The sequence below is a fragment of the Nematostella vectensis genome, chromosome 3, assembly GCF_932526225.1.
Source record: "Nematostella vectensis chromosome 3, jaNemVect1.1, whole genome shotgun sequence".
NCBI lineage: Eukaryota > Metazoa > Cnidaria > Anthozoa > Actiniaria > Edwardsiidae > Nematostella > Nematostella vectensis.
In genome coordinates, this window is record NC_064036.1 from 14654533 (window position 1) to 14756115 (window position 101583).

At 42.5% G+C, this 101583-nt stretch overlaps 7 protein-coding genes and 2 long non-coding RNA genes across 12 annotated transcripts; 3 read left to right on the forward strand and 6 right to left on the reverse strand.

Annotated features, from left to right (window-relative positions):
* Positions 1 to 1941: 1941 nt before the first annotated feature.
* LOC5522188 (protein SCO1 homolog, mitochondrial) lies at positions 1942 to 6603 on the reverse strand. 2 transcript variants are annotated; one of them, XM_032367453.2, is made up of 6 exons: positions 6386 to 6603; positions 5651 to 5888; positions 4607 to 4804; positions 4210 to 4311; positions 3750 to 3865; positions 1942 to 3224 (listed from the first exon to the last, which is right to left on the reverse strand). In XM_032367453.2, the coding sequence occupies exons 1-6, from the start codon at positions 6479 to 6481 to the stop codon at positions 3090 to 3092; spliced, it is 885 nt and encodes a 294-aa protein (XP_032223344.2). In that variant the 5' UTR covers positions 6482 to 6603; the 3' UTR covers positions 1942 to 3089. The 2 variants fall into 2 exon arrangements, with proteins under 2 accessions (XP_032223344.2, XP_032223345.2); XM_032367454.2 differs by having other exon boundaries at positions 5651 to 5867; positions 6386 to 6566.
* A 138-nt stretch (positions 6604 to 6741) lies between these two features.
* On the forward strand, positions 6742 to 61651 carry LOC5522186 (cilia- and flagella-associated protein 74). Of its 2 annotated transcripts, none has more exons than XM_048725609.1 (46): positions 6742 to 7460; positions 9118 to 9193; positions 11025 to 11091; positions 11434 to 11522; positions 21709 to 21807; positions 21933 to 22037; positions 22743 to 22916; positions 23826 to 23936; positions 24045 to 24147; positions 25153 to 25310; positions 25641 to 25671; positions 25734 to 25829; positions 26511 to 26603; positions 27172 to 27269; positions 27821 to 27896; positions 28468 to 28530; positions 28856 to 28933; positions 29431 to 29472; positions 38250 to 38368; positions 38892 to 38958; positions 39724 to 39813; positions 40766 to 40889; positions 41230 to 41279; positions 41352 to 41451; positions 41927 to 42129; positions 45351 to 45473; positions 45816 to 45937; positions 46696 to 46824; positions 47275 to 47362; positions 47802 to 47975; positions 48672 to 48764; positions 49083 to 49400; positions 49642 to 49797; positions 52282 to 52424; positions 53235 to 53360; positions 55266 to 55431; positions 56162 to 56281; positions 56941 to 57096; positions 57269 to 57410; positions 57605 to 57759; positions 58174 to 58300; positions 58856 to 58980; positions 59462 to 59530; positions 60681 to 60746; positions 61026 to 61055; positions 61350 to 61651. In XM_048725609.1, exons 1-46 carry the CDS (start codon positions 7283 to 7285, stop codon positions 61482 to 61484), a joined length of 5253 nt encoding a protein of 1750 aa, XP_048581566.1. In that variant the 5' UTR covers positions 6742 to 7282; the 3' UTR covers positions 61485 to 61651. The 2 variants fall into 2 exon arrangements, with proteins under 2 accessions (XP_048581566.1, XP_048581567.1); XM_048725610.1 differs by having other exon boundaries at positions 11028 to 11091.
* On the reverse strand, positions 12279 to 15017 carry LOC5522305 (sulfotransferase 1B1). The gene is made up of 4 exons (XM_001641888.3): positions 14828 to 15017; positions 13649 to 14020; positions 13329 to 13423; positions 12279 to 12809 (listed from the first exon to the last, which is right to left on the reverse strand). The coding sequence occupies exons 1-4, from the start codon at positions 14979 to 14981 to the stop codon at positions 12531 to 12533; spliced, it is 900 nt and encodes a 299-aa protein (XP_001641938.3). The 5' UTR covers positions 14982 to 15017; the 3' UTR covers positions 12279 to 12530.
* LOC5522187 (sulfotransferase 1C2A) lies at positions 16835 to 20746 on the reverse strand. Its single transcript, XM_001641887.3, has 4 exons — positions 20295 to 20746; positions 18089 to 18460; positions 17774 to 17868; positions 16835 to 17397 (listed from the first exon to the last, which is right to left on the reverse strand). Exons 1-4 carry the CDS (start codon positions 20446 to 20448, stop codon positions 17095 to 17097), a joined length of 924 nt encoding a protein of 307 aa, XP_001641937.3. The 5' UTR covers positions 20449 to 20746; the 3' UTR covers positions 16835 to 17094.
* Positions 29427 to 32135, reverse strand: LOC116604714 (neuropeptide SIFamide receptor). Its single transcript, XM_032367452.2, has one exon. It carries the CDS (start codon positions 31634 to 31636, stop codon positions 30596 to 30598), a length of 1041 nt encoding a protein of 346 aa, XP_032223343.2. The 5' UTR covers positions 31637 to 32135; the 3' UTR covers positions 29427 to 30595.
* A 17812-nt stretch (positions 61652 to 79463) lies between the features above and the next one.
* LOC125561127 (transcription initiation factor IIB-like) lies at positions 79464 to 80387 on the reverse strand. The gene has a single exon (XM_048724465.1). It carries the CDS (start codon positions 80385 to 80387, stop codon positions 79464 to 79466), a length of 924 nt encoding a protein of 307 aa, XP_048580422.1.
* A 4130-nt stretch (positions 80388 to 84517) lies between these two features.
* LOC5522303 lies at positions 84518 to 99493 on the forward strand. Of its 2 annotated transcripts, none has more exons than XM_032367573.2 (4): positions 84518 to 85327; positions 88962 to 89334; positions 96855 to 97064; positions 98277 to 99493. In XM_032367573.2, the coding sequence occupies exons 1-4, from the start codon at positions 84701 to 84703 to the stop codon at positions 99236 to 99238; spliced, it is 2172 nt and encodes a 723-aa protein (XP_032223464.2). In that variant the 5' UTR covers positions 84518 to 84700; the 3' UTR covers positions 99239 to 99493. The 2 variants fall into 2 exon arrangements, with proteins under 2 accessions (XP_032223464.2, XP_032223466.1); XM_032367575.2 differs by lacking the exon at positions 84518 to 85327 and adding an exon at positions 88162 to 88728.
* On the reverse strand, positions 89895 to 93271 carry LOC116604757. The gene is made up of 2 exons (XR_004291227.2): positions 90855 to 93271; positions 89895 to 90449 (listed from the first exon to the last, which is right to left on the reverse strand). It is a non-coding gene; the product is annotated as an uncharacterized LOC116604757 (long non-coding RNA).
* LOC125561369 lies at positions 94944 to 95204 on the forward strand. Its single transcript, XR_007307397.1, has 2 exons — positions 94944 to 95045; positions 95121 to 95204. It is a non-coding gene; the product is annotated as an uncharacterized LOC125561369 (long non-coding RNA).
* Positions 99494 to 101583: the final 2090 nt, after the last annotated feature.

Consider the following 101583-nt stretch of genomic DNA (forward strand, 5'->3'; position numbering starts at 1 on the left):
AACCGTGGATGGTCATAGGAATCTACGGAAGGACACACGTTGTCAGTATCTCGCAGTGCATTGTGGGTAATCAAGGTGGCGGTCACCATTCGTTTTTTTTTACGCAATTTACTTGGCGTTTTAACAATAAGACATGTCTAAACGCAAAAAATTGCGAAATATGTGTTTTAGGTATAATTTATTACAAAATGCTATTCCTGGACTAGTTCTTAGTGAGGTCCGTAAATATTGATAGTCTTTCTAGATATCTTTTACCTTTCTTTCTTTGAAATGTAGTCTCGTTAACTTGGAAACCGAATTCAAGTAAACGGTTAAACAGCATAGACATAAAAACAATAGGTTGCAAGATAGATAACGACTAGCAAACATCCGCAAACATTATGAAATTTGAGCCAAGAATGAAACGCTCTGTCTGAGTGACGTCATTTGATCATGGATTGCTACATGACTACTTATCTTTATTTTGAGAAGTATAACACGTATCATGATCCATTTTTCGGTTAGAATTGTTTTTAAAGAGAAAAAAAAATATAAATTATAAAAAATCCAAGATGGCGGATCCAGAGATGGCGGAAATTCTTACAAAATAAAGAGATATAAAAATGTTTATATAGCCTTTTTGCTTTGAAGAGTCTTCAGAGTGTTGATTCTGATGTATTAGAGTGGTACAAGATGTGATTTCAACCTGATATCAGATATTTTAAGCAAAATTTGATGTCCTTGTGACGTCAATAAATCATTCCATCACACTTTAAATGGGGTGTGACGATTGTTTGCAAGCTGGTGATCATTGCCTGTAAGTCTCCCCCTACACATTAGAAACACCGACTGTCTCAGCAAATTTAAATCGTCTTTAAAGACGTACTTATTTTGTAAGCACTACAACAATTGATTAGTTTTTAACCATTAGAAATATAAGTAGAATAGAGTAGGATGTTTGTAAAGCATTGAGATTTTTATAATGCTATATTAAATTATTATTATTATTATTATAGTCCAAGCTATTGAAGATATAAGGAGGGGGGACTGTGACGTTAATTGTAATACTACTCCCATTGATTGCGTTTTAAGTTGTGTGATTAAGCTGGCGTTTGTTGGTGTTTCCGCGACTAAATCCCCACTTGGGGGGAAAGGGGGGGGGAGGCTTATCACCCAGCTTGTGTCTTTTGCTCTCGCATCCAGCTCGCGCGCAGTCAAAAATCCAAGATGGCGCCCAAAACACGGGAAAGCGGGGTTTTCGTCGCGGAAACACCAAGAAACGCCTATTAGTAGGCTAGGGGTGACCCAAATGAGACTCAACTTCCAATTGGGCCACAAATTAAAATACCGCGCTCGGAGCTGCATTACAATTTGATTATTGTATAAGTCATTTTTCCCACGCGCGAATAAAATATTAATACACGCATTCCATTCACGCATTCCAGGCGCGTAGGATTGGCCGAGGGGGGGGGGGGGGGGGGGGGGGGATGTGGCGCAGTCATAGGTATCATATTAAAAAATAATAGTATTCGAAGATTCCTTAATAACAAACTTTTTGACAGCCAAGGGGGGATGCGCGCGTACCCCCCCCCCCCCCTCCCCCCTCCGTATACGCGCCAGCGTTCTCTAACTGGCCAAAGACCGCTGGCACACATATTCACGTCGTTCTCTTAGAGAGTATACGTCTTTCAAAACACTGTACTATAGCCTGCGTAGCAGCGCTAAGTGCGAGAAGAAAATCGGAGCGAGCGGCCAGGGAAGACTGGCACCTCGAAACTGGGGGAGGGGGGCGGAAGGAAGCTCGTCCACGGACCCCTTACCCCTCCCTTTTAGCGCCGCTACGCAGGCTACTGTAGTATAGCTTCAAATTTTGTAAAGAATGGATAAAAAATAATAATAAAACTAGAAGTTTCTAACAGAAAGTGAAGTGCTCGCTGGAAAAGACTATGGAGGAGTCAGAACAAAGGCACTTGTTGTTTATGTCAAGGGGTGGAGATGATATGTATTTAACACAAGGAATTATTTCAAACTCAACCTTTAATAAACTTCTACATAAACTGTTAACTTTTACAAGTACGAGGTAATTGTTATAATACTATAACACTGAAACAATAGTTTAAACAATGTAAACAATAATTGAATATATGCATCATCTATTTTGTTAATGAATAACAGTATTACTAATGACGTTTCCTTGATTACAGAGGTTTCGTTCTTATATAAAAAAAAATATAATAACAATAGAACTCTTGATATTTTGTCACTTAAAACTGTCCGCTTTGGGACTTCATTGACACTTTGTTCTTCGAAAAGAACTTTCGAATAGATCGGGCTATCACAGTAGAAATTCTTTCATTTATCCACGAAATTTGCTGGGCAAACTTTCTTGCACCAGTAGACAAAAGGAATAAAATCAAATAGAATCATTGCTCTACTTACTGAAAAAAATCGCAGTTCCACTCATATTCTGGGAACAGCGACATATCCCAAGGAGCGATTATTATTTGGCTTGTCCGAGATGGGCTTGGGAACTAATCATCGACAGCGACATACCCCAAATCGTGATTAGGTATGTTCGCTACGCTCGCAATAAAAATATAAACTGCCCACCCGCATACTCTAGAGAAATCGCGAGCAGGAACGAAATATTTTACGAGAAACGGAAAGGAAGACTGCGATGCTTATCGCGCAGGTGGCGTGCAAATAGCGGTCTTTTCTAATCAAAATATTGCAATGCTTTGTATTGTTTTAAATGTCATACTCCCTTTTGGAGGTCCTGAGGGGGACGCTAGATATGATATATATTATCACCACCTTCAGAAAATTATCCTGGCTACACGCCTAGTTACAAAATAAAGTACATCACATGTATAGCAATAACTTCATTGATATTTTTAACCCCTTTTTTGTCTGAGTGAATTAGATGGGTTGCAGCTTAAAGATAAAACCATTGTTACTGTACCTACTATTTCAGACAATGGCAGGTTCTCTACTCCTATTATTGTCCACTTTTCCTGATAAATAAGCAAATAACAGGACGTTTTATTGATTATCCTATATGCACCAACACATGACCCTAGCCATTTAATGATTTTCTGAGAACAGCCTCATCATCTGGACAGCTTATACTTAAGCATGTGGTTTGTTATGCTAGCGGCTATCTCCTCAGCATTCTTGTTCTGCCCGAAGTACTCCATGAACTCCCCATCAGGACTGACTAAATACTGGATAATAGTATGGTCCACCTGATGAAAGGGGAAACACGATCATTGAAGATTGCACAAGAAGAATCACAAAATGCTTATGTAACAAGGTAGGTTATTCTATTTTATCTCATTGTTTGTTACAACGAAAGCCTCTAAGGAAACAGGTAAGATAACAAATAAATAGTTGATGAGAAAAATTGCATAACTCCTTATAAGACGCTGACAATTTAAATGATATACTATTTGTAGATAGGAACCCACAAATTCCTTCTATTGCATATCAGCTAAAAGTATTCCATTAACACCTTGCACAGGCAGTTGTTTTGGTTTCTCTTGCTTGAGAAACCACAAGAAATAAGTGGTGTTGGGAAGTATGTTACTAATCTTGAAAGTTTTGAGGTTAAAACATAAATGGTATTCTCACATCTGAGATGGAGTGATTTTCAAAAACCAGTGACTGTCTTAACTATCACACTTTGTAACAATTACATTCTGTTAAATGGGATTTTGAAATGCACTCTACCAGTGTTTCATTACATGGTACAATATAACTACAGTACTTACTATATAGTCATTATCCTCATCTGCTGGCCCAGCACTGAAGTAAACCCTGTAGGCCTTGCATACTTCCTGTACCTTCTCAACTGGTCCGGTCAAGCCTAGCAGTTTTGGATGGAACTCTATTGATAGATAGGAAAAAAAAGTTTTCATTATTATTGAGTTGCTTTCAAACTTTTTTCAATACATTAAATAAAAAAGTGGTTTCCCAAGTTCTGTAGTAGAAGATAAAGTATACACATTCAGGTCAGTTATCAAGGTGACGAGAAAACAAGTTTGTACTTTAAAGTGGATCCTGAGACCTAAGACATGTAGCATCTTAGGTAGAGCTAGCACTTAATTCTTTGTTATCATGTTTGTCAAGGCTTAAATGCTCACCAACCTTAGTAAATGCTCACAGACTTTTATCACAGAAAAATAGATAAAGAATGATACACCTGATATGCTGCTCTTTCATTGAAATTACCTTTTACATACTCAGCAACAGCCTCCACTGTATCTCTCTTAGGATCAACAGAAATAAAGAGTGGCTGAAGTTCCTCAGATACTTTGCCTTTTGTTGTCTTGTCTGTAAGAAACACAGTATAGGAGCCGGCTAAGTTAGACAATGAAAGTCACTAATCTTTAGATGTACAAAATGCACCAAAGGTGTTTGTTTATAGCCAGTAAAAGCACAAGCAAGATGAAGAGCACAAGCTACAAGCCTCTGGAATCACTGAATCTGTGGTACATAGTTCTGTATATCTTTGCAGTTTAAGAAAAAAAGTTATTCTTTTCTTATATGAGTTCAGGGTATAGACTTTCACTTTGCAGTCTTGCATCTAATAAAATAATGATAAGTATTGGTCAGAGCTCAAACTTACCAACCAAGTCGATAGCCTCTGCCATCTTCTCCAATTCATCAGGGCAAATATCAGGGCAGTGGGTGAACCCAAAGTACAGTAGTAGCCATTTTCCTTGGAAATCTTTATCAGTTTTTGGTTTCCCATGGTGATCAATCAAGTCAAATGGTCCTCCAAGGGCTACTTTTCCTATTGACCTCTTTTTCTCTTTTTCTTTTTCTATTTAGCAAAAGAAACAAACATTACAAATTATTTTTGGCCTTTTCCTTCATATTCTACACTCTAAACTAAGAGTTTTTGAAGATCCTGAAGATCCTGAGACTTTCACCACACTTTACATAGAAAAACTGAATGTAAATGAAGACAACTATATCACGTGATGAGGGGTTGCTTATTGGTTAGAGGTATCAGATAACACCCTGTCAGGGAAGCAAGCTTAGTCATTTCTTTAAAAATTTTGGCTATACTTGGACACGACTACCCTTTCTCCCTGTTAGCCTGTTGAGGGAGCATGAACTTCTATTGTGCCTTCAATTATTAAATGCAAAACTAGAAACTAATGCACCAAGGATATTATTTTTATCTTCAATCAAAACAAATCTGTGTTCATGTGTCTTAACTAGTGGTTCAGTAATTTGTGTCTTTTTGGTGAGAAAATTTAGCATTTGTTTACAATTGGTAAGAAATCAAGGTTGATATTTTGACAAGAGATTCAATTTCTATTCATTGTTTGGATGTGCTTTTTAAGATCATTTATCTCTTAAGATCAAGCAGATCTTGTAATGTATAGTTTGATGTTTGTGCCTATATTTTAGGGGTAATGAATGTAATGAAGGTATTTGGTAGTCTCCTTCGCAGCCCCCAGCGATCGGAGTCACAAAGCGCTCCCCGCCCATAGGGGTTCGAATCTGAGCAGTCCCTATGGGCGGGGAGCGCTTTGTGACTCCGGCCGCTTAGGGCTGCGAAGGAGACTAGGTGTTTGGGTAGTAATAAATGTGTTACAGTAAATATCACATTGCAAGAAGGATTTGTAAAAATTCTGAGATGGCTATCTAATATACTAACTTTTTTCTTTCTCCTCCTTCAAAGTTCTGACATAGTACACAATAGCTCCTCCAGCAAGTAGAAAAACTGCAAACGAGGTCCATGTGATAGGCCCAACTTTTGATGTATCAGCATAAACTTTTCTAGAACCTGGTTCATTCTCACTGCGCAAGGCAGACTGACATTTCCTTGAAGTGTGTCTTGGGAATAATAATGCACCTCTTCTTTGACACAAGCTCTGCAGATTGTAAACTGCAGACTTAATAAAACAAAATTTAGAGTTTCAAAGCTTTTTTTCACTGTTCTCTAGGCAATTCTAACTTTTAAAACCACCTTTCTCATATTAGAATCTCTGTAGGCTTTGTTTTTTTCCGGCAAGATATCCCCCAAAACTTGCTAAAAATTTCTTATCAAACAGGAAATCCCTCCCCCATCCCCCCCCCCCCCCCCCCCCCCCCCCCCCCCCCCTCCATCTTCCTCAACAATAACCATCCCCGGTTATACAATTTTGGTGCAAAATTAAGCTCGTTGCACTAATATTAATTTCATAGGCCCGAATATCACTAAAACAATTTTACAGAATTCTGATCACTTTTCTTAGCATTGTTTGCTCCCACCTAAAAAATAATGCGATAGGCTTGCATGACTCAGCACCCTGGGATGTTAATTTCATGTTGAAGCGCACGAACTTTTCTTGCCATTAGTTACATTTAGCTATATATTACGCTAAAACTCAGCGATTTACAAAATACCTACCTTAGGACGAGCTGCAAATAAATACAGCTGATTTGGCTTTTGGAATAGACGCAAGACGGCTTGAAAAGTCCGGGGAACAAGTGTTATTCTCTTCATTTTGATGTGTGTTACATCACTTTTGAATCTGTTCTGAAATGTGCGAGGCTACAAAGCATAAGAAACCCACAGGAAACCCAAAGACATAAGATCAAATGCAAAAAAAAGCAGCTCACTCTAGCCTACTATGCAGCAAGTGGTGCTCACTTGTTCACAGACATAGACAAACTGTATTCCTAATGATGCTGCATTTTTATCATTAGAGATGGCTTCAAAATGACCAATATCATGAATATCATTGTGTGGATACCTGTGGTGGTCAAGGTTGGGCGGTCGCTTAGCGCTGTCATGGCCGCACTAGTTTGTTTTGAAGAGAGTCAAGAAAGTTCCCTCTTGAACATTTAGCTCCTGCATAGACGACGTTTTCCAACGCATATAGCGACTATTCTTCATAACCAAGGATTAAGGAATCATAGACGCATCTTTGTCAAAACTGGAAGCCTGATTGCGTATTGTAAAAGCGAAGAGAACCGTTTTGATCAAAAACCACAGCTGACTCGAAGAGGCTGACAACGTAATATTTTCGCTAATTTTTCTTGATTGAAACATACCCTTCTATAGGGGAAGATACTGGGAAATGTGATGAGATGGGTCGTAGAATACTCGATACAATGTGGATTGGAGGGACATTATGGTTCTGTTTGTCCATATAGAACCACGTAAATATTTGATAAGTAAATTGCCTCTGTCAAACAGTTGTGGAGTATCGACCAGCGACCTTTAGGAATTGAGCTTTGTTTTGGCCCTTGGATCGTTCCTCGTGCTTTAAACAACCAAGAACCTTCTAGATTGGTTTTCACTATGGAAGAAGCAAGTTTAGAGGAGGCACCGACCATGTCAGAAACCGAGAAAGCAGAGCTCTCCGATTTAGAGTATCAGCCAAGTGCAGAAGACGAGGATGAGGAGGAAGGAATGGCTCCAAAGACGAATCAGGCGAAGTCGGTTAGCTATCGAGATGTTCTGTGGAGCTCAGATGGTGGTAAGAAGCATACTACAATTGTTTTGTTGAATATTTTGCTATAATTCTTACATGATATAAGGTTTTTCACAGATTGCAGGAAATCCCAATAATAACCCATATTACCCCAAGATCAATGTTCTGCATGTCCAGCTTTAGTTGAAGCCCCCTGCCGATTAGGTGCTCTGAGATAGAGTAGAGTCAAATATCATACTCAGGTGAAGGCGCTAGAGTCTAAGAGATCAGTGGAGTACTGTAGCTGTCAATGTTAGCGAGTGCTAATTAAATCTTATCAAACAGCACTTCAAAGGACTGAAAAATATACTTATCGAAGTCTTGAGATGCAAAATTATCCAAGGTTTATTTTGATGCCTATATTTCCCTATCTTTTTTGTTGTTATGACTAAATTACAGAGGGTTCATACAGGCAAGCAAATGCCCCAGTATTTTCCTCCGATCTATTTATTTATTTATCTAAATTACAATGGGGTCCTACAGGCAAGCAAATGCCACAGTATTTTCCTGCGATCTATTTATTTGTATGTCTAAATTTCAGGGGGTCCTACAGGCAAGCAAATCACCCAGTATTTCCCCTGATCTATTTAATCTAAAGACTAAATAACAGAAGAATCCTAGAGGCTAGCAAATGCAAATGCAGTATTTTCACTCACATTCCAAACAATATTACCTGCGTCTTGAGCGCGGTCCTGTTGCAGATTTAGTGAAATAATATTCAAACCGGTCTATTAAAAAGATGCCCTAATTTCAAAACATCTAAAGCTTCTTTACTTGTGGATTCTCAATCACTTTTGAACAGTTATAAAAAGCTTGTTAACGTTAAATCCGCTACAAAAGATTAATACTTAGCAAAGGAGTACTTCCCAAAAAGGAGAATTGCATGAACTGGCTTGGAAAATCGCCTAGAATTTACCACTTTGACTCACAAGTCTTGCTTAGATCCGGTGGAAAAACAGCATGAAAATAGCTAAAGCCAATTGATAGAATATTATACTTATCAACATGCTGAAGCGAAACACCCCTGGACACATTACAGGGGGTAAACGTCAACAGCATTGAGTGTTGACAAGACATGCTGATGGATCCCAACCCTTTAATTCAATTAACCGTGACGTCATCATTGCTCCCCAAAGCTTGTCATGTAAAGTTAACATTCATTGTCAAAAAAAGACCAATAATGAAATTTAAGGGGTAGGTATATATGTGATATTTTGACCATTTCATTGTAGCTAAAATAAGCTAGAATCTAGCAACTTCTTTAAATAATGGGACCAAGGATTACTCTAATTTTTGTTTAGAAATTTGGGAGCCATTTATATCCATAGCATTTCTGAAAAAAAAGGTATCCCATTTTTTAATACTTTATTAAAAGTTATTGCTATCCATTCAAGTAAAAAGCAGCTGAAATTTTTATATAGTAACTACAAAATAAGATAGGCCTTCATTGAAACACAATTTAGATAAAAAGAGTTATCTTGCATGACAATAACCTAATCTTAGTATGTGGTGATTGTGGGTACTCCATAATTCCAAATACATTCTCTGAGTACCTTAAAACACAAATTATGATTTTGGCTCTACATAGACTCAAAATTCCTGTATCACATAAGAAAAAGGTGCACTAAATATATTACATGTTTTTATATTGTTTGGACCTTAGGCCAGGTTGACTATGAGAGTGATCCATCATCAGATGTTGACAGAGATTATTTCAGTGATGAAGGTTCTCTTACTGGGTATGTACTATAAACAAACCAGTACTTATTATCAAACAAACAAAAATCAAACAAACAGACAAACAAAGATTTGATGATGGAAATGGGAATTCATTTTATGTCTCTGGATTTGATGGCCTGTGGTGTTTGCCACTGCATTGTGTTGACTGATGGGTTGGAAGTGAGTGTGATTGTCCTTGGGAATCCCCCAATTAAGCTTCACATTTGGTAGCATAGTGGACATGAATGGAAAGCTTCAAAAGTAAATTCTTGTCATCTATTTATTCAGTTTATAATTAGTTTGTATTTTTGATTAATCTGTGTATGTGTTGGGTTTTTGTGTGAAAGAAGTTGTTACAGTGTGACATTAATTATATAGATGGTACCTATGACTTGTATCTCAATCAGCTCTTTCGCATCCTCCAAATGTAATGCCTGGTTGGGTACCTATGACTAGCATAGATGGTACCTATGACTTGTATCTCAATCAGCTCTTTCGCATCCTCCAAATGTAATGCCTGGTTGGGTACCTATGACTAGCATAGATGGTACCTATGACTTGTATCTCAATCAGCTCTTTCTCATCCTCCAAATGTAATGACTGGTTGGGTACCTATGACTAGCATAGATGATACCTATGACTAGCATCTCGATCAGCTCTTTCTCATCCTCCAAATGTAATGCCTGGTTGGGTACCTATGACTAGCATAGATGATACCTATGACTAGCATCTCGATCAGCTCTTTCGCATCCTCCAAATGTAATGCCTGGTTGGGTACCTATGACTAGCATAGATGGTACCTATGACTAGCATCTCAATCAGCTCTTTTGCATCCTCCAAATGTAATGCCTGGTTGGGTACCTATGACTAGCATAGATGGTACCTATGACTAGCATCTCAATCAGCTCTTTCGCATCCTCCAAATGTAATGCCTGGTTGGGTACCTATGACTAGCATAGATGATACCTATGACTTGCATCTCAATCACTTCTTTCACACCCTCCAAATGAAATGTCCAACCTGACCTGGTTTGAACCCTGGTCCTCTTGCCTAGGTTGTGCCAATGAATTACCATGCCTGTGTGACATATAATGTTAGCGTAATCAATGTAGGATATGTGTTTTTGACAGTGTGACATGTTCATGTACTTGTGTGTGATATATTTGTTTCAGGAATATGTGACATGTCTTTGTGACATAGTTGTGTACCTGTGTGACATATTTGTGACTTCAGTGTGTGCCTGTGTAATATTTTAGTATTATGAATATGTGTTTGCCTAAGTGAAATATTAGTCAAGAGTAATGAGTGAGTGTGATTTTAGAGTGTTCACGTGTGAAACAGTATCATGTCTAATACATGGTGGTTGGCCTAAGTGACATAATAGAGTAATAAATTAGTGACACTTCAGAGTGTTCCTGTGTGCAAGGCCCTAGAGGGGGTGGGGCACTGGGGGTGCATGCCCCCCCCAATATTAAAAAAAAATTAAAAGGAAATGACAGTGCCCCCCAATATTTTCTTAATGTTTCTGTATTATGCCCCCCTCCCAATATTTCGAGGCCTGCTATGGCATGTTTTAGTATGGTTATGACATGGGATTTGGCCTATGTGACATATTAGAGTAATGAGTTAGTGTAACTTTAAAGTGCTCCCCTGTGACACATTGGTATCATGTCTGTGACATGATTGTGTGCTTTTAAAAGTGACATGTTAGAGTAATGAGTAAGGGTAACTTGTTTTCCTGTGTGACATGTTAGTGTCATAAATGTGTGACGTGAGTAGTGACATGACCACTGCATTACACTGCCCACCATGACCAGCATCAAAGATGATTGTGTGTTTTGCAAATTCCAGAAGTATTGAGGGAGGGGAGCTGGAAGATGAATATGCTTCAGACCCTATTGTACAACAGACAAGACAGGTGCAGTATATCCTTTTATTTATTAATTGGGTGATCCACAGCAGCCGATAGTAGCTTTTGTAGAAAAAAAGCAATGCAAAAAAACTTGTCTTTTGCACTGTTCAGTTTATCCACTATATTTTATGAGCGTGAAGTGTCCACAGTGGCCACAGTCCAGAAAATTTTGAGTATTTTGGATTGTTTTATGTTTGCATATGTTATTCTATTCACTTCAATATTCTAATGGGCATCCAAGGAAATTTTTGTTACCTTAACATGAATAAAAAATAGGATGAATTGGAATTGTACAGCAGAATTACAGTATGCATTTGTTTATATTTTGTACCTGTACTTCATTATTAGGAGAAACTCCGTCTCTTGGCTTTACGTCGTCATCTGGATCAACTGAGTGAACAGGTGTTGGAAAAGGACTACATGGTCAAACAGTTCAGGTGAGACTATGGCATATGAATATAACACATTTTTGAAACAATATGGAGATGCCAAAAGCAATATGGAGATAAGTGGGTTACCGCGATTACCATCTCTTTAACCAATCAGATTGTAAGGGATAAGTCCCTTGAGTCTAGCAGTAAAATTTACTCAACATAAGCCAATCACAATTGACCCTTTGGTAAGTAACCCAAACTTAAAACCATATGTTTTCCAAAATGGGCCAATTGCCTCCTTTTTATCTCGATACAAATAATTTATCTGTTTTAAATACATATAAGAAGAGTTTCCATGGTAAAAGTTTAATAAATTCTTTGAAACACCTGAGTCCTGTATCAAATTATGCTTGTTATGCATAATCTTTGCGCCAAAATGCATTCCAGAGTTTAGGCTCGTTTTAACAACGAAACAGCTACCTGTGGTATCATGACTATACACTGAACAGACTCAAGGGACTTATCCCTTACAATCTGATTGGTTAAAGAGATGGTAATCGCGGTAACCCACTTATCTCCATATTACTTTTGGCATCTCCATATTGTTTCAAAAATGTGTTACATTATGGACCTCGTTACTCAGGCCAGGGGAAGGGTTCACGGCAAGTCCAAGATACTTTTGGTACGCTCATTTGAGTTATTAATACCACCACTTTGAAGAAAGAAAGGGTATCATAAACAGATAAATGAACCTCCCCGCTATATATGATGTCTTGGCTACCAGCCTGTCACTGTTAGCACAGTTAATCCAAGTCAATCTAGGCCGCCTCAGGCGGTTTATTTTTTATTTATTTTATGATATTTGCTTTCTTGTTTTTATGCTTAGAAGAATGCGAGTTTCTGTTCTTATATTTTTTTACATAATAGGCTGTGCAGTGAGTGCATCGCTGCTAAACTATATTGCTCATATGTAGTGTAGCGCCGAATAATATTTCGCCATTCAACTGGTAAACAGACTTGGTATCTAGTTCTTTAAGGGCGAACAGAGTTTTTTTTTGTAACGATTATACCTCAAAACTCTATATCGAACATCTTCCCAGCCATCCTTGTTTCGTATAACTCGTCAAACATCTTGTTCTGTTCAGCGGTGAAATGGTTTCTCCAGTCACCAACCACCCCTTTGCGGATAAAGTTCGGTTCATTAGGATTTTTGAATGGCTCTTTAACCTTGAATGGCTCCTGACTTTTCATAAACTCAAAGCTTGTTTGACTGACGATGCGGTCCAACTGTTCCTCTGTTAGTGCTCTGCCAAGGAACTTGGCAATAGCTGCTACCGCACCTCTGTGGTCCTGAAATGAGTAAACAGCGGCGCAGCCAGGATTTTTAACAGGAGGGGGCCCAAAAGAGACTTCCAAGCTATTTTCTCCTGTATTTTAGATAATGTCTCATACATTTAATGTATTTTTGGCTGCTAAAGGGGGGGGGCTAGACCACCCCCTGGCTACTCCCCTGGTAAAGGCAACATAATCACTATAAAAAATTTTTTTGTACGTCATTTTGAGATACAAAAAGGGTTGATCGCACAATAATTTTGATCGTACAAATAAGGGACTGAAAAGAATGTTTAGAAAGATGACTTTTTTTTGGTCTCATAAAACCGTAGACAGCGGAAATATCACCATCCTCGGGGACCCAGGGCGTCGCGGAGATCGGGCACACAGGGAGCGCGCTAGAAAGAAAGATAACTTTCTTTCTCGCGTGCTCTATGTGCCCGAATTCCGCGACGCCCTGGGTCCCCGAGGATGAAATATCACGCATATCTTTTCTTTTTTACATGAGAAAGAGAACGTGGATATAGAGTGAATTACCTTCTTCATATCCTCGTACTTGAGAAGGAGAATATTAGGGTCGTCACGGTGCTCCCACCAGTCGAGAACGTGATCAAACCACGAACCGTACTGCACTGAAGTGAATAGAACGACGATTCTTTGAAAACAGGGACGTAGCAGGTATCGGTATATTGGGGGGGGGGGGGAGGCTGGGGGAATAATACAGAAACATTACGAAAATATTGGGGGCACAGCCACGCTCTTACTGGTGATTTCCTTAGAAGATTCCTGCTATGGGCCCCACCCCTGCTATGGGCCTGGAACTATCGCAATATTTTGTAAGTAATCCTTTGACGTACCTTGACCGCTCATCATCATTTCGAAGAAATCATTCCACTTTTCTTGGAAACAGTACTCTTTGAACGTGCGATGGTGATAATAGTACGATACCGCCACGTCTTTTGGGTTACGGATGTTGTAGATGTACTTGGCCGTGCAACCGTCGCTCCTGGGCACTAGATGGTACTGTAGATGGGTTTTAAGGATCCTCGGGGAAGGTAATGACTTCGCAAAGTCTGTCACTGTCTCGTAGTTTCGCATTGGGGTCATTCCTGCTCTTTTCTCGCAGGAAAATGCGTCTAAGTAAACCGCACGGCATATTAATGGTGACTCCTGATCAAATTCGCCGCCATTAAGGACTTGCTTGACGATTTCTATTGTCCATGTTTGACCTGAAGTAATCATGGATTAAAAGTAAATGATGCATTTCAAGGGTTGTTTGTTTCAAATGGTTATTCATTGCACGTGATCATAAATTGGACGATCATGTTGTTATTCATAGTGTGATTTCTGATTTAAAAGATATTACGTCCTCCTTCCCCCCTCTCTCCGAGACTCCTTCGCCCCGGAGCTTTCACCTTCTGCAAGTGACCAGAAAACAAATTATGTTTTGTTTGTTGTTTTAACCCCCTCCACCTCCCCCGAAGTCAGCACTGCTGGCTCCCCTTCTCCTTCCCATTTGCCTGCGGTTATGTGCTATCGGACGCGATCATGTGGAAACCAGCATTTGTTTATTCCAAGCCATCATTCATTTCAAGTGAATATCATTACAAGTGATCATTCCTTCTGTTTCTTGTTGTGTTCCGCTGTCTCTTTGTGAGCTGTATGTTTTGAACTATGGGTTTTAAGTAGAGACATTACCGAATGGTTCTCAGGCAAGCACTTTAGAGCATGAGCATTTTTAGTATTTTTGGGAAAAAACAAGCAGCGAGCACTTCGAGAATCAATACGTGCACGAATGAAAAATTTGCGCGAGCATGCGAGAATTGTCCAAAAACTGCGACAACTTCGAAATTTCGGGCGCCCAAATATCGTACATCAGCAACAAAACACAGATCAGTATGTAATGCATCGTTAGTAACATTCGAAAATTGCGATCGTGACACTATATTTATCTTCCAACTCTCATTAGTCATTCCAAGTGTCTGTATGTATTTTTAATCTGTCTTGGCCGCGTATCCGATAAGTTTAACACTCACCACTTTTAGGGTATGCCGTCAGAAAGACGTCATCGTCCCTTAGCTCCAGGTTTGCGATTCGCTGCACTTCAACTCTCGTAGTATATTCGTATAGGACTATTCCGTCTATAACTGGCATCGAGTCCGGATATTTAAACTTCTCATTGGATGACATTTTAAGTTTTAAAGTGAGCTTGGTATCGAGCGATTTTGCTTTAATTATAAAGGCTTTTTGATGGCCGGTGTTCCCTTGTTCCAGAGCCTCGAACGGCGAGGTTGAGACGAGGCTCTGGCCTCTTCAGAATCTGAACTTGGTCGCTGATTGGCCAATTGACACGTGGTCATGGAAACCAAGAAATTCTGACAGTTTTCTATTGTATTTTCGCTAAGTTCAAAAGGTCAAAACATCTAAACGAACGGAGTAGAGGAGCGATAGATTATTTTGATCGCAATTTTCATAGTACTTTGCAGTCCGAATTAGTTACAAGATTTACCAGTATTAAAAATGTAAAGTCTGTTCAAGAGAAGTGTCTTCACGATTCATCAAGCGGCGAGATGTCTTCTCTGTGCTGCCGACCCAGCTACGAGAAATCTCTAGCTTATTCCCGGCGTTTGCTCTCGATAGTGGATTCAACTATCCCAAGCAAGCGATTCTTTGATAGACTCGTTCCGAGGATAACTGCGAGCTTATCCGCGATTTTCTCCTCCTTGAAGCGCTTTCATCCCGAGAAAATGTTGTATTCCCCACCTCCTATGCGCAGATTTTTGTCACTAACTCTACAGTAATGAACCCACGGGTTTCAAGATGAATGTTGTTGTTTTTTAATCGGGTTTTCATGCGCTTTTCATCGTCGTAAATTCAATTCCCGAGCGAAGAGATGTTTACATCCAAAGTAAGCACCACGTGAAACTGACACATGCTAATCACAAAACGTTAACATGTAAGTGAGGCAGAAATCGAAATAGCGCTTCGAAAGGCCAGAGCCTCGTCTCAACCTCGCTGGCCACTAAATAGAGAGACGTTTAAGGCTCTGGAACCAGGGTATGGCCGGTGAAGAGTGAAATGAAAATGATTGCGTTTATCCATTAAGTCACGTGGAGCCACTTACATTAGATACCCACAAACTTGAACGCGAGGGATAAAAAAACCAGTTCTAAAGCATCGACAGAGTAAAACAGTTGCTAATGATGATGGCTAGTCTATTTTAAAGACACCCATTCATCATCTTTTTGTTTATGCTTGATAGAGATGACCGAACTCACTGATATGCTTCAATGTGGACTTTAAAAGCACACTAGCATACACACATTGGCACCAGTCGGGCCAAGACGGGACGCAGCACAGTCTATTACCCGTGCAGTTCGGCAACCATGGACAGCTGTTTCGTCCTTATTATGATATGCTTCATTAGATATCGGAATCATGCATGACTTGATTGCTTAAATCTATTACCGATTGAAAGAAAATTGTCGCGAAAATTACTCCGATTTATCCGGGATGGGATGTTGCCTAGATAAGAGATACTCCAGGCGCGTACCCAGGATTGGCTAAGGGGGGTGGGGTGGGTGCGAAGTCATATGTGTCATATGAAAATAGCAAAATAGCATTGTAATTGATAATTCCTTAATAAGAAATGACCCACTTTTGGCCGCCAAGGGTGCGCACCCTGTGTACTCGTCTGATACTAGTTCGAAGTCGATTGTCTTCGAGAAGTTATGAATCAAGTCTAGTGAGATAAGGAAAATGTATTTAATTGTTATCAAATTCGTATTTATATGTTCTCATTAGCAAATTTTTTTGTTCATTGCTTTGTTTTGATTTTTGTTAAATTGCGCCCTGAATCTCATAGAACACTCACGGTTATTATGTAGCCCTTACTAAAGGGTCGACGTTATAAACACCTCCTTCAAACACTGGATCTGGACAATACTTTAGTATGACTAAAAGAAGAGTATCTATACTATTAAAAGAGTTATTGGGTGGACTTAATCGAAAGAGGGGGGGCTTAATGAAGAGTCACTTCACAATAAGTTTTCCTGTTTTTGAAACGCTGTTTTTAGCCTCTATACAAGTCTCGGTGCTATAACTAAAGTACATGATGCTGGTTGTTATACTGACAACATAACTGGTAACATAATTAATGTCAATTTTACATTATATAAGCACCACAAACACTTTTGGAAACCCCTTCCTGTTTTCAATTTGTCGAGTTTTGAAGCTATATTTCTTAACTGAGACTACAAAATCAAATCCACAATTTAAATGCTGACGTGCTCAAAATCGTTATTTATTTTCCAAGTGCACTAATGCCTGAAAACTCAATATCAAACCCCTTTCCAGACATCCTTGTTTTGTATAACTCGTCAAACATCTGGTTTTGTTCAGCGGTGAAATGGTATCTCCAGTCACCAACTACCCCTTTGCGGATAAGCTCCGGTTCATTAGGATTTTTGAATGGCTCTTTAAGCTTGAACAGCTCCTGACTTTTCATAAACTCAAAGCTTGTTTGACTGACGATGCGGCCCAACTGTTCCTCTGTTAGTGCTCTGCCAAGGAACTTGGCAATAGCTGCCACCGCACCTCTGTGGTCCTGAAATGAGTGAACAGCGGCGTAGCCAGGATTTTTAACATGAGGGGGGCCAAAAAAAACTTTCAAGCCATTTTCTCCTGTATTTTAGATAATGTTTCATACATTTAATGTATTTTTGGCTGCTAAAGGGGGGGGGGGGCTAAGCCACCCCCTGGCTACTCCCCTGGTAAAGGCAACATAATCACTATAAAAATTTTTTTGTATGTCATTTTGAGATACAAAAAGGGTTGGTCGCACAAATAAGGGACTGAAAAGAATGTTTAGAAAGATGACTTTTTCTTGGCCTCAAAAAACCGTAGACTGCGGAAGACAGCAAATATCACGCATATATTTTCTTTTTACTTGAGAAAGAGAACGTGGATATAGAAAGAATTACCTTCTTCATATCCTCGTACTTGAGAAGGAGAATATTAGGGTCGTCACGGTGCTCCCACCAGTCGAGAACGTGATCAAACCACGAACCGTACTGCACTGAAGTGAATAGAACGACGATTCTTTGAAAACAGGGCTGTAGCAGGTATCGGTATATTGGGGGGGGGGGGGGGGGGAGAAATACAGAAACATTACGAAAATATTGGGGGCACAGCCACGCTCTTACTGGTGATTTCCTTAGAAGTTTCCTGCTATGGGCCCCACCCCTGCTATGGGCCTGGAACTATCGCAATATTTTGTAAGTAATCCTTTGACGTACCTTGACCGCTCATCATCATTTCAAAGAAGTCATTCCACTTTTCTTGGAAACAGTACGGTTTCAACGTGCGATGGTGATAATAGAATGATACCGCCACGTCTTTTGGGTTACGGATGTTGTAGATATACTTGGCCGTGCAACCGTCGCTCCTGGGCACTAGATGGTACTGTAGATGGGTTTTAAGGATCCTCGGGGAAGGTAATGACTTCGCAAAGTCTGTCACTGTCTCGTAGTTTCGCATTGGGGGCATTCCTGCTCTTTTCTCCAAAGAAAAAGCGTCTAAGTAAACCGCACGGCATAACATTGGTGACTGCTGATCAAATTCGCCGCCATTAAGGACTTGCTTGACGATTTCTATTGTCCATGTTTGACCTGAAGTTATCATGGATTAAAAGTGAATGGTGCATTTCAAGGGAATGCTGGTAGCCTTCTTCGCAGGCAACTCGAACGTTTTTGTTATTTTTTAGGTTTTCTTATGATTTGTGCTTCCTGTGGCGAGTTGAACCGGTGATCACGCCACAGAAAACCCGAATTGATAAAAGCACTTTTTTCCCCAAAAAAGGCCCAAAACACTCGAGACGTCTGCGGAGGAGGCTAGGAGCGCTTTCAACTCTGAAAAAAAAATACCGGTTCGAATTTCCGGAAATTTTCGTGGTAACACGGTTCGTACCGAAAAGATCACGTGTTTACTCCCATAGGCAACCCACTTTGGATTTTAGCTGTTCCAGAATGGCGGGGATCTGTGAGCGCGAGGGACTGGGACAGAAAAAGATCAAACGGAAAGCTAACTTTTCGAAATTTCCAGGATTGTGGACAACCTCGAAAGGTTGTCCATAATTTCCGAAAGCATTTCGCGTTCCATTTGATCTCGGATCAGAATTTCCGGCGGGTTTCTTTTACAAATGGAAAGCGCCCTAGGATTGCTGGTTTCAAATGGTCACGCATTGCGCGTGATTACATATTCCAAGTGATCATGCATGGTCATGTCATTCATTGTTAAGCATTTTAAAGCATTTTAAAAGGCTGAACATGTTCTTAAAGATGTTAAAGTAAAACTCCCTATGAGGGAAAGAGAACTACACAAATGATTTATAATAGCAGAAATATTTGAGGTTTATTAAAAACATAATTTGATTATGCATTTTAGAAAGCATCACACTAGCAAAACAGTATTTTGCTGTTGTCTGAGCCTCGACATGCTTTTTTAGCACGTCCTTGGCAATATCCGACTGGACGTTATTATAAAAAAGGTTCTTATAAAAAGAGTGTACCACCATCAAATAGTAGGACCATCACGGAATGGTACAGGCGAGACTTGAGTGCATAAGCTTTTTTAGTTTTTTAACACGAACGCGCGCTATAAAAGGGATCGCTCCGCCCCCTTTTTCACGAGCTCATGCACAAGTGGTCGTCATTCAAAACTAGATATCATTGAGTGCGGACCTCTAAAACTGCCAGAAGAAAACATAGCAAAAAGTAATGCCGTACGACAAACTACGACAACTGTAAAGTTGTTGAAGGACTATCAGGCATATTCGGGAAAGTGTTTGGAGCCAATTCTCAAGAAGAACAAAAGTTGTCATTGAGAAATCAAACCAACGCGAGCTTGTTTGAGTTGAAAAACAACTTCCAAAAATAGAGCGCGCGCGCTCATCTGAAATGCCGTCATTCAGGTGTGCGCGCGGACAAACAACAAATTTGAATAACTCCACCTCAAAACCTATCTAATCCTCCCTTATTTTTCGTTTTGTTACAACAAAAGGCTAGTAAATAGACTGTTATTATTTTAATAGTGTGTTTTTAGCCAATTTTGAGTTCTATTATAGCTTTCTGGCTTCTCTACGGAGCTCTGCACTCAGTGATGTGAAATGACGAATGACAGCTTGCACGTCCCTTTTATAGTGCGCGTTCGTGTTTAAATATATCGAGCAGCCAGCTCTTTCAAAATCAATACGTGCACGACAAAAATTTGCGAAAGCATGCGAGCATTATCTGAAAACTGCGAGCACATTGAAATTTCCAGGGCCCAAATAGTTATCGTACACCAGCAACAAAACACGGATCTGCATGTAATGCACCGATAATCAAATTCGAAAATAATGGCGGTCGTGACACCGTTTATCTTACAACTCTCATCAGGCATTCCAAGTGTCTGTATGTATTTTTAATCTGTCTTGGCCGCGTATCCGATAAGTTTAACACTCACCACTTTTAGGGTATGCCGTCAGAAAGACGTCATCGTCCCTTAGCTCCAGGTTTGCGATTCGTTGCAGATCATCTCTCGTAGTGTAGTCGAAGTGAACCACTCCGTCTATTACTGGCATCGAGTCCGGATATTTAAACTTCTCATTGGATGACATTTTAAGTCTTAAAGTGAGCTGGGTGTGGAACGGTTTTGTTTTGATTTTAAGAGGCTTATGGCGGGAATAGCTTGCTTCGATTGTCGATACTCGGTATGGCCATTGAAGTGAAACGAATCGTTTAACCTTTAGACCTCTAAAAGGCCTCTAAAAGCCATTTACATTAGAGACCCACAAAATCTAACTTTTAAGGGAATACAAAACAATGTTCGAAAGCAGCGACTCAGTAAAACAGTTGCTAATGATGATTGTTAGTCCATTTTATAGACACCCTTTCATCATCTATTTGTTTAAGTGGGAAAACGAACTGATATGCTTTAGATATTATTATGTCTACGATAGTACGCGCGCTCTGATTGGCTGTTGAGCGGGCTGGAATCCTACGATATTGCCCGTGGACAGTTTTGGATATTTATTTTTTTTTCGCAGCGGGCTTTGTTTATATAGCCGAGTGAGTTTGCGAATTTTAAAGGAGGAGCGTCACGCCTTCTCAAGTATTCCGAAACGGATAGCCCAGATCGATCTCTGAGAAGGGAGAAAAGTGCCGTTGATAAATCTTCAAAATTATCTCTGTTTTACTGCCCATCCGAAGGCTAAATCCAAGTTTCTGTTACAAACAATGTTTTTTCTTATTAGCTAGCGTTATATTTTTAAGGATAATCGTTTTCTGATTAAAAAATGAGTGAGATGAAATTTGGAGTCGTTCGTGAGGTTTAGCAAGAGAGCGGAGGTCCAGCGATCACTATTGGAAGTCTAATCATGCACGAATTTGGATCGAAGCGAGTACTCAATATCTTTATTAGAAGGGTAATCGAATATTCAATGTTGACAAGAATAATATCATTGGTAAGACTTTTAGTGCAAGGTCTATTTATTGCATATGTAAACACAACTTGACGTATATTATATGTCATTCTCTTTATAGTATTGCTTTTTCTATCTTTCTCTTATCTTCTCTTTATCTCGGATATTTTTGCTACTGGTGGTCTCTGCTTATTCCTAACTGTAAATATTTGTAAATTTTTATTCTAGTGTCTTTTGATTCATTGTGATATTTATACTGGTATATCCAGACTTACCTATTTCGTTGTTGAAAACTTGTTCAACTTGTTCGTCTTTGAAAATTTGTTTTGTACGTTCCCGCGCAAGGTTTAGTTCCAGGTGTCCCTCACCACCTACCCCCCCCCCCCCCCCCCCCCCCCCACTCCATTCACCCGCCTGCTTTCGCTTTGTACATCTTAACACGTTGTTTGTTTCCAGACAAGAGCTGGTCAAGTGCAGGGATCATACACTGGGCCTTGAAAAAGAAATAGATGATGTCCGTAAAAAAATTGAGGACGCAGAAAACCGGCAATATATGTAAGAATCACTTTGTGAAAGAGGGGAATTGAAGGATGGGGGGCGTGGCAGATAAAAGAATGGAAAATAAAAAACAAAACTAAAAAAAAATTAGAATTGCTAAATTCATGTTACAAATTTCGTAGGGCATCACTTGGTCGGCTGAACTCGCAGTACTCCAAGCTGTGCTCTGAGCTTGCAGCGGAAAAAGACGTGGAAAAACAGATCCTAAAACAGCTAGACGATGCCGAGTAAGTACTTATAGAGAAGGGAGGGGAGTGGGAAAAGAGGTCCTAAAACGACTAGACGATGCCGATTAAGTACTTAAAGGGAAGAAAATGAAAAAGAGACGATGCCGCCTTTAAGGAGAGGGGGTGAGAAATCCGAAAATGTGGACCTAATGTTTACGGGGGGGGGGGGGGGGGGAGTAGGGAGTTCTTTGATAAAACAAACTACCTCCGAAAGAACAAAAAAGGATTCTTTTATGCCTTTTCACTATTTCCACGTGAAGTTTATTGTCGGATTTGGCTACATACCAGAGTTCTCTAGCTTTTGATTTATAGTTTTGTATACAAATAGCACGTCTATTGAGAACAAAAAGTGGACTTTCGGCCGTTGTGGGGGGGGGGGGTGAATTCGCACCCCCTGCACCCCCCTGGGTACGGGCCTGGGAAAGGAGAGAGAATAGAGAGATTCTCAATAAGCTAGACAGTACTCTCAGTTAATACACATAAAGTGAGGGTAGTGGAGAAACAATATACCAAGACAGCTTGATGACTATAAAGTGCGTGTATGACGAAATGTGCGGGAAGTGAAGGAAAGAAAAAGAAAAAAAGAAATATAAAGAAAGAAAGAATTCTTTTGAACGAATATATATATATATATATTTATTTATTTATTTATTTTTTGAAATAATGTATGCGCTATCCCATGTATTGATATATTGCCCTTTTAAGGTATGCGCTGGCCCAGGCCACGGTGGAGCAAGGCAAGTTTCTGGTTGCTGGCGAGGAAGTTGAACGGAATGAGAAGATGGCAGAGAGGCACAAGACCGAGGCTTCCGCCACGCGCATCCGGAAGGAGAATGCAAACGCTGCGCTGGCTGACAGAAGGAGGAAGACCCGGGAGAAGTATGTGTTCTTTGTAATAATTATAAAATAATAATAAAAGAAAGGTTTAAGAACATTTGGAAAAAAATGGCTCTTCTATGTTACAATGAAGATACTATAATATATAATTTATATAATAAAAATCTACACTATGCTATGACTACTATAGATATATAAACAAAAAAATATAAAAAAATTGTAAGCAAAGTATAGCTAATATAGCTAAAACAATACGGCACTGAGCGATGACACAATTCTTACAGCACGGCTTAGAAAAGTCAGGCATGGGCGGGGCACGGTGTAGCCTTATGAAGTAGCTCGTTATGCGTTACAAGTTAAAACAACAGCTGCAACAACAATCACAACAACAACAACAACAACATCAGTAGCGACTGCAACATCAGTAACCACGACAACAACAACAAAAACGATGCAGCAATAGCAATACCAACGATGAAGATACCAACAAGTACAGCCTTAGCAATAACAACAGCAACAATCCCATAAGCAACAATAACAACCACAGTACTCACGAGAACAACAGCAACGGTAACGTCAGCAGCAGCGACAGCAATAACGACAATAGCGACCACAACAACGATGTATATCAACATCGGCATTAACAATAGCAACAATCACATCAGCAAAATCGGAAACGAAAGCAACGGTAGTACCTTCGACGTTAACGATAAAGGATGCAAATGCGATAAGAGAGACACCAACAACAGGGTTAATATAACAGTAACAGCAACAATAACGGAACCATCAACGACGACGACGACGACGACGATAACAGCATATATAGTCCAAGATCTACTGAAATGAAAGCACACAATATTAAGCCATTGTTCAGACTACACTCACGAACAACGAACAGCCTTAGACAGCGAGCCAATACTTTTCATATTTCTGTATTTATTCCCTTGTCAGAGAGCATGTGGCAGCACTAAGAGAGAGGGAGAGAAAACACAGACATGCCCTAGCAGCCGCCAAACGAAACAGAGAGCAAGCTTCTAAATTCCTCAAAGAAACTATGTCACGGTTAGTCCATATAGCAATCTCAATTATTAAAAAGTTCTCTGTCTTCTTTGTTTTTAATTTGTGGCGATGCACTACTTAAAATTTTCCATTGCATGGTTGCTCCCTCAGGGTCCGACAACAAGAAGCCGAGGATGAAGATAGGTCACGTGATGACCTCGAGAATCGAATCGGTGCGGTGCTGTCACTCAAGCGAAACATCGAGACCAACAGGGTAAGGCTACTTACAAATGGTACACTAAAAGCTCCTCGCGCGATTTTTAAGGCCCGCGCTAAAGTCAGCAACCGTTACCCACAGCTGACCAAAAGACAAAGGGAATGTTGGCGAAATGTTTTAACAGCACCTCCTAGTTTAGGAAGACCTGCGAGCGCTTCAGGCACGTGATGCTAAGCCCGCGCGTGAACTTGATTGGTTTTGCTAGCTCACCCTTCGCCCTTGTCTAGGAAAACCTACGAGCGCATTTGGCACGTGATGCTAAGCCTGCGCGTGAACTTAATTGGTTTGCTGCTAGTTAGTTAACCCTTCGCCCTTGTCTAGGAAATCCTACGAACGCCTCAGGTACGTGACTTAAGATTGGTTGTCTAGCTAAACCTGCGAGCGTCTCGGGCACGTAATGTTAAGCTTGCGCGTGAACTTGATTGGTTTGCTGCTAGTTAGTTAACCCTTCGCCCTTGTCTAGGAAATCCTATGAACGCCTCAGGTACGTGACTTAAGATTGGTTGTCTAGCTAAACCTGCGAGCGTCTCGGGCACGTAATGTTAAGCTTGCGCGTGAACTTGATTGGTTTGCTGCTAGTTAGTTTAACCTTCGCCCTTGTCTAGGAAACGGACGCCCCAGGCACGCGATGCAAGCTCGCGCGTAAACTTTATTGGTTGTCGAGCAAAACCTGCGAGTGTCTCGGGCGCGTGATGTTAAGCTCGCGTGAGAACTTGATTGGTTTGCTGCTAGTTAGTTAACCCTTCGCCCTTGTCTAGGAAATCCTACGAACGCCTCAGGTACGTGATTTAAAGCTCGCACGTGAACTTGATTGGTTGTCTAGCTAAACCTGCGAGCGTCTCGGGCGCGTGCTGTTAAGCTTGCGTGAGAACTTCATTCGTTTGCTAGTTAGGTATTACTTCGTTCATGTCTAGGAAAACCTACGAGCGCTTCAGGCACGTGATGCGAAGCTCGCGCGTGAACTTGATTGGTTTTGGTAGCTCACACTTCGTTCATGTCTAGGAAAACCTACGAGCGCTACAGGCACGTGATGCGAAGCTCGCGCTTGAACTCGAAGAGGAGGAGGAGCGCGAGAGGCTGGAGATTCTTGAGGAAGGTTTAAACCCGGACGAGATCATGACCAGACGAAAACGTATCCGTCAGTTTGAGAAAGATAAAGAGTAAGTTACCTCTGGACATAGTCCTCGCGGGCAACTACTTTCAGGTCACTTCGACTTGACTCTTCACATTCGACCTGTTCCATCTGCTCCCAATCTTCGCCCCAATCACCACCCTCTTCATCCGCTTTCTCTTATGTGATTTGGTGCAGAGATGTTGGCCATTTCAATACTTATGTAAGTCTGGTCCTCTTTCCTATCACGTCCATACATACAAGCAACACAAAATAGAAATATAAGTGAATAAAACTGTTAAATGATTCCTTCTATATCAGAGTTACTTTTGTCGACGTCGATTACTTAGGGTTACTTACCTCTCTTCTCCGTTTTCAGAGCTTTCGAGAAAAGGCAAAGAGAACGTCAGGTAAGCTAGTATGGGTTTGCCTGTAGGCTTGAGCCTGTGCTAATCGGACCTCTCCCATTTAGGTCGAGATCGCTGATAACATTCTCAAGGAAGAGAAGCAAATGAAAAAGCGCTACCAGCAGCAGCCTCAACTTTGGCCCGAAAAGCAGCGATCGAAGGTCAGTATCTAGGCGACCCATAACCTGCTAGAAGAAGTTTGATTCTCTTACACGCGCTACCGTGCTCATCACCTAGTATCGATAGAAAGAGAGGATGCAATCACAGCATGGATGGAACCCCCTAGTGTACTCAAGGAGAATGATTTTTCTCTACCAAAGATTTTTTATCATCTTTGATAGAAGATCACGCACTACTGAACTCATTACTTGGTATTGAGCAAGAGGGGTTTAAGTCATTGCTAGCATCTGTGGAGCCCTAGAGTACTCAATGAAATGATATTCTTCTTTCAAAGATTGCATCCTCATACACGCACTACTGAACTCATTACTCGGAATTGATCATAAAAGGCTTAACTTATTTAAAGCATGTGCGGAGACCAGGTTATCCAATAGAGCAAAATCCCGCCATCTTTGATTCCATCCTTTTACGTAATCTACCGATTTCCGCACTAGTGCAGAAAAGGAAATTTTCACTGCTACAGGTCAGGGGCCAAGGGGGCCCGGCCCTCCCCCCCCCCCCCCCCCTTTTAGCAGCCAAAAATACAGTAAATGTATGAGACATTATCTAAATTACCGGAGAAATGCATTGAAAGGGCCTTTTATGGGCCCCCTTCTGATAACAATCCTGGCTACGCCGCTGCAGGGGGTCTATTCTTGACGTCAATTTTTTTTTTCATTTAGCGAATAACCCGTCGTCGTCCGAAGCCAAAGTTCTTCAAGTCCACGAGCGGTTCGTCTTCCATGGAGTATAGTGCTGATGTCGAGGATATTGGCGTAAGTAAACTACATTTAGCCTCGCAAACTCATACTACGGCTTATCTGCCTAGTGGTTGACCACTTCTTTATGTCCTCAGGAGCACCAGTACTCGGGCAGGCTTATCTGCCCAGTGGTTGACCACTTCTTTATGTCCTCAGGAGCACCAGTACTCGGGCAGGCTTATCTGCGTAGTGGTTGACCACTTCTTTATGTCCTCAGGAGCACCAGTACTCGGGCAGGCTTATCTGCGTAGTGGTTGACCACTTCTTTATGTCCTCAGGAGCACCAGTACTCGGGCAGGCTTATCTGCCTAGTGGTTGACCACTTCTTTATGTCCTCAGGAGCACCAGTACTCGGGCAGGCTTATCTGCCCAGTGGTTGACCACTTCTTTATGTCCTCAGGAGCACCAGTACTCGGGCAGGCTTATCTGCCTAGTGGTTGACCACTTCTTTATGTCCTCAGGAACACCAGTACTCGGGCAGGCTTATCTGCCTAGTGGTTGACCACTTCTTTATGTCCTCAGGAGCACCAGTACTCGGGCGGGCTTATCTGCCCAGTGGTTGACCACTTCTTTATGTCCTCAGGAGCACCTGTACTCGGGCAGGCTTGTAGCTGTGTCTTCAGATGATGATGATGACTTCTCACCGTACGGGGAGACCAGTCGAGATGAGGCTAAGGAGGGGTGAGGGGTCATCATTGATTAACATTGTGAATACCTGTGCATTGCTTGTAGCTCATCCTAAACAAACTACCTCGAGCGCTGGTAGCAACATTTCTTCCGCTTGATGTTCCACAAACTTTAACTCATCGGAAAGTCCATTTACTGTCGAATCCGTTGAATCGTTTTTTACAACACGATTTGTTTTGGTTTCTGTTCCGTCAGTAAAACCATTCTGCGCCAACCAGAGTCTCGCTTTGTACACTTCCCTGGCTATCCTGTGCACGAAAACCAGACAGTGTCGCGACAGAAAGCCAGGCAACTACACTAGGAGAGAGATGGCAAGAATCTGATTGGCTTAGAATAATTTGACTGGCGGAACAGAAAATCCCAAAAGACAAAAACAAATCGATGTTTTGAAAACGCGGCGTCGCGATACAACGGATTCGACAGTAACGGCCCTGAATGGTTATTTTGAGTAAATCGCGCAAGTCAATTGCTTGCTATTCCTACAGTATGTATTGCGCTAAACCGTGATGTTCAAGTTTCAAGCTTTTTGTGTTGGTTGTTATTAGAGATTCCGAGGGAGAGGATGGCGAGGAGCTTGCGATGCCGGAGTTCAGAGGTCTGTGGGAGGAGCAAGGAGAACAGGTAGCGACATCAAGATGATCTTTTAGCAGCATCTGAGATTCACAAGTATACGTCTTTTTTGAATAACGTTGAGACAGTGAATCGTCTTGTGTTGCAATGTACCTGTTGTTAATTGAATTTTCGAGGCAAAGTTGACAGTCGATGACATTAATGTTGTCCAACACAAAAGACATTTACTTGCACGAGACGTGTCACCGAGCGTACAGAACACATGGATGTTTACATCTGCAATTGAAAGTTACCTCTCCATTTTCGCTATTGTAAAAGTTCTCGGTTGATATTTCTCTATTGTAGAAGTTCTCGGTTGATACTTGTCTATTGTAGAAGTTGTCCGTTGATATTTCTCTATATGAAGGTAAGATTAATTTCGTATTCAGCGATATGGGATAGCTCGAAATATTTTCATGGTCACGCCGTCCTAGCCGTCGCCGTCATCATGTTACAGGTTACCCTTAGCACTTGAGCCTTCCGGGCCATCAAATCTAACACATTGGACACACTTTGACGGTCCAAATGAAAACAGGTGGCGGGTATTTATGTCTAACTCCTCATGCTTGTCTGTTTTCTCTAGGGAGGTGAAAAGAGAGTCCGAAAATTACAGTTTGCCACACACGCGCCGACGAAAATGGAACAGGTATTTTTCTCCCCCTTCCACCTTATAAAAACCTGGGAAAATAGCTTCATTCTTAGACATACCTCTGGCTTTGAAAACTTAGCACCCCTCCCCTTCCCACTTAAAACAAACTGTATATACAGCTGTATCGCGCCTCGTATATCTTTGAGACCTAAACTCAAGCGACATCCATTCCGGTGGAAATTTATTTGGGTAGACATATATTGGAACTTGTTTTTCTTACAAGAGTTCAAATAACTTCTTTGAGCAGTTAAATCTCCTTCTTCGTCTCCTAGATAACCCCCCCCCCCCCCATTAAATGTGTTCTTGTTGTTTTCTTGGTTAGGAAATCATGGAGCAGTCGCTAATGAAGCAAAGAGCAGGCATCGTTCAGAAGCAAGTCGCAGCAGGCCGAGAGTTCAAGGTACGGGACGTCAATGGCTTTGATCGATAGAATGGGCCTTTTTTTTAAATAATGGTGGTCCTGTGGAATTTTAGCGTTATCCAACGAAGGGCGAGTTGCCCATCCAGGCCCGTAACCAGGGGGGGGGGGGTTACGTACCCCCCACACAACGGCCAAATGTCCACTTACGGTTCTAAATAGACGTGCTATTTGTAGACAAAACTATAAAGCATCCGCTACAAGTAGATCACTCTGGTATGACATCAATTCATAATCCGACAATAAACGTCTCGTAGAGATACTGCAAAGGCATAAAAAATCCCTTTTGTTGTTTCTCACTCCCCCCCCCCCCCCCCCCGAAAAATTAGGTCCACTTTCGATCTCTCAGCCCCCGCCCCCCAAATCCTGGGTACGGACCTGCCATCAAGTTGATTCTGTCTCACTCATCTCTTTTTTTTTTTCGCCCCCTCTTATTTTATTCTTTCTTTTCTTTTCTTTTTTTTTTTTTTTTTTGATAGGGTTGCGCCTTCTATAGCAAGCCAGAAGTTATCGTCTTCAAGGTGAGATGTCTTCGTTTTGATCTTACATTGAGCAGCTCATGGTAAATATGATATAGCATGGTGCTAGGTATGTGTGACTTTGAACTGAATTTGTTTTCTGATCTGTGTTGTGCTTACGCTAAACTAGAAACAAAGCAAAAACATATTACAGTACATAATAATTATAAAATAATTATAAATATACAAATGTACAGTTTATTCCTTCTTGGTATACAGGTATTTCAAAAAATTTTGTCCGCGAAAAAGGTGAATGACAGTTCTACATAGCAACCGAAAGGTGCTTTTGTGTATAAGCACATTATGTGCTTAATGCAACTCCAGCAAAATGCGTTGTTGGCCTTGAATGGATAAGCGTATGATTTAAATATGAGAAAAAAACAATTCCAATGTTGAAATGCCACGTGACCCCGGCATATGTGTGGGAAGGGTTAGGTCCTGGTTCATTATTTAATTACAAGTTAATTGGATAGCCTTGTCCAGCATGGTTTTCTAGACAGATTGTCCAATAGTTGTTTATCTCGTTATTTACCTTGCATTGTGAAGTAATGTTGAACCGCGTCTGACCATTTTTTTTTATAAAGAAAAAAGTCAACGCACTGTAAATATTTGTATTTGGTGGTGCGTCTTTTTACAGCTTGTCTGTAGTTTTTGTAGTAGTTTTACTATTTATCTGCCACATATTCGCTTATCAGTCGTTTTGACGCTCTTGCTATAGTAATGAACATAAAATAAGGTAAAATATTAGGACCATTATTTACAAAGAATTCATCATCTATTTAAATAAGGTAAAAGATGCTATAAGGATCATTATTTACAGAGAATTAATCATCTATTACATTAATCAAGAGAGAATGACTGTTTTATATTTTGATATCACTTGCAAAATATACTTGATAAACTTGCCAAAAGTATTTTACAGAAGAATTTTCTAGCAATTTCTAGTTTTTTTTTTGCCAAACGATTTTTTTACCGAATTTTCTGCTAGTACTTTGAGAAGAATGTCAATCAGCCAGTCAGCCATTTTTTACATCTATTTGAATGATCTTGGTTTATTACTTGAAAAGGATGCTTTGTGTGCCTCGGTTTATTTATGCGCTTAGAATGGTGGACTGATTTCCATGCTTTAGGCATGTGCTTGAGTCGTACTGTTGCAAGAAGGGTTCGCATGTCTTGCAGGCGCGGCCATTTCCTCCTCCTGATGCTTCATGCAACAGGGATATAGCTTGGCAAAGCCTCGTCGGTAGCTGGAGCTCTGCAGGGCGTAGAGGATAGGGTTAATACACGAGTTCACCATGCACAGGCTTGAGGTCACATAGAAAGACACAAAAAGGGCATCATTTGAATACGCCGTGTTTCCTCGAGGCTTTTCCGCCGCTGCCATGTAAATCGTGAATATCGCATAAGGGATGAGAAGGATATAAAAGGATGCCGTTACTGTTGCCACAAGCTTGGCGAGCTTCTTCTTCGAGTCACGCCCGTCGTTTGTCGGGACCGTTTCAGAGCAGATGGTGTTGGTGATGTAGAGGCCTTTCAGTATAGACACGTAGCAGAAGGCGATCAAAATGCCGGAAACACAGTTTAGTATCGCCATATAGCATCCCACATATGTTGCCATTCCCTCTCCAGTGGTAAAATGCCATGCCACGAAACAATGTTTGGACTTGGCATCAAAGTAGATATCTCGAAAAATCGGGATATTGGTGAGAATAGCGATGATCCAAACACCAACGGCGACCTTCCAGACCTGTTCCTTCTCCAGCCTTAAGCGTGCACTCATGGGCTTTACCATGGCATGATACCTTTCTACCGCCACAACCAAGAGGAACCCGATAGAAACGCCGATAAAAACGCCGACCACTCCGCCTGACACGATTAACCTGCAGATCCAGTCCTTGGTAACTGGACTCCAGGATCTGTCTTGAAACCTCACAACTTGCACGAACATCTGGCCAACCAGATATGGGTTCGTAAGGAGAGTCAGGATGTCAGCTAATGCGAGATTCGCAAGGAGATAGTTTGTTGCGGTGTGCATTGAGCGCGTAGATCGCACAACTCGGATGACGGAAATGTTCCCAATCAAACCGAGGAAGAACACTATGGTGTGAAGAATTAATAGTATCAGCAGAAAGAGCAGCTGCCAGCGCTCAAGTTGTAGCCCCTCCATCTTCTACCATAGAGAGCGTAAAACTCCTGTATGCCTTGGCAACCAGTCTCCTTGTCGCAGTCAAAGCAGATTTTCGATCAGTGATAGCGTCTCGCCCAAACTTGCGGTACAACCTTACGATTTGTAGGGGCAAGCCTTGAATTCGTTATTGAGCGCTAGAGCCCTAATTAGTTTTAGTCGCTGAACACAAAACACTTTCTTTGCTTTTGTTTAGTTTTCCTTTTCATGATGCTTTTAGGGTATCATCAATGTACACCTTACATGTTGAGACTGCAACCAGCGTGGTACAAGCAGTGTGCTCAAACGAATATTCAAAGCCGAAGATGTTTGACCAAGAAAACGTGAGAAAAGTTCTATCTGGGGGGATATCGGCTGCTGTTCTCTGGTCTGAACTGAATGTTCTTTCTATAGTTGTCATGGATGCGGGTCGTCGCTTTGACAGAGCAGATGGAACAAGGATATTTTTTTTTATGACTTTCAATACCTAGGTTTTTTTAATCGGAAATCTTATAACACAATGTAATGTGATTGCGAACAAACTCTTTTGAAAACCTCCTTGGTGGTTTAATGAAAAAAGAGCCTGGTGTCGCAAGAAACTGTAATTATCAACAGCGACAGACTAATCAACGCTATGGTAATATGATCACCAAAGTCAATTGCATTTCTAAGGTTTTATTTGATAAGCGCTCAAGCAATTACTAAGTCAAATAGAAAAGGCAGTGTGAAAATTAGTTTAGATACATGCCAGCCTTATGATTTATATTGCTTTTACTATTCACTTTAGGTTTTTTTTTGTATTGTCTTCTATCTCTATTGTTTAGTTTCCTAGTATCACCATATATATGTGTTTATCCGTCTCTCTTAATGGCTATTGACGTCTTTCTTTTATTCTTTTAACAACCTCAAGTATTATTGCTATTGATCATTTGTGTTATTCTCTTCCTAATAATTTATTGGGTACTATATTTTTAGCTAAATTGTAAGAAAATCGTTAGAAAACTTTCAGCCTAAAAATGCTCCAAAAATAAGAACGGCCCAGCCTCAACTGAAAATTAGACGTTCTTATAAAAAAAGAGTGTATTTGGCCTTGTTTTTTCTGCATTCTCAAGATATTCTGATATTTCTCCGTACAGAACTCGCGCTAGGTAAATAAGTAGTTTTCCCTCTATAAAGCCGAATAAAGCCTCTTTTGTGTAGATTGACTTCCGAATTTCAACCGTTGAATATGTGTTTTATACAAAAAATATTAATTTGTATTTCACGTTTGAATTGTACCTGGTTTGTGTTGTTGTTTCGTCTGTTATTTTATCATTTGAATACATAATCGATAGGGGCGATTTATGTCTTCTTTGTGTTTTCCTTCTCTTTAATTAGTATTCTATTTTTAACCATGAGTTTTGATAAACGTTTTCTTGAGTTTATCCGTTGTGTCTATCGTCTTCTGTTTCTTTATCCATCTCTTTTAGTACTGATTGACGTCTTCTATGTGTTTATCCGTTATTGCGTTTAATTGTTTAATGTCTTCTTTTTCTTTACCCGTCTCTTTTACAGTGAGGACACAGAAAGCGGACCATGCTGAACAACTTCCAATCAGATTCGGCTTGAACACCATGAACATTTTGCAAAATAAGTTCCAGCCAAGGGTAAAGGTGTTCCCACGCTCAATCGACAGACAAAAATGGTCGACTACACGTACGAGGTCAAAGAAACAACGTCCGGCGTTTCCCATTGGCTGAACTTTATTTTTTCAAAATTTTTACGGTGTTCAAGCCGATTCCGATTGGTCAAAGTTCTTTCTGTGTCGTCACTGTAAACTGATTGACGTTTTCTATGAGTTTATCCGTTATTGCGTCTTCTGTTTCTTTATCCGTCTCTCTTAGTACTGATTGACGTTTTCTAAGGAGTTTATCCGTTATTGCGTCTTCTGTTTCTTTATCCGTCTCTCTTAGTACTGCTTGACGTCTTCTATGAGTTTATCCGTTATTGCGTCTTCTGTTTCTTTATCCGTCTCTCTTAGTACTGCTTGACGCCTTCTAAGGAGTTTATCCGTTATTGCGTTTCATGTATTCTGTTTCTTTATCCGTCTCTCTTAGTACTGATTGACGTCTTCTATGAGTTTATCCGTTATTGCGTCTTCTGTTTCTTTATCCGTCTCTCTTAGTACTGATTGACGCCTTCTATGAGTTTATCCGTTATTGTGTCTTCTGTTTCTTTATCCGTCTCTCTTAGTACTGATTGACGCCTTCTATGAGTTTATCCGTTATTGTGTCTTCTGTTTCTTTATCCGTCTCTCTTAGTACTGATTGACGTCTTCTATGAGTTTATCCGTTATTGCGTCTTCTGTTTCTTTATCCGTCTCTCTTAGTACTGATTGACGCCTTCTATGAGTTTATCCGTTATTGCGTTTAATGTAGTCTGTTTCTTTATCCGTCTCTCTTAGTACTGATTGACGCCTTCTATGAGTTTATCCGTTATTGCGTTTAATGTAGTCTGTTTCTTTATCCGTCTCTCTTAGTACTGCTTGACGTCTTCTATGAGTTTATCCGTTATTGCGTCTTCTGTTTCTTTATCCGTCTCTCTTAGTACTGCTTGACGTCTTCTATGAGTTTATCCGTTATTGCGTCTTCTGTTTCTTTATCCGTCTCTCTTAGTACTGATTGACGTCTTCTATGAGTTTATCCGTTATTGCGTCTTCTGTTTCTTTATCCGTCTCTCTTAGTACTGATTGACGCCTTCTATTAGTTTATCCGTTATTGTGTCTTCTGTTTCTTTATCCGTCTCTCTTAGTACTGATTGACGCCTTCTATGAGTTTATCCGTTATTGTGTCTTCTGTTTCTTTATCCGTCTCTCTTAGTACTGATTGACGTCTTCTATGAGTTTATCCGTTATTGCGTCTTCTGTTTCTTTATCCGTCTCTCTTAGTACTGATTGACGCCTTCTATGAGTTTATCCGTTATTGCGTTTAATGTAGTCTGTTTCTTTATCCGTCTCTCTTAGTACTGATTGACGCCTTCTATGAGTTTATCCGTTATTGCGTTTAATGTAGTCTGTTTCTTTATCCGTCTCTCTTAGTACTGCTTGACGTCTTCTATGAGTTTATCCGTTATTGCGTCTTCTGTTTCTTTATCCGTCTCTCTTAGTACTGCTTGACGTCTTCTATGAGTTTATCCGTTATTGCGTCTTCTGTTTCTTTATCCGTCTCTCTTAGTACTGATTGACGTCTTCTATGAGTTTATCCGTTATTGCGTATTCTGTTTCTTTATCCGTCTCTCTTAGTACTGATTGACGCCTTCTATGAGTTTATCCGTTCTTGTGTCTTCTGTTTCTTTATCCGTCTCTCTTAGTACTGATTGACGCCTTCTATGAGTTTATCCGTTATTGTGTCTTCTGTTTCTTTATCCGTCTCTCTTAGTACTGATTGACGTCTTCTATGAGTTTATCCGTTATTGCGTCTTCTGTTTCTTTATCCGTCTCTCTTAGTACTGATTGACGCCTTCTATAAGTTTATCCGTTATTGCGTTTAATGTAGTCTGTTTCTTTATCCGTCTCTCTTAGTACGGATTGACGCCTTCTATGAGTTTATCCGTTATTGCGTCTTCTATTTCTTTATCCGTCTCTCTTAGTACTGCTTGACGCCTTCTAAGGAGTTTATCCGTTATTGCGTATCCGTCTCTCTTAGTACTGCTTGACGCCTTCTATGAGTTTATCCGTTATTGCGTCTTCTGTTTCTTTATCCGTCTCTCTTAGTACTGCTTGACGTCTTCTATGAGTTTATCCGTTATTGCGTCTTCTGTTTCTTTATCCGTCTCTCTTAGTACTGATTGACGCCTTCTATGAGTTTATCCGTTCTTGTGTCTTCTGTTTCTTTATCCGTCTCTCTTAGTACTGATTGACGCCTTCTATGAGTTTATCCGTTATTGTGTCTTCTGTTTCTTTATCCGTCTCTCTTAGTACTGATTGACGTCTTCTATGAGTTTATCCGTTATTGCGTCTTCTGTTTCTTTATCCGTCTCTCTTAGTACTGATTGACGCCTTCTATAAGTTTATCCGTTATTGCGTTTAATGTAGTCTGTTTCTTTATCCGTCTCTCTTAGTACGGATTGACGCCTTCTATGAGTTTATCCGTTATTGCGTCTTCTATTTCTTTATCCGTCTCTCTTAGTACTGCTTGACGCCTTCTAAGGAGTTTATCCGTTATTGCGTATCCGTCTCTCTTAGTACTGATTGACGTCTTCTATGAGTTTATCCGTTATTGCGTCTTCTGTTTCTTTATCCGTCTCTCTTAGTACTGCTTGACGTCTTCTATGAGTTTATCCGTTATTGCGTCTTCTGTTTCTTTATCCGTCTCTCTTAGTACTGATTGACGTCTTCTATGAGTTTATCCGTTATTGCGTATTCTGTTTCTTTATCCGTCTCTCTTAGTACTGATTGACGCCTTCTATGAGTTTATCCGTTCTTGTGTCTTCTGTTTCTTTATCCGTCTCTCTTAGTACTGATTGACGCCTTCTATGAGTTTATCCGTTATTGTGTCTTCTGTTTCTTTATCCGTCTCTCTTAGTACTGATTGACGTCTTCTATGAGTTTATCCGTTATTGCGTCTTCTGTTTCTTTATCCGTCTCTCTTAGTACTGATTGACGCCTTCTATAAGTTTATCCGTTATTGCGTTTAATGTAGTCTGTTTCTTTATCCGTCTCTCTTAGTACGGATTGACGCCTTCTATGAGTTTATCCGTTATTGCGTCTTCTATTTCTTTATCCGTCTCTCTTAGTACTGCTTGACGCCTTCTAAGGAGTTTATCCGTTATTGCGTATCCGTCTCTCTTAGTACTGCTTGACGCCTTCTATGAGTTTATCCGTTATTGTGTCTTCTGTTTCTTTATCCGTCTCTCTTAGTACTGAATGACGCCTTCTATGAGTTTATCCGTTATTGTGTCTTCTGTTTCTTTATCCGTCTCTCTTAGTACTGATTGACGTCTTCTATGAGTTTATCCGTTATTGCGTCTTCTGTTTCTTTATCCGTCTCTCTTAGTACTGAATGACGCCTTCTATGAGTTTATCCGTTATTGTGTCTTCTGTTTCTTTATCCGTCTCTCTTAGTACTGATTGACGTCTTCTATGAGTTTATCCGTTATTGCGTCTTCTTTTTTTTATCCGTCTCTCTTAGTACTGATTGACGCCTTCTATGAGTTTATCCGTTATTGCGTTTAATGTAGTCTGTTTCTTTATCCGTCTCTCTTAGTACTGATTGACGCCTTCTATGAGTTTATCCGTTATTGTGTCTTCTGTTACTTTATCCGTCTCTCTTAGTACTGATTGACGCCTTCTATGAGTTTATCCGTTATTGTGTCTTCTGTTTCTTAATCTGTCTCTCTTAGTACTGATTGACGTCTTCTATGAGTTTATCCGTTATTGCGTCTTCTGTTTCTTTATCCGTCTCTCTTAGTACTGATTGACGCCTTCTATGAGTTTATCCGTTATTGTGTCTTCTGTTTCTTTATCCGTCTCTCTTAGTACTGCTTGACGCCTTCTAAGGAGTTTATCCGTTATTGCGTCTTCTGTTTCTTTATCCGTCTCTCTTAGTACTGATTGACGCCTTCTATGAGTTTATCCGTTATTGTGTCTTCTGTTTCTTTATCCGTCTCTCTTAGTACTGATTGACGTCTTCTATGAGTTTATCCGTTATTGCGTCTTCTGTTTCTTTATCCGTCTCTCTTAGTACTGATTGACGCCTTCTATGAGTTTATCCGTTATTGCGTTTAATGTAGTCTGTTTCTTTATCCGTTTCTCTTAGTACGGATTGACGCCTTCTATGAGTTTATCCGTTATTGCGTCTTCTGTTTCTTTATCCGTCTCTCTTAGTACTGCTTGACGCCTTCTAAGGAGTTTATCCGTTATTGCGTATCCGTCTCTCTTAGTACTGCTTGACGCCTTCTATGAGTTTATCCGTTATTGCGTCTTCTGTTTCTTTATCCGTCTCTCTTAGTACTGAATGACGCCTTCTATGAGTTTATCCGTTATTGTGTCTTCTGTTTCTTTATCCGTCTCTCTTAGTACTGATTGACGTCTTCTATGAGTTTATCCGTTATTGCGTCTTCTGTTTCTTTATCCGTCTCTCTTAGTACTGATTGACGCCTTCTATGAGTTTATCCGTTATTGCGTTTAATGTAGTCTGTTTCTTTATCCGTCTCTCTTAGTACTGATTGACGCCTTCTATGAGTTTATCCGTTATTGCGTCTTCCGTTTCTTTATCCGTCTCTCTTAGTACTGATTGACGTCTTCTATGAGTTTATCCGTTATTGCGTCTTCCCTTTCTTTATCCGTCTCTCTTAGTACTGATTGACGCCTTCTAAGGAGTTTATCCGTTATTGCGTTTAATGTAGTCTGTTTCCTTATTCGTCTCTCTTAGTACTGATTGACGCCTTCTATGAGTTTATCCCTTATTGCGTCTTCTGTTTCTTTATCCGTCTCTCTTAGTACTGATTGACGTCTTCTATGAGTTTATCCGTTATTGCGTCTAGCGTCTTTATTGGTTTATTCATTTTTCTTAGTACTGATTGGTTCCTTTTACGTCTCTAAATAGCGTCTAACATAGAATCTGTTCATCTTGTGCAGGATTTCGACGTTGGCAAGTCTTACCGCAAGAAAGTACTGCTGACAAACATATCGTACACACAGAACTTCTGTAAATACCTCGGCATGTCTCACGTCCTAAAGGACTTCATTGAAGTCGCGTAAGTTTGACATTGTATCTCCTATCAATAGGCCATTCCAGCTATAAGTTTGCGTGCGCATAACCATACAAACCTACCTCAACTACCAGGAAGCAGCGCGCGATTTTTTAAGTTTAGATCAAACAAAGCGCGTGCTGCATGACGGTAGTTGAGGTAGGTTCCCATGGCGAGTGAGCGCGCATGCTAATAGCTGGAATGGTTTATTGGAAGTTAAGACTCAGGTGACTTTTTGGAAAGCAAACTTGCATGAACTTTGGCTCTTGGCAGCAAAATATATAATATTTCAGAAAGGGCTTATTTTACATTGAAATTAATTTTAATTTTGTTGCTCTCTCTTTGGCATGACGGCCGCATCCATTCTGTATTTATTTTGCCCTTGAGTTTGCCACTGAAAAAGTCATGTGACTAGTGCAAGTTGCCTATTAGCTGCTGGTAGAAATCGAATGATGAATAATTATTCACCCTACCAGGACCTTATGTGGAAAATAATAGCGTCGTGAATTTAGTTTATTGTTATTTCCAGGTTTGATCCACCTGGAGTCATGTCTGCAGGGCTGACCTGTGACTTCTCAGTCACTTTTAATCCTATGGTAAGTATGGTACACGGGCTCTAGGATACTTTTAATCCTATGGTAAGGATGATACACGGGCTCTAGGATACTTTTAATCCTATGGTAAGTATGGTACACGGGCTCTAGGATACTTTTAATCCTATGGTAAGGATGGTAAACGGGCTCTAGGATACTTTTAATCCTATGGTGAGTATGGTACACGGGCTCTAGGATACCTTTAATCCTATGGTAAGTATGGTACACGGGCTCTAGGATACTTTTAATCCTATGGTAAGGATGGTAAACGGGCTCTAGGATACTTTTAATCCTATGGCAAGTATGGTACACATGCTCTAGGATACTTTTAATCCTATGGCAAGTATGGTACACGGGCTCTAGGATAGTATTAATCCTATGGTAGGCATGGTGTTTTTTGTACACGGGCTATAGGATAGTTTACTCCAAAGTGATGTCCAATTCCTTGTTAGTGTTGAATAAACCACGTATTCCGTATTCCGTATACGCCTTGTTTTCGCCTCTCCAGTGACCTCTGTCCCGGCGCGTTAACCGCTTTCAAACAACGCGCTATTTAAACGCCGCCTGGCAAAAGACTTACTCGCGCTCCTTGGGCTCGACCTAGTCATTTACCATGCAGCTGCGGTTAAATAGCGCTTTGAGCCAACATTTCAGTACCATAAATGTGTCTAACTCTCATATTCAATGCCTGGTGACATAACGATTCTAGTTAAAAATGTCAAAGTATCAATTTATTAGTTTTTTTTTATTGTGCTATTTTTTTCTCAGCTGAACGAGAACCTCGAAGGCCAGATTGACTTCCTGGCTCAAACTGGACCTTTCTCTGTGCCCATCAAGTGCATGACCAAGAAGTGCCAGGTAGGTAGGTCGGGTCACCCCTTCCTTCCTGGAAAACTCAGTAGAGTTACCATATACATTTTGAGTCATAGTAGAAACATATTGCTATGATATATCAGATAAAAATATTGGTTTAAGACATTCCTTTCGACCAACAAGGCTTGAAAGTCATAGTCATGATGATAAAAACCTTGCATGACCAGAGAATACCCGGTCAAAATCCAGAATCTAGAAGTCCCCCCTCGTACATGAAATAGAGTCACTATAGCACATTAATGCATGGCCAGAAATCTAACGGTAAAATCCCTCAACGGTGCAACTGCCCTTTAACCCAATATTTAGACATATCTGTAACCCTATATTAAAACACATATATTGCCCTATAAATAGACACATCTGAAACCCTGTTTTTAGGCACATCTGTAGCCCTGTTATTACTAAAAACTGTATTAGTCCTGTATTGAGACAATTCTGCTTAACCTCTGGACCAAGTAAAACGACCGCTTTTTGGGGCTGGCCACTTGATAGAGGTGTCCAAATAGAGTATTCTGGCATGGAGCTTGAAAAAGCTTCATGATTTAGTAAAAAAAAAAAGCAAATCTAATTGGGAATTTGTGTGGCATTCCAAGAAGTGGAATACTTCACGATAGTCATGATAATGACGAAGGAAGAAATACCAGGTGATAACAAGGAAACTTGGCACTCGTGCCATCATTGTCATTATGTTGATGACGAACTTCATTGTGTTCAGCCCTCAGTTAGCTACTAGTTGATGTAGTAGAAGTAGATTTCGGAAGTCAATCATTTGGACATCCATTGCGTATCATGATAACAATTAATTGTGTTGCTCTCAGTTGCCATTTGAAGTAGTAGAAGTGGATTTCCGGAGTCAATAAATTAGACACCCAGGGCCTATCATAATAATGACATTGATATAACAGTGAATGATAACAATGAGTTTTGTTGCTCTCAGTTGTCAGTTGATGCGGTAGAAGTGGATTTCGGGAGTCAGGTCGTTGGGGAGACGCGGAAGAAGGTTGTTGTTCTCACCAACAGTGGCGCACTTGGAACAGAATTCGAATTCCTGAAAATTACAGGTAACCAGTCATCATCTGTCTATCATTATTATATCACCTGCTTTGAATGTCTCCTAGTATCCCTGTAGGAAAGGGCCGAAAGCTTAAATATCAAGCCATTGGTAACCACGTTCCAAATCTCGATACTTATATTCTTATTATTACAAAAAGTCGAGAAAAACGTTTTCTTTTTATATGTTTCTTTTATTTTTTGAGAAATAGTTAGTATAAGTCCTTCACAATGGAATGGCTTCCTCTTCTCTTTCGTGTCTTTTGAATATTACACATCCATCCCCACATCCTACCCTCCCACAGTTCACCTAAAATTCCCAATTACCTTGTCTTTATCCCTCTTTTTCAGGTCTAGACAGATCAGATGTCACTTCGGAATTATCCAGTATTGGCGGCATGGTATTAACATTCCCTCCTTTCTTTCTATCATAATTTTGATATTGTTATTTACAAAGACTTTTCCTGATCCAGACCAATCCTGACGAAACTGAGGGCGAGGCTGCTGAACAGCCATCAGATGGACCTGTTGGTGATGGCCCTCAAGAAGCTAGTGTCACCGATGCTACCATAGGTGGGCCATATATGATATATTGTCATTCCGACTTTCACTCAACGCAACTGAGATATTTAATCCTCTACAACTATGCTTTGTGTACCCGAGGCTACTTTCATCTGTTCGACAATATTTGAAAATAACCATCTATTCCAACAATAACTTAACGATATTTGGGTGAAAGTAGATGCTTTTTTTGGGATTCTGTATGTTTCGGGGGCATAAGAAGGCGGCGTGATTAACACTTTATTTCAACGTTTGGTCAATTCGAAAATGCTTTTATTTCTAGTGCGTTTAACAAGTAAATTAACTTGCAGTAACTTTGTAGTATGCTTAAATGACCAGACATCTATTACGCTTCCTATGTAAAAAATTATATTACGTCCGCCCTTGAAATAGGCTCGCCGATGTTTAGGTACTTTTTAACTTCGCCCATTACCTTTAAATTTCGCCCATTACCTTTAAATTTATCTTAAATTTGTGTATAATCTAGACAAGGAGGGAGAGCGGGGCGATACTCCAGCTGTAGAGGCTGCCCCGGGTACTATGGTAACTTTTGACGAGCCGCCTGGCTCTAATGATACGCCAGATCAGCAAGAAGAGGCGGAGGCTCAGCCGGACGAGTCGGGCCCTGTAGCCATGGGCTCTCCTGTCCCTACTGAAGTCACCGTGATGGAGGGGCTAAGAGTGGGCAAGGTAAGCTTGGATAGCGTTAGAGGCTGGGGGGGTGGGGAGGGGAAGTGCGTACACTAAGGGAGGCGGCCGGGAGGGGGGGGAGGGGAGCTGGTACAACGTTAGCTCCTGTCACGGTTGCATTGCCCCAAGCGTGTCGTCTGGAAAAAAAAAACTACAAATTAAAATACTACAAATTACTTACTTTACTAGCTTTTGCACAGAAGTTCGCCGGAAGCTTCAGCTTTCGCATCCAAGCTCGCCTGTTTCTGCACCGACTTACTATTTCTAGCTTGCACAGAAAATCGCCGGAAGGTTCAGCTTCGGCATCTAAGCTCGCCTGTTTCTGCACCAACTTACTATTTCTAGCTTGCACAGAAAATCGCCGGAAGGTTTGGCTTTGGCATCTAAGCTCGCCTGTTTCTGCACCAACTTACTATAACTAGCTTGCACAAAAATTCGCCGGAAGGTTTAACTTTGGCATCTAAGCTCGCCTGTTTCTGCACCAACTTACTATTTCTAGCTTGCACAGAAAATCGCCGGAAGGTTCAGCTTTGGCATCTAAGTTCGCCTATTTCTGCACCAACTTACTATTTCTAGCTTGCACAGAAAATCGCCGAAAGGTTTGGCTTTGGCATCTAAGCTCGCCTGTTTCTGCACCAACTTACTATAACTAGCTTGCACAAAAATTCGCCGGAAGGTTTAGCTTTGGCATCTAAGCTCGCCTGTTTCTGCACCAACTTACTATTTCCAGCTTGCACAGAAAATCGCCGGAAGGTTCAGCATTGCAATCTAAGCTCGCCTGTTTCTGCACCAACTTACTATTTTTAGCTTGCACAGAAGATCGCTGGAAGGTTCAGCTTTGGCATCTAAGCTCGCCTGTTTCTGCACCAACTTACTATTTCTAGCTTGCACAAAAATTCGCCGGAAGGTTTAGCTTTGGCATCTAAGCTCAACTGTTTCTGCACCGACTTACTGTTTCTAGCTTGCACATAAAATCGCCGGAAGGTTTAGCATTGCCATCTAAGCTCGCCTGTTTCTGCACCGGCTTACTATTACTAGCTTACACAGAAGACCGCTGGAAGCTTCAGCTTTTTCATCCAAGCTCGCTTGTTTCAGCACCGACTTACTATTACTAGCTTGCACAGAAGATCGCTGGAAGGTTCAGCTTTTGCATCCTAGCTCGCTTGTTTCAGCACCGACTTAATATTACTAGCTTGCACAGAAGATCGCTGGAAGGTTAAGCTTTCGCATTCAAGCTCGCCTGTTTCTGCACCGACTTACTATTTCTAGCTTGCACAGAAAATCGCCGGAAGGTTCAGCTTTGGCATCTAAGCTCGCCTGTTTCTGCACCGATTTACTATTTCTAGCTTGCACAGAAAACCGCCGGAAGGTTCAACTTTGGCATCTAAGCTCGCCTGTTTCTGCACCGACTTACTTTTTCTAGCTTGCACAGAAAATCGCCGGAAGGTTAACAGCTTTGGCATCTAAGCTGGATGTTTCTGCACCAACTTACTATTTCTATCTTGCACTGAAAATCGCCGGAAGGTTCAGCTTTGGCATCTAAGCTCGCCTGTTTCTGCACCGACTTATTATTTCTAGCTTGCACAAAAATTCGCCGGAAGGTTTAGCTTTGGCATCTAAGCTGAACTGTTTCTGCACCGACTTACTATTTCTAGCTTGCACAGAAAATCGCCGGAAGGTTAACAGCTTTGGCATCTAAGCTGGATGTTTCTGCACCGCCTTACTATTTCTAGCTTGCACACAAAATCACCGGAAGGTTCAGCTTTGGCATCTAAGCTCGCCTGTTTCTGCACCGACTTACTATTTCTAGCTTGCACAGAAAATTGCCGAAAGGTTCAGCTTTGGCATCTAAGCTCGCCTGTTTCTGCACCGACTTATTATTTCTAGCTTGCACAAAAATTTGCCGGAAGGTTTAGCTTTGGCATCTAAGCTGAACTGTTTCTGCACCGACTTACTATTTCTAGCTTGCACAGAAAATCGCCGGAAGGTTTAGCTTTGGCATCTAAGCTCGCCTGTTTCTGCACCGATTTACTATTTCTAGCTTGCACAGAAAACCGCCGGAAGGTTCAACTTTGGCATCTAAGCTCGCCTGTTTCTGCACCGACTTACTTTTTCTAGCTTGCACAGAAAATCGCCGGAAGGTTAACAGCTTTGGCATCTAAGCTGGATGTTTCTGCACCAACTTACTATTTCTATCTAGCACTGAAAATCGCCGGAAGGTTCAGCTTTGGCATCTAAGCTCGCCTGTTTCTGCACCGACTTACTATTTCTAGCTTGCACATAAAATCGCCGGAAGGTTTAGCATTGCCATCTAAGCTCGCCTTTTTCTGCACCGGCTTACTATTACTAGCTTACACAGAAGACCGCTGGAAGCTTCAGCTTTTTCATCCAAGCTCGCTTGTTTCAGCACCGACTTACTATCACTAGCTTGCACAAAAGATCGCTGGAAGGTTTAGCTTTTGCATCCAAGCTCGCCTGCTTCTGCACCGACTTACTATTACTAGCTTTTGCACAGAAGATCGCTGAAAGCTTCAGCTTTTGCATCCTAGCCCGCTTGTTTCTGCACCGCCTTACTATTTCTAGCTTGCACACAAAATCACAGGAAGGTTCAGCTTTGGCATCTAAGCTCCCCTGTTTCTGCATCGACTTACTATTTCTAGCTTGCACAGAAAATTGCCGGAAGGTTCAGCTTTGGCATGTAAGCTCGCCTGTTTCTGCACCGATTTACTATTTCTAGCTTGCACAAAAATTCGCCGTAAAGTTTAGCTTTGGCATCTAAGCTGAACTGTTTCTGCACCGACTTAATATTTCTAGCTTGCACAGAAAATCGCCGGAAGGTTAACAGCTTTGGCATCTAAGCTGGGCTGTTTCTGCACCAACTTACTATTTCTAGCTTGCACTGAAAATCGCCGGAAGGTTCAGCTTTGGCATCTAAGCTCGCCTGTTTCTGCACCGACTTACTTTTTCTAGCTTGCACAGATCACCGGAAGGTTCAGCTTTGGCATCTAAGCTCGCCTGTTTCTGCACCGCTTCACTATTTCTAGCTTGCACAGAAGATCACCGGAAGGTTCAGCTTTGGCATCCAAGCTCTCCTGTTTGTGTACCGGCTCATTCTTAATTCATCAGAAGGTTATGCTGGGCGTGCATGGTAAACTCGAAGCCCCAGGATTGCTCCGATTCCTAGCGACGCTAAATTGTATTATCTGTGCTGTGTCATGCAGGTGGTGTCCGGCAGCATCGCACCTTTCAGCACTGTTCAGTTAGAGGTCGTGTTTGCGCCGGTCAAGTCTGGTAGCACCATGGCGGACTTCGAGATCTCATTTTCGGATCCTCTGTCTCCTCCGGTAAGACTTCAGTAAGAAAGATTGTCTGGCGGGGGTTCAGCTGATAGTAGTAGTAATAGTGATGGGTTGCAGTGGCTGCTGAAATGGTGACCGCTATTTGTTATAGTGATTGTGTGTTGTGGCTATAAGAATGGTGATGATAGTGGAAGTAGTGGTGGATGATACTTAACCATAATGGCGAAGGTAATTTCGTGGTGACAATAGTACTTTTGTGGTTGGAGTGGCTACTTTGACAACATTGACTATAGCTTTGTTGTTGAGGTCGATGGTATTCAACAAGATGATGATGATGATGATGATTTTGATTATCTTAACTATGATAATGATTACGACGATATCTAGATAATGCTGCGAGGTCGTGGTAATGGTATAGATGTACCAGTGTGGGTGGAGCGAGAACTGGTCGATCTCAAGATTTGCATGTATGACCGACTCTACCAAGACGCGATTCTCGTGCATAACAGGTACATAAGAATATTGTCTCAAACTTCTTTCAATGTTACTCTTAACCTCTCTCGCCTTTACCTTATACCTTTTACCTTTTTCTACATTTGCGACATAACCCCTATCTACCACACTAGCCTAATATCACCATCATGCACTACCGTGCACCCCTCATCACCTTTAGCATAGACAAACCCTGACCCTTGCCTTTCATTCTGATCTTTAACCACACCTCACCCTCACAGTACCTTTTTACTCAACAATACATCTTTTCCTTTCCTTTTTTCCTAAACCACAGCCTCATCCCTACCTTCACATCTAACCTCATTTGTACTCCGCTCACCGACAAACCCTCGCCCTTCCCTTTCCTTCTTTACCTGCACTTTACCCTACCCTGTTACCTTCTTACTCAACAATACACCTTCATCCTTTCCTTTCTTTCTAGACCATAGCCGCACCTTTACCATCACCCCCTACCTTCACATTTAACCTCATTTGGACCCCGCTCGCCGACAAACCCTCGCCCTTCCCTTTCCTTCTTTACCTCCCTCACCCTTACTTGTACCTTCTTACTCAAGAAAACACCTTCATCTTTTCTTCCTTTCTAAACCATACCTTCACCTTAACACTCATATTCAATTGTACATGCGCCAACCTACCCTTGCACCTTTTCATTTCTCCTCAACCTTGAGATTTTCTGGCCCCTCTTCTTCACGAAAAATACATTAGTCTCCATTTTCTAAATCTCCTCACGATGATTATTGCCATTTCTACTAAGGGCAACATCCGCGTTGCGCCTAAAGTTCGAGGTTTGCAAAGAATTGCGCAATCACCTTGAGCTGCTCCCCAAGATGGCGTACATCCAGGCCGGCTCGCAGTTCTCAGCCCAGCTAAAGTTCCTACCAAGGTATATTCATCATCGGTGTTCGTAAAGAATCAACGTTTATGTCTTTGAATGCCTTTATGAGAGACCTTTGTACCACTATGCGTCTTGCGTATCAGCAATTAAAGACCATTGACATCTTTATCTGTATACTATATTTTTGGGGGGTGTTTGTTGGGGACCGGCATACAAATCTTGCGTCAAATATGTAACCACCTAGAAGAGCATTATTACACACCGTCAACGCTTATTACCATTGGCGTGCATCTTTAACAACACACCTGATCCTTATAAAAAAATCAGGAGCGTGTGTGTAACCACCTAGAGGAGCTAGTATTGACTACTGGTCAAATTATTATGTTGTGCGTATCTGCATCTAGTCGTTAACTCCCTAGTTGAGTGGCTCAATAGAATCTTTATAACAATAAAGTTTGATATAATCTATAATGGTGCGCTCTTGTGGTGCCCTTGCAGGCTGTCCCTCCTTGAAGACTGCAAGGAGTATTTTGACCCTGAGACCGGCGTGCTGGATGCGCCCATGGTTATCAGAGTGGCGGATCAGGTAGGTTCTCTACTGCCATGTAAACGTGGCACCAGAAAAAATGGAGTTCATCTGTTTGCTATTATTACTGTTTCGTTTGTTTTATTTTTCCTTTTTTAACCACCACACACAAATATGTGTCCGTAACATAATTATAATTTTCGTGTACTAATATAGAAGCCTTTAAACAATTTTCGATAGACTTTTTAGCTTTTTCATTTTTCGATTTGGAACGTTTTGCATTTTTTTTTTAATTTTTAACTGACTGAAGATACTCAAGTATTTCTAGACTATGCCGCTGCCTCCTTTTCGTCGACCGTCCTCTATATCTACACCCGACCTGTGCCTGTTGCCTTATGCTTACAAACATGGCAACAATTGACCATATAACTACTCGGCCTGTGTCTTTACCTTATACATACAAACATAGCGTAAGTTGATCGTACTTATGAATATCTAGACTCGACCTGTGCCGTTCACCGTTCGTTCCGTCGTGACGTCGTCGGATATCGAGTTCAGCGTCAAAGAGTTGGACTTCGGCTTCTGCACCGTGTACGAGTCAGTGCGACACACCGTCACTTTGACCAACAAATCCGTGTTGCCGCAACCTTACGGCTTCTGCGGCGTGCCAGACGTAAGTGTGACATACTTAAACTGAGATCAAAAAGTCTGTTTTACCGCACGGCTTCTGCTGCCGCCCTGTTGGATATTTGTTATATTTTCATAGCTTGTAAAGAACGCCCCTTTCTAATAAACGCCACCTATCTAATGAACCTCCCCCCTCGGACCGTCGAAATTTAATAAACGCACGGCTTCTGCTGCCGCCAGACGTTAATGTGACATACTTATTAAACCGAGATCAAAAAGTATGTTTTACTACATGTGACATACTTAAACTGAGATCAAAAAGTATGTTTTATTACAACACTACGGCTTCTGCGGCGTGCCAGACGTAAGTGCGACATACTGCTGCGGCTTTTGAGCCGCTCTGAGATAAGTCGAGGCAAGTTTTTATTGTTAGCGCAACGGCTGTGACTTTGTGTTTCTTACGTTAGTATTAGATACCATTGTGATGATCAGCAACTACATACTCCCACGACCTTACGGCTTCTGCAGCTAGCAGCTGTCAATATAAGCCTGCGTATTTAATCCCATTGGGCTGAAGCCAAACTTTACAAAAACGTTTGCGATCTCCCGGTTGCGGTCCTTCGGCCATAAACGTGCTTCCCATTGGAACTTGAAGTGCCGAGGGTCAGATCACTATGGCAGCTTTTAGTACTTTATGTTTATATATATATTTGTCAAATCTTTCGGCCAATCTTTCTTCTAGACGGTTGATGTGCAGCCAAATGATGGGTTCGGTACACTTCTGCCGCTTGAAAGTCTAGACGTGGACATCATTTTCAACGCCAAGAAAGCCAAGGTGTGTGCCATCCTATATCATTTCATAGACACTGGACCCCACTTCGCAATAACTCCCTCAAAACAGCCGATAGAAGTGTATACTTTCCCACACGTGTTTTGAATGAAAACTGGCATCTGGAAGAGACTTTTTAATGTGCGCAAGTAAGAACAGCTAAATCGTACACGTATTAGTCCGCTTGCAGGCGGTATTCGGTGTTATCATCGCGGAAAACCCTCTCAGTTTGATGATCGGGCGCCATCTTGTATTTTAAGCCGCGCGTGCTTACACCGAGTACCGCCTGCAAGCAGGTATTTATCCACTCCTGTCATCTTGCAGGAGTACACATTTGAGCTGACGTGTAAGTCCGGTATTGGCCGTGAGTTCAAGCTGCCGTGTCGTGCCGTGGGCGTGCTACCACCCCTTGAGTTCTCTCACTCTGTGGTGGAAATGAAGGCAACGGCTGTCGGTGACACTTCCTCCACTCATCTAGAGGTCATGAACTCGCACACGAGCGCTAACGAATTCACTCATCCTGTGCCCCGTATCGGGACAGGGCCTATAGTCGATGTGGGCCCGACGTCATTCGAGTTTGTGGTACCTGATGGCGCACCCTTGACGGTGTCCCCGGCCGTTGGGACGGTCAACCCGGGACAGGTGAGAAACTCCACCCCTGAGCTTGATGATGCTTAGCGGTCTAAAAAAAGTACTGCAAGCTAAAGTCGCAAAATAAAAGACAGTGCGAGTATGTTCACGCTTGCCATGAAACAACTGCCACAACATGTCATCTGTATCTGATATTCTAAGTGGTCGTATGCTCATTTCTAAGTGGTCCTATCCTCATTTCTAAGTGGTTTTATGCTCATTTCTAAGTGATCCTATGCTTATTTCTCCTTAGCGTTGTATAATTCACGTGACCTTCACGCCCGTGCTGGACCCAGACGAGGTAAGGAAGGAAGCCGTCAAGATTCTAGAGCGAGAGGCGGAGGCGGAGAGAAAGCGGAAAGAGGCGGCGTCACCTGCCGAAAAGACACAGGAATCCCCCTCTACCCAGGTAACTAGTGCGACACAGGAATCCCACTCTAGCCAGGTAACTAGTGCAACACAGGAATCCCGCTCTAGCCAGGTAACTAGTTCGACACAGGAATCCCGCTCTAGCCAGGTAACTAGTGCAACACAGGAATCCCGCTCTAGCCAGGTAACTAGTGCGATACAGGAACCCCCCTCTAGCCAGGTAACTAGTGCAACACAGGAATCCCGCTCTAGCCAGGAAACTAGTGCAACACAGGAATCCCGCTCTACCCAGGTAACTAGTGCGACACAGGAACCCCGCTCTAGCCAGGTAACTAGTGTGATACAGGAACCCCCCTCTACCCAGGTAACTAGTGCGGCACAGGAATCCCGCTCTAGCCAGGTAACTAGTGCAACACAGGAATCCCGCTCTAGCCAGGTAACTAGAGCAACACAGGAACCATGCTCTACCCAGGTAACTAGTGTGACACAGGAATCCCACTCTACCCAGGTAACTAGTGCGACACAGGAATCCCGCTCTACCCAGGTAACTAGTGTGACACAGGAATCCCACTCTACCCAGGTAACTAGTGCGACACAGGAATCCCGCTCTAGCCAGGTAACTAGTGTGACACAGGAATCCCGCTCTAGCCAGGTAACTAGTGCAGCACAGGAATCCCGCTCTACCCAGGTAACTAGTGCGACACAGGAACCCCGCTCTATCCAGGTAACTAGTGTGAAACAGGAATCCCGCTCTAGCCAGGTAACTAGTGCAACACAGGAACCATGCTCTACCTAGGTAACTAGTGTGACACAGGAATCCCGCTCTAGCCAGGTAACTAGTGCGACACAGGAATCCCGCTCTACCCAGGTAACTAGTGTGACACAGGAATCCCACTCTACCCAGGTAACTAGTGCGACACAGGAATCCCGCTCTAGCCAGGTAACTAGTGTGACACAGGAACCCCCCTCTACCCAGGTAACTAGTGTGACACAGGAACCCCCCTCTACCCAGGTAACTAGTGCAACACAGGAATCCCGCTCTAGCCAGGTAACTAGTGTGACACAGAATCCCCCCTCTAGCCAGGTAACTAGTGTGACACAGGAATCCCATTCTACCCAGGTAACTAGTGCGACACAGGAATCCTGCTCTAGCCAGGTAACTAGTGCAACACAGGAATCCCGCTCTACCCAGGTAACTAGTGCGACACAGGAACCCCGCTCTACCCAGGTAACTAGTGTGACACAGGAACCCCGCTCTACCCAGGTAACTAGTGCGACACAGGAACCCTGCTCTAGCCAGGTAACTAGTGTGACACAGGAATCCCGCTCTAGCCAGGTAACTAGTGCGACACAGGAACCCCCTCTAGCCAGGTAACTAGTGTGACACAGGAACCCCCCTCTAGCCAGGTAACTAGTGCGACACAGGAATCCCGCTCTAGCCAGGTAACTAGTGCGACAGAGGAATCCCGCTCTAGCCAGGTAACTAGTGCGACACAGGAACCCCCCTCTACCCAGGTAACTAGTGTGACGCATGAACCCCCATCTAGCCAGGTAACTAGTGCAACACAGGAACCCCCCTCTAGCCAGGTAACTAGTGTGACACAGGAACCCCCCTCTAGCCAGGTAACTAGTGCGACACAGGAATCCCGCTCTAGCCAGGTAACTAGTGTGACACAGGAATCCCCCCCTACCCAGGTAACTAGTGCGACACAGGAATCCCGCTCTAGCCAGGTAACTAGTGTGACACAGGAATCCCGCTCTAGCCAGGTAACTAGTGTGACACAGGAATCCCGCTCTAGCCAGGTAACTAGTGCAACACAGGAACCCCCCTCTACCCAGGCAACTAGTGTGACACAGGAATCCCCCTCTACCCAGATAACTAGTGCGACACAGGAATCCCCCTCTAGCCAGGTAACTAGTGCGACACAGGAATCCCGCTATAGCCAGGTAACTAGTGTGACACAGGAACCCCCCTCTACCCAGGTAACTAGTGCGACACAGGAATCCCGCTCTAGCCAGGTAACTAGTGTGACACAGGAATCCCGCTCTAGCCAGGTAACTAGTGTGACACAGGAATCCCGCTCTAGCCAGGTAACTAGTGCAACACAGGAACCCCCCTCTACCCAGGCAACTAGTGTGACACAGGAATCCCCCTCTACCCAGGTAACTAGTGCGACACAGGAATCCCCCTCTAGCCAGGTAACTAGTGCGACACAGGAATCCCGCTATAGCCAGGTAACTAGTGTGACACAGGAACCCCCCTCTACCCAGGTAACTAGTGCGACTTAACTAAAAGCCTGTAAGAGAATCAAGGTGGTACCGGATGTCTCAGATAGGTTAACTTTTTCGATACTAGAGAGTGAAAAGATTAAGCAATCTAATGACAGCAGAGCTGGAAATTGAGATAAGCAGTCCCAATTGTAGAAGACCAGTTATGAATACAATGTCGTGGCTTCGAGCAAGGTTGTCCAGCTTGTGATGCACGCTCGCTATGCCTCTAGTCTAATTGGTCTTTTTCTCTCAGAAAAAGAAAGGCGGCAAGAGTGGCGGCAAAAGCGCCAAGGTGTCCCCTAAGCCCACCGCTACACCCGCTACACCCACGCAGAGCGGTAAACAGAGCGCCAAGTCCCCCGTCAAGCTCCTCACCGTGGACGAAATCAAGGAAGGGTGAGTTGCGATACAACTTATCTTACTTGCTCACACAGAGAGGCAGCAAACTGACCGCCAAGTCAGCCTCCATTCCCCTTATCGTGGATGATATCAAAGAAGTTGAGTTGCGACACAAAAAACCTAACACATACAGAGCATCAACAGAATGCTATGTCACAATATCAAGAAAGGGTGAGTCACGACTCATCTTAACTTACTAAGACACACTGAGCATTAAACAGAGCGCTATGCCACGATATCAAGAAAGTGTGATTCATGACACATCTAAACTTAAACACACAGAGCATTAACCAAAGCGTCTTGCCACGATATCAAGGAAGGGTCAGTAAAAACACATCTAAATTTGCTGTGATGTTAAAAAAACTACAAGGGTACGTCTGTTAAAGGAACACTATGCATGCTAAATGCATGTAGGGCTTCATTCCAGCATCTTGAACATCAAATACGATCGGCACTTTTCTTGTATTTTCTTAAATAAAGCGAAAAACCGCGCGAAAATAGCCGGAAACTTCTTTTTATCGTCATATTTAGAGACCCAATCATATTTAGCAAGCAGCCTTTTAGCGGACAAACTAATAAAATTAAAGATATTGATGTCGCTCGCAACAGCATAATTCCAGGTACTTACCGAACAAAAATAGAGTTGGGTTTACAGCGCAAATACTGGTGTCAGGCCGTGATATTTGAAGTTCTCGTTGTTAGATGAGAAATAGCCAAGAGCGGTTTAAGGCAGAATGCAGTTTTACGCCTGGCTTTTGAATTATTCTTAGCTAAATGGTCTCTTATTTGCTTCCCTTATGCTTATAGGAGTGACGCTTACGAACAGGCGCACCTGTCACTGCTGCGCTCTTTCACCAACTCATTCAACAGATACACCATCCCCTGCTTCGTGGCGCCAGGTCGATGTTCAGCGCCAGGAACTCTCACATGCAGGTAACAACACACACTAGCCGGACGCCTACCCAAGCCCCTAACCACAAACAAACAACAGCCGGACGCCTACCCAAGCCCATAACCACAAACAAACAACAGCCGGACGCCTACCCAAGCCCGTAACCACAAACAAACAACAGCCGGACTCCTACCCAAGCCTGTAGCCACAAACAAACAACAGCCGGACTCCTACCCAAGCCTGTAGCCACAAACAAACAACAGCCAGACGCCTACCCAAGCCCGTAGCCACAAACAAACAACAGCCGGACGCCTACCCAAGCCCATAGCCACAAACAAACAACAGCCGGACGCCTACCCAAGCCCATAACCACAAACAAACAACAGCCGGATGCCTACCCAAGCCCATAACCACAAACAAACAACAGCTGGACGCCTACTCAAGCCCGTAACCACAAACAAACAACAGCCGGACCCCTACTCAAGCCCGTAACCACAAACAAACAACAGCCGGACGCCTACCCAAGCCCGTAACCACAAACAAACAACAGCCGGATGCCTACCCAAGCCCGTAACCACAAACAAACAACAGCCAGACGCCTACCCAAGCCCGTAACCACAAACAAACAACAGCCGGACGCCTACCCAAGCCCGTAACCACAAACAAACAACAGCCAGACGCCTACCCAAGCCCGTAACCACAAACAAACAACAGCCGGACGCCTACCCAAGCCCGTAGCCATAAACACACAACAGCCGGACGCCTACCCAAGCCCGTAACCACAAACAAACAACAGCCGGACGCCTACCCAAGCCCGTAACCACAAACAAACAACAGCCGGATGCCTACCCAACCCGTAACCACAAACAAACAACAGCCGGACCCCTACTCAAGCCCGTAACCACAAACAAACAACAGCCGGATGCCTACCCAAGCCCATAACCACACACAAACAACAGCCGGACGCCTACCCAAGCCCATAACCACAAACAAACAACAGCCGGACGCCTACCCAAGCCTGTAGCCATAAACACACAACAGCCAGACGCCTACCCAAGCCCATAACCACAAACAAACAACAGCCGGACGCCTACCCAAGCCTGTAGCCATAAACAAACAACAGCCGGATGCCTACCCAAGCCCGTAACCACAAACAAACAACAGCCAGACGCCTACCCAAGCTCGTAACCACAAACAAACAACAGCCGGACGCCTACCCAAGCTCGTAACCACAAACAAACAACAGCGGGATGCCTACCCAAGCCTGTAGCCATAAACAAACAACAGCCGGATGCCTACCCAAGCCTGTAGCCATAAACACACAACAGCCAGACGCCTACCCAAGCCCATAACCACAAACAAACAACAGCCGGACGCCTACCCAAGCCTGTAGCCATAAACAAACAACAGCCGGATGCCTACCCAAGCCTGTAACCACAAACAAACAACAGCCGGACGCCTACCCAAGCTCGTAACCACAAACAAACAACAGCCGGACGCCTACCCAAGCTCGTAACCACAAACAAACAACAGCCGGACGCCTACCCAAGCCCATAACCACACACAAACAACAGCCGGACGCCTACCCAAGCTCGTAACCACAAACAAACAACAGCCGGACGCCTACCCAAGCTCGTAACCGCAAACAAACAACAGCCGGACGCCTACCCAAGCTCGTAACCACAAACAAACAACAGCGGGATGCCTACCCAAGCCATATACACACACAAAATAATATGCAATATTTTAATGAAAACTATGTTTATTGACAGTTTGTGGTCATTTCCTTTGAATTTAAGTCTCCCACATGCATATAAGGCTCATAAATCAGCTATTGCAAAGCTCTTACCATGACACTGCCCCTTTAAAATCGGAACATTGGAAAGTGCTTAATATGACCTTTTTCCTTATACATAACTTATTTGATGATATGCTTTTCTCCATAGCATTCATAATACACTATATCTCGATGTCCGCTGTCCTACCGTCCAGTCCAGCGTTGTTGTCATGTCCGATAATGGCCGCACAGTGGCCGACTTCGGTAACGTGTCCATTGGCCGGTCCGAACTCAAGACCGTCACCATTCAGAATATATCGGATCAGACGGTTCACGTATCCTTGATGAATGCGAACCACATCTTATGCCCTTATACTGATGGGTTACTCTCTGTTTTCCATGAGCTACGCCCTCACATATCATTTCCAACCTCTTCCTATGTACCCCATTATCAAACCCACAACTAATCTACATGGACATCCGATGTACCGTATCTTCCTGCTACGTGCAATCCCCCCCTCACGCCTAATATACCTAAATTCTTTTTATGCCTAAATTCTTTTTTGCCTCATTATCACACCTGAAACAAATCCAATTGACCCTCCAATTAACCATATTCCCTGCCTTGTAACACACTGCTTTCATTATGCCACACCCTACTTTAAGGGGTCACACGTGGGTCATGCCGTCATGCGTCATATCCTTACACCCTCACACCCGCCCCTGGGGTATACCCTCTATGCAACACATGCGTCACACCATCTTTCGTCATACCATCATACGTCATATCTTTATACTGTCACACCCGCCCTCTCCCTTTTGCATCACATGTGTATTTTGTCAAACTTTTAATTTGCCACACTCTCACGACCTTTTAATTTAAGGTATTGAATCATTCTCTATTGTACATGGATGTCCTTGTTATTATTACTCTGCATAGGACCAGAGGATTATTCAATAAGGATGGATTCCCATCCTTATTCCCTGGCTCAATTACTCAGTAAACACTTTCGATAACATGGTGTGGAGGGTTCAAGTCGTAGTACTATCCTTGACTTGCCTAAGCTCAGCGCCTCTTTACTAGACCCCCTTGGCCCTTTCCAAATGCTGAACGCGTTGAGGGTACTGGAACCACAGGCTACCCACACGGTCGTCATGTCATTCGGACCTTGTGCCCCGAGCGAGGTGAACAGACCGCCAGTTCTCTTTGTTTTCTGGTTTATATTATTTGAATCAGTGCGTGATTTTTATATATCTCAAAAGTAAATGCATAGCATTACCTGAATGAGAGTTTGGTATATGGCAGTAGAAGAATTTCGTATGTGGCAGTATATATGGCAGCTATTGAGGGCTGTTTAAAACAGAAATTGTGTTTAACTTTTGCATTTATATCATAATATACGATTCTCGAGTTCTTTTATTTTAGCCAGGTTTTATATTTACACAGGTTCTTACGAAAGTTTCTTTCCTTTACCAGATAGCCCTTGAGCGAGTACTTTTGTTAGCAAAACCCTTAGAGAAAGAACCTGGAATTGTTGGCTATTGTTACTAAATATATATAGTATGTTGAAGTGAAAGGAGATGTTTTGGAAAGGTAGATCCGCCCCTTTCGAGTGCTAAAAGGATTTCGCTAAAATATAATGTCATCTTACTCCGTTCTGTAGTAGTATAGTATGACTTGAAAGACTACAGACAAGATGTAAAAAAACAAGGTTGCTCCGACGAAGGGCTAATGCTCGAAACAATATGTAGAAGCAAGTTTTTTTTTTTTTCACAGAGGCCTAAAAATACAAGTTCGGAATTTCAACCTTTTGTTGAATTATTTCCCTTACTCCTTTCTGTAGTATCACGAGGTTCTTGAGATCCGCTGTCCGAAGAACACGCTTTATATCCGGCTTAAAGGCAAGGGAGTCACCCCGGTCATATCGCTGTCTGTAGAGGGCGGGGTTCTGGATCTTGGCGATGCACTAGTCAACGATACGGTCACTACTACATTCAAGGTGAGCTCTACTGACACCCAAATGCAGCCTTTGCCTTCTTCTGCTCCCACTCCTTTTTCTGATACTGTTCTCCCTTCTCTTCCAATTTATCTTTATGCATTATCTCTAGTCTTCTTCCTCCTTCCTAAATCCTCCCGATCCCGTAATGCCTTTTTCCTTTTCTTGTGTTTAGATGTCAAACACGTCAGAGCTCTCCATATCGTACAACTTGAAGCTGGACAGCCTGTCCCCGCTACGTCACAGCAGAGCGCAGGTTCTACCACGCTTTCTTCAGCCATACAACGACCTAGCGGAGACCAACCAACATGTAGTCGGTATGTATTGCCTAGTCAGCTAATCTTAGATACGACGACCTTCAACTAACACTTCAATTCAAATATTCGGGGATCTTGCCCTGATAACTTTTCTTGATTTTTTTTTTTTGGACACAGTGTGCTATTCACTGTAATGTTTTGTCTTTGCGCAATGTAAGGTTCTATCCTGACTATTGCCGCCATTGTGGTTACAGGCCCTTCTAACTTCAATGGCCTGGCGGTGATCGATTGCGTGCCGGCGCAAGGCACGATAGGAGCAGGCGAGACTAAGGAGATTACCGTGACCTTCACGCCGGACCACCCCAGTGAGCACTACGCCGACGAGATGGCCGTGGAGATAAACAATGGGGTAAGCTATCTCTACTTGACGCATTGGCCGTGCGTACCGTTCTTAGAGCCTGATGGACGAGACGGAAAGGACCAAAATCTGGTTAGAATTTTTTTTTTTTAGATATGATACACGTAATGAGATCTAAAGAATTGGCCCGACGAAAAACTAACTATTGGCGTGTTTTAAATGAAATTTCAGTTGGAATGAAACGGTTTTTATACTATTGCATTGCATTGCATTACATCCCACAGCGATTACATCACCGAACATCATTCGAACAAGAAAATCTAATGAATTGTTAGCACGGTAATGCAGGCATATTATAGACATACGGGTTGTATGTTGAAAGTCTTGCTAGACCACCAAAAGAGTACTGCGATCCTGTGAGAACATTGTATATAAAAAATATCGTTTTTTTTTTCTTTACTTCAGGAGAGAGCTCACACAGTGAAGCTGATAGGCCGCGCCTGGCCTCATATTGTATACGTGAGGGGCTGGGACGAGCTGACGCCATGCGTTGAGTCGCTGGTCCCTGATGGTGATGAACAGGAGGACGAAGGTGAGATCCAAGTCTTGCGGCACTCGCTAATAGAAGAATAATTTTGGCGTCATTATTTCGGTAACCCCCGCGTTGACCGAGGTAAAGATGTGTCGAGCGCTTCCTTGAGTTTGTATAGTCAAACTCTTTCCTAGTAAAACGTTTCGCTGAAACGCACGGAAACGTTTGCTTCCTTGCTTATATGGTAACATTGGAAACAGACCACTATGTCGGAAATAGATGGCGGCTCCAAGAGGGTTCCCGTGGATTCAACAAATAACTATTTTTCAAGCAAAAGTTTGCAGACATTGGGAGACTTTGGCATAGTTTCCATAAATAGGTCACTCCAGCTATAATCTTGTGCGCGCCTTACAATGGAACCTACCTCAACTAACGAAACGCGCGCTGCATGACGGTAGTTGAGGTAGGTTTCCATGTCGAGTACGCGCGCTTGCTTATAGCTAGAATGGCCTACTGAGCCATTGTTCGAAAAATCCTACGCCAGCCACCGTCAGCGAAAAAATAGATTATCGTTTATTTCTGACCTTTTTTATCATTTCTGTTTTCTGTTTTCAGACCAAAAAGCTGAGCAGAAGACGGTGCTGCTGACCTTTAAAAGCTACTCCACGCCTGAGGGCTTCCTCGCCGCCGAGAGGATCCTAGAGATAGGCTCTATTCGGTCCAGTACGCAGACCAAAAAGGTAAACTCGTCTAGATGCCATCCATCGCAAAACGGAACAGACTGAGTATCAGGCTTGCTAGGGGGACTGGGGGAGAAAAGAAAGGTACAAGAAAAAAGGGCGTGTCAAAAAATTATTTCATTTGTGTGCGGCGAGGATATCCAGGATCTGGATGTTTGTCTGATTGGTCCATGGACAAGGAAAACTGGTGTTACCGGATATAGACGATATAAAGACTATATTATATGGGATTTTTTTTATTCCTCACTTGATACTCGGGTTAAAAACGGGACAATCCTAGTAGCATTGAAAGAAGTCCATTTCAACCCAACGATAAAACCGCCATATATGTATGGCTGCTTATGAGATAAAGCGTGCGAACGTGTCCATGCTTTCATAGCACCTAGCCAAGCTTACGTGTACTTTACCTCGCATACAGTTAAAGCTCTATAAACAATTATTGGATATTAATAACACAATGTCATCTATTCTTATATTCCAGTCTTCCGATTTCTTCTTCGATAATCCTAAAGAAGCGAACGAGAAGGGATTCACCTTTGATCCTATGAAGGTAAAGGTCACACTGTATATTGGTTTAAAAGCCATTATTTTAGTTAGTAGAGGGAATTGGTTTGAAAGCGCGGCGAACTTAAAAGAAACATGTTATTGTTTCCTTATATCCGAGTTATCTGACCATGACCGTGCACAAGTCGAGCGTACAGTACAAGAGATTATATGGAGTAAGCGAAGAACCGTTGTTATTTGCATCAATACCGCACTTCGATCTTTAGAAAAATTTTTTTTATTGATGCAGACTCGTACAAACGCTCCGTAAAAGCTCACCGAGTTTGTTTGATAGGACTCTACTCACTATAGAATTTAAGCGCCGCTCGGCACTTTAAAAAATGTACATGGCTGTAGAAAACTAACCTTCCTAGGACTGTAGAGCTCGGGATATAATGGCGATAAAACATTCGAAGTGATAAAGACAAAATTTAAAAGTAATTGAATAAAAATAGCAAAGTTTCAAATAAATCAATAAACGATTTGTGCCCATATGTCCATAGGTTTTCTTGTACTGTACGCTTGGTTTATTCACGTTCGTGATCACGTGACAGGGTTGTTCAACATCAGAGAGCGCCTATTGTTTATGTCCTTTGAAGTTCGCCGGGTTTCCTAACAATCTCCCTCTACTAACTATGCAATTATGTAATGTTAAGGGTCCTTACTATCCTGGTAAGTAATTAAGGTTTCCTTGAAGGACGCCAATTTTATTTAAGAGGCTACAACGTCTGTTACGCATTCAGCTTGCGCGGGAAATTTTAAGTTTTCTGTGGGACAAAAAATATTATTTTACATTTACTTCTCCGTTGAATAATCCGGGCAGCCTCCAGACTGTTGTGGGTGTCTTATAGCTTTCCTGAAATAAGGGCTCGTTGAGTGAACAGTGGCCTACCGAAAACCGAGGTAGAACCTTAAACTTTTAGGCCATCATTTGTAGGGGGAAAGGTTCATTGCTAGTTCAGAGAATTTGTGATTATATAGGGGATAAGGGAAATCCAGGGACATGTTGTATAATCGTAGCTCTTACTAACTCTGTGGCGCGTATCTAGGGGTGAGAACAGAGGGAGCGCGCACTTCCTTGTTCCTGTACTGTAACTGTGCACTGCAATTTTTGTCTACGCTCTTCTGCTTGCTAACGTAGGAGTGTTCTTGTGTAGGCTGGTGTTGATATCGGCGTCAAGCGAGATGTCGTCTGCAAGTGGCTCCCACCTCCTGGCCACGACGTAAGTTCTACATCATTTCTATATGATTCCACCAAATCTCTACGTACACCTTCAAGTGTCTTTGAATCAGCTTTCTGCCAAGTAAAACACTCTTTAGCCACAAACTAGTTGTCTCGAATGTGTTTTAAAATATTCACTGTTAACAGTTGTGGTATCACCAAAATACTCGTAGCGACATGCGTGAAAACTGCGTCCCTAGATAAAAATACTTATCAGTGAAAAAGTATTTTGCGTCAGTTCTATGTAAGTTAAATGAAGCGTCACCCTTTTACCTTTCAGCCGAACGAGCCGGTAAACACCAGTACAATGGTAAGTGCGTTTTTTACTTAAAAATTGTTTCCATGGATACAAAATTTCGAGCTCAAAATGTCAGTTTCATGCGTTAAGCATGCGGCCTTAAACCAAGGCCGTATTTCCCCATTCGTCACAGCGAACGCATAGCAATTTTAAAAGAAGCTGCGTGCGGTGACAGAGTGCCTTTGACGTAATCGGACGCTTTCCATATAAATAAGGGGTCCGTGTAACTTGGGCGGGAAGGCGAGGCTTTGACCGGCCCACCTGCTCCGTGTTATTCTTCTGACGACTTATCCATAAATTTTGCAGCTAACAGTGAAGGCTGATGTCACAACCCAATACAAGATTCTACTTAAAGGCCTCATTACAACAGACCCAAGTGCTGCGCATGCGCAGCTAGAAGCCGCTGACAAACAGAGTGGTACCGCTGACTCGAAGTCGTAGTACAGAAAAAGTGCGGAGGTGTTTTCCTATTGTTTGGTTTATTTATTCGCACAATTATGCTTCGCACTTTTGCATTTTATCAAGTTTGCATTATTTTAGTGTGACAATAATTTGAGATATTATTGTAAATCTTTGCAAGCTTTAAAATATAAATTTCAAAGTAGTAATATTGGTGTTGAATTGGTGTCATGTGAAAACAGCAAGGACAAGAAATAGTCAAAGTATTTTTGTCCTTTAATCGCGCTTTTAAGAATTTCCTCAGCTCCCAGCAGTGCACATCTTGCACTGAAATGTGCAGATAATTTTGACTGATTGAAGTAAAAGCCTATATTTCACGTTCAATGAACGTCTCAAGTGTTAACAGAATACCCTAAATCATAGTCGTCGAGGTGTCCAACCTGACATCGGTTCTACAGCAAAACCTTTCTTCTTTCCATACAGGCTGGAGAAACGTATCAAAAATTGTTTAACTTTTATATAAGCTCTTTCGTGAACTATTAAGAGGTATCATGTCGCTTTTTCATTTTTCGTTCTTCGTTTGTTTTTGTTTTTGTTTCCAGTCGATATGCTTGAGGGGGTTCGCGCCGCCTACCCACAGGCTGGCTCCCACTTAATCTTGTGCAAGTCGTTAATGACTTGATTTCACAGCTCGTAAAATGCCCATTATGAATTTGCCGGCTTGTATTTACCTTTAATCTGAACGCTTGTGCAGGGCTTCTAAAAGAAAACAGACGATTTGTCTACTAGTACGAGAAGTTTTTTCAGTAATGTTTGACAAATTGTATAAAAATGCAGTCGAGGCTTCAGCGCGATTTTAGCCATTTGGTGGCTTCTTTTAACAGAATGGAGAACTTTCATTTTACCGGGAAAAAGACCGGGAAAAGGAGTGTTGATTCCACGCACAGGCGGCAGAAGGCCCCCTTTCGTGTTGCCCACGCGTATTACATTCGTAGGTCTCGTTTATGGGGGTTGTAAAAAAGCCATCTGGATCAAACCAAAATCGCCCTTCTCCATAGAATTTCGTTGCCAGCCTTGGTGGTTTGGAAATGCTTGGTATTTGCCCCTACCCTTGTGGACTGAAGGAAGACGGCAGCGACCTAGAAAGAGCTGGACCAACACTTGTCACCCCCCAAATCCTTTGTTACTATTGCCATTAAATTGGAACATAAATTACTGAAAGAAATCTCGAAGTAATCATTTGAAAGGAAAGTTTCATACTTTATTCAATCGAGTTAATGGATTATAACTCAATAGTCAAGCAAAATTATTTAATTGAAAAGGTAAATTCCTTGTATTTTTTGTAGTAGGCAAAATGGCGGCCGATAGAGATCGTGCCTAGAAGGTGCATCGCAGTATTACCAGCACTATTAGGCTCTCAATTCCAATACCGACGGACCGCCTTACTTGACAGTTTTGGGTGTGAAATTTTCCCGGGGCAAAGGGCGACTTAATGGTATTGAAAGGCGGAGAAAAGGCACTGTCTTTAAAAAATATATAACATGCGAAACCCCTGCAAACGCTCGGTGAGGAACGCCTATAATTAGCCAATACAGCACCCGTATTACAAACTGCGAGAAACGCCTTATCAAGGAAAGTGCGTAATTGTTCATTTCTAATTGCGCAAACTTCCACATTACCAAGAAACATTCAAAAACGTAAAAAGGACCGGTAGCTCTTATATGCAACAAAGGAAATAAAGCAGCAGCGAACCAACTATTTTACCCCGCCAATACTCACTTCTACTAACAGTATATCTTTTAGGTAGCCCCAGGTATAGCATTTCGCAACATGTGAACCAAAAGACAGATGCCTTGTGAGAATAACCATTGGTGTGGGCCGATGTCGTGGGTGGATTTTCATTTAACTGGAGGGCTCAGAAAGTCGGAAAAGGCAAATTAAGATGTTCGCTCCATAAACCCGCCAAATAGTGGTATATCACCGAAAGCTATTGCTTCACCATCATTTTATTTTTACCTCTGCCAAACAGATTGTAAATTGTTCAGATTTCTCGACCGGTAGGTAAAGCTACAGTCCACAGTTTTCCACAGATTCTATTTTAAATTCTTTTTCAAAAGTCGCCTCTAAATCCTAAGCATGGTATTGAGTCTCAGTTTAGAGCAAGGGGAGATACTTGGTGTTTGTTGTCTTGTGATGTCCTATGCTTCCCTTGTAGGTTCTCGCATACAACAAGGCTATATAAGAGACTGTTTTTTGTTGTAGTTGTTGTTGTTGTTTTACTAGAACGCAAGAGGAATTAAACAAAAACACATCCAACAGATCTCCTTCCGCTTGCTTTCTACATGTCTTAAATAATCAAATGTTTTTTTTGTGCTTGTGTCAGTTAAGAAACAGCCTTATCAACAGCTCGTCGCCGAACGTTGTTTTTGAATGCGAAATCCAGGTGCGTTATCAAGGGGGGGGGGGGGGGGTGCATAGGGCGCGAGTCTTGGGTCATTCTTTCATGTACAACAATAGGCAAGTCTTAGATTTCTTGGATGGATATCTATGACTGCGAGTAGTAGGGTTTTGCCGATTCTGGGACAAGTTTTTCATCACCCCAAATTTCATTCCAAAATGGAGCAAAAGTCTCCGCACGCCTCCGCCAAGCCTCGCGACCTGCGCATACGCGAGTTTGCCCAAGACTCCTTGCACACACGTGACGACCACGCCCACCTGTCAATCATTTTGTCAAAAACCTGTCAATCATTTTGTCACGTGACGACCACGCCCACCTGTCAATCATTTCGTCAAAAACCTGTCAATCATTTTGTCACGTGACGACCACGCCCACCTGTCAATCATTTTGTCAAAAACCTGTCAATCATTTTGTCACGTGACGACCACGCCCACCTGTCAATCATTTTGTCAAAAACCTGTCAATCATTTTGTCACGTGATAGCCACGCCCACCTGTCAATCATTTTGTCACATGTCGCACCTAGGGGGAGCTCGGGAGGCTAGCCTCTCGGCCTCACATCTAAAAAAGCTTTTGAAAAGTGGTTTAAAGACATGACTGGTTTGATAGAAATGGAGAACCTGAAGGTGAAAGATCTGAAAGCCCTCGCCAAGGAGCGGGGTATCCCAAGATATTACTGGATGCGGAGAGACGAGCTCGTCGGGGCGCTGACCAGCACGTCACCACCACCACCACCCCGACGGGTCCCTTCACCCAAACTTCTCAAAGGGCTGCCACGGCCGCCCCGCATTACCCCGTCCGACACGTCGGAGAGTATTCTCGACGGCCCGATACCTGAGATTAATGTCCCCATTCTCAAACCCTCCCAACCCACACGGAGTTCCCACGTCCAATCACTCAAGCATTTTGCAAACAGGGCGGCCAACTCGATCAAGAGCGAGTTAGACAAGTTTGCGGATTGGATACCATCTTATGTCCCTGAGCCCATAAAAAAGACCGCCAAAGAGGCTGTAGATAAACGGGTCAAACGTCTGGAGGAAAAGATTAAGCGTATATCCGAGGGGGCAGAAGGCCGCTTCACACCCAAGGAACAACAGACAGCGTTGAAGGGGTATCTTAAAACCCACGGGATAGCTGGGCAGAAAGGTTACGACCCCAAGACATTCATCGCCAGCATCAAACCGAAAGTCCTTGAACTCATCGGTCGACAAAAGAAGCCTATCAAAGTGAAGTTTATCTTTACTTGCGGGTTTATAAGAGAGGATCCGGCTACAGCTAAGATCGAGGAGGAACTAGGATATTTTCATACAGAAAAGCCTGAGATTGTGACAGAGTCGACTGATCTCTCTGATTTGTTCGATACGATGGTGAATTATTTACTCGGATTAGTCGAGAAGTTCCAGAAGCAAGGCTCCGGATGGAGGTTTGACCAAGTGGAGTACTTTGATATCAACATCGATCCTTTTAAGCCGTTGTCTGGATCTTCCTATATTCCGTTACCGTCGGAGTTAGCGTCCAAGAGGGCGATCATCAATGTTAAGAACGAGAATGATCACGAATGTTTCAAGTGGGCAGTAACCTCCGCTATCTATCCTAAGGAGACACACCCTGAGAGACTGAACAAACAAATGACAGAGAGCTCTAAGAACTTCAACTGGTCAGGAATAGAGTTCCCCACCTCACTGAAACAGATCGACGAGTTTGAGAAGCAAAACCCCCACGCAGTTAACGTCTACGGGTACGAGGGTAGTGTGTATCCCCTAAGAATAAGTAAGAGACATGACACTCGTACGATCAACTTACTTCTCATCTCAGATGATGAGACAAATCATTACTGCTGGATCAAAAACATGAGTAGACTTTTATCCTCTCAGATCGGTGATCACCAACACGCGTCTGAATTTTGTCCGAGGTGCCTGAACTCGTTTTGGTGTAAGAAAGCGTTGGAGAGACATTCTGAGTACTGTTCTAAAAATGAGGAAGTCAAGATTGAAATGCCAAGAGATATAGACGGAAACCCCCTCTACACAAAATTCAGGAGCTTTAACAGAAAAATGCGGGTTCCCTTTGTCGTCTATGCCGACTTTGAGTGCTTCACAGAGAACATAGACACGTGTTCCCCAGATGAGAGTAAAAGCTTCACTAAGCAATATCAGAAGCACAAACCATCCGGCTTTTGCTATCTAATCAAGTGCTTTGACGACAGCATATTTCCACCCACGCTTGTACGGGAGACGCTTCAAGGATCTACCGAGGATGTCGCACAGATGTTCGTAGAGTCTTTAGAGTCAGACATTAAGGAGATTTACGATAAGTTCAGGTTCTCTAAGAGGGTGGAGATGACACAAAGGGACAGGATTGACTATAGCAATGCCACTCACTGCCACATCTGTGAGGGTGAGTTAGGAGGGGACAAGGTTTTAGATCATTGCCACCTTACAGGGAGGTACAGAGGTGCTGCTCACAACGAATGCAACCTAAAACACAAAATTCCAAAGTTCTTTCCTGTTCTCTTTCACAACCTGTCTGGATACGATTCACACCTGTTTATCAAGAACCTCGGTGAGTCGGAGGGTAAAATAGACTGCATACCTAATAACGAGGAGAAGTATATCTCTTTCACAAAACAGGTTGTGGTCGACAGGTTTACGAACAAAGAGGGCAAACAGGTTGATGTCAAGCGCGATATCAGATTCATCGACAGTTTTAAGTTCATGTCGGCAAGCCTTGACAGCTTAGTGAGTAATCTACCAAAAGAGTCTTTCAAGAACCTCACGACTTACTATGAGGGAGAACAATTACGGTTGTTGTTGAGAAAGGGCGTCTTCCCATACGACTGGTTCGGCGACTTTGGCAAACTAGACGTGACCCAACTTCCACCTAGAGAGAAGTTCTACTCGAGACTCAACGACACAGACATATCGGAGGGGGATTACCAACACGCGCAAAAAGTGTGGGAGACCTTTGAGATGAAGACCATGAGGGATTACCACGATCTCTATCTTGTGTCGGACGTGCTCCTGTTGGCAGACGTTTTCGAGAACTTTAGAGATGTCTGTCTCGAGAACTACGGTCTGGACCCAGCCTGGTACTACACAGCACCCGGACTGGCTTGGGATGCAGCCCTAAAGATCACAAGGGTAGAGTTGGAGTTGCTGACCGATTGCGATATGTTACTAATGTTTGAGGAGGGTATTCGCGGAGGTGTCTCCATGATATCCACCAGACATAGTAAGGCAAACAACCCCTACATGAGAGAGTACGATCCCAACCTACCGACAAAGTACATTACCTACCTAGATGCAAACAACTTGTACGGCTGGGCGATGAGTAAACCTCTACCCACTCGCGGGTTCAGATGGATGACTGACCAAGAGCTTACAGGCTGGAGAGACTACCCGTGCGTCTTAGAGGTTGACTTGGAGTATCCTCGCCATCTCCATGACCTGCATAATGACTACCCGCTAGCCCCAGAGAGCATCAAGATTGGCAAAGTAGACAAGTTGATCCCAAACCTTAACAACAAAACAAAGTACGTCGTCCACCATGAGACTCTGAAACTTTACGAAAGTCTTGGTCTAAAAGTCACCAAGATTCACAGGGGTATTGCCTTCGAAGAGTCTGCGTGGCTAAAACCCTATATTTACCTAAACACCAACCTTAGGGCAAAAGCGACAAACGATTTTGAGAAAGATTTTTTCAAGTTAATGAACAACTCTGTTTTCGGGAAAACCATGGAGAACATCAGGAACAGGGTGGACATTCGGTTGGTGACGGACGGGAAGCAGGCCAAGAAGCTCATATCAAAGCCGAACTATCAACATCGCACCATCTTTTGCGAGAATCTAGCCGCCATCCACATGAAGAAGACAAAGCTGATCTTCAACAAGCCTGTCTACTTGGGCATGTCCATTCTGGACCTGAGTAAGACGCTCATGTACGATTTCCACTACAACTTCGTCAAGCCCAAGTACGGTGAGGATGCAAAGCTCTTATTCACTGATACTGACAGCCTGATGTATGAGATCGAGACGAAAGACTTTTACGAGGACATCAGCGGGGATGTGAGGTCCATGTTCGACACCAGCAACTTTCCGAAGGGTCACCCATCTGGTATTGAGGTGGGTGTGAACAAGAAAGTCATCGGAATGTTTAAAGATGAGGCTGGGGGCCAGCAAATTACAGAATTTGTAGGACTGAGAGCCAAACTTTACTCATACAAGATGGATGAAGGTGAAGAAGAAAAGAAATGCAAGGGCGTCAAGAGAGCAGTCGTCAAGAAGAGCATCGGTTTCGATGACTACAAGGATTGCTTATTTGGTAAGAAACCTCAGATGAGACTTATGAATGTCATCAGAAGTCATAAGCATGATGTTTACACTGAAACGGTGAACAAGGTCGCTCTATCTCATGAGGATGACAAGCGAATCATCTGTGACGATGGCATCCACACCTTCGCTCACGGTCATTTCAAAACTGCGGCTGGTGGTAGCTCAGTATCTTCAGGAACGACTTGAAGTTCTTCCCTAACGAACGACCTCCTTGGAGCACCTTCAGAGAGGTAATACAACACAGGCTGCCCAACTGAAACAACACTGCGTGATAGATCAAACACTTTTAAACTCCAAATAGGATCTGTGGCTCGTCTGCGTTCACCTCCTTCCTCTTCTCCAGGAGCTAATAGATATCTAACTCTAACCCCCGGTGGTAGTCTAACTTCATCAAGTCCAACAGGCCGCTTATACGCTGGAGGGTCAATATCAACCTCTTTCAACGCAATAGATTTTGCAGGCTCTTTGCCAGTGATTCTTATAGGCTGACTATTCAGAGTTTTCAAAACACCTGGCAATCGTTTCACCCAAACTCTAGACCGATCATCGCTAATCATTTCTTGAGCATACTGATGAGAAAACGACCTCTCCGCCAGCGTTCTATTGGCGCGTTCGACAAAAGCCTGTGCGCGATGGTTCCCAGCCTCACTTCGCTGGATGGCGACCCCCTTCTTTTTCATAATCTTCGTTACCTCCCCCATAAATTCTGTCCCCGGGTCGACAATCACCGTATGAGGCCATTTAAGTTTTCTGGAGTATATCTTTTCAAACCCTTTAGCAATTCCACTCGAGTCCTTGGTAGTCAGTGCTTCTGCATCTTTATATCTCGAGGCGATATCAATCACGACCAACGCGTAACGGTAGGTTTTTCTGCCTACGTTATCGTGGGGCATAAACAACAGATCGGCTTGGTGAATCTGATTAGGTTTATTCACAGTCCAATGCGGTCTGGGGACATACTTTGGAGCTGGGAGATGGATCTGCCACAACGCCTGTTTTTCAAGCCACTTCTTAGCCTCGGCTTCACTGACTTTAGCGACACTAGCTAACTTAGAAATAGCTGAATACCCTTTCCAATATCCATCGGTGGAATAGTATATTTTTGATAACCTGCTTTCGTTACTCATTTAAAGATTATCTCTCTTTTCTTAAAATAAAAGATGGCACAAGCGATATCAGAAAAAATTAACCCAAACAGGGTCCCACGGGAACCCTTCGGCCTGAAAGCGGAATCGTCGCTGAATCGGATTACATTCAATCCCTCATCGGCGAGTCCTGGAGAAACCCTCTATATAAATATTCCAAAACTTGCAGAGAATGTAGTGATTGTTCCAGGTAGTGTATCCTTACTATTCGACTTAGACGTCACAGGACACGCGAATAATACTCTCGTCAACAACGTTGGTCGAAACCTAGTGTCAAGACTCAAGATTCTTTTCGGCGGAGAAACACTACAGGATACTCAAAGATACGATCTCTTTCAAACCTATCACGACTTATACTTACAAGCTGAAGATCGTGAGGATAGAATAAGACAAGGTATTTCCTCTGAAAACATGAGGAAGCTCAGGACAAATGCAGGTGATAAAGCGACCTCAGATGCTAAGGAAGTAGCTCTTGCAACAGTTCACAACACCAAGTACTGCATTCCACTCGACCATCCTATTCTCAGCGAGCATGGGACCTTTTATCCAAAGGCGTTACCTCATCCGCTAATCTTTGAAATTACTCTAGCCCCAGTTTCCGACGTCGTTGTTTATGCTGACACGGTCAAGACTCCAACGTACACAATCACAAACCTCGAGTTGGAATATGCTTGCATCTCAAGTGAATACTTGGCTCGTGAGGCGTTGTCGGCTTATCAGGTTGGTAGAGGATTCTTTTACGAGAACGTCATTCTCCACAAAACGTTCACCATCTCCAAACCTAATGATGGTGTCATAAACGAGCACATTAATCTGCCGAGGAGGTCAATGACAGGGATATTGTGCCTGTTCACAGAGAGCTACACCGGAGGAGCAAGGGATTCCGAAAAGTTTGTCAATCCAAGCATCACATCGATCAACATTAATGTGGATGGCATGCCAAACCGTCTCTACTCCAAGGGGATGACACCGCCAGACCTCTGGGAGTCGGTAAAGAAACGTTTCGGTAGAGAGGGTGTCAAGCAAAAGGATTTTTACGCTAATAACAAGTTTGCTCTGTGGGTCGACTTGAGGGCACACCCAGATAACAGCATTCACGGAGGAGGTCTGGTCTTGAACAACACGCGAGACGGAGTAAAACTAGAAATGAAACGAAAAGTTGGAGGAACGGGAAACATCACCTGCTACATGTTTGTAGTAGCCGACGCGTTGATGGAGGTTATGAACTCGGATTTGAGAGCAATCATGTATTAAAAAGGACTTGTGTGATAATACAAAAAGAATGGAAGAATTACGGGGAAAAGTTCCTTTTCATTGTATTATCACAGGACCTACTAATTGTGGGAAGACAAAGTACCTCACGGAACAGCTCCGAGGACCGTTCCGGCATGTGTTTGAATACATTGTGTTGATTTGTCCGACTTATGCGAAAAATAAGTCCTATCATAGATTTGCTCACGGAGATAAACGTTTCTTGGTATTATCACCGGATGCTAGTAACACCGATGAGATTAACGAGTTACTAACAGATTGTGCGGTGCTATTTTCTGGTACAAATACGTTACTCGTTTTGGATGACTGTGCTGTATCGAAAGATCTAAAGCAACGCTCGAACAAGTTTATCGATCTAGCGTTCTCGGGGAGACACGATGGGTTATCAGTGTGGGTATTGACGCAACAATTAACATCCATAGCAAAGCCCTTTCGTGATAACGTCGCCTGTGTGGTTACATTCCATAATCCATCTCAAATCGGTACCAAAACACTGTTTGAAGATTATGGGGGTGACTTAGACGTCGAGACTCGTAAAAAGTTCGTAGAACTGCTGAAAACTGAAAAGTATTCTAGACTCTGTTTTTGTCTACGGCATCCATTCCAACGTTATTTGGAGATTCCTGCCACGCGGTGAGCCCTGATTAGAGAAAAGTTGGGGAGCTCGAGGGGCCAGCCCCTCGAAGTGGTTTAAAAACATCTTGGTCTACTTACAAAATAAGATGGCAAGCATTGAGGATTATATGGAAGAGGAGCCTGAGTCTAAGGGGAGTTCGAGGGGTGCGCCTCCCGAAGATGATGTTGAAGTCAAACGAGAATCGCTGGCTATTCTCGCATCTCTTGGGACTACGAAGGAATTTCTTGGTGTCGGTATGAGTCTTGGTGATATCAAGAAGCTCTCGGCGAAAGACGTCGAAAAGTACTTTGTTCGCTACCAGACTGTCTTAGGCAAGCAAGTTACTGATGGATTAGTAGAATCAGCACTTCAAGCGGTGTCTCAAGTCATTTCCTACGTGGTTCCTGTAGATGACACCGAAGCGCTTAGCAAAGACTTACAGAACGACGAGTTGGTTAAACGCGAATTGTCAAACTTTGCAGGTCTCTTGGTATTGAAGGGAGGAAGGATGGTAGCACTTGCTAGCGCCCTCTTCCGGGTCGCTAAGCATGTTAAATTAACACCTTCACAGGAGACTTCCAACAAACTTCAAGAAGTTTCAAGCACAACTGAGCAAACTCTTGAGCACAACTGAGCAAACACTTGAGCACGCCTAAGCAAACTCTTGAGCAAACTACTAAGACGTCATTTAAAGATTATGTTTCTTATTGTAAATCGAAATAAGAAATGTCTGACGAAAATCAAGAGGTTGAACAGATTACTAGGAACCCACAACCGACAAAAAGCAAGGAGAAAGATCCTAAAAAAGTCGCTGCTGGTAAGAAACTCGCCGAATATAATAGGAGGGCTAAAGAAGCACTTGCTAGGGAGATGAAACGTGACGCGGAGGCGAGTTCAGAAGACGCTACACAGGCGGAGGCACCCCACCAAGGGGGAGCTCGAGGGGCTAGCCTCTCGGACGCTTGGATTCCAGAGCTATCGTTTACAACTGTACTGTCTCTAGTTGGAATAGGGTTTACCGCATTGGATATGTATATGCGTTTTTACAAAAAGAAAGAGGGTGAACCGTCTAAGATTAACGTCAACGAGACCGAAACTCTCGAGAGACCCACCCCCCACCTAGGGGGAGCTCGAGGGGCTAACCTCCCGAACTCGACGCCAAAAATAGGAATGTTGTGATTTAAAGATTATCTGAATCTGTAATAAATAAAATCATGTCAACTGAAAACAAACTTGTGAAAACGATTACCGACTCAGCAGTCATTGTCGGATTGGCCGCCGGCGTGGGTTACGTTGCTAAAAAGGCTATGAAAGAATCGTTTATCAGCGACCCTTCGTCGAGTGTTACAAACTATGCTAAATGGGTCGCTGTCCTGTCCGGTAGTATGTATCTGAAAGATTATCTGGAAACACAAAAGATTTTGCCAAAACCGCTGTAGGCGACTTAAAGATTTTATAGATTGATTAATAAATGGCAAGTATAGCGATGATGATTGGTGGGGCTTTTTTTAATTCAACAATGTTTGTCGGAGGGAGTTACCTAGCGAGATACTTATCTTCTGACGCTACTCATGTTGATAAAGAAAAAATAAGACACGATAAAGCGCTTGAAAAGTATCAACAAGCAATGGGTGATTGGCAGAAAAAACGACAGAACTATCAGGATTGGTTGGCGGAAGAATATAATAATAAACTTCGTGCAGACCAGAATGATAAGGAGACCGATCAGGCTTTCAAACTATACGCTCAAACACATCCAGATTTTGATTTGAAAGAGCCTGAGCTCTCAGATTACTACAGACCGAGTAGCAACCAAAAGATGGGAGAGATGGCATATGTTGGAGGTGGAATGTTAGCTCTTGGCTATGTGGCGAGTAAATGGCTCTGAGCATATTCGGTGTAAAGATCACTTAAAGATTTCTTATCTTCAAACAAAATAAGAAATGGATATAGATTTTGATCCCACAACAGAAGAAGGTAGAGAAGATTTGAATACTACTGTAGACGAAGATTATGATTCTCTTATTCCAAACGATGGTGAGGGAAGAGAGTCATGGAATGAAAGGATTTCAAATAGATTTGGTAGAGGTGCAAGCTATGTGAGTAGGAGGTTGATTGATTTATGGAAAACACGAAACCCTGGGAGGGTCGTCCCCGAATACATGGAATTACAGAATATGGGAGGTTCTTCTTCAACGGACACACTTAGGGTAGACCTTTTGTTATCGAAATATCCAGATCTTGATGAAAATCTAGTTCAGATTTCAACGGATGAAAGAGGAAAACAATTCATTTCCTTCTATTCTGCGAGAAAAGGTGGTTGGACTAGACCAGAAAGGTTGTATAATGAGGATAAAACGGTGCGGAAGAGTGTCGACGCCAAAATCAGATCCGGAAAGTACAAGCAAATTCAGATTCAACTCGATGAACTAGACGCTACAGCTAATACACTCAGAGAAGAAGAAGAGAGAAACACCGAGCAAATGAGAAAAAATAATGAGGAACGAAGTGAAACAACTAACCAAGAAAGACTAAGAGCTATAGATCGTAAAAATGAAGAGCTCAGCGAGAGAAATTCTGTCATAGATGAGACTTTGGAAGAGAATCAATTGGAGAGAGAAAATCTTGAAGAGAGAATGTCGTTGAAAGATCGTGTCAAAGCGATTTTTAAGAAATACGGATTTACAGTCGCCGCTGTTCTAACTGCCACTGGTGTTATAGTTGGTGTTATTGTAAGCAATCTGAAAGCTGGGCTGACTAGTGTTGCAAAAGATGTTGGAAATGGTCTGAAAACAATAGGCAAAAAATTAGGAGAAATACTCCCAGGAATGGTTGGTGCGATAGCTAGTTTCATATTTAGAACGGCAGGTGAAGTCGTCGGCTTTTTAGCTAAAAACGCATGGCTTCTCATCGTCGCTGTCGTCCTGTATTTCGTAGAACGGTTTAAAAGGAGACGGAAATCATAACAAATGGTATTACTCTACATTGAAGGAAAAGTTGCTGACTTTACTGTCTATTTAGAACAACCTATTGAAAAGCCGCGGTTTATCGCGCTGCGAGGATGTGCGTTTCATAATCGTTGTAACAGTCTCTCAAGCGAGGGAACGGTCTCCGACGGTGAGAACATTATCCTTAGGATCCCCGCGGGGCAGTATACGATCGAGACGCTAAAACGTCAAATAGATGGGGGTATGCGTCTTGGTGAAAAGTCAGTCTCTATTAGAGACTCGTCACTCGAAGTTCATCGGAACGTCGTGTTGAATGAGCCGCTCGCCTGCCTGTTAGGACTCAAGACCAGGGAGCTGGAAGCAAACACTCGCCACGAGATAAAGATGATAGGTCACGAGGCTATTTTTATCCACTGCGATCTTGTGAACGCGTCTGACTCCCTCCAACAAGGGGCGCCCTCACAAATCCTAACATCTATAGAGCTCGATGAAGGAAAGATATACCTTAATCCACACGATCCCATACAGGTCAGTACCACATCAGTCGGTTACGTGAGTAGTCTCCGTTTTAGTGTAAAGGACGGCGACGGAAATACAATAGAGAGTGGCCTCTACCCGATACGTCTAATCTTAGAAATCACTTAAAGAATAGCCTCTTTCCATAATAAAACTATGGAAGAATACAATTCGATCTACCCAAATGTATCACAACGTGGTGATAACTTCAGACTTCAAAAGATCCACGATGTTTTGGGAAGTTTGGAACAAGAAGTTAAACATTACGAGAACGTGAGGAAAAAGTATAAACGAGCGCAGAGCGTGTTTTCAAAGATAAGTGTGGGCTTAGGACTCGCATCCGTCATTCTTGGGTCTAGCGGTTTAGGAACTTCTCTGTCAGGTTTTGGTATCATCGTTGGAGTCCCGTTAGGTGCTTTGGCTGGTGTTTTCGGTCTTACGTCTGCAGGCTGTGCGGCGGTTTCTAAACGACTGTCGCGAAAAGTCTCTAAGCACGACCAAACGGTGGCGATGGCAGGGGCAAAGGTGAATAGCATACGTGATTTAGTTTCTAAAGCTTTGAAAGACAACAAAATATCAGATGAAGAGTTTTCATTGATCTTGAATGAGGTGGATAAGTTTGAGGCTCTAAAGCTCCAGATTCGTCAAAAGTCAGGAAAAGAGGACGAAAAAAACGTAAACATTACCAAGCTGAGGGAAACAGTAAGAGAAGAGATTTTGAAAGACCTGGCGAGTCGACCCGCTCGGTGAAATTTCTGTTCGAAAGAACCCCCGTTGGATGGATCTACGAATTGAGGTATGCAAAGAACTGATTTAAAAAAAATCTTATATGTTAAATGAAGAACATATAAGATGAAGTTTACAGAATTTGTGAAAAGGTACCCTTACTACTCACGCTTTAGGTTCTCTGCCGACGAGCATGGCGATGTGCAATTCGTTTTCAATGGGGACGAATACGATCCATTCGACAAGAATGGGAATCTAGTCAAAACGTTATATCACTTCCCTGGTAATAGCTGGAAACCCGAGAATATCCAGGATTTTCTGGTCGCCGATGACGCACAGGCATACAAGGAAACGGTTCAGCAACTGTTTGGATTTCCGAAACAATATAGACTAGACGCACGTGCAGAATACAAAATATTGCCATGGGACGAAAACCCTACGAAAAATAATTACGTCTCTTTTGATGTTTTTATAACACCAAAGGTGAAGACACACTTTGTTTTTAGGGATATATTCACCGACAGCTTGCTAGTATTCAGAACAGCAAAGGAGGCTAGTAGGTGGCTCGACGCCCCGAACCTCAGTTATTGGAGTCAAGCCTTAAATTTCGCTATGTTTTGCGCGACTGCTGGATGTGGTGTGACGCGTGACATGATTGACGACTCTCAAGTGGGGTCGTTCTACAGATTCCACATCATTTTCACTATCAGACGACTATTAAATGAGCTACAATGTCCTCTCCCGAAAGATAAGCTCTTTAGTTGGAATAAAAACTTCTACAGCGAAGCAGCTTACCAAAAATTAATGACAGAGTTCCGAACTGGCAGCGATTTTCGGTTCCTTGGACCGATAAATCATGGGTTAGGAAATGTTTATAACTATGATTATCACGGATTGTCATCTTCTAACGACAAGTATAAACCCTATGGGACCATTGACCAATTACACGACGAATGGGATGCTGCTAAAAGCGACGACGAACACATGAATCACTTTGAGATCGAGTACCTGAAAGACCCTAGAACCGAGTTTCAGTACGAGTGGTTCTTTCCAGAAAAATCAATGGGACTAACCAAAGCTGGGTTGTCTAGGATAAATCAAAGCATAGAAGCCTTTGTTTATTGTATTCTAGGCGCACAAGTTCAAACTCGATCGTCAATCGTCGGCGATAGCGGTTCAGCTCAAGAAACGAAACAAGTCTTTTCGAAACTCTTTGAAAGCGCAGTGATAGAAAACGATATATCAAAAAGTATACAAAGGTATCAGTTTGCTTTACAACAGGCGAGGCAAAAACTAGACTTGGCTTTCGCCCTCGGTTGTTGGTTGAGCCCATCGTATCTTGTGATAAATGACGACACTTCAATCGCTGGTTATAATAACAAATTACAAAAAGCCACTACTGATATGAAATTGGGGCTAAATCCAATAAATAACGAGATAAAAACGATCCCAAAACATAATATGGGTCATTCAAAGATTTTGTTACCTCATACCGAGTCAGTCACGGCTCACAAACCGAAACCTGAAGCGAAAACAAACCCAAAGCCGGACGTGACTAAACCCTTGAACACGCAGCACGAAAATAACCTTGTCATGATCACAGTCTTCACGGCTGGTTTGGCTTGGTATCTATTCCGGTAGCATGTGAGATGCACGTGTACGGATGTGACGTATTGCAATAAAACAATACCTGTTCACGTGCTAAACAATAGACCGCATACCAGATCTCCCTAACAACCACGAACTCTCGATGTAGACACAAAACCTATTTTCAGAACCGCTCGTTGTTAGGGTGATTAGGAATGTATGTGTTTTGTAACGTGAGACGCGTTACAAAACTGAGTGGGTCAATGTTAATTTCCGTTACACGTTCTGCAATGATGCTTTTGTCTATCGTGTTCGCATATTTGAGACCCTCCGCATAACTTACAAAAGGGTCTCTGTTTGCCGTGTTCACACATCCCTTTCCCCTTGCAGTCTTTACAGACATATCTTGCTCGTCTGTGCTCACAAATGCTACCGCCGTTACATTCTCTGCACCGCGTTTTTCTCCGGTTGTGAGGGCAGATTTGCGATCCGTGACAATCTTTGCAATAATATTTCACTCTGCCATGAAGACACTTATAATCCGTTGTTCGCTTTACGGGGGATACTTTCGGGTCCTTCACCGTTTGGTTCTCCATTTCTATCAAACCGGTCATGTCCTTAAATCACTTTTCAAAAAATTTTTAGGTGTGAGCTAAGGCCGGTTGGTAGTATTAGGTGTTAAAAACCAATCTACGAACGGTAAACTATCCCATCTTGACCGTTCGAACGTCTCGCATCGCGTCCCCAACCTTTCCTCTTCTGTCCACATCATAAGATACATCTGGTAGTCCAACTCGCGAACGAAATCTCTATCAACCACAAAGGTTTTACCTCTAAGAAACGAGGCGAATACATCACCACCCTCGTCAATCAACGGGAGGATTTCGAGTCGCGTCTCGGTATCATTCTCACCGCCAAACAGTCCAAGGTAAACTAAAAATTTCACTTCACGCGGGAAATCCCGCACGGTCGGTAAGTCATACTCGTTACGACTCTCGTCTATGGCTTGCTGAATCCCCGTCTCCATCATGAACTCTAATGCTTTCTCTCTGAACCTCGACCCTACACTTAGGCAGTAGGCATGAAACGATTCGCACTCCCTCCTGTGATCTTCATAACCGAAAGATTCTTCGTCGGAGAGCTCTTTGTATCCAATACTCATAATATCCAGGTCACATACGCATAGCTTATCGCTCACTAAAGGTCTCCTACATACTGGACAGGTCGCAGAGCGGAGTCTAAGCACACATTTCAGATGATTTCCATGCCCACATTCTAACTCGGCGCTCGTTTCTTTTTGCACCTCCTCTAAACAGATCGAGCACAGGATGGGTTCTTCGAGACTACCCGATGGTGGTGGTGGTTGCTCTTCAACCATACGTTTAACCGTTTGTTCCTCCATTTTATTAAACTGTTCATGTCTTTAAGCCACTTTTCAATTTTTTTTTTGACACCGCACACCAAAGCATGCCTCTCACGCCCACCTACCGAAACACTCTTCCAACATTCCCTTCTCTTGCTCATCAAGACACCAATCCCAAAACCTATCTGGGTGCCAAGCTACTGGCATTAGTTCGTCCTCCAGCTTTCTACGGAATCTCACCTTGTGTAGCTTCTCCGGGAGCTCCTCGTGCATGAGGCCCCACCTCCACGCCGCACGTAGCACCGCGACAATTTCGTGTAGACCCCAAAACCGTGCGTAGCCCATAGGCCCACTGAGATCGGTCGCGCCCCACTCCAAGCACAACCTCACAATCTCCAAGTTACCGGATTGGGTGGCCGAATCTATAACATAGTCCGGGTCGAACTGGCTGAAGTTTTCTCTCAACAACTTTAGAACCTCAACGTGGCCATTGTACGCCGCCTCAGCGGAGGTCCAACCGACATCGACACTGACACCTAAATCTATCAATAACTCAACAACCCCCACCTGACCTTCCCCCGCCGCAGTACCCATAGCATCGATCATGGCCTCTTCGTCGTCACAATACTCGTCCATCACCTTCAAAACCTGTACGTGCCCGCCTTTCGCGGCCATGGACGCTGGATATACGAAGTCACAGGCGCCCAACTCACAACACATCTTAACGATCTCGGCGTGCCCATTCTTTGCGGCCTCGACCATCGGCTTTTCGAAATCCGTCGCACCCCAACTCTTACACAACCTCACGGTCTCGACGCACCCCTCCCCCGCCGCGCGCTCCATAGCGTCGTCAAAGTCCGCGGCTCCCCACCTCGCTAAGGTGGCGGCTTGATCCTCCACGGTGAGATTTGTAAGACTCCCAGCACTTTGCATATCCATTTTGTTATTACACCCACGTCTTTAAACCAATTTAATCAAATTTTTTTAGATATGTCAATTTACATCTACTCCGAACTGACAGTTTCCTGGAAATCCTGATTTCCAGAGAAATCAGGAAATATCACACCACACCAGGCGTACCTAGGACTGTAGCCACCTCTTTCGCTTTCCTGCTGATGGTTAACTCGGAGACGCCGACTCTTTCGGAGAATTTTTTAAGTGTAATATCGATCCCCTTTAGCCGTACCCAGTAATAGGTTAAAGCGACCGCAAAGGATTGCGGGCGAGCGCGATTCAACTCAGACGAGCGATTCTTAGATCTGTAGTAGAGCTGGACCACGTCCCCCTTCTGTGTGGGGGACGCCGAGAATCTGTCCATCACGTCGTGAATGTGATGCACAACGGTGGGAGACGCTCCATGTAGTAAGTAATCTTTAGGCGCGTTAACACTAAAGATTTTTAGACCCTTAAGGCAGCTCTTCTTGCTCAATCCAAAAGTTTCCATCAAGGTTTTCGGTGTCTGACACTTACCGGACATCTTGTAGGCGTAGTAGATGCATGCAAAGACGATCGCCTTCCGTGGGTCGCCGCGAAAAATCTGGCCTTTCGTCACCTGAGTGTATATCTCGTTAGCTTTGGCTACAATTACCCCACTAAAACCCATGTTTTCCACATCCTTGTCAATATTTCTATCCTCAGACCTACGTACCTGGACCCGACTTGGATTCGAAGACCGTTTGCCATCGGAATGTCCATAAAAACCCCATTCCCTTTCGTGCGCGATCACGCGCTGCATCTGTTCCCCGCACTCTAAGCAACTAGTGACCCCGTCTTCTGTGACTAGGTCGTCATGATTGCAAAGGGTGTTACTACTATCCTCGTCTCCCAAGGAGGCTCTACTAGTCTCGTATTCGGTGAGGGCTCGGTCAAACAGTGCAAACTCCGGCATGAGGGTGGGGACGTTAATCCTGGGTACCGGCCCGTCGGGGATGTTATATGGTGGTGACTGATCTTCTGCCATATGTTCAACTGTTCGTTCCTCCATTTTATTAAACTGTTCACGTCTTTAAGCCACTTTTCAAGAGATTTTTAGATGTGAAGCCGAGAGGCTAGCCTCTCGAGCTCCCTCTAGGCGTGTTGTGTGTGGTCGCTAAGACTTCCGAAGGGGTCCGCGTGAGGGCGGTGCGGTCTAAAGTCTCCGCACCACATTCGTGGACTAGTATCTTACCCATCTTTCTTGGCCGTACCGTGGCATGGAGAGTAACATAATTGTAACACCAAGGACGATTGTGACAGCGCCAACCACAAACTCGCGTGGGTCGAAGCTTTTGTATTCTGAGTCTTCATAGTAACCACCTTCACAGCATTGTCTAGTACACCAATCCACCCCATCATCATCCACATCGTTTCTAACCTTCACCTCCGTATTTGATGTCATTTTATCTAGGACCCCATACGTCTTTAGACCAGAATAGCCTCCCGAGCTCCCCCTAGGTGCGACATGTGACAAAATGATTGACAGGTGGGCGTGGCTATCACGTGACAAAATGATTGACAGGTTTTTGACAAAATGATTGACAGGTGGGCGTGGTCGTCACGTGACAAAATGATTGACAGGTTTTTGACAAAATGATTGACAGGTGGGCGTGGTCGTCACGTGACAAAATGATTGACAGGTTTTTGACGAAATGATCGACAGGTGGGCTTGGCTATCACGTGACAAAGTGATTGACAGGTTCTTGACAAAATGATTGACAGGTGGGCGTGGTCGTGTTCGTGTGTGCAAGGAGTCTTGGGCAAACTCGCGTATGCGCAGGTCGCGAGGCTTGGCGGAGGTGTGCGAAGACTTTTGCGCCATTTTGGAATGAAATTTGGGGTGATGAAAAACTTGTCCCAGAATCGGCAAAATCCTACTACTCTGCGAGCCCCCGTCAGCAAATGTTGCTTACGTATGAAATGAATTTGAAGACGTAAGGGGGGAGGCAAATAGCTATACAACAGTTCCGTAGCAGTCCTCGGATAAATATGGGGGAGGGAGGGCAAGATACAGAAACATTTAGGAAATTATTTCTTATAATATTTGAGAGTATTGAGGGGGCCTGTCACCCCCTGCCACGGCCCTCTTAAACTTCTATCTTAATTGCAAAATTGTGTGCATGATGGGATGTTGGTCTAAACTCTAAGTGTTTATTTATTCTTCGGATCGGTTGTAGCCAACGAGTTCATACCTTTTTTTTCACTCGAATTTTGAAAAAAAAATAATTGCCTGTTAACAAAGGCTACTCCACAGCAGGACATAATACACATGAACACGGAGTACTGATCTGTGACGCGCGACACCTCTAGCCATATGTCAAGTTATAAACTGAACATCTTCTGTCTATATGTAGAAACATTGATAGGGTATCAATTAAAAATTATCGAGACGGGCATAGAAACCCAACGATTTTGAAACGAATCGCATTCTTACGTGAACGGTGCTATTATTTTCCACCCAAATAATTGTGAACCCCTGTCGCGATGTGCGTATAGCCTCCAAGCGGGAGGTGCTCTGTGGCTATTGATGGACTTGCTGGTGGAGCATTGACAGCTTTTATTGACGCTTACCTGACGCGTACGTGCGTGAGATGAGCGGATGGGCTGTGTTGTGACCTCGGACACCTGGGAGATTGGCCCTCCGCCAGTGTCTGCAGAATACATCTTTTCTTTTTATAAGAACCTTTTTTATAAGAACGTCTAGGCTGAGATTCACAAATTTAAAGAACATGCTAAGAAAATGCCGAGGTTCAGATAGCAAAATATTTTTTTTAATTTTTAGTCCTGATGCGTTATAAAATTCAGAATCAAATTGTGCTTACAGTAACAACCTTATTATTGCTATTGATCATTAGTGTAATTCTCTTCCCTATAATTCATTGGGTAATTTAAGCACATCGTTAAGAACATATTCAGCCTTCAAATATCCCAAAAATAAGAACGGCCCAGCCTCAACATAAAATTAGACGTTCTAATAAAAAAAAATCGTGTACGCCATTTTTAAGAACGACAATTCCATTGCCGAAACGCTGTCATTTGTGTTGTATTTCTCAAAAACCTCGAAAACTTTTAAAATACTTAAGCTTTGCTGCTACATTTCCATAATAATACAGACAATATTTTATTCTAAATTATGTGTTTATCGAGCCTCAGTACAGTTCTTTTTAAAGATGTCAATCACTTGACTCATTTGGTCGCACAAGGATTTGTGCGAGACCACCAACTGTGCTCCGCTATTTAGGAAACCCAACAATTCGTACGGACCCAGGGGCAGTTGGCGGAGGAAATTTATTTTTCTATAAAGAATTCGGGGGTTAAGTAGTGCAGATCAAAATTTTTGACAAATGTATTAATTCTCACTGTTGTGACAGATCTTAATCCAGTTTTACATTGGCCTCAGGAAAAATGTTCTACCCTTGGCTTGTATTGAAGTGTGATGGACTATCCATATCTTTTTGTGTTTGGTGGGATAATACTATTTTACCGTTACCACACGTAAAATAGCTTAAATTCAGATAATGCTTGGTTCCCCACAGCTAACTGTGTCCATAACAATGAATTCAAATGAGCGCCTAACAGAGCAAAAAGGCGGTGTGGGAATTATGAGCTCTGACCCAAGCTTTTAGGGTCAAATCGAGCTTATGGCACGTGCTTAAAAAAAAAAATTGGAATCCATTGTTGTTAAAAAAAAATGATGCCTGCGAACTAATTAGCATCCCATGATTTATTTTGCGAGAATATGTTTTAAGCTTAGTGTATCAATGGTTAGGGTTTGTTATTGTATTTATTTAAAATACAGAAATTTGGTCAGTGCATTTTAATGTCATTTCAGGGTTTCAGGGGTAGGCTAATTATCTGACATTTTTGGGCGCGGGAGACTCGTCTATTCTATAGTTGCGCCAGACTGTCGTTTTATCACAGTTCGGGCAGCGTAACGGGAGGAGTAAGCCCTGTTGCTCCCCCGTCGCTTTCCGCCGACGCGCTCAAGAGCCAGAACTTGCGTCGTACCGCTTGTATCGTTATATTAGTTTATCAGTCATCGTGTTCTGTGCGTTCTGATGTGTTATGTCGGCCTTACGCGTGCTATGTCTGGGACCTTATCTCGCGACCTTTAAGCTTTCCGTCGTCCGGCTACGACAACACAATCGGAAATCATTCATAGGCTCTTCAGAAAGGCGGTGGAACAGGCTGCTGTTAAACAGGAGATAGAGAAACGCAGTGGCGCAAATCACTCACATAGCATTTACCAAGACCGCAACTTATAAACGCAGCTTTACATTACGCTTGTTCACTGTTTGCGATGATTTATTTGAATTAATGTGCCATATTTTGGGTTGGGAGCCTAGCGCACCGGGGCAATATTGGTACTTTGTTTTAGCGGGGCGCGTGGGTAGTTCGTGACGTCATAAGTCACTGGGTTGCCCTACAAACAATAGACTGCTTATCAACGGCCGGCTCGTACGTGTCTGTGCATTATTTAACTCTGCACTAGATTCAATCTGTATCAAAGCACTCACAGCGTTTTAGTGTTTGTTCTCTGGACCAATTCCATGTCCGGTATTCACAAACAATCACAAATGCTGACCAGAGGAAATCATTTAAAATTCAGACAGTTTTAAAATTAAAATTGATATATGCTCAAGAAAGTGATGTGAATGCGGTAGCAAAATTTTACTTGATAGCGAATAAATAATAAAGTGAAAAAAGATGTTTGCCAGAAGAAAATTCCGTTAAAAAGAATTTTGACCTCTGAAGGAAGAAGCATTATCTGCAGCGATAGCAAGGTCAGATGTGTCCACGTTCCCTTTCGATTGACGCTGCACAGAGAATGATTATCGCTTGTCCACTGTGAACGAAACTCCCTCGCTTCTCTTGAGACTCCTAATGGCGCTGCCTAGATTATGCAGAAAAACCCACAGACCTGTATGACATAAATATGATTTTCGACACCAGAAAATCTGGTGGCTGAACAATTTGACAAGCAAATAATTGAACGTCGTAATCTCAAGTGTCGTATCAACAAAAGGGGGAGCGCTATGATTGGATAAGCGGACGATTAGCGTTTGAATTCCGACAGGTTTTTAGCCAATCAGTGGGCGGGTTAGACAACTTAGGACATCACGCCAATCGTGCACGGAGAGTACGGCGACGTCGAGCCCGGCGGAGTAGTCCACAGTTCACCGCATGCCCCCGTAAGGTTCGGTTGGGAATCATATATCGCTCGCTACAAGTTTAGTGAAGCGCGCTCGCCACTCGTAATAACACGAGAACAAGTTTGGCTCACAGAGCCGCTATTATGTCTTTATTTCCTGTTTCTCGGAGATGTCTGAAAGCGTGAATTACATTAATAGCGAGAAGTCTGAAGCAAACGAAATCAAGAGTGAAACCGTCATATCCACACAAGCACCCGGCGACCGGGGAGATTCAAACGTGACATTGGGCCAGCGCGAATCTCCGAAAATTTCTACGTCTCATCATATCACAAGTATGCCTGTTGTAGTAGCAAGTCAGGCTCCCTTATCAGCCGCTAGTAGCGTGCAGAGCTCGCAGGCCTCGGAAACTGTATTCAAAGCTGAGCGCAGTGAGTCTGCTGAACTAGTGACGGAAAGCGCGGAGTGCGTGAAGTCGCGCTTTGACTCTGACTCGAGTCTACACGAGCACGCTGGATTTATGGGGGAAGAACCGCTGGAGATACAATGCGGGGAAAACGCTGCTCTGCTCTATGTGTCTAAGCTATGCCAGGGAAGCAAGGGGCCTTGCATATTGTTTAACAACGAGTGGCTGACTCCAAATGAACTCCAGTACATCAGCGGGCGCGAGACGGCAAAGGATTGGAAAAGAAGTATACGGTACAAGGGAAAGTCTCTAAAAAGTCTCATTGCCCGCGGCCTAATAAAAGTTCATCCTCCAATTTGTGACTGTTTGGGCTGCCGTATTTCATCACCCGTGGTAGGTAAAATATTGTCTCTTATTTCTGAATATTGCATTATTAGGGGTATTTCTTTGCACCTTACCCGTTTTTGTAGATTTACCAATCGTGATAATATGGCGTGATCCTTAGTGTTAAAACTAATATTTAGACTCTATTTGAACTAGAATTCTTAATCTAGCAAATGGCGAGGTCAGTGCTATAGTGAAATAGTTCAATGTTTTGTACCGTGAAAATGATGCGGCCCAAGCCAAATTAGCCGAGCTTGTTATGTTTCGAGTCTCACTTTCGAACTCGTGGTTCCGTAGATTCTGCTTCCTTCTTCCTTTTATTCTCTATAGCATCGATTGTGTTTTTTGCCGTTTCATCTGCAGCGGTTCTCATCGTTTGCCTAATTCTTGCCGTCACGAAACCCATTTATCGCAGATTACAAAAGCCACATATTTTAAACCTCTGAAACATTCATGTGTCTGATTTGTTTTGGATTTTTTGTTAGAATTTAGCGCACGCGGGGCCTTTTAGTCAGTAAAATGTCTTGTATGTGCGAGCGAAAAAGTTTTTAACACTATCAGCTAGCATTACGGAGACAATACAATACGACGGAAAGGGCGGTCTTGTTAGACATGTAACTTGACAGGCTGTGAGCGAACTGTCGCTCGCCAGAGCCCGCATAATTCGCTATTCTTCGCGCTAATTGCACACACTCCCTCACATCCCAAGAGGCTCCATTGCTCACTATACAACTTTGCCGTGTTATTGTCTGCGAAGCTCATGGTTGGCTAAGGATTCAATGTGTCTGAATTACCAAAAATAAAAGGGCTGATCTGATGGAGACAAGAGTTCTTGGGAACGTAATGACACTTTTGTTGTTTAATGCACTGCGATTATATTATAAGATTGACAGTCCTGTCTAGCCCATATAATATCCTTCTTTGCAATATTGACAACTTGTCTTGCCCGCACAATACCCTCTCAGCAAAACTCATAATCTATTGTTGATTAATTGCAAGTGTTGCCTTGGTGACGGGGAGCGATACTGCCAGATTCAAGGGCCATCGTCTGGCGTGCATGCGACATGGCACACAAACCCATGCATATCCTCTCTTTTATTGATATGGTGCGCGCGCACTGATCAAACTGCCGTCGTCTTCGTCGTGGCTCCGGATGACATTGTCTGCTCGGATAACCCCTAAATTAAAACCCACATCTTTACAGAACGACTAAGAGAGCCCTTCTTTCCGTAACGATAATCTTTTGGAAGCTTTTAAAAAAAATAGAAACACTGTCAGGTTCGCGCAAAGTGACCTTTGAAGTAATCGGCAATAATTCCGGTCCATGCGTGCATTTGCACCCCCTGTTCTTATGAAATCAGCATTGAGATGCGCTTTAAAGCTTTCATGCATCGATTAAAAATGCATTCAAATTCCAGTCATTTTAAGAGCTTTTTTTTCTTATCGCTAAAGTTTTCCTCAGGGTTTCGTTAAGTCCCGAGTTGCTTAAAAGGATAATCTTTCTAGAGTGTCTTTAGAGCAAAGAAAATGTGTGTCATTGGATGCCCCGGAGGTTGTTCGTATCATGTCTCGAGGCGAAATGTAGTTCCCCAGCTGAAAATTTATCGTAAAACTCCCGCCAAATACTTAGCCCCGACACACAATATCTTAAGACCTACAAAATAAAGGAAATGCCACATTTTGTGATATTAATAAGGCATGATGAAGAAAAAACCTCTTGCATATCAGTGGGAAGCCATTTGTATGCAATGCGACGATACCGGTCAAGTGCTCGTCAATTTCTTGTCACTTTGACGAATGTCATTTTTGTAGAGATGACAGGCAGGGATGCATTTCAGTGAAAACCTTCAACTTAAATTGTAATATTTGAGTCAGTTAGTGCTCTTGTTGGTTTTAGGCAGCTGTTCGCTGTTGGAACATTGATATCCTATATATTTTTTTTTTCAAGAAGATGGCACGCGATATAAGTGAAGTTCCCTGTTACTTGTACGGATAATCTGATTCAGGGTATTTTCAAAGTGTTATCTTGGTGTATATTTGACAGGGCATGTTCGCTGCTAAAGCTAACAGTGTTTGATTAAAAAAAGAATTGTAGAAAACTCGAAGGCGAGCACTCTTATTTTGCCTTACACGCTCAAGCGAACATAGGATTTAAAATAATGGACAAAAAAGAGAATGATTTTAACTTTTTATATCGCTTTTATACGTATTCAATCTTTTACATATCACCCGACCATCTTGACGACTTTGATACAAAAGACTGAAAAGATCGTAGAAATAAAGCTTGGAAAAAACTTGTGCTCGCAGGAAAAAAATTTAAGAATAAAAAGAAGCAAACATTAAAAAGGATAACTGATTAAATTTCTGTTTAACGCATTCTCCCTTTTGTGAAAATCAATTAAACCACTTTTCTTCTAGATGAATAACTCAGCGTGGGTAAGTGGGTATTCTCGTCGCTTTGTCTTCGTCTCAAGTTGACATATTCTCAAAACTTACGCTGTTGTTCGTCGAGTAATGTGAAGCCTAGTTTAGAACAGTTTTATGCCATTTTCCACATAGCATCGCGGAGTAGAGTTAGCGGTAATGTATGTATTTTCATGGGGGTCAGAGATTGTCACGACACATGGGATTGTTAGCGGACCTTTGACTGGCGGCCACCCCCTCCAAACTCCCATTCAACATAGCCTCACGTACGAGCCGCACGGTTGCCATGGACACAGGTTACGGCCGTGCTTTCTATTCAGGCACCCTATGGCTGCTGTGACGGGTTATGTAATGCTTAAGTATTTACTAAGATATACAGAAGATCGAGTGTGTATCTCTTTAGAATTTTATTTCTTTAGAAATTGAAGGGGAATTGGCGACTTTCAGATGTCTGAATTTCGTCAGACATTTTCAGGAATTTTTGTGTTTTATAAAAGGAACATCACACCAGGTATATACTAGTGCGACAAATAATATGCTTTCTCTTTTGAATCCTGGTTTGACCCATCCGGAACCGAATGCGCTAATCACCTCTATGTTTCTTCTACGAAACTGAAACATCTATTCAAATGTAGCTCAAAATAACAAGATTCCTAATACAACCGGAGAGTCTATACGTATCCGAACGAGGCTGGCGATTTCCCTGTTACCCTTTGCCAGTTTTATGACTATTACGTCAAAGCAGTTATTTTAGAGTTCCGAGGTTGTATCTATTTATATTTCTTTTATTATATTTTACGTGGCTTACTTGTAAGCAAAGTTGAATGCGCTCTGAAACTGCCACAGAAGCTGGTTGTATCGCACAGATCTAGTCGTGGATTTGAACACGATTTTACGCTTGAAGGGCACATGACTGTTTCAAAATGCACGGGGCTAGTTGCCAGCACGTGAAAGACATTTGCCCCTTGACTGGCTACCAAATGCTGGTAATAGTCCGCCTTCTCTACTTTAGAATTTGAGACTTTCAAAACTCTTCCCTATGTATAGCGCTCATTGAAGTCTTTGACGCTTTGGAAACTCGAAACATAAGAGAGTGTAAGAGTAACACACGACCGAGCGCTACAGGGTTTTTTTCTTCACAAACTTATTGCCGTATAGTAAGCGATATACTCGCCGAAGCGATAAGTACCCGACTAATTTTTCATTTATGCACCAACAGAACCGCGGTAGACTTGCTAGCAAATGCGGGATCCCACCAACTTCGCCACGCAGTCGCAAACGCGACGCGGTGAAGTCCCTTTCTTGTTGGAGTCACGAGGAGTTAGCAGACTCCGCCACGGGCCACCGGCACTACTCCACGTCAGATATTGAATGCCTCGCTCGGCAGGCTGCCTCTAACGGGCTTCATTTTAAGGAGAGAAGAGATTCCAGTTCATCTACTACCTCAGACGGCTCTGAAACGCAAGAAGAGAATCCATTTTCGCCCGTGAAACGCGCGCGTAGTGCTTCACCTGAAGCTGACGAGAAACACCAAATTTATAAGCGAAGGACCAGCGATTCTACCCCCCTTGCCTTCTTCCCATCAAATCCAGGTAAAAATTATATTTGAGAAAAGTACAATTTGTGTTTTTTAACTGAACTGGAGCTTGGAAAATTCCATTAGATTTTGATTATTTTTTTGAGTTATTTTTTTCTCTTGTTATTGTCATAGGCTATGACAATAGCACAGTGTAAGTTAACCTTGAATGACATTGCGTTATAATACACCAAAAAAACATTTTCGTCTAACTGTCATTCTCATTTTTTTTATCCTTACAAATCACTTCAAATCAGGCGACCGTATATTTTTAGTTATATGCATCGTCTGTGAAATGAGGGTGTTTTGCACAGTGTAAGTTAACCTTGAATGACATTGCGTTATAATACCCCAAACAAACATTTTCTTCTAACTGTTATTCTTTTTTTCTATCATATCATACTACTTCAAATTAAGTGACCGTATAATTTTCAGTGATATGCATCGTCTGTGAAATGAGCGTGTTTTGAAAACTTTCAATTTTTCAAGTTGATTTGGAAAAAAGCGTGATACCCTTTTCAAGTATATTCTTGCTTTATCAACTGTAACAAATCAAAAATAAGGCAATTTTCAAAATAGTGGATGGTTTTTCTTTTATTGCTTTTCTGGGTGCATATATGGTTCTTTAAATGCAAGCGGCTTCACAGTGTTTTCACCTTACATTGGTACCTCGTATTAATTTCCATGTGTAAGCCTTCTAAAAAAGTGTGATTTTGTACGACTTACACGACAACAAACATTGATGTTAAAATACTGGCAAAAACATTCTCAAGTAAAATAAAGAAGGAAGGTTTCTTCAACAACATTAAAATGTTCTTAGCTTTAGTGTACTCATGTCGTTTAGACACAATACGACTTCACGATGAAAAAGCATAAATGTTGGAATACACACGAATGACCAATTTTTTTCAGTAGAATTACCTGAGGGAATATATCCAAACAATATACATGCTTAATGCTCAGCTGTGTTGTGACATAATATTTATTTAGCTTCTTTATTCCTATGAATTGATTTGATCGAAGTTTACCAAGGGAAGCCCTGGCCTTTCGGACAGGCATAGGAACCAGACATGCATGCTCCACGGTCCAGCGAGTAGACGGACGTGCGACCCTTTTCAGTGTGTTTAATATCTGAGGAAATAATTTGTTAGCTTGTTACAAACAGCTTTTGAGTTTCAGTATTAAAAACTAAAAATAGTTTTGCGAAATCTGATGGAGACCTATCTTTGTTGAGAGCGACTCGCAACTCCCATCTCATCTTCAATGGCGAGCGGAAAGAAATGAAAATATATCAATTGTTAAAAAGAAAATTCTGCTTTGTTGGCTAATTAGATGAAAAACAGGTACCGAGATCTTGTGTTTTCTAGGCGTTGTCGAAGACTCTTATTTAGGTAAGTATTAGTATGGGCTCTTTTAAGACCCTACACGAAGAAGCCATACTGGCGGTTGCCAATTATTTTCGTCCTCGTAAACAACCCGCCGTAGGGGTTTTAGACTTTTATGAAGGTCTTGCAACTAATAAATCCTTACACTTACGCTCTTTGGATTCAGCCCTTAAACCCTTAAACAGCTTGTCTAGACATCGAAGCGAAGAATTTTACTGAGTTTGCTCAACCGCCCACAGCACAACACTGTTCTTGTTCTTGACCAATAAATAAAATTTTTCTTGGTTTACTTTGCAATGATGTCTTCCACTTGAGCTGGATAACTGAGTGAATTCTAAAATCCACAGATTTCGTTCGCTTTTCATATTCTGCTCCCATAGTCTTTCTGTAATTTTGCCATTCTTGTCTGGGGCTCAAAAACTGCTTGTTTACTCCGCCCCCACACGTCACCCACATTTCTAGATATTTCATGTGTAATGTATCAACCGATGTCTTACTCAAAATCCCACTTTTTAGTGACTTCGCGTAATATAGTTTTTGTAAGGTAAGGCAAGTCTGTAATGCTTTCCGGCAAAAAGCTTTCTGGCTGGGAGAAGCAGAGGTTAAAAGGAAGGTTCTATTTTCTAGTACGCAATACGAAGAGCAACTCATTAGCGCAATACACGTAGGGATCGATCAAGCACAATCGCAATAAAATCAGGGAGGTTGCGTTTTGTTGCGGTCGCTCTTTCGCTCTTAAAGAACCATAACCCTAATGTCTAAAATAAGATATCAGGAAAAGCAAGACCACACCCTATGTTATTCAAAAGAGTGATTAACGACTCTGTAATTTCGGATATACTTGATGTCTTCAAAGATTGGTTTATCTTTGTGGATAATTAACCGAATTTTCTGCCACGCGGGGAGAGTTTTCCATTCATATCACAAGCAAGACAAACATCGTTTGCTATTAATTTTCTTTTCGCATCATTGTGTAGCATAAATCATTATATTGTTCAAAACAGCATGCTGACTCGTAATAGATGCATAGCTGTGGGCTATTTCTGAGGTATCAGCTATTAATTTGTTTTTTTTTTCCACGCGTCCATTTTTAAAGGGGGAAAATGCGACCAGCTCTCCTAGCGATTTGCAATAATATTTACCAGTTGTTCAGCGGGACTGCGAGCCTTTGAGCCAACGTTTACAAATAGAGGAAGGAATTCCGAGTGCAAAATAGAAAGTTGACCAAACAAGAATGGATACAATTCGTTATTTCCGTCGCTATGGATGTTGGCGTCCATTTGGTATGTATAAGACGCAAAACAAAGAAAATCTAGAGAAACATAGGTCTTACACGTTTTCTTTTTCTTTTTTTCTTTTTTTTTTTATAGAATTTATTTTTATTTTTATAAACTTGATCCCTGCTACTGTACTGGCTTTCATAGATTGCACTTTGAAAGATTTGACGAGTCTCTAGTCAACGGGAGAACAGAGAAAGGAGCCTGCACTTGTGCGGCTACAAGTATTTTTTTCCGCGAGTCCACCCACCCTTCCACCATAACTCATTTTATAAACGTCAGATCCCTTCTTGAACAAACTCGCATATAATTAGCAATTATTAGTTGATTAAACGTCTCCGCAAATATAAAAAAAAACTCTCGAAAATTGCGATCATGAGCACCATCAATCAAAATACAGCTAGGTTAACCCTTGAGAAGTCGCGGCTCCAGCGTTTAAAATATTTCACAAGCCGCTGCCAAGATTACTACGAGACTCTGGCAGATGATGCATGACGGGATGGATATAGGAACAAGATTAGAAGCTCCACATTGTCGAAGTGAATGATATCGTCACTCCATGTGTCTCGTGCCAGGCCCCCTGTACGGGAGGCTTTCACGGAACTCCATTCGCACGACCTCATGTCGTGTTTATGTTCATCGAAGATAAAAGGAAATTGCATCAAAGCAAATCTTGATCTCGGTTTGTGATGCATTGATTCGCTGTGTCAGACAGAAGTCAAGATTTCAAGTATGGAAGAAACCACATTACAGACGAAACGAACCAACCCTTGACCCCTAACCCTAATCGATTCTCATCTCTCCCGCCCACCGGCTAAGAGCTCGCATTTTGCGTGAACCATCACGTTTTAAAAAGATGTAGGCCGATAGCTCGACTCCTGACAGACGTATTCATGTCAGCTCTTGATATCTGGCTGTCTTGCCGTACGTTGGAAGCCTTAGCGCTGTTTCCGAAAGCCCTTTAACTGTTCTCAACACGTCACGAACTAATCAATCAAAGCAAAGAGCACTGTAATGGCTTATAAGCTATCAATCATACAACTCGAAGGCTTCCCAAAAGCGTCGCTAGTGGATCGACGGACCCCTGAGATTTCACAGACATGAAAATAAATAAAAGATCATAAGCCATTAATCGGATCAGAGTAAAACCTCGCCGTTGGGATTTTTTCGACGGCGCTCGGGAGATGCTTGTTTAGGAAAGATATAAGGAGAGACTTGCATTCACTTTGACGGCAAAGCGTATCCCAATGTACTTATACAGCGAAGAACTCGCCAGTTATATGGGTAAGCCCGAGGCCTGCTTTAGAGCCGGAAAACGCTTACATTAGAGGGAGGTTTAATTAGAGTAGTCATCATTGCTTATTTTAGTCCGCCAAGTCCTTTTAGCAGCTTTTTTGGGCATGTTGTTCTCGGTATGGACGTTTATTGGTATCACTCTTTTGATGACTTTTTACGCACGCTTTGATGCTCTTGCTCACTCGCATGTAGAGTGGTGGTATAGACTTTAGCAAATGCAATTCCAACCATTAGACAAGAATCATTTACCGAACAAACAATACCACGCCTTACAATTCGCTTCCTTGAATGCGCTCAAGTCTCTGTTCAAGCAAGCTAAACTTAAAGTCTAAGTTTACAAAACGCAACACAGTGGCACACACAAAGATTACGCCGTGAAAAATAATATATGCAAATCTAAGCTCGTCACTCAAATGATAAATGAGTACTTTTTCTAAATCCTACTGCAACGTTTCTCGTACTCTACTGATCTTTGAAGGCGATTTGAAAACTCGGACATGCACATGGAATATGTGTATTTTCACAACGGGTCAAATCCTGTCATAACAGATTACAATTTGCGCGTGCCCTTTCGGTCACTTTGCGGGTAGAATCCATTCAGCATGAACACGCTGCTGGATTTCGCAAGTTGATGTGTTTTGAATGCTGTCCTTATACTTGTTTTAAAGCCCGGTTTTATTATAGCCATCCTACTGTCAAATTTTAATTCTCACCAGCGTATAAGGAAAGATCGGTTGTACGGTACAAGTTATGTTTTATTCGGCTAAAATTCCAACAGATGTATTCTGATATGCATACGGTCCATCCTACAAATATACTATTACACTAAACTATCTCAATAGACACTATCTTGTAGTCGACTGTGTGAGTGCTGTATACGGTTTTAAAATGTTTCCGTCACTGTGTTATTAATTGTCTTTTTCATTTCCTTGTGCTAACGTTGGCTTACGTATCACTGTAATTGCTCAAGGGAGGCGGAGTGATCCATTATCGGCGTTAGACCTACCATGAACACGGATTTCAAAACACAGAACAAAATAGAAAGCTTTTTGCTAAATCTTTTAGATATCAAAGTATCTAAATTAGGAAAGAATCGAAGTCACTTTTCTGCCTGAGTGTTAGCCTAATACAAATGCTTTAATCTTCGTCTTCTAAAGATATCTGTCTAACGATGTTTCCTGAATTGAAAATGAGAAAAGACTTGGTACATTTGACTTGTCATTTTGGATTTGGTTCTGTTTTAGACCTTTTCGTGGTATAAGTTATGAGTTGAGTGTGAATAGTTTGCACCTTTGGATTGAAAGCCACAAAACCCAGGTGGTTTTGTGGCCTGTTTTACCACATGATACTTATTAAGTCTTTGTCCTAAGCTTCTGTTTTCTGCCTTGACGGGCAGGATATACTTGTGACATTTCAAGCTTCTGTGCAGTGATAAAGGACCCTTGTCAAATAGTGGGTTAACATTAATTACGAGTATCTTATATTTGCATTAGGAAATGATAAAGTAGACACCAAAATCTTTGTTATTTCTGTGTGCAGATAATGTTAAATAAGTGAAACTAATAAACGACGTATTTTTTGCCTATTTTTTTCGTGATGTGTTAACTTTGACACAATTAAGCCCAAAATATTGGCGTTTTTATTCTTTCACGGTTCATTCCTTTCACGGTTTTTGTAATTTAAGAGTGATGTAAGGAATCTATTTTTCACGCAAAATGGTGCGTTTTATTCTAATAGAGCGCAGAGACCGGCTGATTCGCTGCGTGCAAGTAAGAATCTACCATACCTAAGTGACTTTTTGACATCATTTCGTTTCAAACTCTGACGTCAGCATTTTGTGACAGGGTCGTCCTTGGGTTATTCACGGCAACACGCGGTTCGGCGAAAAATTTTACTAAAGGTGAAGTTACTGACTTGTGCTATCGACATAAAAATTGTTTTATGGTTCGTCGCGCTATTGTAAAATGAATGTTGTGCTGCCCTATTTCACTCCATCTTCGCAGGTGTAAAGGAAAATGACGTTAGTGTACGCGACGGGAAACAGCCTCTAAAAGGCGTCATTCGAAGTCGACGGACAACTTTTACTTTTAAATAGTCCGAAGGCCACTAAAAGCAAACAGTGGAAGCCATTTGAAAGTGACAGGTACAACACGCTATCATAATTGGTTGTAGAGCTGTCCAGCAAATATTCTGACAAGTGATTTGGGCAAAGAGGTGTGCCAATATAATCTCCGTAGACACAAAGTTGAGAGTTTGATGTTAAGCTGTATGCCTTGTCTAAATCTCACGAAGGGATCACACTTGAATGCGTCACTCATTGTATGTTCTTTAATGGCTTCCTTTTATTATCAGTGTCATTGACAGAAAGCACCGTTAACTCGGCCCCGCAGTTTCGCACGCATAACTCGCCCTCAACTCTCAAGAAAATCGCCGCTTTCTTGACCCGGCCACCTCGAGTAGCTAATCAAATGTCTTCTCTAGTGAAGGAAAGACCCTCAGCGACTCGTTGATGAGGGTTTTAGGTTGTATTAGCTCGAACAGACATGTTCTACAGTTGTAACGTGTAAGCCCGTGATAAATCGCACGACCCGGATGAGAGGGCTCAGTTGAGTTCTTGAGAGTTGTCGTAGACAACTAGTCAAGCGTTAGGCTAAAACTTATGCTCTATCGTACCTTATCGCCGTGCAAACGTCTCTCGCGATTTCCTTCTGTGTGATTTACCTAAATCAGGACATGGTTTAAGAGAACTGTAAGTTGCAAGTTGCTCTGTTTGTGCAGTGGTGTATTCCTGCTGTTAATCGGCTTTATTCTGCTATGTGTTGGAAGCGGGAAACCTTCATCGCCACGCTTACAAAACATTTTTGCATTGACCTCTACCCTAGGCATACACTCGACGTTCATACCAATCAATTTTCTACGAAATATCTCCCTCTATTTTAACATGCACTGTAAAACTTGGCTTATTTTTCCATTAAAGATCCACAGACATCCAGAGTTTATATTTTCTTTCCACTTCAGTTGTCACGGAATCAATATCAGAGTTGCTAAAAGCCTCGGGTGATGTTTTATGGACACGCTGTATTTCGAAAATTAGTGCAATAATTTTCGAGAAATGTTTTTCTTTAATATTAAAACTTAATTGATATTATAAACTTTCTTTCCATATAGTATTCAATACCAGGTGCTTTTATTTTTCCCTATTTTGTTATCTCTCGGCTTCAAGTTGTATAGGCACTCGGAAGAATCCATGATGAGTCAACAATCTTTTCAGAATCAGAAACAAGATTATAAATGACAAATACATTTGATTTTTCTTTGATTGCTTTTATGAGCTGGTTGTATCAAATCTAGGCACGTAGCCATGATTTTCAGCGGGGAGGTCGTTCGGCCATCCATTCTTCTTTTAGGTATACCTTCTGAGCTCACTGTGCTTCTCGAATTTCTTTCTGAGCGGATTTCCAGTCGAGTTGGAGTTGTTCATCTCCTGGCTACGGGCCTGTAAACATAACTCGTGTGTTCTTATGTACCTCTGATCACTGTGGTCTCCAGTTCCACTAACAATGTTTATGTGGTTTCAGGCGGAGAGGGGCTGCACGGATATGACACGAGAGCGATTTCAATGCACAGAGAGATAAACGCGAGGTATCTTATGACTGGGGACCGAGGTCTGCACTCGCAGGAAGGCCCAGTGGACCCTAAAGACAAAGGGCCCCGAGGAGAGGACAAGGGGACCCCTCGTGCTGAAGGGTCCTCTGAAGCAAGGAGTGCCTTCCGTGCTGTGCACCAAGGTAATCACAGGTCTTGGTTGTGTCTTTTTTGAAAATTTGCCAAGTGTCTTTCTACCGAGGCTACTTGGCAAAGCTAAGTATCTGTTGCCCATACCCAGCTGCCTTTTAAAGAATATTGACCCGCCACTCCTTTGTTTACATTTGAAAATATAACGGTCTGTTTGCCAAAAAAAACTTATAGAATAACCACTTACTATTGGAGGCTGATACTTAGGTAAAAGTATTTGATTAACGATATCTCAGTTACTGCGCTTGTATTATTTGATGAAAATGAATCCCTATGTGACTCTATTGTGCGGGAGCTTAAAAATGGCGCCGTGATTGGTGTGTAAAACTGTCGCTACAAAGCGATCTTCAGTAGAATGACTAATACCTTCATAGATGCTTTAAAGGCGATAGCGCTTGTTGACTAAAACATTCCCAGTTTTAACAAAATAAAATGCTGTGCGAAAACAGGATGCTTATACATTCACCCCTTTACTAGGAAAGTTCTTTTCTTTTAATCTACGCCTTCTTCTAATAAACTTTAAAAAGTTTTCAGTTGTGTTTTTATTTTTTTGTGAGACATCAAGGCGTCCCACGAAGCACTTCCCGCCTTCTTACCATCGCATGTCGAGGCATGGGGGCGACATTGCGATAGTTATACTCGCGAACAATAGCGCGCATAGCCGACTTAAGAGGGGGGTACTCGAGACTGCTGAAGCCAAATCTGAAGTGTACAATTGTAGTGCACATGTTTACATAAGAAGACAGACACATCATGGAATAACGAGTATATATAACATAGAGATTATACTACCGGGAAACAGTTTGCGGTGTCATGCATTTTGCGGAGGTTGTTGAGTTTTTGTGTTCTTCTCGTCTCATGCAATTCTTCAGTTTTTAGTGTAACAAGGTCAGTTGAAGTTGACATCCGATAGCTATTAAATTACTAACCTGTCTCAGATTTGAAAACACTTTCTTCATTTCGTTTATATCTTTTTTGTAGCTTGATGAATTTCCATCCATTTCTATTTATGATGCCTGGAGTAATCGCCTTGCTTACTCACTTTTATTACGTTGTAAAGTCTCTTCATTCAAATGCGTTTATTTGAACATCCTGTGCTTTTGGGTTCTCTGTGGTTGCCTGTGACGTCACGGCGATCCTCGTCAAGGACTAGGCTTGAACTGTAGGAAAAGATTAAGGCTGATTTTTTTTTTTTCGTCTTGCAGACGTCGCGATGTCGGAGGTCACGAACGAGGCTTTACAAAGAGATATGGCGATACGAGCTGCCAAGCTCCACAAACAGCCGCCACCAAGTCCAGGGAGAAACCCCGCGCAATACCTCCCTACATTCTCGCACCCTATGGGCGCCACAAGTCTTATCAGCCCGACTCACTCCTCGCCACGACTTCCGCCAGACCCGTTACTGCTCGCGGGACATCCCTCGGGTATTTACCATCCTGCTTTGCGGGGAGTAGGGTATGCCAGTATGCATCAACTGCAGCAGAATTTGATGCAATACAGACTGCTTGCACCACCAGGTACGCATAACCCTACACAGAGTCCGCTGGCCGGACTTGCACTACAGAACAAACTCTACATGCACGATACCGGTGCCATGGCAGCGAACACTACCAGTAGCGCGCAGGCGCAGAGACAACACGAAAATGGCTTATCTCCGAAAAGGCGAAGACTTTCCGCGGAGAGTTCGGAAAGCGGTCGAAGGCAATCGATTGCTATTTCGGACGAGACGAACGAAAAACGCGAATGCGAACAAATGAATGGAGACCGGACTAATCATGTAAGTGTTATACACAGAAGTCCTAATCATTCTCCTATCTCTATCGACGAACCGGCCGAATCCACTAGCTCCGCGAGCGCTAAAGACCGCGTGTCTCCACACAAACTCATCCCCAAACTTCGGCTGGACCTGGACCAGGACATCCTGGCGTGGGGCGTGGATGACGTGTGCAAGTTCATCCTCTCGCTCACCGGGGTCCCTGAGGTCGTAGCAGAGTTCCGGGAACACTCGATTGACGGCCAGTCCCTGATCCTCTTACAGGAAGAACATTTGCTCAACCGAATGGGCATCAAACTTGGGCCTGCGCTCAAGATTAAAGCCCATATTCGGAAAATCCTAGAAAAACTTCAGTCTTCGCAAGAAAACAACGATAGTACCGAATCGACATAGCTAGATGTCTAAATTATTCGTTTGAATTATCAATTCATGCTTTGTAGTACATAGAGGTGATTATATTGTACATATAGCTGTTGTGATACAAGCTGAGGGACGCTTTCGCTTCCGTCGTTGAAATTCATATTTTCATAGAAGTTCTCATAGCAATATTTCCAAGAAATTTTGCGTTGTGTGGTTCCGGTATATAATGTAATTATAAGCTTTGCGAGCTGTTTGTAAAATAAATGAGTGACGGGAAAGAAATTTAAATCATGTGTTTTCAATGCAAAGAGAAGGACGTAGCCTGCGTCAAATCAACAAAATATGTTATTTTTAGTTGCCGTCTATTTTTTTTGTTTAGGCCAAGGAGGTTAGGCGGGTAAAGAAATGAAAGAATTTCTGTAGGATTGCTAGCCTTTTTTTCTGATGACAGATTGCTGGTTAAACCATTGCCCCCCGAAACATCCCTGACCCAGGGGCGTAGCCAGGGGGGTGGCCCAGGGGGCCCGGGCCCTTCCCCTTTTAGCAGCCAAAAATACAGTAAATGTATGAGACATCTAAAATACAGGAGAAAATGCCTTGAAAGTCTCTTTTTGGCCCCTTCCTGTCAAAAATCCTGGCTACGCCGCTGTGACCCTTCCTTTGGTCCTTTATTATTGGCCATTATTATTCAGTTCGCTTAAAGCCGCATTATCACTTCCGGAGGTCCGACAGAAACCTCAACCGTTAAAAGACAAAAGAATCTATTAAAATCCGAGATATATAATAGGCCATCCGTTCTAAATTATCAATCACATCCTCAAAGAAACTTTGAAATATTTTTCACATCCTCAAAGAATACTTTGAAATATTTTTCGCGTTTTCCCTTTTTCAAATCATCGGAGATTGTTACGTACGATTAAATGGAAAGTCGGTGTTTAGTTCCTCAAATGAAAACTCACTGGAATGGGCCTCCCTTCCGCTCACTTTCTGGACTGGGCCATTTGACTAAGTTCATTAAACGGAGAGTGTCGGTGATCCAATTCGTTAAACGCTTTGGACAGGCGGCTTGACTCTATGCTTTACTATCACTCTTTTGAGTTTACAATATCATAATTTCATTGCAGGACTTCAGTAATTTGGCATTGTTTTAGCTCGAACGAAAACGTAGAACAGGGACGAAAATACTAAAGCTGAACCCCGCCCTTCCACGGGAAATAAAGGGCATATCAAATCGTACGCCCTTAGGGGTCTCGCCCGCACTGTTAGAAATACTACATGAACGGGGCGACAGAAGGTAAAGTAAAATATGTTTTTGGTTGAAAGCGGGTATTCGTACTAAAGCACCTGGGGTGTGGTGGGGGGGGAGGTATTAGGTGGATAGATAATCTGTAAGGGAGGAAAATGTGGAACATATATGATGGCGTGGAATGGCAAGAATGGGGATGACAAAAACAAATATAAAGAGTTACAAATGGTGGGATATCTCGTAGAGCTCTTCGAAATGTTAAGCAACCTTACGTGTATTCTAGTACAAGGTTTGTCATCAGGAGGTAAGACCAGGTACTAGTCAAATGCGAAAGAGAAAAATAAAACTGGGAGCCGAGGGATGCTAGGGGGTGGGAGTAGAGATGGAATGGGCCATCTAAGTACTCCTCTCAATTTTGTTATTTTTAGATGTTCAGCCTTATTGATCCATCTAGAAATACCAAGGGCACGCACGGAGCACAATAAACAGTCATCTTCCAGTTATAGTTTCTTATACCTTTCAAATACCTTTTGCTCAAAGAGATAAGGTTTTTTCACGTATCAGATTCATTATAAAGTAAGTAGTATATATTCATTTCTAGGTAAAAGCCCCCCACCCCACCCCCCGTAAAACTCGACTATTGTCATCTTTATTGCACGCGGTGCACGTATGGGATGTTCATACAATACACGTGATGGACACGTGCGTCGCAGGGCTATATTCACAGCGAGGGATTGCTGATAATATCCTAACCAAATATCTGACGCGAGAAACAGATGTTTTTAAACAGCAGGTAAGCCTACCGAGTCACGTCCGAAGACTTGCAAAATGTATTTTAGCAATGCTGCGCTAGAAACAGGTTACATTTTGTTGCTGACGTTATGGCAATTAGTTCTAGTCCGTAGGCTGTGCCTATGTGTGGATCATTTGCTCTAGTCTCTTGTGGAGGGTGTTAGTTTCCTGCGTGTGGATCATTTGCTCTAATCTCTTGTGTGTGGGGGGGTTTCCTGCAGGCTTTCACGGTGCGATGGGTGCGGCGGCGTCCTTTCTTGTTTGGGACGGCATAAGGAAAATGAGAATACAGACACTGTCTGGTAGCCGTTCCCTTTACAAATTTCGATGTAAATGGCCT

What these genes read in the sequence shown, in the direction of transcription:
- LOC5522188 (XM_032367453.2), bottom strand. Translation starts at nt 6,481, where the DNA reads ATGAAGAGAATAACACTTGTTCCCCGGACTTTTCAAGCCGTCTTGCGT. An exon ending in TGTTGCTGAGTATGTAAAAG is followed by an intron (nt 3,866 to 4,209) that starts GTAATTTCAATG and finishes ATCTATCAATAG; the next exon opens with AGTTCCATCCAAAACTGCTA. An exon ending in ATGAGGATAATGACTATATA is followed by an intron (nt 3,225 to 3,749) that starts GTAAGTACTGTA and finishes CCCTTTCATCAG; the next exon opens with GTGGACCATACTATTATCCA.
- LOC116604714 (XM_032367452.2), bottom strand. Translation starts at nt 31,636, where the DNA reads ATGGAGGGGCTACAACTTGAGCGCTGGCAGCTGCTCTTTCTGCTGATA.
- LOC125561127 (XM_048724465.1), bottom strand. Translation starts at nt 80,387, where the DNA reads ATGGAGGAACGAACAGTTGAACATATGGCAGAAGATCAGTCACCACCA.
- LOC5522187 (XM_001641887.3), bottom strand. Translation starts at nt 20,448, where the DNA reads ATGTCATCCAATGAGAAGTTTAAATATCCGGACTCGATGCCAGTAATA. An exon ending in GACGGCATACCCTAAAAGTG is followed by an intron (nt 18,461 to 20,294) that starts GTGAGTGTTAAA and finishes TGATAACTTCAG; the next exon opens with GTCAAACATGGACAATAGAA. An exon ending in AATGATGATGAGCGGTCAAG is followed by an intron (nt 17,869 to 18,088) that starts GTACGTCAAAGG and finishes TATTCACTTCAG; the next exon opens with TGCAGTACGGTTCGTGGTTT.
- LOC5522305 (XM_001641888.3), bottom strand. Translation starts at nt 14,981, where the DNA reads ATGTCATCCAATGAGAAGTTTAAATATCCGGACTCGATGCCAGTTATA. An exon ending in GACGGCATACCCTAAAAGTG is followed by an intron (nt 14,021 to 14,827) that starts GTGAGTGTTAAA and finishes TGATTACTTCAG; the next exon opens with GTCAAACATGGACAATAGAA. An exon ending in AATGATGATGAGCGGTCAAG is followed by an intron (nt 13,424 to 13,648) that starts GTACGTCAAAGG and finishes TATTCACTTCAG; the next exon opens with TGCAGTACGGTTCGTGGTTT.
- LOC5522303 (XM_032367573.2), top strand. Translation starts at nt 84,701, where the DNA reads ATGTCTGAAAGCGTGAATTACATTAATAGCGAGAAGTCTGAAGCAAAC. An exon ending in CTTCTTCCCATCAAATCCAG is followed by an intron (nt 89,335 to 96,854) that starts GTAAAAATTATA and finishes ATGTGGTTTCAG; the next exon opens with GCGGAGAGGGGCTGCACGGA. An exon ending in CTTCCGTGCTGTGCACCAAG is followed by an intron (nt 97,065 to 98,276) that starts GTAATCACAGGT and finishes TTCGTCTTGCAG; the next exon opens with ACGTCGCGATGTCGGAGGTC.
- LOC5522186 (XM_048725609.1), top strand. Translation starts at nt 7,283, where the DNA reads ATGGAAGAAGCAAGTTTAGAGGAGGCACCGACCATGTCAGAAACCGAG. An exon ending in CTCAAAGAAACTATGTCACG is followed by an intron (nt 23,937 to 24,044) that starts GTTAGTCCATAT and finishes TTGCTCCCTCAG; the next exon opens with GGTCCGACAACAAGAAGCCG. An exon ending in TCAACGCCAAGAAAGCCAAG is followed by an intron (nt 48,765 to 49,082) that starts GTGTGTGCCATC and finishes GTCATCTTGCAG; the next exon opens with GAGTACACATTTGAGCTGAC.